Raw genomic sequence first — 144,179 nt, forward strand, 5'->3', positions numbered from 1 at the left:
TTGAAGAATTGAAGCTGTGAGGACGGGTCGTGAGTCGTGCTTGGGTAGCTCAGATGATGCCGGCACGGTAGCTCAGCGTTTTCGGCCAGAGAACTAGTTGGCCCCTGTAACAAAAAAACTGAGTGGAAGGATCAACAAACGAACTTTACCGGATGTCATGTAACGTCCGCAACGACCAAACCCAACGATATAAAAAAAAAGTAAGAAAGATGGGTAGAGCACTAGCCCGCAAAAGGCAAAGGTCCAGAGTTCGAGTCTCAGTCCGGCACACAGTTTTAATCTGCCAGGCAGTTACGTATCAACGCATACTCCGCTGCAGAGTGGAAACCTCATTCTGGCCTCCTCATTTCGTTTCTTGTCTGTCCAATTACTTTACGTCGATCTTCTCCTCAATGATAAGTCCATCGTCTCGTGTCAGTTTTCAGCAGCATACAGCTTCCACCATCATATACCACAGCACTCTAAATGAACCGTCTCGATAAATTGTTCTTTTTCTTCTTTCATTCAGTATATTGAATTACTTTTTTCATAACGTTAGGATCATTGAATAAAAAATTGGTTTTTGTAAGAAGTTTCTCTCATACTTCCGTACAAGCTGTTGTCTTCTGCAATATCGGTGGCTCAATTATACAAAGTATCTGTATCTTACACTTGATTTCAGCCCGTGCTGACGCCGATACTTCCTATTCGCTTTGCCTTACTAATAGCTTCTTTTTAATTGTGTTGATTTTAATCCCGTAACTGTGTCGAACAGCCTGTAATGACATTTGAAATTCCTATACATCAGGTGGTGATACCGCGTACTTCAATAATCGTTGTTTTTTCTTTGAAGATTTCCAATAGTTCTTCAAAGAAAAGCAACTTTGTATTACCTCTTACCTGATTTTCAGTTTTTGACGAGAAATATCAACAAAAATACGTTGTACGATTCATGCGATAAACTGTTGCGAAATTGTGGAGAAAAACCCAAGATTCTAATACAACTGTGAGCAACAGCTCGTGGCGATGACGTCGGTGATGCGATGGGTGAGACTTTTGATGTCAGGCTATTACAGTGCTGCTTCTTCAGAATTGATACAGCATGTCCACATGTTATCCTCGTCAGTGCACACTGTTCCATTCCATTGAGTTTTAATTGCTTCATTGAAACTGCATCTGATATGAGTTTTCCCACGGGTTTTTGTGTTTCCTAGTCTAAACTGTCAAACGCCTCAGAACCGCTGATTAAATCAAATTTTTTGTGAACCGTAACTTGTAATGTTCTGAGAAACAGGATATACTTTACAAATGTACATTCGAAACTATGTAAATTATAAGAAATGAATGGGGCCTATGTTATTCTCATTTTAATAATAATGCGCTAATTTACCCCAATGGGAAATCAGTCTTACTTGATGGTCGTCCAGTACTGGTCATTGGCACTTCTTATTTTGTTTACTATGTGAGCATTATAATTTAAACTTTACATATCCGTTTCGGACTCTGCTACATAATATCCAAAAGTCTGAAGAAACATCAGGTAAAATATTACTATAATCTGTCAAGACGCTTTTGGTGTATAACTAATGAAACTTGTGTATGAAATCTTGAACCACTTTGCACACTTAGCTCTGAAGCGCTGCGTGTGTACACTCCACATTTGGAGCAAGTGAATTACTTCACCGAGTTTCACACGTAAACAGTTCTTAAAATGTGCATAAGGTCTTCATATTTTTGTCCAAAAACAAATTTAAAAAAGTTCCGTTCCCCTGGTTCCATCCAAGGTTTCGGAGAGACTGTCATTAGTTGTGAGCAAATCATCGGACCTGGAAGTCTCCTCTCAAATTTGGGATCCAGTCTGCTCCATAGTCAGGTCACCTCGTATGGATTTCATGTAGAGCGATCTATCTTTCGGGATACAGAACAAAAAGTAAGAAAAAATGCTGTAAGAATTCTTACATGTGTGTTGCGTTTTAGATCCCTCTGCATACCTATATACGTTATAATTTCACGTTCTCAGCCATTATTAAACGTTTGTTGTTTATTTTCAAGGGGGTGGTAATTACGTTGGTATGGTGGTATGCGTGAAAATTTCTGTTTTTATTATCAGTTCCCTTTTTTGAACCTATTTCTCTGTTTTATCCACTGTAAGAAAAGAGCTGGTCTACCTCTCTATGGTTTGTCAGCAATGTCAAATAAACTAATTGTTTCGTCACTTTACTTCAGTGTGTACTGATAGGCTGTCTAGAAGACGAATACTTAAGATAGCTTGCAATTTTTAAATTTGTCTTCATGTACTGCAGTGCACGTTGTTTCTGTTGAACTCAGAGCTTTATGCACAATAAAGAATTTCATTCATTATCGTAATTTTATGCTGTTTTTTGATTCCTATACAAAAATTAAATACACTGGAGCGCCAAAGAAACTGGTATAGGCATGCGTATTCAAATACAGAGATAGGTAAACTGGCAGAATACGGATCTGCGGCCGGCAACGCCTATATAAGACAAGTGTCTGGCGCAGTTGTTAGATCGGTTACTGCTTCTACAATGGCACGTTATCAAGATTTAAGTGAGTTTGAACGTGGTGTTATCGTAAGCGCACGAGTGATGGGACACAGCATTTCCGTGGTAGCAATGAAGTGGGGATTTAGCCGTACGACCATTTCACGAGTATATCGTGAGCATCAGGGATCCGGTAAAACATCAACTCTCCGACATCGCTGCACCCGGAAAAAGATCCTGCAGGATCGGGGCAACGACGACTGAAGAGAATCGTTCAAGTGCAACCCTTCCGCAAATTGCAGATTTCAATGCTGGGCAATCATCAAGTGTGAGCGTGCAAACCATTCATTCACCGAAACATCATCGATATGGGCTTTCGGAGCAGAAGGCCCATTCGTGTACCCTTGCTGACTGCACGACACGAAGCTTTAAGCCTTGTCTGGACCCGTCAGCACCGACATTGGACTGTTGATAACGGGGAACATGTTGCCTGGTCGGGCGAGTCTCGTTTCAAATTGTATGGAGTGGATGGACGTGTACGGGTATGGAGACAACCTCATGAATCCATGGACCCTGAATGTCAGACTGTTCAAGCTGGTGGAGGCTCTGTAATGATGTGGGGCGTGTGCAGTTGCAATGGTATGGGACCCTTGAGACGTGTAGGCACGACCCTGACACGTTGCACGTATGTAAGCATCTGATCACCAACATCCATTTATGGTCATTGTGCATTGTGACGGACTTGGGAAATTCCAGTAGGTCAATGCGACACCCCAGACGTCCATAATTGTTACAGAGCGGTTTCAGCAACACTCTTCTGAGTTTAAACACTTCCGCTGGCCACCAGACTTCCCAGGCATGAACAATTATTGACCATATCCCCAGATATGTCTTGCAACGTGCTGTTGAGAAGACATCTCCATCCCCTCGTACTATTACAGATTTATGGACAGCCCTGCAGGATTCATGGTTGAATTCTCTTCAGCACTACTTCAGACATTAGTCGAGTGCATGCCACGTCGTGTTGCGGCACTTCTGCGTGCTCGCGGGGTCCCTACATGATATTAGGCAGATGTACCAGATTCTTCGGCTCTTCAGTGTTCAGTTATTTTTTCTATTTTCCAGATGCAAAATTAAGAAACAAAAAGACGCTCGTGGATTGCGCCACAATAATCTTTTTCAACTGACCGGAGACCATATTTGTCGCATTGAACGATGATGAACATAATATGGAGGTAACGTTATGATAATCAGTATATTATAATACTCATGATTTGATAAAAAGAGTGCGTATGTCCATAGGCAAATACGAAGAGAATATTGTAGGATGCACGGACTTAACAAAGTGCGCACAAGGAAAGTTCAGGATTTCTGCGAGAGAAGAAGCTGTAAAATATACGTGTAACATTAGAATATAGGGCACAATAAGTCAAGAAATAAAAAATCAGCTCGAGTATCGAAGAAAATGTGTGTTTACAAATAACAGATTGCGATACAAGAAGAAAGTATTTCCCCGAATTTATGGACGTCTTCGTGGGAGTGTCTAACTATTGGACGATTGTGGACGATAAAACCATACGCCAATTTTAGACGTGCAGTCGGATGGTCACCACTTGCACGCTGTTAGCTTATATCGCCTCACGTGATGTGTGGATGGAGTACCTCAATTGGAATCTTTAATTAAATATCACAATTTGACCCTGTATATCAGCAAACATATACAGAAACAAATCATCACCCAACAAAAAAAAAAAAAAAAAAAAAAAAAAAAAACGGTAAAGGAAGTCATTCGAGTAGACAAACACCTCAATAAACTCAGTTTATTACTCGTAAATAGTACACTTCATAAGAAATGTTTTAACAAACATTGAAAGCAATAAACTATTGTCTTTGCAAACCTGGATATGAGAACTGGAAATATACTTCAACTAAACGTGTAGCAGGACAAAACAGTTACATTAGTGGAAACTGTACCGTGACTGGCAGATGGTTAGTGCACCTCTAAATTTAGTCCACCTCCAACTTCAAACAAAGTCTTAACCAGGCATAAAACTTGTTAGTCTTGGCACTCCTGAATGCGTCCGATTTATTTCCTCTCCCTGTCTATTCTCGTACAATGGCCAATACAGAAGGATCTCTATAAGCACTTTTATACTTCTTACTCCAACTTCTAAGTTATTTATGTGAACCAGTGGTAGTTGCGTTTAAATTTTCTTATAAACATTCGGCTTTGGAGCCACGTGGGCGAGGTGTTGGCATATCACCATCTTCAAAGGAGCCCTAAACTTTTTGTTCCTGGTCCTCTTTCTTATGTTGTCCGGCACATCCTGCAGATGTAACCCGTATTGTATGGATTCAAAACACAGCCCCGATCGACACTGTAACTTCCTCGAAATTAGAAGTACATTAATACCTTCAGCTGCTAACGGGCGTTGATATATATCAATGGGGACAGGTGAAAATGTGTGCCCTGATCGGGACTCGAACCCGCGATCTCCTGCTTACATGGCAGACGTTCTATCCATCTGAGCCACCGAGGGCACAGAGGACAGCGCGACTGCAGGGACTATCCCGCTAATGCCTCCCGCGAGACCCACATTCTCATCTTGTATGTCCACACACTACATTCGTAGTGTCCCACCCTAACACACTCATTACATTCTTACCAAGTCCCGTAAGAGTTCGGGGAATATGTGTGCATCCGCACAGAAGAAGAAGGTCATGGCTAATGTTGCCAGAATTACGAGTATATACTTATATAAGTATACTGTAACTTTCTGGCGTATCCCATAGCACGGACGCGAGCGGTGATTCTGCAGTGGGGTTGCAGACTCATACTCTGCGACTTTATGACCTTACAGGGCACCCTCATCCACGGTGAAGTCGAACCTGCTTTTACAGTGGTTTCTCATTTAACTATGCATTCAGTTTCATAGAAAAAAATCGTAATCTCAGTAGTTAAGTATTGACAATCACTGGTACTAATACACATTTCATTATCCGATGGCGATTAATTTATTCCGGCTTCATCTGACTCTCTCTTGTATGTTTTGCATAACGTGTGGGACAGTTTGGGAAAAGACGGCCATGTAAAATTACACCTTCCTTCTCTTTTTAAACTAAAGCAGATGCAATAGTGCTCAAAACTTGTTGTACCGTAAGTGCATTAAAGAAATTTGTCCTAAGGTGACACTGGGATTTTATGCTCACCTTAGGCAACTATTGTTTGGTGTAGGAAAGGATTTGGCCAAAGGTGCACATAATCATTTATTACATTCTTTATGAATCTAATAAGAATTGCACACTCTCTTTATCTCGCTGACATAAAACGTTAACTTCACATTTTAAACACCTGGTATTCACTTAAGGGGACCAGCTTACGAAATCGTTCATTCCTCTTATAAAATTAATATTACGATTTATATTATTGTCTTCACTCACATTCACGCTTACTGATTTTATAAAAACTTTTTACTTTTCTTACGCATGGACTCGCTGAACTGTGCCACTGTGCACCAAAAATGATGTACACATCTGTAAATAGTGATTCAAAATTGTATGTTCTAACATTAAATCATACGTGTGATGTCGATATAAGATTATAGTCTAAACAAGAAGTTAATACGAAACAAAAAAAAATTTACATTGTGCATTCAAGGTACACATGTTTATAACTGCTGAGTATGTTTATGACTGTCTCAGTGTTCACTAAGTATGAAACTAGTACATTCATCACATGGGCAACACATAATGGTTTGATGACAGGCTTTACATGCAGACCCCACGTGACATTAGTTGGCATAGGTACGTAGGGTTGGTTGCTGGAGCATGTCTATCTTGTGGCTGTTATGCCTTGGGCAATCAGCTGGGCGTTTGCTCGCAGCGAGTAGGTGACAGGTTCCCAAAAAGTCCATCAGACCTGCAGGTTGTGTAAGGGGGTCAGTCAGTGGCGAGAAGGTAGCAAGCGTTGTCCTGGAAGAAGACTATCCCGGTGAGCGGACAGCGACTGGTGTCTTGGCACGTGCCGCAGCTTAACGACCTGCTGGACTGGTTTCCTGCGCCACAGTGAGTGCGTCAGACCAAAACTGATAGGCAGTAACGTATCTGTTACTTGTTCCTCGTACCCTCTGTCTTGTTCCATCTGCAGCTCTCTCTCATGACTTCCACCAATGTGTGACTGGCGTGTCCTCAAACAATTTGACAATGTACACATTAATATTACAGTCTAAAAATAAAAGAAAGAAACACAGCCATATTTCTGCGATTATTACGCTTCCGTATAACTCCTCCTAAGACAGATTCCTCAGTACATATTCCTATAGGGTGTAGTCAAGGAATCACTAACACAGGATATAAAATCAGCAGACTGTATAGTCTCAATGCTTGATGAAACTTCTGAAATACTGTCTAAGTTGCTAATGTCAGTAATTGTGCGTCATGTTCATGAAGGTAATGTCAACGAAAGATTCGTTGGTTTTACTGATGTCAGTGCAGACAGAACCACGAACGCTTTGTTTGTTTATGTTGAACACCTAGTTGATGAATTTATCATTGCAGAGACGTTGGTTGGCCGGATGTATGATGGAGCATCAGTAATGATTGGTCGGTCATATTAAAGGTCAGCAGAGTAAAGTTTTGTCAAAATATCTCTTTACTCGCTGCTACGCCCATGTATTAAATATGGTTTTACAACAAAGCATATCTAATAATGTAAAATAGTTTTTCAAACTTTGAGTGGTAATTTTTCATTTTTTCCTTGTTATAAAAGAAACTGCGCATTACAGGAATTTGTTCGTACACATTTACCATCAGTTGCTCCAAGCAAGTGGAACTTCTCATCCAGATTGGGCCATACACCTAAGCGATACGGAGTAGAATTGCTACAGTTGTTTGTCAGAGTTCTGGTAACAATGATAACTGGGTCGCCGACGCAGTGTTGAAGTCTTGGGGTAGTTTGGTTTTGTGAACGATTTTCAATAAGTTTTCTTGCTGGAAATATCTTCTAAGTTGTTGAGTTACGGAGATGTCTTATCCGTATAACACAACGCAAATGCAATATTGCAGCAAGAAGACTTAGGTTTCAGAACAGCTGCAGTTTGATGGGGAACGCCCTTTCGACATTTTTTGGATGGTCTGTGAGTTAAACCCGTGTAAACAGAGAGTGAAGAGACTGCGTTCGGATGAAACAGAAAGGGAAATTTATCGTCGTCTGTATTTTGAAATATTTGATCACAGTTGTGACACAGAACAAAGGCTATCTGTTCTTTCAATAAGCTCCTGTCTTACTTGCGAAATTTATAAACTAAAATCTCCTATCCATCTTTCACTTAAACTATCGTCAATTCATTGACAACTCTTTGACTATGCTGCTTTGAAAAATGAACTCATTGCATTGTATGGTTCACCCAAGTTCTGTTCAAAGAATATGTATGAGGTACCTTCATTAATGGACGAGCATGGCGCGATTTCAGAGTTCACGGAAGTATGGAAATTACCAACTTTGATACCGGTTATTCCATGATCTACACCTTCAGTGGAACGATCTTCCCCGCACTTAAAAGAATCGTATTTAAGAAGCATGCAGTCGCGGAACGACTGAACGACTCAGGTCTACATTCCACAGAGGAGCAAACCTTTATCACTCTTATTTACTTTAACGTCACAGAGAAAATCTTGTGCTTGTCCCGGGAAAGAAGAATTAAACTGCTGTGCAGATTAGTTTTTTGTACTTTAATCTGCCCACTTATAATTTTTTCTCAAAATTAATTCTGCAGTGTAAACTTTTACCATAACGAGACTGAAAAATGCGTCATTTCTGTGAAGAGTATTTCAAAAATAGATGTTATGATTCACTGTTCAGGCGCTGCTTGCGACCATTCACGCATTGTAGACATATTAGAGTAGCTGACCACAACTCTGGCGAACAATTTCTATTTCCGGTAACTGCAACAAGTTTTAATGATAGAAGCATGGCTGTCCAAACCGCGCCGAGATTAGAAACGCTTAAGAGGAGTTAAAACGCCTTATCCCAACGATGTTAAATTTAGTGACTTGGCTTCCCTGTATTTCAGGAACCATCAAACCTTGCAGGACATTAAACTGTATGTTCTGAGTCTACTGAACTACAATTATTGTATTTCAGCCACTGCTTTCGGAAATACAATTTTTTTATCACACGGTTAAGGTTCTGTGTAAGTTTTTTTACGTTATCCTAAATAATTTTAATTATGCATAACATTATGGTCTTCTTTTAGTTAAGTAAACTCAGGATATGTATGTTATCACTCCCTGAAAATTTGAATACTCTTCTCGAAGTGGCTTCTGAGATTTAGGGAAAAATGCAACAGAAAATGTAAATTTTGAGGAACGGTTTCTAAAGTTTCAAAAGATTGTGAGGTTTGTCAGTGCGAACCTTGTCCATCCGTTTAAGTTCTCTGATGTAGTTTGCTCCAGGATTAATTCCCATATGCTGTAGCACTTCCACCCTACCAATATTGCCATCATTAAAAGCAATAACTGCATCTATGACCCCCCCCCCCCCCCACTTTAGTGTCTTCATTCCAACAAAAACATTTATTGGTAAGCGATTCCATATAAGATTACTGAACGACTTATTGGGATTTTGAGTCTGACCATGCAGACACTTCTTCAGTAATTCAGGATTTGCGAGGCCTCTGTAAATAGGTTTTATGATATCCATGACTACTGCTGGTATGGAATGTTAGTGACTGTATGAACTGCTTGAGTACTGGGCATTGCGGTAATTGCACCATGAATCTGGTCCAGGAGGGCAAAGGGGGTGTACTGGGTTTTCATCAGTCGAGATTCTGTGGAGGAAAGTAGCCCATACTGTCTGCTTCATTTTCAGCAAATCCTCAGTATTATTTCTAATGGCTGTAGTTCATCAATCATTTTCTCTGTCAGCCTGCCTCTTATGGTTTTACTATCAGAGAGTTTCTTGTCTCTCAAACTTTGTTTCACTTCCTCAACCTGGTGCACACCCTCTTCTCGACACGACCAATACAGACACGCAATTTAACCTTTATAACACAGCAATCCACAGCCTTCTATATAAAAAATTACCTATGTTATTAGTATATCCGGTATATATATATATATATATATATATATATATATATATATATATATATATATATATACCCACATGGGAAGTATTTTATTTTATTAAATATAATCTACACCGGTTGAAAATGTTAGAATCTTTCATTCAGAAAATCGCAAATTTTATAATGAGATAGAAATCTGGAAATGTGAAAAAAGATTGTAAATTTTTCGCTGTTTGTAATTGCGAGAAAAGTCATGTTCTTCAACTATAAAATATTCAAAATATTGCCGTTAAAACTTCGCTAATTCCACAAGCTACTACAAAAATGTTCAAAAGCTGATTATTACTTTCTAAAAATTGTGTCTTTAACATTAATCACAAATGTGTTTGTACCTAACTTCTATTTATTATGTTTTTACAAACAGGGAGAATACTGTCACATATTTAAACACTACTGTTGGAAATGTTATTGCAACAAATTGCAACTGTCGATGATAAAGCACTAATTTTAAAAGTAGATGCCAATGGTCAAAGTGTGAATTTTGTAATTTTTTTCTCACAATGATGTTTGCTAAAGGAATTTACCACTCGGTTTTCTTATCGAGTAAGTGAACTAAAAATGCTTTCGCAGTTCAGAAAACATATTTAAAAGAAATTTTGCTATAAAAATGTAACTAAATGATTTTAGTTATAAATTGCAGAAAAAGAATGCTGATGTCTCGACTTGGTTTTCTTTTAAAACAATTTTTGTTAATGTTTCTGCTAATGTACAAAATACCAAACGTATTACAATTGGAAGGAGAATCAGCATTGGTCGTATTTTTTTGTTTTATTATCCACAAAATCGATTTTCGGTCACTTAGTGACCATCCTCAGTGCTGTAACATACAATTAAAATTGGTAGGTACTGGTATAAACAAGCTTAGAGCGATCACATTTATGTGTCACTAAGTGACCGAAAATCGATTTTGCGGATAATAAAACAAAAAAATACGACCAATGCTGATTCTCCTTCCAATTGTATCCACTATTTGGTCGTGGAGAACAGCACACTTCATGGAGTCGCCAATCAACCATAAGTATTAGTTGACAACTGCAAATCACAATTTGAATTAAATAACAGCTCCCACAAAGCCATGAATTTACAGATGCTGCTGAAGCGGGGAGAAGTAAAAACATATTTGCGTAGAAGTTGGGACATCGTGATGGAAGCCGTAGCGGTGGTACCGGAGGCCACAATTCTAGGAGTCATATCGACGTATCTACAAAACTGCTTCACCACTGCCTTAATGTTAAAGCTGGGAATTGTTGAATGAATGTAAACGCAATCTAAGAACCATGAGACATCACAATTATCAGCAATGTGAATTTGATGGTAACAGTGATAGTATTTCTAAGGTTGAATTTTTTTTTCTTTGCTTCATCTCAAAACACGCGTTTTGTGACGCGTTGTTATGACTCTAAAACCCAGAACTGAGGCGCAAGGTGCATCACAAGTACAGCTCAATACGCCATTGTAGGAGCTTCGACCTTAAAAGCAGCAGGTCGTAGCAGTGCGTGTGACGTAATGTCATTCATAGTAGCCAAAGAAATCGATGCAGGTCATATTTTTCCAAGTTACTCTACTCATTATAGTAGATGATCGCTGAGCGTAGTTTGTTTGTACTTCTGTGTGACATTTTCTACCATAGCAGGTACCATCGCAAAAGACATGTTGTCAGTATCGCCACAACTCCTTTCTCTCCCGACCAGATTTGTTCACGAGAAGCCACTGGTCTTCTCTGATTTCGCTTTTTCTTCTCAGATTTTGCGCTTCTACTCTCGTGGTAATTTAACAATTTATTGATGGCATTTACGTCTAACAGTAGGAAAATTTAGAATTTCTCTTGTTCAATCTCCTGTTTAGCTAATCTTTCTTGTGTCCTAGTTTATTAACAATATTCAGTATTTGCTTAGAGTAGCCTCACTAACTTCCTTCACCTCCCTACAAAATCACAGCACGTATTGACTGCCTATTTCTGTAGAACAAGTTTCCCCAGAGACAGTCTTTGCAGTCGGTATCCGCTTCCTCCTTTTTGTTCTTCTCCTTCTTCTGTGTTCCTATCAGCAGCACATTTGAACATTTTTCAGAATGTGAAACATCCCCGCTCGTTTCCTCGTTCTTTTCTGGTTCGCTTTAACACTGCGTATAAAAATCCTCTCAAGTTAGAAATATCGAATGATAGAGAATCCTCTTCTACTGCATATCATCCTATGTGTTTTGGCTCTTCGCCTTCCGATTTGATGGTCCACATAACCTCGCATTCATCATCGATTTTATCATCCTCTACGTCATCCATTTCACTGCTCTCCATGAACGAAGCTGGAAAAACATCTGCTGTCAAATCACCTGTCTGAGACTCCTTCCAAGACCCTCCTTCTAATTGAACTTTACTGATTATCGTCCCAATTGTTCCTCCTCGTTCTCAAACGTCATTCCCTCTCCTTTTTCAGTGACAAACAGGCCTAGCGAATATCCTCAATCTTCTAATTTTCTGCGTTGTATATGAATTTTAGCTTGATCTTTTCGTTCATCAAATTCCCCAGTGAAGATCTCTCGTTCAAGTGTATCACGAAGCGATAATATTTCAGAAAATGAACTCCTAAAATGGCTTTCTCTGTCAAATTCTTCACAATTAAGGATTTTCACTAAATCCATGTCACTGGAAATCAAATTCTGCTATCACTTGCTGCTTAACTTCTGTACATTTTCCGTTCACTGTAACTCGTTTCCTCATACCCTGCATTTTAAACACTGGATACTTTTTTTCTCTATCACATGACTCATAGGCTTCCTTCTTCAACACCAAAACTTGGCCTCCAGAATCGAGTATACACTGTACTACTTTTTCTTCCATGTTCATATTGGATACTCAATGTCCCCTGTTCAACTGTTCAATTTCTTGACTCCTGCTGGTAACATTTCCTTCAATTTGTTACAATTTATAAACAGGACTCCTAGTGGACTTACTAATTGCGATGTCAGAGCCTCGATTGATAGTCGATTTCTTGGAGTGTTCTCTTGTTATTCATTCTTGTGATTGTACGTTGGGTTAGGTCCGTTTACTTCCACTACTTTATTTCTCTCTTCTCACTGATCGTCATTTCTCCAATTGTTTCTTCTTTCATCTGGTCGAAACTGTAGTCACCATCATCCGTGATAATTCCACCTATCTCAAACATTTCCATTGCTTCGTCGGTTGCGTCACGATCTCCATGTGTGACATTCCACCTATCTCAACCATATAAATTGCTTCGTAGGGCGTGTCACTCCATATTTGGTTATTCTGTTCCTGATTTTTCAAGTGGAAATTGCGTCTGTATGAATTGCACAGTTTCCCCTATGCCTGTATCCTAACTCTTTCAGTAGGTGTTGGAACCCTCGCACATCTTGCATCTTTCTACAAGCTACTGTAATTTCCCTCCGTATTTGATGTGATAGTTTCATTAAACAATTTCGGGTTGACTCCACTGGGTCCTAAGGCAAGTCTAATAATTGAAGCTGGTCTACCGTCTCCTTGAAATACTGTATTGGGTCCTGCCACCTAGATTTTGCGTAATGTTCCATAATGAGTGTTCCCAGTTTAACTTGATGTTGCTATGCGTTTGGCCCATATTCGTGTAGGAAAGCGCATTTGAACTCTTCTTACGTCTTACACTCTCCTGCAGACACTCCCATTCTCACTGCTGCCTCAGCTCTGAAGTATGGTCAGACAAAGTTAATCATAAAAAAGGCCATGATCTAGGTAAAGCCTCTTGGAACTACTGACCCAAGTCTTTGGGAATAAGAAGTTTGACGTATCCAGAAGCAATGAATATTTTTGCAGTGACATGAACTGTTTTCTGATCTACACTCCTAGAAATTGAAATAAGAACACCGTGAATTCATTGTCCCAGGAAGGGGAAACTTTATTGACACATTCCTGGGGTCAGATACATCACATGATCACACTGACAGAACCACAGGCACATAGACACAGGCAACAGAGCATGCACAATGTTGGCATTAGTACAGTGTATATCCACCTTTCGCAGCAATGCAGGCTGCTATTCTCCCATGGAGACGATCGTAGAGATGCTGGATGTAGTCCTGTGGAACGGCTTGCCATGCCATTTCCACCTGGCGCCTCAGTTGGACCAGCGTTCGTGCTGGACGTGCAGACCGCGTGAGACGATGCTTCATCCAGTCCCAAACATGCTCAATGGGGGACAGATCCGGAGATCTTGCTGGCCAGGGTAGTTGACTTACACGTTCTAGAGCACGTTGGGTGGCACAGGATACATGCGGACGTGCATTGTCCTGTTGGAACAGCAAGTTCCCTTGCCGGTCTAGGAATGGTAGAACGATGGGTTCGATGACGGTTTGGATGTACCGTGCACTATTCAGTGTCCCCTCGACGATCACCAGTGGTGTACGGCCAGTGTAGGAGATCGCTCCCCACACCATGATGCCGGGTGTTGGCCCTGTGTGCCTCGGTCGTATGCAGTCCTGATTGTGGCGCTCACCTGCATGGCGCCAAACACGTATACGACCATCATTGGCACCAAGGCAGAAGCGACTCTCATCGCTGAAGACGACACGTCTCCATTCGTCCCTCCATTCACGCCTGTCGCGACACCACTGGAGGCGGGCTGCACGATGTTGGGGCGTGAGCGGAAGACGGCCTAACGGTGTGCGGGACCGTAGCCCAGCTTCGTGGAGACGGTTGCGAATGGTCCTCGCCGATACCCCAGGAGCAACAGTGTCCCTAATTTGCTGGGAAGTGGCGGTGCGGTCCCCTACGGCACTGCGTAGGATCCTACGGTCTTGGCGTGCATCCGTGCGTCGCTGCGGTCCGGTCCCAGGTCGACGGGCACGTGCACCTTCCGCCGACCACTGGCGACAACATCGATGTACTGTGGAGACCTCACGCCCCACGTGTTGAGCAATTCGGCGGTACGTCCACCCGGCCTCCCGCATGACCACTATACGCCCTCGCTCAAAGTCTGTCAACTGCACATACGGTTCACGTCCACGCTGTCGCGGCATGCTACCAGTGTTAAAGACTGCGATGGAGCTCCGTATACCACGGCAAACTGGCTGACACTGACGGCGGCGGTGCACAAATGCTGCGCAGCTAGCGCCATTCGACGGCCAACACCGCGGTTCCTGGTGTGTCCGCTGTGCCGTGCGTGTGATCATTGCTTGTAAAGCCCTCTCGCAGTGTCCGGAGCAAGTATGGTGGGTCTGACACACCGGTGTCAATGTGTTCTTTTTTCCATTTCCAGGAGTGTATTATTGCTTACATGGCACAACAAAATTTCGATGGTTGACACAATAAAGTTTCGACAGTTGGCACCACAAAGTTTTGACGGTTGTGGTGGTAATTACCGGTGGAGTTGGATGTGTCGATACTGTACTGATGTGACATAACATTCTCTCCTTACTTTGTTCGTTACACTTCCTCTTCTGTTACTGTTCAAGTTCCTACTGCTCTCTTTTTCTTTCATTAGCACATCTAACATTTTCATGTTCCTTTAGTTAACATGGACCTGCGTCTCCTTGAACAGTACTAAATCTCTAATCTCTTTATACTAATGTAGACTTACTGGTGCACTCCTACTGCATGTTGTTTCGTTGAGTGCCGACAACTGCTTTATGACGGTGGGTAACAGTTTGACTTGTTCTATTAGCTTGTCCATCGCATACGTCTATGGGTTTTCATACTCCTCTGTCCATGATTTAATTGTTTCAATGTTCTACGCGTTAATATCAATGTTCTGAGTACTGGTGTCAATATCTATGTTTAAACCAGCACTATCCCTTTTGTATTTTGTCGACGTATAGTCTTTTGCATTAAAATCTTGTGCCTGCTCATCTACCTTCTTTATGAGTTGTCTTCGTACTTCCGTAATCCTAACATTAGTCTTTTTGGCTAGTAATTTAATCCGTTCCTCGTATTTCCTTATGCAATCATTGAGTTTCTTATTTGCTGACACAACCTGTTCTTCTATCTTTTTGTTTAGATTCTCGCTAATCTTGAGTCATTTGTTCAGTTTTGCGAACTGCCTGCCCCTTTTTTCCTCACTTTTTTTGAAATGGTTGTTCATTAATTTTTTAGCTCTTAAATCGTTCTTAATTTTTTTCTCTCACTATTATTAAATATTTTCTCGTTTCTCAATCAGAAAGAACTGCAGGTGGAATGCTTCCGGGTGTTCAGGGCTGGACTTCCGAGTTATGTCACTCTGTACGGTGTTCGCATGACCTATTGTATTGGAAGTCTCCACTACATATGAAATACTGACGTAAAACGAACGAAGTCTCAATCTCTTCTCTTTATCTCGTTGCCACCAGCAACACAAACACTACACAATGCGCGCACTTATTGCAGTCGCCTACAGTAAAGAATTGCACTGAAGACACAAAACACCGATTTCACTAAGGAAATTTTGGCAAGAACAGCTGTCACTGCAGCAGCAGCAGCAGTAGCGATAGCAACAGAACCAGTAATAGCTAAAACTACAATAGGAGCGACAGCATCAGTATCAAGAATAGCATAATGTTATCCTGCAGCCCTTTTGTCAGTCGTAACAACATCAGCCAATGGTTACGGCTATCGCCCCAACCGCCTGCTTCGACGAGGCCCCAGAGAGCTGAATTATCGTGCTTACAGCATTTACGGTATGCGTTACTCAGGGCATACGGCAGTCGTTTGTGGGAATTGGTGCAGAAATTGTGATCACTTGCAAACCACAGTGATTTGCCTTCCGGTGAACTATGTGCGTTGTTAACCCTAAACTGCGATCACCCCATGCACCGTGTATCAGTAAGGCTAATATTTAATAAGTGTCATAAACAATAGCGAAAATCTTACGCAGCGTGGCCTGCTACCTTCCCACTTCATTTCTCCTCTTCATTTGTAAGAAAGTAAGTGAACAGTACTGACTTATGTCCAGGACATTTTATGTTTGACTCCAGGAACGATATCCATTTATATCAACATCTGTACACTGCAAACCACTGTGAAGTGCATCTCGGAGGGATGCTACTTGAGAATCTGAGAAGAACAAATGAGCGTCCAAAAAATACAATTCAAGGAAAAAAACCGGCATATGAAAGATGTGGAAAGCAGCAAAGAAACAACCATAGGGTAGAGCTTCTCCCAACCCGAATGTTAGTTTAAACAAAATGGCTCTAAGCACTATGTGACTTAACATCTGAGGCCATCAGCCCCTTAGACGGCCACTTAGGTTAGTTAGGTTTAAGTAAAACCTAACTGACCTAAGGACATCACACACATCCATGCCCGAGGCAGGATTCGAACCTGCGACCGTAGCAGCAGCGCAGTTCCGGATTGAAGCGCCTAGAAGGTAGTTTGAACACCAGACCGCTTTATTCTTCATGATTCTGTTGGAGGAGGTATATGCAGTATTCGACACTGGGCTTGGCGGATACTCTGATTCATCACACACTAGAATAAAAGCCACAGTACCAGTGACAGTTTGTAATATGTCCATGCTGAGTTGAGGTTCATTAGAAAACAGAACACGGTAGTTGAAACGGAATGTCTAGGAATCCAAAGCCAAGTCATCGAACGTTGCTGAAAATTCTTCCAATGTAGTAATCCGCTACTTATAAAAGTCCCCAGGCAATCAGTTCAGGCTACGTCCCTAGCTCCTTTATAATCAAAAATGCTTTTGTGAGTGTTTTTCTCAGTTATTGTTTTTTCAATTTCCCACGAAGGGTTGGGCTGGCAGTAGCTAAGAACGCTATTCAGCCAGATGTTACACAGCTTGAAAAGATGTTTTAAAATGTATATAAAGAGATGACAATAAATTATGTTTTTTAATAAAATACATTGGCGAACAATATTGATGATTTTTAAAACTATATACTTGATTTTATATTACAGTTAAAACATTATGACTGATGATAATATGAATGATGCCATGGTGTAATGGTGTCAGATGATGGATGAAAAAATGGTTCAAATGGCTCTGAGCACTATGGGACTTAACTGCTGTGGTCATCACTCCCCTAGAACTTAGAACTACTTAAACCTAACTAACCTAACGACATCACAAACATCCATGCCCGAGGCAGGATTCGAACCTGCGACCGTAGCGGTCACGCGGTTCCAGACTGTAGCGCCTAGAACCACACGGCCACTCCCGCCGTCGATGATGGATGAAAATGATCATAGTCATGTTGAAGATGAAATGATATGACTATGGGACCTTGTGGAACCGAAAGTGGCGACTAAAAATCAGAAGGGAGTAGGAAGAATGGGGGAGAAAAATGGAAGGATGCTGTGACGCAGAGCGTTCTTAGAAGGTCTGAGATGAGTGGCAGATCTGGAGAATTTCATCGTCGGGGAGTGAGAGTTGGTTGAAATTTGAGCAAGACAGGATGGATAAGGCAAGAAGGTGCACAGAAGGTGGAATATAGATGTAGTGGTGCAGCAGGGTTCCTGCATTGGTGATTGCTGGGAGGGATATCGGGTGCCGCGTTTGGATATTGTAACTGATGTTTTGGATATGAAGGTGCTCTAGGGAAAAGAAGGTGTGGGAAGTGGGCAAGCTGATATCGGATGCGAGTTGAGGATGGTAGGCGTATGCAAAAGGTAAAGCGGCCTGCATGTCTTTCCAACGTTTCAAGGGGTTTTAGTGGAGGCGTGAACGTAGGCGACATCGGCATAGGTGAGAATTAGGCGGATGAGGGGTTATAGGCGAGGACATGAGAATGATTTAGACCTCAGGTGCAGCCTGTTAGTAGTTTTAGTCTGTTTTGGATTTTGTGCTGGATGGCGAGGAGGTGAGCATACCACGTTAGTTTTTTGTCGGGAGTTGGTCCTAAAATACTCTAATATGTGAATGAGAGGGCTGTGTTGATTGAAGGTGGCGAGATGGAAATCTGCGCCACGGAAGCCGAGTAGTGCGATCTGAGATGATACTTGTCTTTTCTGTGGATTTATTTGAAGTTTTCGATTTATTACACAACGCGACCAGGTGATTCAAGTGGCAGTGTGAGGAGGCACGAGAGAGTTGAACGGTGTCAGGAGTAGCTATGTACCGATGTCGTCAGCTTATTGTAGCAGGTAGATGGGTGCTGATAATTTGGAAATGTAAGCATGTACAGGATACACAGATGCAAGACAGGACAGAACCTTTAGGTACATCTGCAATGGGTTACCAGATATTGTTGGTTATGACATATGTAGAACGATGGTGAAGGAGGTATGCTATAAGACGGAGGTAAGCTAAGCGGGAGTGCACAGGTTTGTAGCTTGAAAAGTAGTAAAGAGTGTCATACTAGGTCAAAGGCTTTTGGATGTTAACGGTGACAAATATTACGAATACCGTTTGTTTATTTAAGGCATGGAAGTCAAAGCAGTTGGTCGCCGATGGAATAATTAGGAAGAAAGCCACTTTGGGTGTTGGGGATGGGTAGATGGGTCGCCAGGAGCTGATGAATTCGTTGGGAAAGGATGGTTTCAAGAATTCTGCTGAAGACTAACGTAAGGGTCATAAGTCGATGTAGTGAAGTCAGGGAGGGTGAATTATTAGATTTCAGAAATCTTGATAGGCTGAAGCAGCTCCCTTTAGCAGTAGCTGACATGTCGACAGCGCCTCCTAGTGCAGGCTGAGGTGTCTTGCCTGTGTCTTAAGCACAGGTCGTAGTGTACGTTAGCGACTGCGCTGTGTCGATGCTAATGTCTGAGACGGAGCCTGAGTCGCTGTTACATCGGGATCTTTGAAATGGCATACCTAGCCAGTGACAGTGGTACCTAAACTGAAGCTTGGGCTGCGATCTGGAAGAGAAAGAAGAAAGAAGTGGCACAAAAAAATCTTAGGATCGCCTGAGGATAAATGCCAGATCTTTGAATCTGTAGTGCAGCGTTGAAACGTCCCCTTAGAAAAATTAAGAATGGCTGTGCTGGTAAACTTCTACGTCATTTGATTTTCAAACAGCTGAGCAAAACTGAACGTACTCAGACAGTTCTCTCTTTACTTATTCTGATCATCACTAAACTGGGACACAATATTTTTAGCGCAACGAAATCTGACTTTCAATAATCCCTACAAAATAATGGTCCTGACTAACAATAACATATACCTTTCATGAATCACTTACCTCACAAAAATCTTCGTTACTCGAACTACCAATACAGCGAGCGCCAATACCGCCAGCTAAATAAAAGATTCTAACTACTGAAGGCAGTAACTGCTCATAAGCATAGTTAGCAAATGAAAGATTCTGTTAGAGAACAAACAATGTATTTACCTTAATAGTGTTCAACAGTCATAATATATATATCAGTTCATGACATTCAGTCTTACAAATTTCCTTTTAATGATAGACACACGTCCTGATCGTCCGCTCACTGTAACCTCTCAAAACTCCGCCATCTCTCTCCCCACATCCACCACTGCTGGCGGCTCACGTCCAACTGCCCAACGTTACTCGCTGTTCACATCGAACTGCCCAACGCTACACTAGCGAATATTCCAATATGTCCTACCAGCCACAGACTGCAGACAGCGCAGTCAGCGATTTTCATACAGAGTACTACGTGGCGTTACCAACATAAAAACCTCAACAGCCTACTTACAACATTTACTTAGCCAGGTGGCCGCACAATAGAGCATGGAGCGGACTATACTGTGACGAACAATGTAGAATCAGAGCAAGATGTGTAAGTGACCATACGATACAAACATACTGGATAAAACTCTACAGGAAGAAAGCTACAGTCATGAAACACAGTTTAGGACTCGCAGTCGGAAGGACGGCGGTTCAGATCTCCGTCTAGCCACTCAGATTCAGGTTTTCCGTGATAGTACTCCATCACTAATGAACTCATCGTCGAGGGAACGTTGATCCACAATTTCCTATCCTCCTTATTCATCATGATTAACGATATCATTTAATTTAAGAATACACCAAGTGAGTTTCAGTAGAGTTAGCAAACAGAGTCAAGACACTATAAAATGAAGCAACTATAATCCTAAGTACAAGAAATGACAATACAGCGGACATTACAATGTTTGAGGCTCTTACGATCAATTCTTGGTGTTTTGGCTCCTCATATCAGAATCTTCGGCCAATCGTCAGTTACTGCATTTTCTGACGTTTTCGTCAGCACGGATGAATAGCATTGTAAAAAACTCACCATCTGTTGCTACACAAAGTCGTATTAAAGACGTCTGCTGTGAAGTCCCCTGTCCCTTTACCCGAAACAGGCATTCGCTGCAGATAACCGTAGGAGAAGCGCAGCTGTAATGAGCAGAGGCCCTCGAACATCGGCGTGGCAAGTACACGTAGCCTTAGGTCACCGGCTCGACGTGAACCTTTGGCAATGTTAGCCACTCGTGCTGGAGAAAAGTAAAAAAAAAAAAAGCTGTCGGCCGAAGATCCCTTTTGGAAACCGTTGTATACGTCGCACATAGTAAAGTTAGATGATATAAAATTTCAGATATACAGCGATAACTGATAAAGAGGAGGATTAAAAACACTTGATAACAGAGGTTCTGTAATTTTTAAGGAACTGAACACCATAGTTCAGTTATCATATTAAAATAAGAAGATCATAAGAGAATTAGTGGCTAAAAACAATCACGAATAATCGTAGGAGTTATGTCTAGTGCTGATGTCTCATTGCACCGTTACAACTCTAACTGTTAACTTGCGAGCTCTCCTGAAGATTTCTTTGAGACTCAGTACATGTCGCCCAGCTAAACTGAAACACAAATAATAGATAGGGACAGTGAATTTGTTCCGGAGATATTGGCTATCGAAACAGAGATAATCTTTCCAAACGTGCAAAAATGAGAAACAAGTGGGAACGACGAAGTAGCGACGAAACAACAAGACTGAGTAAATAAAGGTAACTAGAACAAGTGGAATTATTTACAGAACGAATACTTAACAAGCCCATTCACAATATCTGAAATAATGCTATACCAAAAAGAACTGGAACCGCGCGACCGCTACGGTCGCAGGTTCGAATCCTGTGTCGGGCATGGATGTTTGTGATGTCCTTAGGTTAGTTAGGTTTAAGTAGTTCTAAGTTCTAGGGGACTGATGACCTGAGATGTTAAGTCCCATGGTGCTCAGAGCCATTTGAATTTTGAACCAAAAAGAAAATCCTGTTTGACATTAGATCGCCTTATTCTGTACCGCTGACAGTGTTATGTAATATTTAATTAAAAGTCCTGAGTAAACTCCTAGATGAGACGCAGCCATTAAACAAGCGTAGCGCGAATTTGGAGAGACTATAATACGAATGACTGCCTAAAATATTGTCAAGAAAGATATAGAAACTCACCTTGCTCTCTCTCTCTCTCTCTCTCTCTCTCTCTCTCTCTCTCTCTCTCTCTCTCCCTCTCCCTAGAATATAACAACTTCCAGAAAGTTTTTGACTCTGTTTCGGCAAACTGTTACTGAAGACATCCGACAACCAAGGAATGCAATCGGTACGTCTCATTTTCCGAAGTAAATCTACAGTAAAGTTACAGCTCTATTGAGATAGCACAAAGAAAGATAAAAATTAGTAATAGAATAAGGAAATAAGGATCATAGAGACTTAATAACTAAAAAAAATCTATATCCTTCACAGATGCGTTGAGTTATGGGTGAGGAAAGAATATGAAAAGAACCATTGAAGACTTCATCCTTGTCACTCAGTTCGCTAGAGCTACATAAGAAAAGTACAATGCAGAAATAGCAAAAGTTTTGGTACCACTTTGTTTTAAAGAACGCATATTCGTCAAAAAGTACACGTCCGAATGTCGTCGAAATGGTCACCGACATAATAACGTGTATCTTAAATACCTCTTCTGCGGAGCAACAATACACACGATGGAATTGCAGTATTGATATTCCCTTCTGGCAGTACAATATAAGTAATAAAACTTATTTTGCCACAGATAGTTGAAACTAATTGCAAACAAATTACGGAATAATTACTACACGTGACTCCTAAGAGAAACAGAAAAGTTTTGATAATTACCTGCATCAATCGCCTGTGGTGATCTCTTAACGAACGCGAATTTAGGAAACACACACTGGGTGATCAAAGGACAAGTTTAATAAGCTGCAAATGACACGTCGTTGAGAAGTAGATAGCGTGACCCGATTTTCCTGCGGCTGTCGCAACCCACGTGATGTAAGGACAGCTAGACTCTCTCGCCTTGCTGATTCCGCGAGCCAGACGGGAGAAGCGGCTTATAGCGCAGCGCCTGCAGGTACGTCCCACCCTGCAGACTTCAAAAATGTTGATTAAGCTTTGTGGAACCGCTATTATCTCTTTCACCCTAGAAGACCTCCTCCTACGTCAAGGAGTCACATGCATGGCTGCAACAAGTTAAGATCTACAATGTTTAGCCACCGAAGCTAAATTCCTTGCATTAGAGTCAAAAGTATGATTATAAAGTGAAATTATATTATTTAACAATGTCTCATCACACCTTTCTCAGTTACCCATAACTTAAATATTTACGAAATTTCATCTTCTCACCATAAGTCAGCTGGACGTACCCCTCTAACTTCTACTCAGTACGACTTTAAATCACCAGCCGTAGCTGTTTTCATCTTGCCTCTGTCACAGGGCTAAATTGTATTCCCACAGAGGTTGCTTTTTCTGCTATTATCTGCAGTTGCTTGTACTGTCTAAAATTGTTACGATCTTTTAGCGCTGTTCATGTCTGTGATTGTAACACTTATGAGAATAGCCCCTGTTGACAAGTTGTTGTCTGCCAATTCGTGTAGCGTATTATGAAAAATCCATTGTCAAACAAGCCAAACTCCGACTGGGAACAATGGTTTAACTCAGCCTTTGTAAATGTGCCTTTCACTAGCTCTAGTTAATTTTTACATCCATTATGGTTTGTCACTTTAATGTACGTTACGACAATAAAAATAGGATGACTAACGTATTACGCCACAACCATGACGTCACGTTTTCTCACTCTTATCTTGCTCATGTAAAACGGTGATCAAGTCCCAGCCTGGCGTATTCACCTTACATGAATTATCTTATTGTTTGTAGCTATTGTGTACGTTTCACGTCTTTTATACTCGGAACCGATAGATAACACTAATTGATTTCTCTATGAGGATGAACATACCAGTAAAAAGTCTGACTCTGGCTTTTACGTAAAGTAACTACAATCTGTAATAATAATCGTTGTGCGTTGATGAAACAAATGTTTCAACATGCTAAAGTCAGCAACCTATCTTTGCAGTTTTATCAGAAAACCTGGTTGGTTCTGTCTGCGTAATACACCTAGTTTAGCTCAGAACCTTTAACTTAAAATTTTCTGATTCTTTGAATGCTTCATGCGCCATAACTAACAGCTGCAATTGCCCTTGACATTCTGTGTCTCACAAAGCTTCTTCGAAACGTTCATGCGTCTGTGCAATTTTCACTGTTAAGACTAAAGGTCCATTACAAAAACTCGACTAAAGTGCTACATATTTATGTGTCGTATCCATGTACTGCATAAATCACCACAAAAGAATTACACATCAGGTAAATGTTGGAGAATATTTTTGATCAGCAAGAACTGGAAAGATTGTGTCTGTATGTGTGTACACTTCACAGATAACGTTGCAAGCCGTCTCTATAGTAGTTCAAATAGGTGAAAAACTCTGTACAATCGTTCGCAGTAAATAGAAGAAATGAATGAACTTTAGAAATATGAATGAACGTAACATTTACGTTAAAAATTATCGTAAAATACAAGCTGTTTCCTTTAAGTATTACACTTCTTTATAACCTTTGTTGAAAAAGTGTTAGTATTAAGGCAAATAATACGTTTTAATTTTATGTTTATGCTAAGCAGTCACAATGATATTTTCTGAACTTCCTTTCGAATATAATTTTACAACTCTTCTGCGATGCATTCAGTCAATTTGATACAATACACCGACGTCACAATCAGTAAGATATCATAACAAACAGAAACATCTGTTTGAATATGGCTTCCAACTTGTTTCGTTCCAGAGTTACTCCTATAGAAAGGCCATTTGTAAAATAAGATAACTGAGGCTCTCATGCACATTTGTAATAATATGTCGTGTAGCACCAGTGCTCATTAGATTGTGGCAGTCCTTGTCGTTATTCCGATGTTTGTTCCCTCACCAGCGTCACATTCATAAAAGGATTCTGCGTCAATACCACCAATGACTAGTGCAGATAGTTTAGTAATGAACCCATTTTCCATCGTCACCTTGCCTTGTTCTAGGGTAGAAAAGTTAAGTACAGCACTTCTCTGTCTATAGAGTACACAAGGCGAGCTGGTTGTATACATTAGTGTCGTAACTGCCAATCGAAATGTGACTCCCAGCCTAGATCATTTATTTTCTTAGCTGTAACAGGAAGGTACTGACCATTAAAATCGGTTGTGAACGGCCTGCGTCCTAAATGCTTTGTAATAGTAACGGTCGGGCTGACTCCTTTATATTCTAGGTGCTGACCATGGCGGAACCGGCAGAGACACCTGTGGCACTACTGGGGCGAAACGCATCTATGCTACGACTGTTGGGGCTGTATCAACAAAAACACGACGGCAGTAAAGTCAAAGCCGCTCTTCTCTCCGCTTTCTCTCTCATCTTTCTCCTTCACCACCCAGTCTTTGCTGCTATGAAGCTCTACATGGACCCGCCAGAAGACTTAGTAGAGTTTGCATTATGCTCATTCTCTTTCATAATCAGCGACGGTGTTTTCATAAAGGTAAGACTGAAACTTGACTTTTCTCCATGTCGGTGTTTCTTTTACTTTCCGCGCAGCCAATATCTGTTACTGTTGAGGTGTCGATAATTACGAGTGGTTATGAAAGAGGACTTAGACCAACTGACAGTTATTCAGTAATAGTTGGGTGGTGTAAGAGCGAGCATTGTCTTGTAGCAGTGTCATGCCTCTTCTTTGAGACTCGCGACATTTTTCTCTCTTTGGTGCCTTTACTTTATTCATGATCATGTCTGAGTAGTGAGCATTGTTTATTGCTCTCTGATCTTCCAAATAACCATAAAATCAAGTAAAGGAGTTGAGATTTCAACTGGCCGCCCAGGACGTTACTTTTCAGTCACTGAAGTTCGACTGTTTTGAACTGTTCTATCCAGTTATAAGACTTTCCATTGTTCATACAACTTTCACCATACTGCAAAATGATTCGACAGAAGATTCTAGCGCGTTTTTCATCTTCAGAAAGCAAAAGAAAAAAAAAGGACCAATCGTCAACTAATGTGAAAACTTCAAGCGGGCACGCTGTTGTTAAACGCATTACTGAGGTTATTATAAACAAACCAGTTTTTATCTACCGGCTGTTCTCATCTCATCTCAGTGATGCCAAGCTCATGTCATGATAGTATAAAACTCCTACGAACTGTTTCATTTCAACGTCAATTTGTCTCTTTAATTATTGAATGTCCCTCCTACTTATTTCAATATCATGATTTTGATTGCAGAATCATTTTCAAGTGCACAGTGAGAAAAAATCAGTGTCTATCACACATGGCAGAATGCCATGACGTCGTCGTTGAAATATCACAAAATGTGGACATATATGATATTAATATTTTTGATATACATGGACCATTATCACCTTGCACTTGAAAATGGTTCTACAGCCAAAATCGCGATAGTGAAAAAAAAAAAAAATAGAAACTTTGTCACATGACAGCAAAGATTTCATCTAAAGATATACCGTGGTTATGGTCCCCAACTATGGAAATTTCGTTATAGCGTTCGGGTGGTTTTCAAAGACGATCGGTGTGACATATGGGAGCGTTGGATCATATATGCATGTGTCTTGTGCATGGTCATCTGTGGCACTTTCTGGATAACCACTGAGTGTTGTTTCATCCACTACTCATTGTCTTTTACGATAGACTCTACACTGATCTCAACGTTCTGTCGACTTACTAATTGCACCACACGTATTCATTTGCCTATATTGCCTCAAACGTCGATTTGTTTAGGAGGTTTTTTTAATGCTAATAATCATAGCGACCCTATTCAATCTATACCTACACTACAGCTGATAGCATGGTCACAGATTCTGTGCAATACACTTTATGATACTTCAGTCGCATTCCAATCAGGAGATATAAACAGATGTCCTAAAACTTTATGATTGCCTGTTTAATATTGTCTTTGCCAACCTTTGAAATGTAATATAGCAGCGATTTAGCTTGGTGTGGATTCGGCAAGGCTTAGGCAATTTTTGGAGATATGTGGTTCAAATTGTGTGGGCACAAATCTCCAATTCCCGTAAATTTCGTGCTGATGGTTCGTGGGCTCTGAGCTGGTATCCGATAGCATCTCAGATGTGTTCCACTGGGTTCAAAACAGGTGAATTTAGTGGGCAAGGGCGGCCGGAGTGGCCGAGCGGTTCTAGGCGCTTCAGTCTGGAGCCGCGCGACCGCCACGGTCGCAGGTTCGAATCCTGCCTCGGGTATGGATGCATGTGATGTCCATAGGTTATTTAGGTTTAAGTAGGTCTAAGTTCTAGGGGACTGATGACCTCAGAAGTTAAGTCGCATAGTGCTCAGAGCCATTTTTTTTTAGTGGGCAAGACATCAACATGAGTTCAGTATCATGCTTCTCAAACCACTGTAACACTATTCTGGCTTGATAGGGATAGTTATCCTGTTGGAAGACGATATAGCCATAGGATGAATGGATGCAGATGGTTCACAATAATGTTCATGTAGTCTAGAGGTGTCATCGTGCCTTATATTAGTACCACAGTTGCTTAGAAACCCAGTGAATAACCCCTTGTAGCATAATATTGCCCCACAGATCTGCATCCATGATGTAGTGGATGTTTCGAGCAGCTGTTCATGTGTATGACAGCATATCCACATATACCAAGACACGTGATTCATCAGTGCAGGTGGCCCATTTCCACTGAACTGCGACTCAATCTTATTGATCCTGTTCCCACTGCAACCGAAACTGACAATGTAGGTGGGTCAGCATGTGGTGCCTAACCTCAAATCTAATCGTCCTGCCCTTTGTTACTGACTCAAAACTTCTCATTGCATGCTGTTCTCACAGCAGCTGGCTCAGTGGTTGCAGATGGCATGATGTGGCTGCAATTTGTGCTATTATTTCATTTACGAGTGGTGTATGCAGACAGGCTGCTACTTTACTGTGCCTCCATAAACCACTTATGGTGCTGCCTGATGTTTGCTGCTCTGCCCACGTTAAGGACCTGTCAATCAAAGGAGTACAATAGTTTGGCCCCTGAGTGCATACTTGCTCCTGATGTAGGCAACCTGTACTAACAAAATGCACTGATGTCCTTGTTTCCCTACTACTTATGCAGTCCTTAACAATTGGGTAACATCAGAATTACAGAATCAGCCGACGAGACAAAGCTTCGATACCCCAAAATTATTTAACAAAACGATTGCCCGTAATAATTTTGCTGTAAAGAATAGCTGTCATTAGAATAACTTCACTATATGACTAGCAATCCAGATAAACTTGAATGCCTAAAAATTACAGATCAGGTATCCACTCGTCACGGTGGAGTTTCATATGTCAGGGGCTGAACGAAGATAGACTTTCCTCGCGCCCCCGGGTGTTCTTTCTGCTCTCGCCAACAGTCTCCAACTGCCTGTCCATCGGCCTCTCAAAGCACCTCACGCGGCGAACCGTCAAAGATACCGCACGGTTATTGAGATTGAGCGATTGATCCGAGTAGGACTCGGCTCACCTGGCGCAAAAGAACGCATGTTAACAACGAGATATATAATTTTAGGTATCCTATGCATTCATGAGATGTTAGCTGTCATTTTTTCAGGAAACAATGTTTTCTGGCGTCATTATGGCTGGCTGAACATCGTTCAAGTCTCCGTTTCATTATTCAGAGTGTCTCTCTAAAGAAAAAACGTTCTGCTGTGAGTCTGCAGACCATGAGCAGATCGACACACGCATACATTTTCAGGCACACGTGGCCGCCACAGCGCCCCAGAAAGTGGCTCAACCAGACATCGTCTGTTTCCCCGTCTCACAAGCTCAGGCTGGCAAGATTCTAAACAGGAAGCCCGTTGCAAATCCCTCTCTTTCCACTCGCAGACGCAACAGAACAGTTTGGGCAGATGCTAGCCTGCTTCCTACCATACCACATGCACTGATGATACGCTAAATGCAAGAAAATAGTGAGGGGATGAAATCAGCTGAAGAACCCACTAAATATGAACCTACTAATCATTCATTCTCTCTTTGTAAATAAACCTGATATCAATATACTAACTGAAACTCGATTTTAATGTAGTGAAATATTGAATATAAAAAGAAAAGAGGGCACCCAGCAAGAATGACACCTCTCAGTCCCTGTTCCACCTAGTTCTTTCCTTGCAAAAACGTACATCTCAAAATGCAAGTCATAACTTTTCTTGGCAATACGAAGGAGAAAAGAGCGACAGTGACAACAGAAATGCTAACAAAACGCGTTCTTCAAAATATGACAGTAAGTCGATAGTGTGACAGTTACGGAAGTCTGGCACAAGAGAATGGGAGATTTTTTCGGCTGTCTACCACATGTAACAAAGTGCTCACAATAATTATTCCTTTGACACTGTGAGCAGATGACCTGAACATCAAAAATTCGTGCAACACTGGTAAAACGACAGGGTGGGGCAAATCAAAAGCCCGAACGAGTGGTTAAGATGAAATTATGCATATAACCACATCCCAATAGGATAGAGCAAATGTTCGAACAGTCGACCAAATCCTGAAACACATTTACACAATCTTCACACCTGACAAAGCTGTTAGCGGAGGTGAGTCTGGTAGCGGCCCTATCTGGTCATCAGCTCATCTGATCTGTCAGTGCGCGATTACCTTGTGTGGGGAGCACTATAATATCATAGTCCTCAAGAAATTATGATCGTATTTCCTTTCTGCTGCTGTGTTTCCTTGTATCGTGGAAATATGTTCTCCGGACCACTTTTATTTCCCGCACCCTCTTTGAAGCCTAGCAGCTTCTGTTGCAGACAACTAGACTTCAGGGTTAACAAAATTCCTCTCATAAAATTTGTTCTATATCGAGGATTCAGTTTCAAAACGTTTGAAATCAAGCATGTAACCATATGAGAATGTCAAAACGTTATACTGGGAAGAAGGCGATAGACGTGATATTTTTAAGACAGAATGAATGGTCGGATCGCAGTTCAGTCGATCAGCGTGTTCATCTGCGCATGATAGTATGGGAAAGAATATTCTCAACGTTTTCGAAAAAAAAAAAAAAAAAAGAGATCGATTAACAAGTCATCGTCGCTAGACGTTTAGCACTTGACAGCACTCCACCTATGGGAATATCGGAGCACATACTAAACTCTTTCTAGCGCATAAATGACTATGCTACTACTCTATCTAGTTTTTTTTTTTAGTTTAACACGTAAATATTCATGGCCGCCAAACATAGCCAGTTTTGTTGTTAAGTGATAAAGCGAGCCATAGAGCCGATGTAGCAGGAACTAGCTTGTTAGCATAACTAGGTACTGCTGCGTTCCAGTTCAAAGTAACGTGGATGTTAGTTCGCAGTGATGGTACAAAAAGTGATCGTGTATAGTGCTTTGCAGGCAGTCAAAACAGCTCGCTGTTAACGTGGTTAAGCCTGTTGACGTGGAAGAGAGAAAGAGTTACAGCGCTGAAGGAGAACCTGATGGATCGTACCAGATAGGAAGTCGATGAGCAGGAGGGACATTATGGTGATTACTGAGGGAGTCAAGTATTTAACCCAAAGAAGAACAGGTAAAGCGCACGCAGTAAATGTACTATATCAATGAATGAGTTACTGGACAGCAAATTATTTGATACTATTAATCCAAGGAAACAACACATTTGCTAAAATTCAACAGCTTTTGTCACATACACTGTCGGAGCAAAGGTACCCGGATAGCTAATAGTGATCAATAATAGTGAGTGTGTATACTTTTCGCCTTTATGACCGTTTGTACTGTGCTGGGGACACTTCCAATTAGGTGTCTTAAAGTATGTGAAGCCTCTGGATCATCGGGTCCCGGGTTCGATTTCCGGCCGGCTTGGGGATTTTCTCTGCTCAGGGACAGGGTGTTTGTTTTGTCCTCATCATTTCATCATGATTTGTGGCAGCGACTACGGTTGACTGTGAAAAAATTGGACTGTGTAACTTTTGGGACTTTTTATGGGCGCTAATGACCACGCAGTTGAGCGCCCCACAAACAAACCATCAACATTATCATGTGTGGGACTGACAGCCCATTGTCCCTCAACAGCGGAAACCAGAGAAGGAGGCGATGTTGAACGGTGGGGTCCGAAGCGAAGATGACGTTCTGCCTCAATCCGAAAGTGTTCTATTGTGTCCAGATCGGGACTCCGGGCATATCAGTGCTTTTTATGAATATTATTGTCCACAAAGCGTCGTCTAATGGTTGCTGCTTTGTGACAGGGTGCACTGTCATACTGAAACAATCAATCATCGTTTTCAAAACTTATTCTCCGGTTAACTACACCAACCCTGCCAAAATCAACAGTTTAGGTACCTCCTCTCCCCCTTTATTCCCCGATTAGGCATTGTTACGTGTTCGTACAACACCCGCGCTATTCCGAGAATAGAACTTAAGCGGCTGCTAAGTGGGCACTGTACTATTGGCTCTTAGTAGTGTAGCGATCTGGCAAAAATTTTCTTTCAAAATTTCATTTTCTTGGATACACCGAGAAGGTTAATAAATAATCTTTCTTTCCTGTTGTTCTTATTAGTCATTTATTTTCACTCTGATTGTCTGAATCTATGGATTTGGCTAATAATTATAACAACGCTGATCATTCGCACACCCAATCAGCCACATAAAGCGATTGGCATTTATCCGTTCGGTTTATTTGACTCATCTCGTATAGCCCCATCACATTTTGTCTGCGGGAAAGTTTTTTATTGCTAGATGCGACGGCGATTCCTCTGGCAGCACATCACGTACACTATGCACGCATTCAAAAATAAATTGATTCAACTTAGATTGCGCTGAAAACTTTTCAAAAACCAACAGGGATGCGTTTGAAAATTATATGAATAATCGATGGACCAACGTGTGCTGGATGTTAGGCGCTTTGTGGAACAAGGTTTGTTTCCTTCAATAATATGAGTTTGACGCCCACTGAAATTACCGCTCCAGGCGGATACCCCAGTTTGCCCCACCGTAGATCCGGGCCTGCCGAGACCAGGCACACTTCACGTACTGACAGACAAGGGGTGATTGTAAATAATCGCATGAAATCAACGGAACGGATCACTCGTGGGGCCCAAACTGCCACCAGCAGTCCAGCTAGCACAGTGACTGTGCGTTGGGAGACAGAAGGAATGCGGTACAGTGGTTGAGCAGCTTCTCAGAAGCCACATGTTTCTGTAGTCCATGCTAAGGGACACACGATATGTTGTAAACAGCGATGCCACTGGACATTGGATCGCTGGAAACGAGAGTCATTTGCAATGACTCACGCTATACGCTGTAGCAGTCCGACGGAAGGATTTCAGTTTTGCCACAGTCTGGCGAACGTTAACTGTCATGTGTAATCCCAACACCAAAGAAGTCCGCAGCTCGTGGTCTCGCGGTCGGGTTCTCACTTCTCGGGCACGGGGTCCTGGTTTCGATTCCCTGCGGGGTCAGGGATTTTCACCTGCCTCCAGATGACTGGGTGTTTGTGCTGTCCTCATCATTTCGTCATCATTCATGACAGTCGCGAGATTGGGCTGAGCAAAGGCTGGGAATTTGTACGGGCGCTGATAACTGCACAGTTGAGCGCCCCACAAACCAAACATCATCACCACAACAACAAAGTACAGAGCAGGTGTAGTTATGGTAAAGAGGTGCTTTCCTAGGTTAGAGTATGGTCCACTTATTGCGCTTCAGAAAACGCTAATTGCAGAAGGCTATGAACACACTTTTTGGCAGGAGAAGAAACGGGGACATCACACATATTATATGGAAGAATATAACGATTCCAAATTTATATAAAAATTTCGTACTGCTACTTTTCGATCTCATACTTGAGAAACTGGAGCGTATGAATTCATTTTATCTAGCAGACAGCGAGAAAACAGACATAATCAAATCGAGAAAACACACGAATCTTGAGCAATGTCCGTATTAGCAGCTTTCTAGGTATTATACTGCGACATTTTGATTATTCATTCAGCAAAACTTTTGACGAACTTTGAGGAGCTAATAGATTCTTTCGCAGAAAGGAAAGCACGCTGTGTAAAGCTGTAACAAGATTAGAGAGCAAAAAATGCTGGGACCTAAGGATTGAATAACGGTGTTCTGCCTTGCTTGTCTCTTGTCTTTTCTGGTTTCATGTTTCTGATATTTAGCTCTATGTCACAGAAAAGAGACATTTATCAGTTAACAGGCAATAAAGAGTCTAAATTTTTCTGAAGAGTTCTCACTCTCCCGGTTACAAATAATCCCACCCACTATTAATTGTGACTTTTTTAAGAGGGGTAAGATGTCAAACCGACCGACTGGGAGCATGAGGACATTTTAATTTCTGCTGTCCTGACTATAAGGTTGATGGCTTGAATTACAAAATATACACGTTTGAATTATGCAGAACGAAATACAGTGACGTGCGATAGAAAAATGCTGAGTGAAGAGGCGTGGCACACTAAGGAGCAAATAACATGTCTTAGATTTCTTCGAACATATATGTTTTATATAGCAAACTCTTCACAGAAATATCCGCTACAAAACGATCATTGAAAAACCAATTTCCTTTTTTTTTTTAATTTTTGGCGTCCTATCTCAAACGCTCGACGGGTGAGGTGGGGGTGGAGACACTATCAAGTTTTTTTCCACGGTTCGAAAATGTCATACGAGGTGCATTCAAGTTCTAAGGCCTCCGATTTTTTTTTCTAATTAACTACTTTCGCAGAAAGGAAAGCACGCTGTGTAAAGCTGTAACAAGATTAGAGAGCAAAAAATGCTGGGACCTAAGGACTACTTTTCCCGAGGGCATGCAGCTTTACTGTATGATTACATGATGATGGCGTCCTCTTGGGTAAAATATTCCGGAGGTAAAATAGTCCCCCATTCGGATCTCCGGGCGGGGACTACTCAAGAGGATGTCGTTATCAGGAGAAAGAAAACTGGCGTTCTACGGATCGGAGCGTGGAATGTCAGATCCCTTAATCGGGCAGGTAGGTTAGAAAATTTAAAAAGGGAAATGGATAGGTTAAAGTTAGATATAGTGGGAATTAGTGAAGTTCGGTGGCAGGAGGAACAAGACTTCTGGTCAGGTGACTACAGGGTTATAAACACAAAATCAAATAGGGGTAATGCAGGAGTAGGTTTAATAATGAATAGGAAAATAGGAATACGGGTAAGCTACTACAAACAGCATAGTGAACGCATTATTGTGGCCAAGATAGATACGAAGCCCACACCTACTACAGTAGTACAAGTTTATATGCCAACTAGCTCTGCAGATGACGAAGAAATTGAAGAAATGTATGATGAAATAAAAGAAATTATTCAGATTGTGAAGGGAGACGAAAATTTAATAGTCATGGGTGACTGGAATTCGAGTGTAGGAAAAGGGAGAGAAGGAAACATAGTAGGTGAATATGGATTGGGGGACAGAAATGAAAGAGGAAGCCGCCTGGTAGAATTTTGCACAGAGCACAACATAATCATAACTAACACTTGGTTTAAGAATCATGAAAGAAGGTTGTATACATGGAAGAACCCTGGAGATACTAAAAGGTATCAGATAGATTATATAATGGTAAGACAGAGATTTAGGAACCAGGTTTTAAATTGTAAGACATTTCCAGGGGCAGATGTGGACTCTGACCACAATCTATTGGTTATGACCTGTAGATTAAAACTGAAGAAACTGCAAAAAGGTGGGAATTTAAGGAGATGGGACCTGGATAAACTGAAAGAACCAGAGGTTGTACAGAGATTCAGGGAGAGCATAAGGGAGCAATTGACAGGAATGGGGGAAATAAATACAGTAGAAAAAGAATGGGTAGCTTTGAGGGATGAAGTAGTGAAGGCAGCAGAGGATCAATTAGGTAATAAGACGAGGGCTAATAGAAATCCTTGGGTAACAGAAGAAATATTGAATTTAATTGATGAAAGGAGAAAATATAAAAATGCAGTAAGTGAAACAGGCAAAAAGGAATACAAACGTCTCAAAAATGAGATCGACAGGAAGTGCAAAATGGCTAAACAGGGATGGCTAGAGGACAAATGTAAGGATGTAGAGGCCTATCTCACTAGGGGTAAGATAGATACCGCCTACAGGAAAATTAAAGAGACCTTTGGAGATAAGAGAACGACTTGTATGAATATCAAGAGCTCAGATGGAAACCCAGTTCTAAGCAAAGAAGGGAAAGCAGAAAGGTGGAAGGAGTATATAGAGGGTCTATACAAGGGCGATGTACTTGAGGACAATATTATGGAAATGGAAGAGGATGTAGATGAAGATGAAATGGGAGATACGATACTGCGTGAAGAGTTTGACAGAGCACTGAAAGACCTGAGTCGAAACAAGGCCCCCGGAGTAGACAATATTCCATTGGAACTACTGACGGCCGTGGGAGAGCCAGTCCTGACAAAACTCTACCATCTGGTGAGCAAGATGTATGAAACAGGCGAAATACCCTCAGACTTCAAGAAGAATATAATAATTCCAATCCCGAAGAAAGCAGGTGTTGACAGATGTGAAAATTACCGAACTATCAGCTTAATAAGTCACAGCTGCAAAATACTAACACGAATTCTTTACAGACGAATGGAAAAACTAGTAGAAGCCAACCTCGGGGAAGATCAGTTTGGATTCCGTAGAAACACTGGAACACGTGAGGCAATACTGACCTTACGACTTATCTTAGAAGAAAGATTAAGGAAAGGCAAACCTACGTTTCTAGCATTTGTAGACTTAGAGAAAGCTTTTGACAATGTTGACTGGAATACTCTCTTTCAAATTCTGAAGGTGGCAGGGGTAAAATACAGGGAGCGAAAGGCTATTTACAATTTGTACAGAAACCAGATGGCAGTTATAAGAGTCGAGGGACATGAAAGGGAAGCAGTGGTTGGGAAGGGAGTAAGACAGGGTTGTAGCCTCTCCCCGATGTTGTTCAATCTGTATATTGAGCAAGCAGTAAAGGAAACAAAAGAAAAATTCGGGGTAGGTATTAAAATTCATGGAGAAGAAATAAAAACTTTGAGGTTCGCCGATGACATTGTAATTCTGTCAGAGACAGCAAAGGACTTGGAAGAGCAGTTGAATGGAATGGACAGTGTCTTGAAAGGAGGATATAAGATGAACATCAACAAAAGCAAAACAAGGATAATGGAATGTAGTCTAATTAAGTCGGGTGATGCTGAGGGAATTAGATTAGGAAATGAGGCACTTAAAGTAGTAAAGGAGTTCTGCTATTTGGGGAGCAAAATAACTGATGATGGTCGAAGTAGAGAGGATATAAAATGTAGGCTGGCAATGGCAAGGAAAGCGTTTCTGAAGAAGAGAAATTTGTTAACATCCAGTATTGATTTAAGTGTCAGGAAGTCATTTCTGAAAGTATTCGTATGGAGTGTAGCCATGTATGGAAGTGAAACATGGACGATAAATAGTTTGGACAAGAAGAGAATAGAAGCTTTCGAAATGTGGTGCTACAGAAGAATGCTGAAGATTAGATGGGTAGATCACATAACTAATGAGGAAGTATTGAATAGGATTGGGGAGAAGAGAAGTTTGTGGCACAACTTGACCAGAAGAAGGGATCGGTTGGTAGGACATGTTCTGAGGCATCAAGGGATCACCAATTTAGTATTGGAGGGCAGCGTGGAGGGTAAAAATCGTAGAGGGAGACCAAGAGACGAATACACTAAGCAGATTCAGAAGGATGTAGGTTGCAGTAGGTACTGGGAGATGAAAAAGCTTGCACAGGATAGAGTAGCATGGAGAGCTGCATCAAACCAGTCTCAGGACTGAAGACCACAACACAATTAACTACTCACCCGAAATCGATGAAACTGGCGTTACTTCTCGACGTAATCGCCCTGCAGACGTACACATTTTTCACAACGCTGACACCATGATTGCATGGCAGTGGCGAAGGCTTCTTTAGGAGTTTGTTTTGACCACTGGAAAATCGCTGAGGCAATAGCAGTACAGTTGGTGAATGTGCGGCCACGGAGAGTGTCTTTCATTGTTGGAAAAAGCCAAAAGTCACTAGGAGCTAGGTCAGGTAAGTAAGGAGCATGAGGAATCACTTCAAAGTTGTTATCACGAAGAAACTGTTGCGTAATGTTAGCTCGATGTGCGGGTGCGTTGTCTTGGTGAAACAGCACACGCGCAGCCCTTCCCAGACGTTTTTGTTGCAGTGCAGGAAGGAATTTGTTCTTCAAAACATTTTCGTAGGATGCACCTGTAACCGTAGTGCCCTTAGGAACGCCATGGGTAAGGATTACGCCCTCACTGTCCCAGAACATGGACACCATCATTTTTTCAGCACTGGCGGTTACCCGAAATTTTTTTGGTGGTGTTGAATCTGTGTGCTTCCATTGAGCTGACTGGCGCTTTGTTTCTGGATTGAAAAATGGCATCTACGTCTCATCCATTGTCACAACCGACGAAAAGAAAGTCCCATTCATGCTGTCGTTGCGCGTCAACATTGCTTGGCCACATGCCACACGGGCAGCCATGTGGTCGTCCGTCAGCATTCGTGGCACCCACCTGGATGACACTTTTCGCATTTTCTGGTCGTCATGCAGGATTGTGTGCACAGAACCCACAGCAATGCCAACTCTGGAGGCGATCTGTTCAACAGTCATTCGGCGATCCCCCAAAACAATTCTCTCCACTTTCTTGATCATGTCGTCAGACCGGCTTGTGCGAGCCCGAGGTTGTTTCGGTTTGTTGTCACACGATGTTCTGCCTTCATTAAACTGTCGCACCCACGAATGCACTTTCGACACATCCATAACTCCATCACCACATGTCTCCTTCAACTGTCGATGAATTTCAATTGGTTTCACACCACGCAAATTCAGAAAACGAATGATTGCACGCTGTTCAAGTAAGGAAAACGTCGCCATTTTAAGTATTTAAAACAGTTCTCATTCTCGCCGCTGGCTGTAAAATTCCATCTGCCTTATGGTGCTGCCGTCTATGGGATGTATTGACAATGAACGCGGCCTCATTTTAAAACAACGCGCATGTTTCTATCTCTTTCCAGTCTGGAGAAAAAAATCGGTGGCCTTAGAACTTGAATGCACCTCGTGTATCTGGGGCTGAGTCTTGGATTAGCTGTGGTCGTTCCTTTGCGTTTGCACGTCACAGTCACGTCACCAACAATCAGCCTGGGCAGCTTTCGAAGGGTTAAAATAACCCAAATGGATTTGTTACTCAGCTGATATCCAGTGACCAGTTCATGTTCGACGTCATTGAGCTCAACTGACCGACCCACTCTGCTGTTACAGCTTCTCTACTGGCAACACATCATTCCCTGCCCCCTTTTATACTGCCAAATCCATCTGGTAATCAATTCTGCGTCACGTAGAGGTATCCGGATACTTTCCATCAGATAATGTAGAACCGTACTTTAAAGCTAACAAGAAAATTCGAAAAAAGTTGTTATGTCCGCCGGATTTGCTTTAATGGGAGCTGTGATAAAAAAAAGTCATCATGAGCGAACGAGATTGGAATACTGCATAAGATTTTTACGCAGAAATGAAGCACCTGAATTAAAATTGCTAACAGTTTATTCAGACACATTTAACTGTGAATACATGTTGCCAAAGTGATGCTGTGCGAAGAGTATTGACAAGCAAAAATGCCTGTTAGGGCCTCTGTAAAGGATAAAACAACTTGTAAACTCACTTGTTTGTCAAATTATTTGGCAGTGTGCGGTTTTGTTTGATGTCTTTGTTAACCATAGATTGTGTCTGTCCTGTTTGAGAGGAATTTTGACCGATAGCCGATGTGACAAGATGTCGGACTTTGTTTGTGTTGTTCGTACTCATGTTTCGCCTTGCATGTTTCGAAAGAGCACTGGCTGTAACCAAAATGATAGATTTCCTGCGTCTTTCTCAGCCATATATCACGCAGGGAGACGATTAATATCACAGTTCTACGCACAATGTACAAGCGGGAGTACAATAAATAAAAGCTCATAAATAAAAGTTAATGAAATCATGAGGTTCAGAGTACAATATTCGGGGTATAATATTTAGAGTATGATATGTAGAGTATGATATTCAGAGTGTAATATTCAGAGTATAATGTTCAGAGCACAGTATTCAGAGCATAATATTTCTCAATTTCACTCATAAACTCATTCAATAATATACAGTGTTAAATGGATAAACATTGCCACTAGTGTCAAAATACTTCAAAAATCATGCTAAATTTTATAAATTGCTGACTCGTCCATTACGAAACAAATATTTGATGTTATTTGTGAACTGGTGTCACTTTTTTTACTCAAAGGTGACACCAGAGGCACCAGTAGCATCAGAAATTTGTTTAGTAATGTACACAAGAAAATAAATTTCACAACTGAATACCAAAGAAACAATAGCATTAATAATCTATATTAGTGCACAGAAAACAAATATAACGGACACAGTTTCAAGATATACAGAAAAAGACAACCTCTAGCAACACAATTCCTGCCACATCGTGTCACTCAGGTGTATACATACAAAACGATGATAAACAGAGCTAATAAAAACCCAATAAACAAAGAGAACAGGGAGAAAGAATTAGACACATTAAGGAAATTGCTGTGACCAGTGACGTCCCCAGTTCTATGACAGACAGTGTAACAAAAAAGAAAGAAATTCCTAGCTCTTTAGAAGGAACCATTAATACAATCAAATGTATGGCTAGCACACCTTACATAGGTAACATTTATCAAAAAACAGGAAACCTACTTGAGTCACACAAACTGAAAGTAGCTTTCTCAACATGCAAAAAGCTACAACAGAAGGTAGTCCACGCCTTAAACAATAAAAAACATAAAATCTCAGACTCATAAATATACAAAATAGCATGTAAAACTTGCTCAAAGTACTACATAGGATAAACTGTCAGGCATTTCCAAATTAGGTACAATGAACATATGAACTGCTACATACATACAACCAGCAATAGCAATATACATATAAAACGCTGAACATCCTTTCGAAAACATAGAAGAAGATCTTACAATATTCTACCAGTTCAAAAAATTTCATACAGGGGATGTAATAGAGGAGCTTGAAATTTTTCTGTAATGCATAAAGTAAGGAGAAAAAATTCCCAATGACAAACTACGTAGAGTATCAGCTAATCTCTTTAAATCTTGCTCCTATGTTGTATGATAATTGTAACAATTTTCATAAACATATAGTAACTTTCGTCCTAGGTTGTATGATAACTGTAACAATTTTCGTTAGCATATAGTACCTTTCGTCACTAGGAAGAATAATTAATCGATGATTAATTTTTAAGAGTTTTATAATTTACAACTTATATAACAATGTAACAACTCTGACTGTGCACAAATTCATTGTGGAGCAATAGTGTCATAATATCTTTGTAGCATGTTTTCTAAACAAACACTGTAAATGATGATTCGTATGTGTGTGAGTCATGATCTGTACAATGGAGGAGGCACCATGCATGTAATTAGTCAAACAAGAATACCAGTTCCTACATAAGCGTTTAAAAACATTGAAAGATTCATTTTCTCCGATTTTCCGGTTACAGAGGCAGCAAGCATCGCCAAATATATTCATGTAAAAAAATGAAGGAATGCACTTGAAAATGAGAACGAATTCTTGAAACGCGATGCGGTAAGCGTAAAAAAAAAAAAAAAAAAAGTAACTGGTGCATTTTTGATGACGTGAATCACTAAAAACTTGACTTCAACACTGTTAAAAATATCGTCTGGAAGCAGCAATATTAAAGGTATTAATATCGTACTTTGTTATGTTTAATACAGTTATCACACCAGGAAATGAGTTTACGCAATATTCAAAGTTCTACAATGGTAGGAGTTTACACTAAACACGGGTTATAACAGTCACTGTCATTAGGTGCGTGGCACATTCAGCTTTCACAGTGCCGCTGCCGATGCAACATCCATTCTCTTACCCATACCGGTCGTCTTGCAAAATAAAAGGAAATCTTTGTAGTCATTCCAACCCTTTCCATGTTATTCGTCTTGGCACATACAACGGTCTTCATGAAAAATCGGACACTGCACAATTTTGGCACTTTCAGCGTTTCCCATTTCCAGTCTTCAATTGTCTTAACAATGGAGTCAATGCAGGGAAGAGTCCGGCTTGCCTGAGGTGCGCGTGTGAAAGGTTCTATGTTAGATTAGACTTTAGACGTGCTGTCATATTTGGTTATGTTTAAACTGTTAAATTTTCTTATATTTTGTCTTTAGTGTTTTTGTATTTAATGAGCCAGCCTATCTTCCCTTAAGTTCCCTACTTGTATAGACCTTTCTCTGTGATTGTTAAATTGACAATTTCGAGCTATTTTTTAGTTTTGACTTGCACCTTAGCTTTTGCATCTTACATCATATCTCACTTCCATTTTATTTAGGACATAGTGCCTTGGGCTAGTGCCCAGCAGCCTTGTTTTATTATTTTTGCGGTAGGTTCTAAAGTTAATTACTAGGAGGCTTGTTGATATATGTCATACTCTCCTTTTATAATTCGGCAAACGTATTGCCATCATGAGGTGCGCTACTGAAATGACTGCTTAGGGGTTGACGCAGCACTTTGGTATTCTTTAACGATACAGTCCCAGAAGTTAGACGTCAGTGCAGAACCTTATTATGGTCGTAATCCATTCCATGCACGAGTAATTTCAATAGGCAAACATCCCAACGTCGATTTCTTAGGCTGTTGTAATATGTAGTGCCGTTGATTCCTCGGCAGTATACAGCGCCTGATCTGTACAGAATTTTAAAAAAAGCACCCTATAGTTTGAGATGTGGTAGTAACCACCGAACAAGAACAAAAGTGCTATAAGCGTGGGCTCTAACCTTCAAACCTTAACAGCTATGAGCACTTCTTCATCTTCGATACAGAGAAACACGTCTCTTCTACGAGGTCGTCTTTGTTACTACGATGCAGAGCACGTGTTTTCGCTGGCGGGTGGAAGAATGCCTTCATTTGGTGTTTCTGAATACTTTTTTCCTGTCTTTCTGGTTATTGTGCCACAAAATGGAATAAACTTTGTAAGGTTCCCACCAAACGTTTCTGTATGACACTTAGCCCAAATTTACTTCCCACTCAATAAAAAAAATCTCCATATTAGCAAAACTATGTACCCACAAACTGTTACCCAACTTAAACTCGCATGCTAATCTGAGACTAAACAGAACTTAATTCGAACTGAACAGAGCCTGGCCTGAATACAACTTGCCTTTATATTAACTGCGCAACTGAAGTAAAACAATTATTTGGTCCTAATCAAAATTTCCACTTACCTCGCGTCTTGACAACATTGTTGCAGATTTCTCGAAAGCACAACAGCAAGCAGCAAGCAGCCAGCGGCTAAGCTAGATTTCTGTTTCTATATAAATATTCAAACAATATTCAAACTGTTGTTTACCATATAGCGCAATCTGGTAATGTGTAATGATAAACCTTCTTTAAACAGTGGGATGGGGAGAGTAACTATACTTATGAAATGATATCCCGAGACAAAAACTTTAGAATGAAGTATGTATTGAAAAAGACAGAGGAAAATTTGGTCTGATCTTCACACATAACATTGGTCTGAACAATACTGTACTTAAAAAAGTGATCAATGATTTTGCACTAGTGAATATGTCCATCATCTAGCACTCTTCAGCTAAGAATGCTTCAGACTGCACAGAGGCAAAGAGTGTTGCATAACAATATCAAAGATTCGTTAACAGTGATATAACTTGCTCTCTCTCTGACGTGCACATCGATAATTTACAAAAGTCGAAATGACATGCCCACATTACATATCCTCCACCTTTCCTGATGATGAGGTTGATGTTTGGTTTAGGGGCACTCAACTGCGTGGTCATCAGCGCCTGTACAAACTTCCTATTTTTACACAGAGCAATTTTTTTTACACAGTCCAATCTAGCCACTGCCACGAATGATGATGATGAGGACAACACAAACACCCAGTCCCCAGGCAGAGAAAATTCCCAAGTCGGTGGGGAATCGTTCCCGGGACACCATGATCCAGAGTTACAAGCTGCGGACCACCTTCCCTGAGTAGAATTTTGAACGAGTGTCATTTCAGATAGGAATGGGATGAGGACAAAACCCTAAATATTAAGGATAGGAACATACAAAACATGTTACAAATACAAAGAGAAAAATAGCTTTACAAGCAAATCAGTTAAAGACCTATAAGTGAAACATATTAGCAGAATTCGCGAACATGTAAATGAAGTAATCAGTAGAGTTCACCACAGATAGGTTACTATGTTTCATGATGTCTGAGCATGTAAATGAAGTAATCGATAGAGTTCGCCTCAGGTAGGTCATCACGTTTGATGTTTATGTGAGAGATCTACACAAGGCTATTTTCAAAGTTTATATGCCACATTTTGTACTAAAGTAGTATTGGTGACCCATACTGTTTTTGTAGTACACAGGAAGTGGGTTAGAGTGCCTGTATCACACAAGGCCTATATTTCTGAAGCATTCTCATATGGCAGTAGAATTTTCCGAATGAAAGTAGATAGAAGCGTGTCTTTATAACAAACGACCAAACTTACTTTAGCTTGTTGCAGTTATGTCACTGTTGTGGAAAGTTATGTGGAAGCACATTCAGTGAGGTTAAGCAAAGTTCACAGCTGACAATCTCACACATGCACACACAGTAAAATATGCAGTGGTGTCTGCTTGAAGCAGAGTGTAAATTCATTGATAACTCTAAAAACATGCTGCAATGTCGAAGAGCTCCTTATAAAAGTCAGTACAAGCTTGTATCGCTGAATATTCCAGCATTTGGCAGAGAATATTTCAGTATATAATCAGCAGACATATTTCTTCGGCTCTGGCATGTCTCAAACATATGTGGTGAACGGTCTATGAGTTACAGTTTGTTACATTTACAATAAGCAGTTACCTGTATTAAGACAGGAGTAATAAGTTTTTGCGTAGTTATACATATGGACTGCAGATGTAGTGTAATGGTGACAACAGATTTCTATGTCTATAAAAAAGTAAGAGAAAATGGTGTAATGGTTTTACAGTAATGGATTACAGAAACATCTGATAAATAAATCATGTGAAACATTGTACACTAAAAGACATGATAAGAAAGATTTATTATATGTGCACAGAATGACCTACAGAAAATTCTAAATCAACTCAAATAAATATGTATGTATATTCATCATTAAAATACATAAAAGTATAGGGAGTAAGGTAGAAAGAGACACATGAAGACATTGATCGCACACGAAATAAATAGATGACAATGGTGACCACAGACGCAGATAAAGAGAACACAAATAAATAATTAGGAAGAAATTGGATTAGGGAGTAAGCAAGGTTCAGCATCAAAGAATACTTTAAGCAGTTAGTCGAACGCCAGTCTATAATTATACCTAATATGGTCAGTAATTAGCAATTTCATCCTTTAGTTTGTGCACCTCTTAATCATTTTGCCCATAATTTCATCAAACTTCCAGCGGATACAACTGTTTACGTTATCTCTTTGCTCCTTTCTGTCATATATTTCATACATTTTTATAAGTTCATGTTATTTATCTCCATTGCCCTACCTAACGATTTGCCATCTTTGTCCTACCTAACCAATTCTCATACTTGCACAAACTAACCGTTTTTCATACTCCATCTGAATTTTATCCTATCTAATCACTTCATCTCAAATACATCTTTGTAACCATTTCTTAGCTCATGTTGCATAACTTCCTTTCTGACCGGCCTTTCTTTGTATCCTCCTTACACATATCCTTATAGTTTTACTGACTTACTTTTTCTCCACATTCATCGTCAGAATCATTGCTCCATTCTATTTCAGTATGCATCATAAATCACATAATTATCATGTAGCGTACCTAACCAACATACGAGGGCAGTTCAATAAGTAATGCAACACTTTTTTTTTTCTCGGCCAATTTTGGTTGAAAAAACCAGAAATTTCTTGTGGAATATTTTCAAACATTCCCGCTTCGTCTCGTTTAGTTTCATTGACTTCCGACAGGTGCAGCGCTGTACGGAGCTGTTAAAATGGCGTCTGTAACGGATGTGCGTTGCAAACAACGGGCAGTGATCGAGATTCTTTTGGCGGAAAACCAGGGCATCTCAGATATTCATAGATCTCATTATCCTATTGCAACATCAATCTTATTCGCTGGCTTCGTCTCAATATACACTTCAAAAAACAGTTCCCTGTTCTGTCGACGCCAAACCCGTTTCTGGTGTGTCTATTATCAGTTGCAACAATTAGCATGACTGAGGCGGCTTTTGTTATCTTTCACTACACCGTGGCGACTTACTGTTGACCGACTCAACTTCAGAATTTGCGTGTTCTTTACATTGCGTGTTTCATTACTGTTCGCTAAATTGCTGAATAATTGTAGAGCCGATCAATTTCCTGCAGTCTCATGTAAACTATTGTTAGATGCTATTTGCTCAAGACGATTTATTTCACCCTGTACCGATTCGTTATTTCATAACACCCTCTGCTGCCTTGAGCTACGACAGATTTTCATATTGTTTTCTATAGTGCCGTACATGATGAAATGCTGTTTCTTGGACAAAACAATATTGTTACAATGAGCAAACAAACAAAGACAAAAACTGTACTATCGTCCACGCAGATACTCAACAATGAATGGAATCCATGTAGAACCTGTACTGTTAAGCTAACTGCTTATGTAATAAAGTAATCGATAGTCGTACACGATACAAAATTTTACAAATTTAACACAAAATTTTAAGTGAAATGGCAGAAAAAAGTACAACATTAGTAAAATTAGCGCAGTTGTATTTTTTCCTTTCGAGACATCCAACACTATCTGACTACGTATTACCAAAATAACCAACGAACTATCCTGGCAGAAAAGGTCGACATGTGTAAGCTCCCCACTATATATTTCTGTATGAAACATAGCCAAAATTTACCTCCCACTCTATAAAAAAATCTGCATATTACCAAATCTATGTACCCACAGCCTGTTATCCAACTTAAACTCGTATGCTAACCTTTGACTAAACAGAACTTAATTTGAACTGAACTGTACCTGACCTGAATACAACTTGCCTTTATATTAAACTCAACTGAAGTAAATCAATTGTCTGGTCCTAATCAAAATTTCCACTTTCCTCGCTTCTTGACAACGTTGTTGCAGGTTTCTCGAAAGCCAACACCAAACAGCACGCAGACAGCGCCTAAGCTAGATTTCAATTTTTAAGTAAAATTTCCAAACAATATTCAAACTGTTGCTTACCATATAGTGCAATGTGGTAGTGCGTAGTGATAGACGTTCTTTAAACAGTGGGGTGAGGAGAGTAACTATTCCTATGGTATGATATTCCGAGACAACGATTTTAGAATTAAGTATGTATCCAAAAAGACAGAGTAAAATTAGTCTGGACAACACTATGCTTAACAAAGTAAATAATGATTTGAAAAGGGTAAAGTGTTAAAGAGAATTTCTATAAAAACCAAACAGCTTAATCAGTTAGTATGTTATGCTTGGGTCAGGGAAGTGGGGTGGTTTTTCTCTCAGCTCTGGGAAAGTTAGCTAGCCAACAATAATCATTCCGACAAACTAGCTGTGGAGCGCTTCAGATTTACCTCAAACTTCTTCTTCAAAAAAATAATAATGTTATTCAAAATTTATGTTCTTTTCGCCTACCAATATATACATCATATTCATTCTTACTGTCCTTTACAGTGAATCTTTCATCTATTAGATACAGCATAAGTCAAAATAGCACTACTGAATGTGTCCATCATCTACCACACTTCAAATGAGAATGTAATAAAACGGAACACCTACGACCATCCTTATGATGTTATGTATCATATGGCTACCAGTTTAGGTGCATCAGTGCAGCATCATCAGACCTTAACTGACACTGAGGGAGCTAACTCCAATCGTCCACATATATGAACTGGTTTTCGCAGACTACCTGTAAAACGATGTTGTATCTCCAGCCATCAACTACCAACTCAGATAAGCATGTATCGGACTGCGCAGAGGCAAAAACAGTGCCACAACAAAACCAAAGGTTGTTTAAAACTAACATAACTTACTCGCTCTCTGACGTGCACATCGATAATTTACAAAAATCAGAGTGACATGCCAACCTTACGACCTGTCTCTGGGAAGACGGCGAAAAAGATACTGGGCGCGGGCCGCATAGAGAGCTGCTTATTGGAGGCAGGGATGGAAGTGATGAAAGCGCCGCAGCAGCTCTTAAGCATTCAGTTCATTAGCACATCTGATAATGGCCACAGGGTAGTTTGCACAAAAACTGCAACCGTAGGGCACATATCTGATCGTTCACCCGTGAACTATTTCGTCGTGATTTATAGCCGGGAGGAGTTGAAATGTGCAGGGAAGAGATGTAATGGTGAGTGAAAATACTTGAAAAGCTGCACCATTTGTGGAGCCGTTTGCTGAGTGCCAATGCATTCCTTATGAGGTACGGTGAAGAACGTGTGCTGTCGAACTTCGCCATGGTAACGCATCACATTGACTCAGCGGCAGCCAGAAGAATCAAAAAACGTACACTTCGCACTCTGGTGCCTGGACGCGACAAACAAAGTTACATCTATGTCTGGTCAACCTGTTCCGTTCTTAGACGTGTTACTGGATCGATAGTGTCACAAGGACCACAGCGGACTATGCACAAAGGAAGGCCAACAGATGTTAAATATCGGCGTAGGTCAGAGAGATGATCTTCTGATACTCGTTTCAGTGCTATCAACAGTTTCGCTTATAAACATCTGGATGACGGCAAGGTGTCATTTCTTAAGAAAGGACTCTGTTTAGCTCCCCCTCCTAAAGCGATACCTGTCACGAACAGCACAACGCAATAGTACAGGCAACTGCACGAAGTATGTCGGGAAACCTGTAGAACTGTCACGTGAACAAAACCTATGAAACCAAACATCTCTAGCAGGAGTTGACAGCCATATTGGATAAAAAAGACTGTCCAGATATCGTGGGCTCACCAATCGATAAAGGCAACTCAACTGTGGCCTTGTATCACCAGTATTACATTGAAAAGACGTGGGTCCATCCAGAAGATAGTGAACACGGCAAGGTGTCATTTCTTAAGAAAGGACTCTGTTTAGCTCCCCCTCCTAAAGCGATACCTGTCACGAACAGCACAACGCAATAGTACAGGCAACTGCACGAAGTATGTCGGGAAACCTGTCGAACTGTCACGTGAACAAAACCTATGAAACCAAACATCTCTAGCAGGAGTTGACAGCCATATTGGATAAAAAAGACTGTCCAGATATCGTGGGCTCACCAATCGATAAAGGCAACTCAACTGTGGCCTTGTATCACCAGTATTACATTGAAAAGACGTGGGTCCATCCAGAAGATAGTGAACACCAGAGGACCGACACCGATGCTACCAAGAGCATGGAGATGAAGATAATGGTGCTTCTCAGAGAATCCGGATTGTCAGACGAAGTTGTTAATAAGCCACAAGAGAAACTACCAGCTCCGCCAATATTTTATGAATTTCGGAAGGTTTACAAAGCTAAAGTGCCTTTCGCTCCATTGTTAACAACAATGATGCCGCGACAAACTCACTCACTAAATACTTGCAGGATTTGCTCAGCACTTATGTCAGGAGATGGTCTCATCATATTGGCAAATCCGTGGATTTTGTTGATGCATCAGCAACTCAGAAATCTCAGGATACCGACATTCTTGATTCGCAGTTGTCCCTCATTTCACCAGAGTGTTTGTGGATCACATTGGCTAAGAGTTAGTCGTAGAGACGATCAACCCTTTTAGACACGTCTTTGGGGTCGACATACTTTCTTTTCGATGTTGCCTACTACGGGCGGACAGAAAGAGTACCGACAGGCGGACTACCTTCACTGTTTGTCGCTAACATTTGAAGGAGGAAGCTCTGGATTCAGCCCAGTGGAAACCTACCTGTTTTTCTCCGCCATTGTTGACGACCCTTTTGTAATACGGCCACGTGGAAGAGACAAAGAAAATGGCTCTAAACACTATGGGACTTAACGTCTGAGGTCATCAGTCCCCTAAACTTAGAACTACTTAAACCTAACTAACCTCAAGACATCACACACATCCATGCCCGATGAAGGATTCGAACCTGCTACTGTAGCAGCAGCGCGGTTCCGGACTGAAGCGCCTAGAACCGCTCGGCCACAGGGGCCGGCTGGAAGAGACAAGCTGAATGATTTCTCACATATTTCAATTCCATATACCATACCCTCAACTTTACAATGGATACTGAAGTGGGTGGAGTGTTCCACTTTCTGGATGTAGTGGTAAAAAGAAGAGCGGATTGCACTCTGGGCCGTTGTGTGTAATGGGGGAAGATGCACACAGACCTATAACTTCATAGGAACAGCTGGTGCCACTCGAAGCAGAGGAACGGAGTGCTTAAAACACTGGATAGCACCCTCTCTGCCAATGAAAGTCTCAACAAAGCACTTGAACATCTGAAAACGGTGGTCTGGAAGAACGGCTACATGGAGAGGGAAATTTGTGGAGCTATCGTCCTACACATTGTCTAGAACTGGCTGAAATAGAAGAGGAACCTCAGGAGGACGCGGCCATAGAATTTATTCCATTTTGTGGCGCATCGTCCAGAAGATAGAACGAATTCATTGTGTTAAGTGAAAACAGTCTTTTGCCCAACAGCAAAAACATGGGCACTGCTTTGTAGTGTGGAGGATGAACTTCGGCTATAGAAATCCGGGGTCTATCGAATACTCTGCCAATGCGGCGAGACATATAAGTCGGATGTTGCATACTGTCGAAGATCATTGCTGAAAATACCAGCGGCAGACCAGATTGCAGCAGCCTCATAAGTCGACAGTCTCAGATTATTGCTTATTAGAATTACTTGGAATGGGTTACGACCATGCTAAGGTTCTGGTACTGCTGTCTAATTTCTGGGAATGTGTCATTAAAGAATCTATTGCGATTTCAGTAATGTAACCGCTTATTAGTATGATAATGAGTATATTCTTAGCAAAGCGTGGGAACCTGCACTTAGTCTGATTAAAAAGAGGTAGAGCTATCCCACAATGAACTGACTTCAGGGAAAGGCAGTGACCATGATTCAGCTGGTAGGCGTAAAACTGTTTTCATTTGATTTTTCCAATGAATTCGTCCCATATTTCTGGATAACATGCCTCAAAATAAAATAAATGCAATGACCATCCCCAAATGTTCTAGTTCTTTGTTGAGACTTTCACAGGTGGAGAGGGTCCAAGCCAATGTTTTAAGCATTCCATTCCTCTGCACCAGGTAGTGGCAGCTGTTCTCATGTGGGTATACGTCGGTGAGCGTCTTATTCTGTTACACACTATGGCAGAGAGTGCAGTCCGCTCTTCTTTTTACCACTACGTCCAGAAAGGGTAGCACTCCGTCCACTTCGGTATCCACGGTGAAGTTGATGTATGGTACATCGAATGTATGAGGATATCATTCAGTCTGTCTCTTCCATATGGCCATGTCAGAAGTGTTAACACATCGGAAAAACAAGTAGTTTTCCATTGGGATGATCCAGGGCTTCCTCTTCGAAATTTTGGTGACAAATGGTGAAAGCTGACTCCCCACGAATACCTCTTCCATCTGTTGTAGCAGCAAATGTAGAAAAGAATGAATCTCGACGGTAAGACATGCCTAAAATGTTGGTCATTTCTACATCTAACTTTTAACCAATGTGGTCCTCAGATTCTTGTACAGGCAGACAAAGGCTAGGCTCCAAAGGATGTCGGTCTCCTGAAGTTTAATGTTCTTGACGCTTCAACAAAATCCACGGAGCCGCGAATATAATGTGAACACCTTCCTACATAAGGGCAGAGCAAACCCTTGAGATATTTAGTGAGTCAGTTCGTCGGGGCACCAATGTTGCTATGAGTAGAACGTAATGGCAGCTTCGATTGTAAAGCTTCGGAAGTACATAAGATACTGGCGGAACTGGAGCCCTCTCTTGTGCTTTGTCAACAACTTCGGCTGGTAATCCGGATTCCACGAGAAGCGCCATAGTCTTTGTGTCCACACTTTTGGGAGGACCAACATCGTTCCTCTGGTATGCACAATCTTCTACCAGGCCCCACATCTTCTCAACGTAATCCTGGTGAGACAAAGGGTCACAGATGACCTACCTTCGTCGAATCGTAAGACCACGATATCTAGATCGTCTCTTAGTTCCCGTATTGCTGCTCTCTCCTGCTAGAGATCTTCGGTTTCGTAGCTTTTGTTCACGTGAGTGCACGACTTTTGCCGAAATATTGTGCCTGTCGGACACTGACATCCGGCCGTGGGCCCTTGAACTGTTTCGTAGTCAAGGTTTTGTCAAGTTGACTTACAATGTAGGATCTACTGTTCATATTTCTTTGTTGGAGTTGATTGCAAGTAATATCTTTGAAGTCTACAAGTATTTGTGTCCCCAGAGCCTCCGGCCACTTACTCTCTGTGTAGTGGCAAAGGCCGCTGTCAGTTGCTACGAGGTTTCCCTCTTTTGCGTCATCAGAATAAAATTTAGAAAGAGACCAAAATACAGTGATTAAACAAAACTACTCAGCAATTGCCTTCTCTGAAGAGGGGCTGCAAAGTGTTTAACGTAAGTGAAATGAAATGTCATGCGGCTAGGACCTCCCGTCGGGTAGACGGGTCGCCTGGTGCAAGTCCTTTTAGTTGATGCCACTTCAGCGACTTGCATCTCGATGGGGATCTGACCACTCATCTATCGAGGCAAACAATTAACGTAACTTACACACACGTAATATCTCATAAACGCGATAAAAGATCAAATCTATAATTTCTGTAGGGGATAGCGTTTCGCTATGTAGATAGTATTCATACCTGTTTTTGTCTAAGTTGCTGCAACGACTCCAAATTCTCAGAAAAAGACTTCGTTTTTAACATTTTTTTATGTGTCTGCCAAAACGTTGGCTTCAACATTTACTTCTTTAGAGAAGGTAATCAAGCCTGACCCTAGTAGAAATATTTTTCACTGTCAGATCGAGTTGACGACTCAACAGTTGGAATTATATATCTCCTATTAACCGCGCCTGAAACACTCAGAAAACAAAAGAGTGATTCTATTTTGAATATAACCTTTTTCAGTTTAATCTCATTTTTTCTTCTTGTCAGTAAATTGTTTCTACAACGAACAGTGTTGATATTTCAAATACGTCTTTCTAAGTAGTAAGATATGTGTATTTCTTTTATCAGACGTGTTACGTTTTATTCATAAAACATCGTCAGTTGTTGCAGTTTCCTCAGACTTTCGCTTTGATGTGAAAACATGGTTCGGAAGCACATTTCTCAGGTATTCCTGCGTTGGGTACTTGTGTTGTTGACCTACTTTTCCTTTGACTTGCCGCAACACACAATTCTTGACGTAAAACAAAAAAAATGTTGTCCAACTAATGTTTTTGAACGGCCTGCTGACTAATCGTATTAAATGACACTTCCTGATGTCTACAGGAAGACCAAAAACAACTCTTAGAGGTGTTATATTTTTTCACTTTGCAAGCCAAAGTGGAATTAGCCCAATAACGCCAGCCAAACGTAGAAATATCTGGAATATGTGTGTGCAGACGACACTTTCAGAAGTAAGTGGAAATTGACGAAAATATAGCCAGCGATGATGTTTTAAATAAATAAAATGAACATGATCTGGTAAAACAAATTCATATTTTTTACTAGTTACAAAGACACGTTTGAAATATCTCAAGTAATTACATAGAAACCATGACTGCTAGAACCTCAAAATGGGGAAAAGAGTGGTACTCAGTGACAGAGTGATACTGTCTGCTTTCAGACCGCAATTTTCATCGCAGACAGAGGCATGTTGCACCAGATGTTGGAGGTACTGTCTGACTCCAGGAGACTCTACGGTCGTGAAGAGGCGAGCAAGAGGATTCGAAGCCGTTACGAGGATCTCGCCGAACGAGTGCTGCTGTATATGCAGGTTAAGTTCTTAAGCTGATGCAGTGAAACAGTGAATTTACTTACATAGTGTGTAACACTGTAAAAAGATGAAATTCAGATGTGGGAGATACAATCACGTGACTGCACATGAGATGTTGGATGTTGTGTCGGGTAATGACACCGTATTACGAATACTTTTCTTGTAAGTGCGCATCACAGGCTTTATCACGATTGCATAGGAGTTTTCACAGAAACACAGGTAACTGCAGTAACACACTTTCGTCTGTAGTGAGCCATGGGAGACCAAGGATTTCTTATACTAAGATGTTCGAAAAATATCTTTGAACAATCTTTAAAATTTTTAGGCGGACCATCCTTTCTATAGTGTGTTTTTCCGTCTCTAGAACTCAATGCAACAGAGTTTCCGCATGAAAAGGATTCAAAACATCCTTCGTTGTATCCCAGAGATATGTGGCACAAGGGCATGGCATCCAACAGCGTCCCGCACGCGTTCCATTGGGTTCAGATCGGGCGACTTTAGTAGCCAAGACACGAAAGTGTGTTCACTCTTATGTTCTTGATATCTCTGTAGCTTTCTGGCAGGTAGAGTTATCCTGCTGGAAGATACCATCGCTATAGGGGAAGATACGAGGCACGAACGGATACAGGTGGTCCGCAGCAATGATTGCAAGTGTCATATTATCTTCCATGACTACCACAGGGCGCACGGAAAACCAGCTGAATGTCCTCCCTAGCATAACACTATCCCCATGAGCCTGTGTGAGTGCGGTGTTTGTTTCGAGTAGTCATTGCCTGCAATGACGTATTCGGACAGGACCATTAACCCCGTGGCAACAGAAACGTGATTCGTCGGACCAGACGACAAATTTCAGTGACCCCATGGCCACTGCTGTCGCAGTTGTCAATGTCGCTGCTCAACCTGGTGACTCGACCTGGTCGTCTGTGGTTGAAGGATGTGCAGTGAAAAGTTTGTTCAGAAACATTTTTGTCTGCACTGGCATTGTTCTTTGTCGTCAGATCTGTCACTCCGCCTATCCTACTTTGCAGAGCGGACAAGCCTGCAACCTACACGTTCTGTGAGGCGGAATGGACGTCTAACTACTTGTCACCCTCTCGTGGTTTCACTGTCCTTGAACCGCTTTCCACAGGTGTTCTGGTGCGAAGTAGTCGATATATTTTCCAAAATGACGTGCTACTTAAGATTTTGACGAAGATCTTAATCGCGTGGCCTCTCTCTTACAATCTCACGTTTATTCTCTCCTTAACAACTGAACTAGTCATCCCAAAACATTTCGGTCGCTACAAATTGTTGATATATCGAAATCCTAATGTTATGAAAACAGGGTATAAGAATGAAATATGAAATGAGAGGACACCGCCAATTATTGTCAATTAAATGTGAATTATATTTTGAAGAAATATTTATAAATGAAATTTATCTTCATGTCACTCTGCTTCTTACATCAAATCTCAGGTAAACCATTCTTTCTTGGGATTGAATATTATGGCTTCCAGAGCTAGTAATGTCACACACTGCATTACATTCTACACGTTCCACACTACGTTTAACTACATTTAAATAGTAGACAAGGTGATCGCTGCTATTCCCCTCTCACAATGGCTGGTGAGTCAAGAAGCCGAACACTTACCAGACGTAAGTAAGTGATCGAGTACGCTCTCTCTCCTACGGATGGAAGGGAAGTATAGCACTAAATGAGATCTCGTCACCATGTGGAAGGGGAAAAAAACGTAAACGGTGTATAGGGTAATTCCCTTCGAATGTCAAACGTGAATGATGAAATATTATACTGCATAAACTTAAGTAAAATTTGATCTATTATATGTACTGAATTATGGGACTCATTCACACAGCAAACATTTGTCATTCACTTTCTGAAGCATCTTATTTAGTGGCAAAATTGTGCACCTGTGATGCATATGCTAGAAATGGCTCTGAGGAACCTTTATAGTGACGCAAATGGGAAGTGTTACACCATAAACACATTGAACGTAGTCTGCCACCTGACATTCCTATATTTCCATCCATATGAGATAGGTTGATTAAGTCTTTATCCTGATGTGATATTACTTTCAGTATTCCGTGTAACGATACTGAAGTTTTTCAGTTGGAGATCACAACACTGTATCTCCAGAGAATGTATGCGTCCAGCTTATCGCCATTTGAGATCGAATCATTGGTGTGAAAAACATGAAAGCATCATACCGACAGATCTCAAAAATAGTTCGGTGAACTGCTATCAATCGAGAACGAATGGTGACCATATGAGCTGAGGACAACAGTATGACAAGAAGACTAGTTTCTTCCAGAACTACTACATCCCAAGTAAATCACAGAATTGTTCGACTGGCTCTGACTCTGGCTGTAGTGTTTGTAGACAACCTGGTGAAGGATTAGAGGAAGAAACAACTTCTGAGACACATACCTCCACAACTTTGGGAATGATGGTAGGGAGAGTTACTGAATATAATAACGGAACCAAATTCAGAGCCGTTGAAGAGAAGATGACTACTTACCAGTATCTGGAAAGAATGTTAAACTCTACTGTCAGTGGAATAACAGTACCAGTTCTGGCACACTCTGAGCTGTTGCCACGTATCTGATTGGGAGAAAATAAAAAAGTTATTGGAAATTCAAAATATGACAGCAAGTTTTAAAATATCAGAACTTAGCTAGATGGTTTCCCCATCACTTTATTGTGAAAGTACAGCTGTTGTGTCAATCGTCAGGAAATTCAAACTGCAAGATTGTGCATTGTTTGTAACTGAAAGTCAGTCACTTGTACTAAGTAAAGAATATAAGATGGCCACTTGGTTTTCCCGTGTCTTCACTCATTTAGATGAAGATGTTTGCTTCCCCTGAAGAACAAAGACTGCCTGTTAGATAAAAGATGTTTTTCTCCTGCTGGTCTAAGCATGTTGAACATATAAACATGTTTTTCACCCTACAGATATTAACCAGTCTTGATTTGTCTGCTGACCCACATTGAATGACGTGTTTCCCCACTCAGACATGGAAGACTGTTTATAGCAGTCAGGCTAATAGTAGAATTTAAGAAGACCAGTGGGTTCCCCAACCGCCCTCATGACGTCACATATACTACTTATCCTAAGTCCTATTCCACTCTGATGTCACCCTAAATTTGGGTCTGTCCACTTTTGCTCTGCCGGGAAAGGATAGGAATGTTTATATCCTTATTTTAAGAAACATTTCACTGGAAAAGGACCACTTTCTGGACCACCGATGCTCCTATGCCACCACTAACCTTGCCATCCCCATCCATGTTTCGTCTGGGGTAGCAGAGCAAAGGCCTGGCCAGACAGAATACAGCCTGGAAAGGTGGGCCGTGTCACTGAAATACTCTTTATTCTATCGTGGCGGTCAGACAGAGAGCAGACGTGTATGGCAGCCATCAGTCTGTTGCAGTAGTTGGCACCGAGTTGCCTCAGAGTATAAATCTGTTGCTGGCCACAGCGCCTGTGCACATCTGTCACCCTATTTGACTGCTGTGTGGAGGCAGTGGTGGGAGGTAGCTCTGTCATATCATACCACACATCCAAGCTACTGATAAGATTTCAACCTTTTCCACAGTGCGGCAGCTGATGCACCAAGAGCAGTCACTGCACCCTGCTGTTTTTGCCTGTGTGCCATCCCTTGCCACTGTACTCTCTGGCAATGCACCGCAGCCAGAGCAGCACCACCAGTCTTCATTCTGTCTGGTCAGGCCTTAAGTCCATGCCACGCCACAGAGCAGCTGCAAGCACACTGGAGAGCTATGGGTTACTAACTGCTCCATCATACTGTGCAGAAAAGCGGGTCCGCATTGGTAGAGAGAGTCATACTAAGTAGTAGTTGAACTCACTATAGTACAGTGACAGCCATTGTGTAACATTACTCCGGATGCAGCGGTTTGCGTTAGCATTGGTGCACTCGCCGAATTTCAGTAAATAAGGAAACTTGAAGATGATAAACAACACTAATAGCCATATTGTTAGACTTTCATCAACATAAAAAAATGAATAAAAATGTGTGGTCAATGTAGATTAGTTGGCTTACTCATAACTGTTGTTGGTTCCATCTAAATTTATGGTAGCATGTCCGTTTCATAAAAATTCAAATAGCAGATCTGCTAACCTAGAAAAGCTTCCAACATTAGGTTCTTCCTGGCTCCCTTACCCAGCCTGTTGTGAACACAAAGCACCATGCCAGCCAGGGCACACAGGTTTTCAGGAAGCTAGAATCTTTGACATTTCAGTGCCTGCCTGTTGTCTATGATGAGCTAACCCACTTTTCCTCTACCTGAAAATACTAATAGAGGGACTACTATTCACAATCGAGAGGAAGGATGTTTGTCTAAACCTGCTGGGTATTTTCCAGGGTATGTGGACCTATTTTACACTATATATAGCGGACCTGTTATTCCACAATATGGAAAACCACTGAGACATGTGATTCACTAACATGTGCTAGTTAGCTAGTAGTAATCAGTAAGCAGATAACTTATTTTATGTAAGGCAGAAGGCTCTCAGTTCTCGGGTAAATTCAGGGGTATTTATAGCAAACGCACACAAATTCACTTGTAAGGAATCTCATGGAATACATTCAAGTTATTCCACATAATGGATAAACCAGTGCAAGACAGTTCACCAAATGATAATAAATGAACCTTCGTATCAATCAAGGAATACATCGATTCTAATCTGGTAGAACTCAATCAGTGAATATAGAAGCTTGAACATGATAATCATACATTAATATCCACCCTATTAGTCCTTCATCAGCCTAAAAATTGAGTAAAGATGTGTGGCCGGTGCAGTATAGTTGGCTTACTCATAACTGTAGTAGGGAGCAGATAGAGTTTTGGTAGTGTTTCCATTCCATATAAATTCAAATAATAGATCTCCTAACTTAGAAAAGCTTGCAACAGAAGTTCCCCCCCCCCCCCTCACCCCACCAAATATAACTGCAATAAATCCACCACACACCCTTTTTTCATGAAATTGCGAAAATAATGTATACAGGGGGTCCCAGGAGGAGTGACCAACATTCTGGAATACGACAGGAATGATCATTTAAATCAAACCGTCTATTCAAGCAGGGAATCTAGAATACTTACCTCAAGAGCTATGAGCACTTTTTGATCTTTGATACTGTTAAACAGATATCTTCTACTGCAAGCTGTTCGCTTTTCATATTTTGACAGGTGTACTACGGACGAAAACAAGTAAAAAGTCCAGTACATCAAGAACAGTAGTCATCTTCGCTACTGTCAAACACATCTCTTTTACTAAAGAAGCCCTTTTTTGCTTTGAACGATCATCCCTGTCATATCCCTGAAATGATCATTCCTTCTGGGACGATCTGTATATACTGAACAGCTTCAGTTACTGAACACTTTCAGTTATTGGTGCACGTTTGGCGAGTTAACATGAAACGTCAGGCTTCACCTAAACAATCGCCATCCTGTAAGTATCGTCAGTATTCTTGCGTATATGGGTTCTAGCAGCTTCCCAAGAGCAGTCAAACATTTTAACGAAATGGAATCGACTTATACAAAGGAACGGAATTTTATGTATAGCAATTACGTTGTACAGCACAGAGTTGACAAGAGATTGAGCTGGAAGCATTACGTTTATAGATTCTACGAAACGCTTTGGACCAGCTTACTGTTGCAGCAAACTCTGAATCCTATGGAGGAAGATGTAGCTTAATATTTCGATGCCGATTGCCCACCAATACGCAGGCGTATGTGTGACTTGATGTAGCCATACAACTGGGTTCTTATTTAGATGTGTATATACATCCAACTTTATGTAAAAGATCAATGAAGTGTGTGCATGATATTGATGTTCCTCTTTTTTTCTATAAAATACTCTGTTCGCTAGTGTACTCACATAATATTCAACATGAGTAGATGAACGAAACTTCATTTTCATAAGAACCTTGATCTAACTGATTGGTCTGAGAATACTTTGTAAAAACAGAAGAAGAATGCATAATTACTGCTGTACAATATTAGATTGATAATCCTTGGTTCATATGACTTTGGGAAGACGAATGTTTTATGTCCCTGGTAATGTATCCAGACGATATTCACTTTGAGAACGTATATGTATTTTCAAAAATACTATTTCAGCCCAAATACCAGCTATTTGAGGAAATACTTCCACGTGTTAATGGTGTTATACAAACACTTTCACCCAAAGTGACGGTGTCCTACCACTTGATTGAGTAAAATATAATACAGTATACCTTTGCTTTGGCCATCATAGAAATGCTGACATCCTTTATCCAAGTCAGATACATTCTAGGATCCCAAAGCAAACTGTAAGAGAGAATGTGGACCTTATTATTGCCCTCAAACAGATTATTATGAACTCTAAACACATACAAGGAACATAAAGGAACAACATGACATTTGATGAATTTACAACCTTTTTTTGGAAGAAACTGCTGGAATCATCCATAGTACAGATTTTTAGTTATCGATATGATGAGGCAGTTAAATAATGGTTGATACTGCCCAAACTTCCAGGAGGCTATTAAAAGATAATGGGGTGTCGGTATATAGCACGACAACAAAGCAATTACATCATTACACTTAACAGTATGGATAAGTTTGCATGAACATCCACCCAAAATCAATCTGAGGGGCGACCAGAACATTTCTCTCTATGTGGACACAAAAATTCAGCTGCTCAACGATAGTATTAAGTCTTGCTACTAGGCTTGAAGCATTCAGAAAAAGAATCAAGAAATTAATACTTATCCTTAGACTATTTTTAGGATAATCAGTGAGTTAACTATAAGGTTAAAATGGCTCTGAGCACTATGGGACTTAACTGCTGTGGTCATCAGTCCCCTAGAACTTAGAACTACTTAAACCTAACTAACCTACGGACATCACACACATCCATACCCGAGACAGGATTCGAACCTACGACCGTAGCAGTCGCACGGTTCCAGACTGTAGCCCCTAGAACCGCTCGGCCATTCTGGCCGGCTAACTGTAAGGGTTGTTGTAACTGTAAAAAAGGCAAAGAGGAATGTACATGAGATGTGGCTATAAAATAATGTGACTATTGGTGTAAAACATTTTATTTAAATAACATACACATTTAGTTCTTGTCACTCTCAATATACTCCGCTCCCCTGTCCCTACAACATTCCATGTAAATTTTAGAGTGATGGAAATATTGTTTCAGTTGTTCTGCTTTGAGCTCCTAGATGGTATGTGCCAGTTTTTCTTCCACTGCTTCGGTGGGCTGAAATGATATTCCTATTAACTCAGATTTGACCTTGCAGGATAGATGAAAATCATTTGGCGTTAGATGAGGCAAATAGTTTGTGTGGTCTAGCACTGGGATGCTGTACTTCACTAGAAATCTCATAACAGACAATGCTGTATGATCTAGTATGTTGTCTTGATGCAGAAGCCATGACATGTTCTTCCAGAATTTGGGTCGTTTTTACGTTTATCATAGCTCGAATACTGAACCGACGGTCAGACCAAATCATATTACCTATTTTTTCGGTATTATCGTACGTCTTTGATGCTGGAGGGTGTCCCAGGCATGAGTCATCTTCAGCTTCTTCTCGGCCATCTTGGAAACGCTTTAACCACTCAAAAACTCGCATATATGATAAATAGTATTCTCCACAAACTTCTTTTAGTAAAAGGTTGGTTTCAGTAGCATTTCTTCAAGATTCTTGTGAAAATTCTCCATAATTCATGTCTGTATAATTACACATATAATTTTTTCTGGCAAAACAAAATAAGAGATCCTACCGAAACGATGACTATGGTGACAATGATTTGTCTAAACAGAGACCAGAGGTGCTGCATTCCACTGAGAAGGCTTCATGTTTCACAGTTATTAGTTGTCCATCTCTAACTCATGTGTAATTAGTCTGTGGGAACATCAGTGTCATTATAACGCCACACATCATAAAAACAGTATACTGTTCCAGAATCTGCTTAGTATACAGTAACATATCGTAATGGAAATCTGCCTGGGCCTTACTTGGGCAAGGTAGCAGCACAGGTACTTGAACAATTGCTGCAGACAAGAACCAACCACATCACAGCTGTCTTCAAAAAGATCACAGTGGCGAGTTCTACAGCAGTAATTTCAAGGTGATAATGGAATGATGTGGAATATACCTCCACTTGACATTCTCAGAGATGAAAGCATGTATTGCAGAGGTTGAACACGCAACGAAAGTGTGAATATGGATGTGTTTTAACTTCCGCGATTCTTATGAATGTGCTGCTATCTTCCTACAAGTCATTGACATGCGTAGCTGGTCTGTCCACAGGATAGTGAAAATTAGGCCAGTTGATGCACGCAATAATAAATTTCTAAATACTATGTACAATCGTTTTAAAATGGTAGGTCCATGCAAACAGAAAATCAATGTAAGTGATTTTGTAAGTAATTCACAGTGCAAAACAGCATTTGAGAATTCGTATCTCTCAAACTATCAATGGAGACATTTACAGTTTCCAAAGTTCAGATAGTGAAATTCGTAACTTAAATATTAAAGGATAAGAGCAATAGTGAAATCGGTGGCAGATTTTACAGAAAAGAATGACAGAGAAACAGTGAAACAGATATCTTCCTCACAGAATGTGTCATGAGGCGATGGGGGGAAAAGGCTCTTGTCAGATGACTTGGTTTTCTCTCAATGCATAACACCTGGAAGGATGCTGGTGCTCAGTAATATAACCAAGTGTGCAAACCTCAAATAGTACAGTAACGTAACATGCGTGATAGCAAGCATATTAGCAGAGGTATTCATGATAAGATACCTATAGAACTTCAGGAATTTAGGAAAAAGGATGTGAATCCCACAGCAGTATGGCATCTTACACATAATGCCATAATTTTCCTGTTTCAGTAAATAAGAAACAAACTGAATGGTGCTGAAATTGACCACACTAAGAAGTGGGTATCACCTCAACATTAAAAATATACATTTCAGAGTCAACATCGGACTTAAACGGCTCAGAAAATGCAGGAGTATTGATGGAGAAAACGTCATCAGTAGACAAGTAGAAGCGATTTGTTACTTGAGTACCTCTCAAGATTGTTATGGGTCACTTTGAGGATATGAGAAGAATTCAAGTTAATGTTAAACAGGAATTTATATTAGTTCAGAGTGAAGCAGATAGTAATGCATTCATGCAAGATACTAATGAAGAAGAAAACAGGACAGTGCTTGAGAAATTAATTTGGAAAATTCCTTGTGTCTTTGCTACGAAAGAAAAAGCTTGAAACTTTTAAGGATACTTGGATCCAGCATTCAGCTGTCTTTAAAACTGAGATCATGAGAGAATTATGGATTATTGAAATATCACGTCAATTAGAAATGTCTCGATTTATCAACCTTACATTTGAAACCAATAGGAAAGTGAATGTCAAAGATGATTTTAGTGAATTTGACGATCATAAATTAGCAGAAGGAAAAGTGTACCGAACTTCTTAATTTACCCATATGACGACTTACAGCAAGATAAGTCGAATAATGTATACATTCTGCTTTTCGATATGTGTGCTACGTTTTGTCTGGCATACTACGATAATGAAGAGAACAAGGGATGCCTGCTCAATCCAAAGGAATTTAAATTAGCTCTAACTGTCGTTAAAGATTGCTCCAAGCAGAACGAATCCGTGAGGAGCAGTCCCTTTGACGTTATAACTGAATTTGAAGCCTATGAAAACTTCGCAAGAAACACAGCAACATTCGCATTGATTCTACATGATCCGATCAGCTACAACCCACTTAACACGTATTAAATTAATAAGTGCAGCGTAACAACTAAACCATTTCACGATGGTGATAAATTTTGACAACATTTCTATGGGAAGCAGTGACCTGATGCTATATTTAAGTTAAAATGAACAGTCGCTACCGCAATAACATTTGTTTATTAACCTGCTCCGCCTTATGTACAAGCCATCTTCAGAATTTTCAGTCCCCTATGACTGGTGGTGGCGGCTCCTCAATTTACGATCGTGGTATCACGAGGAATCGGAGGAGCGCCCAGCACTAGCCTCAGGGGTCCGAAAATTCTGAAGATGGCTTGTACATAAGGCGAAACCGGTTAATAGACCAATATTTTTGCGATCTCGACTGTTTATTATACTTAAATTCCACGATGGCATCTTAAACTGGTAGAACTATAATCGATATCCAAGGTTTTCTGGCTGAACATGAACGTTTCGTACTTAAAGGAGCCTCATTTATTGCCTTCACGAACGAGGAACGAGTTACCACTACATTTTCTACAACTGTTCCTTCAAATAAACCTTTCAAATACATCAAGAGCCTGAAAACTTGTAAAAGTGCTTATGGTTGAGTTGATATTATCGTGGCATCAACTGGGATGAAGACAGAAAAATTTTTAATGATATGGTGATATCACTTCCGAATTTCGGTCATGCACACTCGATTATTAACGTGAAACGTAATGAGAAATCTTTATGGAGACTTGGTATTTATAAGAATCTAGAAAAATATGGATGTCAGTCACTGCAGCACCTTAGGCTGAAGAGGAAGAATTGTTTTGTATATGCACTGTATAAATTTGAAAGTACATTTTAATTGGCTTATAAAGATTTTAAAACTGTCACTCATAGCCTCTTATTTCACGGTGCGCCCCTAGCCCTCTACCCCTAGAACCACCGCCATATGCATCCACTCCTAGTGGAAGCTCAAACAATACTGGCTGAAATCTATCTGCACCATTGGGTCACTGGCCTTGTCTATGTAAAAGGACCCAGTAAATGCAATATAACTTCCGTCTGCTTCCAGATTCGCCTGTGACTTTTGTACCGGTCTCAGCATCATTGTTATAATGAAGAGGGCAGACATCAACATTGGCAGTGGCAGCAGCAAGTGCCCATATTTTGAAGAGGAGGTTGATGATGAAAGTGTACCAATGGTCTTGGACCTGCAGGCAAACACATGAGTGACATCAGGGGAAAACTGAGTGGCCCTATTGGATTCTACATTTACAATTACACTTAGCTCAAGTGACCTACTTCCAACAATTTCACAATGCCCCCTGTTGGATTGTTGAATTACCTGACAATTTATACTTAGGACAACAGCCCTACGTCCACAGTGACATCTTAGGTCTGAGAGAAAACTAATTGCACAACTGGTTTATTTCTGAATTTCATGTGAAGCTTTTAATTTTTGGATTTCCTCCCGTTTTATAAGTAGGGAAATTGAGCTATGTCAAATGGGAGAGAGTGATATACAGCAACAGTCCATGACATTATCGCTGACATCATTAATGCTATCATTAGAAATCTGGAAACAATGCAGATCGTGTCAGAACTGGTCCTGTTATACTACTGTTGTCATATTGTTCATGACCGGACATTCGGAGGCTGCCTGCTTTATGGCACAATAAAACAAAATACTATCTGTATCATGTTTTTCATATCTCTTGCTGATTTTGATGGCGAATATCAGTCGCGAATGGAATGCAAGTTTAATCATTTAATATCACTTACGTATAGAACATCTTCACTGAAGTCTGATAAGTATGCGGCTAGTGCTCCATGGGATAACACTTTCCATTTCCTTTGATATATTTAATCTCGTGGTGGCACATTGCTCAGGCAATTTCACTGATACAACATTACCTCTCTCAAGTCGCTGAGAAACACAGAACAGTTTGTCGTCTGGTTAAGCTATTTTGCAGCCTGCAGTTTCTGATTGCGACTCGAAAAATTACGTTTTAGATGCAATAAAGTAAAACTGGCTGCATGACTCTTTCGTGGTGCACATGTAAACCACACTAACAGCGGTACTAAATTTTTTTCTCTGTATTTTAATTTTTTGTATTTCAGTATCAGACATTTTCTGAGGGGAACGTAGAGTTGTGGTGCACACTTTGCTGTCCAGGTGTCGACGATGGTGGCCTCTATCGGCTGGCTGGCGGCGCCTCTCGTGTCCCGCGCGCTGCTCGCAGCCTCAGGCGAGTCCGGGGAAGTCCCGCGCAAACTGCCGCTGCCTGTCTGGCTGCCCCTGGACGTCCAGGCGTCGCCCACTTACGAGATCCTCTACGTCTTAGAGGCCTACACCACCACGCTGACTGGCCTCGTCACCCTCTGTATAGATGTCCTCTTCATTAGACTCATGCTCATGGTTACCGCCGAGCTTGAAGTTCTGAACTACAATGTTTCGACTATGGCAAAGGGGCGTGAAAAAAATTCAGACGATCTATATAACCGTGGTCATAAACAGAATATGGAGACCCAGGACTTTTACAGGAGAGATAGAGCACTTCAGATGGCTGAAACAGTCTACAAGCATGGCTCTGATTTCCAGTTGTACCAAGAATTAGTGACCAACGTTCGCCATCATCTGATCATCCTCAGGTTAGTAGTGCATACTTAAGCATTTGTTGCTTTCGAAAAATTATTTGAACCACCTCATCGATTAGCGCATTAATTTTATTTAGAAACTAGCCACTTCCGTCTGCACTTAGCTATCCATTACAAAGTGTGTATTAGTTCTCAGTATGACTGATAAATTGTATACATTTTGGTCGTCAACCGAGTCCTTTCTTCCATGTATCTGTATGATATCTCCACGACTGACCATTTTGTCTCCTTAAGAAACTGTCATACATACTCATTGCCTAAACTGTAACCGGACTATTTGGTGGTATCACGTCACTGTTTACAATCGAGATCGGCACCCGATGCCCACTTTACCTTCTGATACTCTTTTCTTTTTCAGAGGTCGCACCGACATTCCGTGAAACGCAAGTTCTCTCAATATTTACCAGCTCTAGTAGGTCTTAATAAATTAAGTGCAAACCCGAGGCCTTGTTTGAAATGGAAACCTCCATCACAGTTTACTAGGTATTCCAACATCTTTATTTCGATAGTTACGCAGTCACAGAATTTTGGCGTTTTCACCGTGATACTAGTCCCACAATACTTCATTTAGTAATTATACAGGGTGGTCCATTGATCGTGACCGGGCCAAATATCTCACGAAATAAGCGTCAAACGAAAAAGCTACAAAGAACGAAACTTGTCTAGCTTGAAGGGGGAAACCAGATGGCGCTATGGTTCGCCCCTAGATGGCGCTGCCATAGGTCAAACGGATATCAACTGCGTTTTTTAAAATAGGAACCCCCATTTTTAATTACATATTCGTGTAGTACGTAAAGAAATATGAATGTTTTCGTTGGACCACTTTTTTCGCTTTGTCATAGATGGCGCTGTAATAGTCACATACATTTGGCTCACAATTTTAGACGAACAGTTGGTAACAGGTAGGTTTTTTTAAAGTAAAATACAGAACGTTGGTACGTATGAACATTTTATTTCGGTTGTTCCAATGTGACTTGGCTTGTTTTTAGGGAAGAAGACCAGACAGCGAGGTCATCGGTCTCATCGGACTAGGGAAGGACGGAGAAGGAAGTCGGCCATGTCCTTTCACAGGAACCATCCCGGCATTTGCCTGGAGCGATTTAGGGAAATCACGGAAAACCTAAATCAGGATGGCCGGACGCGGGACTGAACCGTCATCCTCCCGAATGCAAGTCCCGTGTGCTAACCACTGCGCCACCTCGCTCGGTGTTCCAATGTGATAGATGTACCTTTGTGAACTTATCATTTCTGAGAACGCATGCTGTTACAGCGTGATTACCTGTAAAGACCACACTAGTGCAATAAATGCTCAAAATGATGTCCGTCAACGTCAGTGCATTTGGCAATACGTGTAACGACATTCCTCTCAACTGCGAGCAGTTCGCCTTTCGTAATGTTCGCACATGCATTGACAATGCGCTGATGCATGTTGTCAGGCGTTGTCGGTGGATCACGATAGCAAATATGCTTCAACTTTCTCCACAGAAAGAAATCCGGTGAACGTGCGGGCCTTGGTATGGTGCTTCGACGACCAATCTACCTGTCATGAAATATTCTATTCAATACCGCTTCAACCGCAAGCGAGCTATGTGCCGGACATCCATCATGTTGGAAGTACATCGCCATTCTGTCATGCAGTGAAACATCTTGTAGTAACATCGATAGAACATTACGTAGGAAATCAGCATACATTGCACCATTTAGATTGCCATCGATAAAATGGGGGCCAATTGTCCTTCCTCCCATAATGTGACACCATACATTAACCCGCCAACATCGCTGATGTTCCACTTGTCGCAGCCATCGTGGATTTTCCGTTGCCCAATAGTGCATATTATGTAGGTTTACGATACCGCTGTTGATGAATGACGCTTCGTCGCTAAATAGAACGCGTGCAAAAAATCTTTCATCGTCCCGTAATTTCTCTTGTACCCAGTGGCAGAACTGTTCAAGACGTTCAAAGTTGTCGCCATGCAATTCCTCGTGCATAGAAATATGGTACGGGTGCAATCGATGTTGATGTAACATTCTAAACACCGACGTTTTTTAGATTCCCGATTGTCTGCAACTAATGTGCGGATTAGCCGCGGCAGCAGGTAAAACACCTACTTGGGCATCATCATTTGTTGACGTTTCACATGTAGCTGAACACTTCCTGTTTCCTTAAATAAAGTAACTATCCGGCGAACGGTCCGGGCATTAGATGGTATCGTCTAGGATACCGAGCAGTATACGTAGCACACGCCCTTTGGGCATTTTGATCTCAATAGCCATAATGGTTCAAATGGCTCTGAGCACTATGGAACTTAACATCTGAGGTCATCAGTTCCCTAGAACTTAGAACTACTTAAACCTAACTAACCTAACGACATCACACACATCCGTGCCCGAGGCAGGATTCGAACCTACGACCGTAGCGGTCGCGCGTTTCCAGACTGAAGCACCTAGAACCGCTCGGCCACACAGGCCGGCTCATAATAGCCATACGTCAACACGATATCGACCTTGATAAACGGGCCACTTTAACACGGTTAATGTGTCACGAAACAAATACCGTTCGCCCTGGCGGAATGTTACGTGATACCACGTACTTATACGTTTGTGACTACTAGAGTGCCATCTACCACAAAGCGAAAGAAGTGGTCCAGCCAAAACATTCATATTTCTTTATTTACTCCACGAATATATAATTAAAAAATGGGGGTTCCTATTTAAAAGAAACGCAGTTGATATCCGTTTGACCTATGGCGGCGCCATCTAGCGGGCCAACCATAGCGCCATCTGGTTTCCCCCTTCAAGCTAGACGAGTTTCGTTCTTTGTAGTTTTTTCGTTTGATGCTTATTTCGTGAGGTATTTGGCCGGGTCACTATCAATGGACCACCTTGTATACAAGGCAGTACTCGGAGATTGCTGATTTGCTCAGCTGTTTTAGCAGGTATGTCACTGACATACCTTGCACCTTGTCTGTTCTCTTTTAATAGTTGGCCCCTGTAAAACATGCCATACACAACCGGTTCTGGAGACTTAGATTGTGTTTAATAGTACAAGGAAGACTTTTTAAGCTGCGTGGTCTGGGGTGCCTTGCAACGGTTCGCACAGCTTCCCCCATTGGAAGTTAGAGTCCTTCCTCGGGCATGAGTGTGTGTGTTGTCCTTAGTGTAACTTAGTTTAAGTTAGATTAAGTAGTGTGTAAACCTAGCTACTGATGACCTCAGCTGTTTGGTACCATAGGAACTTACCACCACCACCACAAAAGACTTTTTATCTATGTTGACGGCAGTGTAACACTCTGGATGCCAACCAAGCAGATCAGTTGAAGCTGAGCATTTTCTAAATTATAATCATGATTGGAAACAATGAGTCCAGTATCACGGTGCAAAGTTTTTGAGCCAGTGTAATTATGGAGCAAATCCAAATAAAGTGCACCACTTGAGAAGCTTAGATTTAAACAACACTTGGTGCTGGGCATTAAGTTTATTAAGATTTCGCCAGTATGGCACCAGGGCGATTTCTGAGCCAAAATGCTGACTTAGCATCTGTCAGCATTTTTCTGCCGGTGTCATATTACATCTGATGCAGTTGTGCATGTCAGATTCAAGGTCATCGCCTCCTTTCCCACTCCCCTACCCTTCATCACTTTACTCTCGCCCGATAGATGTAATTCAAAGACTGTGCTCTGTAGTAAAGGGAACATCATCAGCAGGGATCAGGTAAAAACCAGGAGAAGACTGAAAAGTATGTATTTTATGCATCAATTATTAATGTTATTGTTGTTATTAACATATTATTTTTTTAGCAATGTAACAAATCCCAGGTGAAATGCAGCAGTAACCCACAGATTCTGTCCCATATTTACCAGACCTGCTGTCATGTGACTATTCTGTAAAACCACTGGAGCTTCCTCCGCTTGCTGAACCTCAGTTAAATCCAATAAGAGAACTGTCATCCACCACAGCATATAATTTCACTTCTAGTGGATCTTAACATGTGGATACAGGCCTAGCACCCAACAATAACTTTGAAGTAGTTATGGAAGTAGAAAAATATCAATCTATTGGCACTAAAGTGCAGTAATCATGGTATGAGTGGGATTTTCTGCACAGTGTTAGGGGGTACTTTGATATGAAGATGATGACAGATTATGATCCATCTCATACATCAACTGAGATTCAATTGTTTGGGAGGAGGGATTCAGTAGTGGGTATGCATGGAGACACTGTGCTTGAATTAACTTCAGGGGACATGTGCATTTACACAAAACATTCAAGTGTTATTAATTTGAATGCTCATGCTGTGGGTTACTGATTGGCACAGATGGAATGAGGCATCGTTGTCCATATATAGGAGGTGCAAACTTAGATTTTATAGCATATTTGCTCAGAAATAGTGTAAATATGAAGCAATTAGAGCACTGTATAAATACATGCATTCCCCCAGTGGGCAAGTGTATAACTGGGGACTCTGAAGTATTAAGTCAATTAAACTCATGGATGACATTCCTATGTATATTGTGGCACACATTGGACTGAATGCCTTAGAGTCTGAATTTAAAGCATATAGAAAACAACTGTTCAGAAATATTGCTCAACACAGTGAGTTTAGAGAATGCATGTATATGTAAATAAAAACAAATACAAATTTTTTTCTTATTGCTCTATCCCAATCCTCATCTTTATCTTATGGTTGAAATGTACATAAACGTATCAGGAGGCAATGCTGATCTGCATGAGTTATCCCTCACCTCATCTCACCATCACCACTTCTGCTATACACCATCATGTGTGTGCAGCCATTGACATGTGAGGCTGCAGCTGGCAAGAGCCACCTGAGTTGGTAGAGGTAATCACATCTCAGCACTCAGTGGGTGCCACAGGCCAGCTTAACTCTGCAGACTGGCAGGTTTCATCTTGTCCTAGAGACTGTAGTCAGCATTCATAATATGAATAAAAAAAGGCATAGTCACAGTGGCGATTACATATATTATTATTTTAAAAAAACGATCTTTTTTTACATCACTCACATAGCAGTTTAACAGTAGGAGGGCCATCAGTTTGGCATTGCGCATTTACATTACAATGTTTAAATCAAAGTTCATTCATATAATGAAGCACATTGCCCCTAAACAGTCACAGAATCTAGTTAAATCTGTGTGAGATATCATACAGCAAAAATATGAGTTCTGTATTCAAACTATAGGATCTTTGGGATCTTTCTGCTAGTTTTCTACAAATGTCTAAACGCAAACATGTGATAAGTAGTAATGTAACCCTCTTCTTTGAAACTGTAGTCCTCCAGCTGAATCACCGTGTCATATTTAGGGATAATTAGTTCAAGTATAAATGGGTTAATGCCACACATGAGTTTACAATGATTTATTATTATGATAATATAATTATCACTGAGCCTTTAGTACCACTGATTGTAGACATCATGCTAATTATTCTTTTAATAGTTGCATACACTGCTGCTAAAAAATATTAACAGCTATCAGTTAATGGGTTCACCTACTTGTATGGGAACCCTCAAAGAGAGATCCTGTTGATGTTTCACTGCCAGTGAAGATGAATGTAGCCACAACAAATATAGTTTTAACTAATAATTATTTTTTCTTTATAGCTGTGGCAAATTCATCAACTTGTCTGGTGTGCATGTAATGCTATTCGTATCTGTTACAGCTTAAAGAAGAGTGCTGGAAAACGCGACAGCATGGAAGTGTTTCAATCATGAGTGGTGGTATCAGAAAAGCATCGATGCAGTGATGTCAAAGTGACAATATCTCTAAATGAGCGGAATCGTCTATGCAGTATGTCAATGTAGATTTCTGCTTTATTCGACAGAAACACTCTCACCCCTCCATGATTCTAGGGGCTCATACAGTCACAGTAGGAGAGTTCCCATGAATAAATAGGTGAACTCAACTATTTATCAGGAGACAGGGGACTCATCTACAGGCACACACTTTTAAAAACAGCTGCAGCACAGCATCCATGTATCCATCAATGACATTAGAGAACATGGAGATGGGTTATAATACTCATCACCCATCAGAAGAAACCATCGCTCATTTCTATGATTCATGATGAACATTAGTGCTAGTACATGAAGAAATGTATGATCTAGACTTGGGTATAGAAGTATGATCCTACTTCTGTATCATCATATTCTGTGCCATATGTAAGAGTTTATAAAAAAGAAAGTGTAGGGATTAGGTCGTTTTTGTAAAATAACAATGATATAGCAAAAAAAGGAAGTAATGGTTTACCAACAGTCTTATGACTTATATACACAGATACTTCTTTCTATATTTAAGAAATAACGACATTTTTTGAAACTAAAAGACTAATAGAACTTTATAACCCATTTAATCATATACAATATTTCACATTTCATTCTATACATATTTTTTAACAAATAGAGAATTTGTATACCCACTTAATCGTATGCAATATTGACAGTTTTAATGATTTCTTTCTTTCCAATTGGTTTCTATAACCGGTATACGGCCGCATCTGGGGAAAGAAAAAAGTTAGATAAGTTTATTGCACTTATTTTTTTGAGAGACATGTATGAATTGTCACTTTTATCTTCATTAAGGTATGTAAAATACTATATTTCATAACCATGACATGATTCAGGAGTACGCTGTGAGATATATGTTGATGAAATTGCAGTTTTATAAAATGATTCGCACTCCTGATGGCAGTAAAGATTAAGAACATCAAAATCGATCTACTCTAGAATAGTGTTCTTAGACCACGAATAGAAGAGTTCGTACTGACATCATAGTACTAACCATTATCACTCCTTGTCGATGATTGGGTGTACTGTGTCTCACACTCGCCAGAGGCATCATCTCCTGGATGACTCTCACAGTTTTTAATTTCTTGAAATATTCTCATTATAACTGCTCATAGTTAGTTTGTATGTGAGACATCCTGCTTAACTCCGCAGGACAGAACAGGTAGTTGGAATTGTGGAAAGGGGCCAAAAGGGGGCTGTCAGTTACACTCAAACATAAATTTATTTAGTTGTCCAAACAATAAGGCAAATATTTTTGAACTTAGCTATCAGCTGAATAGCCCACACTTTCTTATGCCTTAAGGGCACAACCACTTAAATTTAAAGCCATTAACTTAACATTCAGACTCAGAATATTTAGAAGGCAGAAGGCCTCACGTAAGTAAGTTATATAACTTGGCTGAAGGCCCAGCAAATCTAACACTTGAAAAGCAAACAAGTTTAATTTAAAGACAGCTGAAGGCCCGTGATTTAAGACTGCAGGTAAAATTAATTAAAAAAAACACAAGGCAGAAGGCCTTATCTTCAATTAGGCTGGAGGCCCCACACAGTCTGATACTCGAAAGACAAGAACTTTAATTTAAAAACGGCTGAAGGCCGATTACTTAAAACAACTAAAATAACTTTTAGTAGGCAGAAGGCCCAAAGCTTTATCTTTAAAAAAATATTTTGCGCAGGCTGAAGGCCCAAACAATGCAGTACTTGACAAGTAAGGAACTTTCAATTTTACAGCGGCTGAAGGCACATGATTAAAAACCCAATTAAAAGCATACAAATTCAAACCATCGGCTATAAGCCATTAAAATACTCAATCAAACACCAATAAGAACAGGCGGTATAGCCAGCGGCGCTCAGAACTTTCCGGGGGTCGGTCTGCACTTGAAATATTAACATTCATTTAGGGGAGACAGGCTGTCGGCCAAATATATCCAATCCGCTGGCAACTCAACCGACAGTCAATGGACCCACCGACAGGACGACTTGCTTTCCACCCGACCAGCGCACAAGGAACTCTAAAGCCAAAACGTAAAAGGCGTAGCAGCCCACAAACAAGTGTGCATAATCTGTCAAAACTACACATATGTGTTGGACAGTGACAACACAGTGAGGAAAGAACACTGCCTAAGGTTTACGTCAGCGGCCAGGGCAGGTAACTGGAACGCTAACGGCCACAAGGCTGAAAATTCCGCTGGTGCACTTGGACTTCAAATAACCAAAATACAGTTAAACTCCTCTGGATGGAGGCCAAACTTTCGCCAACTCGATCACTTGCTGTTGCTCACGGGAATACCCCCAACAGCCAACCATAAAAAAAAAAAAATGGTTCAAATGGCTCTGAGCACTATGCGACTTAACTTCTGAGGTCATCAGTCGCCTAGAGCTTAGAACTAATTAAACCTAACTAACCTAAGGACATCATACACATCCATGCCCGAGACAGGATTCGAACCTGCGACCGTAGCGGTCATTCGGTTCCAGACTGTAGCGCCTAGAACCGCTCGGTCACACCGGCCGGCCCAACCATAAAAACCAATGGCACAATGTGAACAGTCTGGCTTCGGTAATTAAATCACCAATCAACTTTGATATCCTGGGTCGGTGAGCCGCGAACCCCGTAGCAATAGGAACAGCTCCCACACACTCCGACATGACATAGAGGCTGCAAACGGCCCCAGCCCACTGCGTCGTGTGGAGATTTCCTGGCTGCTCCACATTAACCGACCGACTCACTGCTAGTACGCTGACAGTCTCACAATATCGTTTTTTCCTGCAATCCAGTTGTGTTCCACCCACACTTTTTATTTCTTGTCGTCTCCTGTTATGTGGTTTTATTAATATCAATGATATTTTTTTCCTCCAAAGTGATGTGTTTATTCAGTTGTTATCTGTAATATTGTAGGTTGCTGAGAGTTGTCCACCCATTTGTCGGTCTCTCCATTGCCGGAAATATCATCATTTGCTACTATTGTTTTATATATTTTTATGCAGTGTAGATAAAAAAATAAAGTTTTTTAGTTTAAATTCATTCTTTTTTATTTCCTCCACAACATCAGCAACACTTAGATCTGCGTTTAATATGATTGCTAGGAGACTAAAATGGTACCATTTCCCATAGAGAGGGAGCAATACCGTGACATATTAGGAGAAACTGGTATGGAGGTGACAGAAACATAAGAAATACATTTAAAGCAGAATTAGTCAACTATTGCAACTGCTTCATGAATTAGCAGCTTAAGGATTTGGATATTATCAGGGGGTATAATAATAATGTAACTGTAAACAGCAATACCATCAAATATGTGACATATGCTCCATGATTATGACTAGCAGACGGTGTGCACAACAGATTTAAATCATTCCATATTAAAGATTTCGAATATGAAAACTCATATGTAATGCTACAGCTGTAACTCGATTCTTCTGTAGCAGTAGAAAAAGAAATATATGATACCACTGGGACAGGGAGTGTAGTGTATGCAACCTCTCTTTTTCCAAGTGTTCTAACGGTATTTGCATTATACTTCGGACTTGGAACAGATTTAGCGTTACATAGTCATCTTACAAACCCAAAAAGTACCCTGATACACATGTTCCTGAACAAAGAATATAACATCAAGCACTGTTAAGTCACATAATAATGATAATAATAATAATAATAATAATAATAATAATATGCAGAATGAAATTTAACACAAGGGTGAATATTACTTACCAAAATTCTGTGTAGGCGCTGTGGTGCACAGAACAACTATGGGGTAAATGACTGGTCCATCCAGCAAGAGGTCTTAAAAAGTGCTCCACACATCTTAATGCACTTGTCAACACGTAGGATGTGTGTTGTGTTGCACATTGAACATCATCTTGGCGGGCTTTAAAGTGGGCAATAGCATCAGTAATGCAATAAAAAAGTTCTTCATGTGTATCCACCTTTACAGCATGCACATCCCCCTGTAACCAACCCTATGAAGCCTAATGTGTTTAAATCAGTTGATCTGGCAAGCCAGTTAAGGTGTCTGCTGTGGCCAATACACTGTTGACAAATTATGTTATTCAGATACTGGGATACTTGTCCAGTACTGTGAATTGGTGATCCATCATGTTGCAGGTACATTTACTGTCATTGCTTTATGTCACATCTTCCAAAAGTGCAGGTACATCTTCTGTCAGGAAATGTGTATATGATTCAGCTGTCAGGCGATTTGGCAGGAACACAGGCCCTACCACCAGGTCATCAATCGTACACATCAAATGTTCACTGAGAACGTAACTTGAAATCTTGTTTCCCTAATGTCATTTGGGTTCTCCATCATCCATGTGTGACAACTGCAGTGTTCATGATATCATTACATATAAGTGCAACCTCGTGTGTAAATTAAGTGTATTGCATTATGTCTCTGTGTACAGTCAAACAATCACAAAATTGTCACCCAGCTGAAGATGTTGCATAGGATGTTTTGTGTTGTCTCATTGTCACTGGAGGCTTGTACCATGGAAAGCTAGGAGAGGATGTTGCTTGGTGGCTGGTATCCTTTTTCTACAACACAACTGCACACATGTATTAGCAGGGTTCTTTATTAACATAAATAGAGCTACTTAAGATAGTCCTGGTGTTGTGATACAAGCACTTCCGTAATAGTCCACGTTTGCCTCACAGCTAGTGAAGTACAAGTCCCGCTAGGCAGTCTACACTGGTCGCTAAGTGCTGACTGAGACTGAGACTCTGTCTGTGGCTGCAAGACACTCGACTCAGCGACTCACTGAGTGACTGACTGAGCCCTCCGGTCCAGCGGCAGCGATCTAAATAGCAGCGGTCGAGAGGGCGTTGCTTGCGAGTCTCTATGTGGTCTCTCTCCTGAAGGGCATGTTGCTTGCGCCTACCACCAATCTTCTCGCAACCTCTTTGCCGCCCTGTGTGCTGGCGACAGCTTACGGCAGCACATTCTTCCCCTCCGAATGCTGCACTTTTGTCATGTAGTGAGGGTGCGAACGACAATGAGGAGGGAGACAGGACACAAGACGTAGAGATGAGCCAGGAGCCGTAGCTGTGGAGGACGGCCTACTCCCGACCCCATCATCTGGCTTTTGAGGCAATAGGGACATTCTCCGGAAAACTGCAGCCAGGGCACACGTCCAGGCCTGATGGCGATATCAGGTCCAGGCCCACGGGGCTGGCGAGTGGGGACGTCGTGGGCGACGGCACATCGTCCATCTGCACCTGCGAACACTTGCGAAGGCCGCGCGGCCCTGGAAGGCCGTGAATTTGGGTGAAGAAAAGCAGCAGAATGACTTGCGCGAATTTGGTTCTGGTGGCAGTGCTGAAAACCATCGGGACCTGCAATTAAGTACACAAAAGAGCCAAAGAGTTCCTGGATCACGCCTCTTTCCCAACGCCCACGTTTGCCACAAACCCTAAAAAGAACAAGATCGCTTGGCCCAAAGAGATACTTGCAGACCATTGGCATCTCTGGATGCTGCGGTGGGTGTAGCAAGTGTAGCAGGGTCCGATGGCGGCGGCCGTGCACAAGTTCCGCTGGTGGCGGTCCGTCTTGTGTTTGGCAGCCACGGGAGGCGAGAAAGAGTTGCAGCGCCTGTTCCTGTATGTGGGTGGCGCGAAGCTTGGTCATCTGTTGTTTTAAAGTGCGTACGAAGCGTTCTGCTGCTCCGTTGGGCTTCGGATGAAACGGAGCACATGTTAGATGACGAATGCCATTTCGTTCACAAACCTGTTCAAAATAAAGTGAAGTGAACTGAGATCCATTGTCTGACAAAAGTACTTCTGGCAAACCTTCTATGCAAAATATGTAGGACAATGCTTCAATGCTGCTACATGATGTGGTAGAGTTCATAGGCACCTCAAATGGAACTTGCTAAAAGAGTCTACCACTATGAGCTAACGGGTGTTCCAGAATGGTCTTGCAAAATCTACGTGCACTCGCTGCCATGGCGATTGAGTTTTAGGCCAAACTGAGAATGCTGGTGGCGGAGTGGATTGGTTTTCCGCACAGCCTCGACACTGTGGCGTCATCTGTTCAATGTGGGCGTCCATACCCTGCCAAGTATAGTGCCGGTGCACTGTTTAGGTGGCTACGGTCGCAGGTTCGAATCCTGCCTCGGACATGGATGTGTGTGATGTCCTTAGGTCAGTTAGGTTTAAGTAGATCTAAGTTCTAGGGGACTGAGGACCTCAGATGTTGAGTCCCATAGTGCTCAGAGCCATTTGAACCATTTAAACACCCTGTTGAACTGATAGGGTATGCCGACAAGCAAACTATCGGCGCACAATTGAGTTCTGGATACTGTTTAATGAACGAGGCCAAGACTGCGAATGTAATGCAACAAAATCTTGAGATCTGGGTCTGCTTTTGCGGCGTGTGCTATTTTTCTGTAGTGGTAAGGGAAAAGATTCCAGTAATTCTGAGTCCTGCGCATCGATTAGGCAACAAGATGCGGCAGAGGCATTAAAATCATAGTCTAGACCAATCAGAAGGCGAGATAGCCCGTCTGCATTGCCATGCTTTTCCGTATGTCTGTACACAGTTTCATACCGATACTGCGAAAGCAACAGAGTCCAGCGTTGCAATTTTTGAGCTATGCGTGTAGGAACCAGCTTTGAACGATGTAATAAGGACTAAATAGAACTTGCGACCATACAAATACTGACGTAATTTGGTCACACCATACCCAATAGCGAGAGGTTCTTTTTCTATTTGAGAATAATTACATTGAGTTTGAGTTAACAACTTGAGGCAAAAATAATAGCTCTATCTAGTGCAACAATTCTGTGCGAAAGCACAGCGCCGATTCCGTCGGAAGAATCGTCGACTTGCGGAACTACTGGCTTGGCAGGATCAAAATGAAGTAAACATCTGTCAGCGAGCAAAGCATTTTTGAGTTTCTGAAATGCGTCTTGACAGTCTTTAGTCAACGCAAAAGGCACATTTTTGCGACGCAACCCATGCAATGGAGCCGCGATTGAGAGGTATTCGGTATGAAACGAAGTAGTGTATCATTTTACCTAGTACTGACTGCAATTTAGATAAATTGTGAGGAACTGGCAGGTTACGGATTGCAACCACATGAGACTGTAGGGGGTGCATACCCTGACTGTTTATCACCTGACCTAAGTACAGTAGTTCAGTTTGAAAAAAGTCGCACTTTTAGAAATAACGCTTGAGTCCTGCTTCTGACAGCATTCGAAAAAGAGCATGTAAACTGGCATTGTGTTCCTCTGGTGTACGATCTAAGACGACAATATCGACAAGGTAGTTTGAACAAAATGGCACTTTTGCAGTCAGCTGTTCCAAGTAACGATGAAAAATAGCAGGCAGGGAGACAGTGCCGAAGGACAAACGCAAATACCTAAACATTCCGAAGTGTGAATTTACAACGAACACTCTCTGCGATTCTTCATCCAATGGAATTTCCAAGTAAGCATCACGCAAATCTATCTTATAATAGTAATGTCCTACACCAAGCCTATCCATGAGTTCCTCAGGGCGAAGTGACGTATACGTGTCAACTACTGTCTGTGAGTTGATTGCAGATTTGAAGTCAACACAAATGGTAATGCGACCAGAAGACTTGGGCAACAAAACGAGAGGACTTGCCCACTGACTTGCTTGAATGGGAGCGATCACACCATTATCTTGCAGTTCTTTCAATTCACTGGCTACTTTTTCTCTTAAAACAACTGGAACGGGACGGACTCGAAAAAACTTAAGCTGTGCATTGTCTTTCAATGTAACCTGCCCTACAAAGTTATTAGCGTTTCCCATTCCTCATGAAAATAGCTCAGGAAATTCTTTAAGCAAGCTAGCGACACTGTCGTTTGGAGTAAAAGCTGATATGGACAATACCTTCTCGTAGATGCTAATCAAAGATGCTAATCAAAGGCATCAAAACCTAAAATCTTCTCACTGCCTCTGGATTTCAACACAATAATATTCCTAGTGTAAGATTTGTATTTTACAGGCAAACTACACTGTCCAAGCACAGGAATTTCCTGTCTGTTGTAAGCAAAAAATGGTTCAAATGGCTCTGAGCACTATGGGACTTAAAATCTTAGGTCATCAGTCTCCTAGAACTTAGAACTACTTAAACCTAACTAACCTAAGGACATAACACACATCCATGCCCGAGGCAGGATTCGAACCTGCGACCGTAGCAGACCCGCGGTTCCGGACTGCAGCGTCTAGAACCGCACGGCTTGTTGTAAGCAGTGATGTGCTTTCTAGATTTAGAACGGCGTGGTGAGCCTAAGTGTTCGTACGTGGCGTGATTAAGCAAAGTCACTGAGGCACCTGTGTGTAACTGAAAGATCACCAGACGGCTAGCAGTTCGTAAGGAGACAAATAGTTTGTTAGAACGTCGTTGCACAGCACTAGGGCGAGAAGGAGCCACAACCTTAATCTTATTTTTGCCAGAACCTGATGTAGGTTTGGGAAACACAACTTTCATTGCATGTACATGATACTGTTTTTTCTGGGATCGAGCGAAATTGGCGTTTTTGTGCCGTTGCAAACAAACTGCTTGGACATTTCTTTTTTTTCCACAGGTGTATTACGTTGCGTCCTGTCTTTTATGGCGAGCAAAACATCTAGGGCAAGACTTCGCTAAGTTCACATGCTTGTTTACCTGCCTACGTGGCTGTCCGTGTTGCTGTGTACGTGCTCGTTCTTGTGGTTGCTTGGGACGGTCGCGAGCAAGGGTCGACTCGACCCGACAAATCGGGGCCTTGTCAAACTTATCGGCCGTTATGGCTCCCCGAGTCGTATTCTGTAAGATTTGCAATACCCGTAGATGTGATGGATCAGGGTTCTGTTCCCCTATTCTACTATCCGGGACGTTGAATGTTATTGCATCTATGATCATTAAATCACTAAAAGTTGCCGTAACTACAATTAAATTTACACTTCCTCGTCATGCCCGTTACTTCTGTGTACCACTGACGGTACGCCTGTTTGGGCTTTTTCTGCAAGTGAAAAAACTGATATCTGGCTGGTCCTAATACTTGGTTAATGCAACGATTACTCCGTCATAGCTGAGACGCTGTTGGAAATACTTTTAGTATTAATCTCAACAATCGAAAGAAAGTATTGTAACATTGCCTGCCCGGTTGGCCGTGCGGTCTAACCCAAGGCTTTCCGGGCGGGCCGGCCGGAGTGGCCGTGCGGTTCTACGCGCTACCGTCTGGAGCCGAGCGACCGCAACGGTCGCAGGTTCGAATCCTACCTCGGGCATGGATGTGTGTGATGTCCTTATGTTAATTACGTTTAATTAGTTCTAAGTTCTAGGCGACTGATGACCTCAGAAGTTAAGTCGCATAGTGCTCAGAGCCATTTGAACCATTTGAACTTTCTGGGCGGGAAGGAGCGCTGGTCCCCGACACGAATCCGCCCGGAGGATTTGTGTCGAGGTCCGATGATCCGGCCAGTCTGTGGATGGTTTTTAAATGGCTCAAATGGCTCTGAGCACTATGGGACTCAACTGCTGAGGTCATTAGTCCCCTAGAACTAGTTAAACCTAACTAACCTAAGGACATCACAAACATCCATGCCCGAGGCAGGATTCGAACCTACGACCGTAGCGGTCTTGCGGTTCCAGACTGCAGCGCCTTTAACCGCACGGCCACTTCGGCCGGCAGGATGGTTTTTAGGCGGGTTTCCATCTGCCTCGGCAAATGCGGGCTGGTTCCCCTTATTCCGCCCCAGCTACACTGTGTCGGCGATTGCCGCGCAAACAAGTTCTCCACGTACGCGTACACCACCATTACTACCACGCAAATATAGGGGTTACACTCGTCTGGTGTCAGACGTTCCCTGGGGGGTCCACCGGTGTGGGGCGGCGGAGCGGTGAAGTGGACTGCTGTAGTCGTCGTGGGGTTGTGGACCACTGCGGCTGTGGCGGGGACGGAGCCTCCCCGTCGTTTCTAGGTCCCCGGTTAACATAACATAACATAAAATTGTAACATTAGAGTACCTTGAACTCGATGAACTTCACAATGCACTTGGAGGAACTGTGTCAAGTATTCAAGCCATTCATTTTGGGTGTCACTGAAATGCCATAACGGTAGTATGCTGCTCGGCAGCACTTTTGGACTGATTTCTTCATCTGTTGTGCGCCGGCCAGTTGTACAGCCAGTAGTTGTTGATTCATCCCCAGTAAGGTAGCAATTTGTTGGATCTGAAACACCCACACACACACACACAAATGCACGCACGCAACTCACACACATATGACTACAGTCTCTGACAACTGAAATTAGAGACTGTGGTCACACGTGCGCGGGCGCGCTTTTGTGTGTGTGTGTGTGTGTGTGTGTGTGTGTGTGTGTGTGGGATCTATTTTTGACAAAGGGCTTGGGCCGAAAGCTTATTTTGTGACAAATTTTTGTGGTACCTATCTGCAACTCAGCATCTCTACAACTATCCTTTTCATAATACTGTTAAATTCTATCCTGGGTTTTCCATTGTTTTATTTGGTTAAAAGCTTGAAATCTCTTGCATCTTGTTGTCCGATGTCACAGCTTTCCTTTATTTAGTGGTCATAGTTTTTATGATGCTTTGAAATTAAGAAACTTACGGCACTGAATTTGGAGAGCTTGCAGCAAAAAACATGGTCTCTTTACGTCCAGGGACTGTAGGTCTTATGTTAACCTGAAAACCTTGTGTTAGACCCATCACATTGGCCATCTGCGGCTGAGGTGCGCTGGCAGGGGGTGGAGGGGGCGGGGTAGCAATGGTTTACACAAATACGTTATAGCTAAAAACCAAGTGAAGCCTCTGAAAAGAGAAATTTGATTAATTCTGTGCCCCCCCCCCTGGAATACATGCAACAACACAAAAACACATTAGCAAAAAAAATGAGCACCCCTGCAAACTAAAAAATAAGAGAACCAAGCAAAATCTCCACTGATTTATACCCGTCGCCAGTTCTTTGTGTCGTCTCGTCGTCAGTGTAGGCTTGTACCATGGGAAGCAAAGAGACGATGTAGTTTGGTGGCCGGTATCCGCGTTCTATAACACAACTGCACGCATGTATTAACATGGTTCTTTATTACCATAAACAGGGAGCTACTTAACATAGTCCCGGTGCGGCAAGAGCTCTTCCGTAATAGACCACGTTAGCCTCACTGTTGGGTGAAGTACAAGGTGACTCGACTCGGTGACTCACTGGATGACTGAATGGGTTCTCCGGTCCGTGGTCGAGAGGGCGTTGGCGTTGCATTGCTTACGAGTCACTATTTGGCCTCTCTCCTGATAGGTGCGTTGACTGTGTCTACTATCATCTTCTCGCAACCTCTTTGCCGCCCGGCGAGGTGGCGACAGCTTACTCCAGCAGAGATTGCACATGGAATGGGTACAATCCCTCGGAATGTAACATACGCCACAGCTGCGTTTGTAGGATATCGAGATGATGGATACTGCGCTGTGTACTGTTGACGCAACTTTGTTGTACCATTGCCGGCCGAAGTGGCCGTGCGGTTAAAGGCGCTGCAGTCTGGAACCGCAAGACCACTACGGTCGCAGGTTCGAATCCTGCCTCGGGCATGGATGTTTATGATGTCCTTAGGTTAGTTAGGTTTAACTAGTTCTAAGTTCTAGGGGACTAATGACTTCAGCAGTTGAGTCCCATAGTGCTCAGAGCCATTTCAACCATTTTTTTGTTGTACCATTGCAATAATGTCTTACCTTTCCTTAGTTGAGTGGATGGCCTCACATTCTGTTGTTATGCATACACTGGGTAGTATCCTGAATTCATGTAAGGTTTGAAAAATCCTAAGAAGTACCCTTGCACAGCTGGTTCGTGTGTGAGGGAAACGTCACTGGTATTCTGTCAATGCCGCACAGGCACTGCTATTACAGTACCTGTACATAAAAAAAACATGTCTGTGTGTTCTGCGGAGGTGAATGCATACAGCATGTTGGTATTCATGTACACAATAGACTTGCTCAGTTAAACAACACTCAAGCACGACACGCACATGGCCTGACATCTGGTCACTGATCCAACGCACATTTACCCACTGGGTACACCTGCAGATGTTGCCTTGGTACAACATCATAGTGCTGCTGTCTGTTGTAGAGCCCCTACATCTTTTGTAGGAGGGATCAGTCATTTGTCCCACTATTATACCGCCCGCCATCGAGCCAATACAGAATTTCGTTAAGTTGTATTCACATTTCTTGTCATAAACATTCATGGATGTGTGTAGTCTTCATCCTGGCCCTGTTCTGTAATGATCGAAAATCAGACACATGTCTATAGGACTCTTTCAGTTTATTTTCACATTTTGAATCACCTCACAAATTATGTGACATTCCGGCTTAATGACCCTATATATATACATATACGTGAATTCAATAGACATGATGAATACTATAATGCGTTTAAATACAATACATGTGTTAATCAACACATACAAAATCAATTATTTTCGAAATACTGTCACATGATAGATGGACTGTACTTGAGGTGAAAAAGAAATGACTGTACTTCAAATTATAATTTCAGTTATCAGTTCTTGACACACGCACACACACAAGCACACGCACGCACGCACATACACACACACACGCACACAAACACACACACACACACACACACACACACACAGTGTGTTCATTTAACTAAAATACTGAAAACTACACAACAGATCAAAAGAATTTATAATTCCAATTTGTTTGTCACGAGAGTGGACATCGAATGATACCACATTGGACCCCCTATCCCACCCCATGCTTGGGTGTCGGAAGCCAACTTTGAAATCTTTAATGGGAGCCCTCGTTTCCTAGTGCAGATTACTATTCTACGGAAAAATCTACATATGTTTCGACTGAAGCATTTTCTTCGTACCACCGCAGATGGGCATACAATCGTAATTTACAGCATGCTACTCAATGGGCCTTGAATATCTCCGACATATCGAACAGCGGACTACTTGTCGGATCACCGTGGATGTCTAGTGAACTATGGCGTATCATAACGGGCAGAGCACTGTGACCAGAGCTCATATAGTGCACGGACATAAAACAGATAGCAGCCACGGAAGAAAAAAAAAACTTAAATGATCCTGATTTGCGTACAATGTGGAAGAAAATTGGAGGCTGCTCCTGCCTTGTGTGCTAAGCGTTTTCCAGAGAAAGCTCACTCTCGTTCGTTCTTTTACAGGTTTTGAACACCCTTACATCTGATGGTAGTGTACAGACCGGAGAAAGGAAACGATGCAAACGTGTTGCAGGATAAGTTAATGAAATAGTTGTACTAGTGGCAATGCACCAAAACTCTCCAGTAATTGCCCGGAAATTACAGCGTGATGCCGTATATCCGTAGGTAATATTATCACAGTATTGCACCGTCATAAGTATCCCTCCTCTCCCACAGTGTTACTGTATCAAGAACTTCATAACAGCATTTTCCAGAACCGGTAGTGTTTTGTGAATGGGCTCATCAAAAGGTGCGAACGACCACCACATTCTCTGGTGCGGTACTATTTTCCGATGAGTCTACATCCACAAACCATGGTAGCGTTAACAGGAATAACATGCATTACTAGAGTGTAGAATTACAGAAAGTTGACCACCAACGTTCTTGGCTGGTTAACGTATGATGTGGCATCATGGAGAACAAACTCCTTAGTCCATATTTTATCGATGACACGGAGAATGGACGCAAATATCGAACGCTTTTGAAACAGGGACTATCGGTACTAATGCAGGATATTGCCCTGGACGTTCGACAACGTACGTGGTTTCAGCATGACGGTTGCCAAGCGCATTACGCAACTGAAGCAAAGGAGGTATTAGACCGTGTTTACACTGGTCGATGGATCGGCAGAAGTGGTCCTATTAATTGCTCATCTATGTCGCCGAGTTTGAAGCCACCGGATTTCTTTCTCTGGGCGTATTTAAAAGATAACGTGTACCAGCAGGTGCTAACAGGCCATGAAGACATGGTCGACCGCATCAGAAACGCCTGTGCTCATGTTCCTGCAGATATGCATCTGTCCTCCGTACGGTCATTTGAAAAGCGGGTGACTAAGTGTATTGAGGTTGCCGGTACTATGTTTGAACACTTCCTCTACTTGGAAAAATAGAGTAGCGTTCACCACAAGCCACGGCCACGGTGGTTCATTGAGTAGTCCCCTGTTAGATATGTTGGAGAAATAAAACTTTGGGAATGCGATCTGCCAATTAGAAGTTATAACATTCTGGTCTGTCCTAGTCTCGTAGCATGGAGCTACTCAGCACAGCCACCATTTGATTATACATTTTACAAGGGACGTTGAGTAGCATGTCGCAATTTACGAATATGTACCCATTTCTATTTCTCCAATACAGCGGCATCTGTGAAGAAACGAAGAAAATGTTTCAGACAAAATGTATGTGGATTTTGCTGTAGAATCGTAATCTGCAATAAAAAGCACGATCCCCATTGAAGATTTCAAAGTTGCCCCCGCCACCCACACACAATGTCGAGTGTGGTATCATTGGATGTCCCCCTCTGGCGAGACAAACAAATTGGAATATATATATATATATATATATATATATATATATATATATATATATATATATCGCAGCAGTTATCATTGATTGTAATTACAATTTAAAAAACAAGAAACATTTTTCTTCACTCCACATAAATTCCATTCACTATGTGATAGTATTTCGACAGTAACTGTTTTTGTATGTTTTGAGTTTCATATGTATTGTATTTAGCATGCTGTTCTGTATTGAATTCATAATTCAAGCGCTTATATGGTTACCTAACTCAGCACAGGCACCATGGTTTTTACCTTTGATTATACATTTTACATTATCATCAAAAACCTTTTTAACATGGATTCGCCACTGCTTTAGTCTATCCACTGAAGTACACGCTGCATCTTGCAATCCACATATACTTAGAACAGTTTGATGATTTAGAAATGCACTTTATTGTGACTTGTGAGCTGTTAATTTTATCGCAGTACCACTAAACACATCGACTATCGATGCTCTGATACTGCTGCTGCCAAAGACATGAATGTTGAAATGGATTGGACTATATCTGGCTGTCAACTGACCCTTGATGTATGCCTGTTGGCTGCATAGCTGTTCCCATCTTGCCAGCCGTTGTGGTCGAGCGGTTCTAGGCGCTTCAGTCCGGAACCGCGCTGCTGCTACTGCTTAGACCCATTTGAATAATTTTTGTTCCCACCCTATTTGAATGAGTCTTACTTCAGTATGTGACTGAACATTTTATACATGAACTGTAACTTCAAGGATAATGTCAGAGGCCAACCCAATATTAACATACATGGACTCAATGGTCAACAGATACAACATTATTATAAAAAGTGATGCAAGCAACAATAAAGGATAGGTATGGCTATTCTGACAAGAAGCAGTTGAACTTAACGTGCAAGTATGGCGAGAGCAGTGATTATGCAGATATTGCGTTTGTACATGTAACAGGGAGCTATGCACACAGTGCAGCAGTTTGAACTAGAGGCAGAGGTACATGACATGAGGCATGTTACCTGGGCACTGTAGCGGTGGACGCATGCTGCTGTGCGTGGCTGCAGAGAAGTCCACACAGGCACCTGGCTGCAAGCAGCTACTTTCAGCATCATATAGATAAGATGCCTAAAAAATTTTACCTTTATGAAATAAATCACTTACGTTGACCAAGAGGCTGGTCATAGAAATTATTTGTATCTTTATGTATAATTTCTATGACCAGCCTCTTAGACTAAAGAGCGGAAAAATCTGCAAATTCTCGGGCATCTCTAGTGGCAGATGCTACAAAAGAGCTGTTCTGTGAGTGCTTCCTCCAATGTATATCCCGAGAAAACACCGTGAATGTAAAATTAGAGAGATTCGAGTTCACTTGCAGGCTTACTGATAATTGTTCTTCCTCTGACCCATAACGTACCTTGCAGAAAGTAGATGTAGATAACATTGCTCACCTAATGGTAATTGCATCCACATACTTAACGCATTTTCTATTTGTGTTGCTAAAACTGAGTCAGCGTCCTTCCCTAATGATGGAATGCTAAGCTCTATCGCAGATGCTGGGCGTTGAGTTTCCCAGTAACGTTTATTATAATCAGAAACATTGACAGGTTTCAATTTTGACTACAAATGAGTGATGGTTAGAAAATAGCTAACATGAATTATCCAGACGCTGGTTGAACAAATGTTGAAAACCAACTTTTCAGAAGATCAGATTGGATGCCATAGAGCTGTAGGAACATGAGACAAACCAATACACATACAGAACCTAGCGCTACTGTGCTAGTCTCTGTATTTATAATGAAATGTAGAATACATGGTGTCATGACCACATGATTGGAAGTATCATCATCTTGCGTCTAAAGAGTATGGGCTTTTAAAGCAAGTCTCTCTCTTATGTGGTGGATGTCTCCGTAAGAGTAACTTTGAGTTGTACAGATAGAAAATATGTCTGCGTTCATATTCTGAATCTGCATCACAGCACAATATAGTGTGTGATGTGGGGGACCTTTCGTTAGCTCACCCTAAATACAGAACGTTTGATGTAAGGGTGTCAGCAAAATTATGACAAAATAAATGAAACTGTTTTCTTTTATACGCTTGATGGAGATCGAACCATTTGTTCCCATTGCAGTAGGGGGGGGGGGGTTGCTGGTACAAAAAGCATGATCCACAGGGTTGGACTTCTGTATGATTTTCCAAGTGTTTGACCAGAATCATTGGGAAGGGTAAAGATTTTGTGGCTAACATTTCTCAGAACAGAGATACTGCAAGATATTAAACCTCGATCAAATCTAGATGAAGCAGCAAAGAATGCCATATGACTTCACTCACCTGGTCATAGAAGAAATAGGACTACTATTCTTTCCATGTGGACTTTACAATTCCCTGTGTGAGTACGACAGAGACCTGCTTCAGCTATGATAAGAGCATACTTTTTTATGATAACTACAACATTTTTAGGAATTATCATTATTTTATTATATGTATTGTGAAGAAATAAAGCACAGTCATTGTTTATTTCCATGATAGAATGATGTAGATAGACATATATAATGACATCTAGAAAAATTATCAATTTATTACAGCCTCATTCATATATATGTACACATATACAGGTATATACGTATTGCTCTGATACAGTGACAGCATTGATTATGGATATTACAGTTACTTTAAAAATTAATATTAGCTTTTTTCACATACACGTTGTTAACAAATACTCATCCATCTATCATCATCATATCTACTTGCAATGGAGCAACGCTTTGCAGATAATTGTGATTTATATATTTTTAACTCCAAGTATTTGGCTTTGTACAAACACATCTATGCATTTGTCTAATTCGACAAACAAAGAGAATTTTATGACGCATTAAATATTACACACTATAATTATCTGCTTCTCTCACAGTCAGTTAAGTGACATAATCTGTCAATCGCTTGATACACTGAAGAGAAGAACACCTCAAGTGCCATAATCCAATTCCCAAGGAAATTCGCTCAGTGGAAAAGGGGTCAAAGTAAGTGAAGACAGGTCTCTGGTTATCCATAGATGCTTGGCTGTTTCTGAGAATATGGCCATCAAAATTTTTGGAGTAACGTGGACGCTTTTTAGTGTGCTATAAGGTCAGTCCAACTAGCGGCACAGTGGCTAGCGTCACAGCCACTCACTTTTACATCCCATGTTCGAAACACAACTATTTTTATTTATTTATTTATTTTTCATTTGCCTACCCATGTCCATGGAAGGTAAGTATACGAGTGTTTCTTATCAAGTTTGGTGATAAAAAGGCCTTATATTAATTGTAAAATTACAACTGGGTTTCACAATAAGTGTCATACATTTATTATATAACGTACGTGTTACGGTATTTTCTTCTTAAATTCCCATTCTGTTATATTTCATTCTCATATCAGTTCTTAATTCTTATATTTTATTCTTATCTTTATTCTTCAGGAAAATGTGGTGCTTTCCCTTGGTTGATACTGGTCATAGAAACATTCGAAATATAGAAATTCTGAAGAATCACACGAAAGGCAGGTTGGCAAAGCTACACTCCTGGAAATTGAAATAAGAACACCGTGAATTCATTGTCCCAGGAAGGGGAAACTTTTTTGACACATTCCTGGGGTCAGATACATCACATGATCACACTGACAGAACCACAGGCACATAGACACAGGCAACAGAGCATGCACAATGTCGGCACTAGTTTCAGTGTATATCCACCTTTCGCAGCAATGCAGGCTGCTATTCTCCCATGGAGACGATCGTAGAGATGCTGGATGTAGTCCTGTGGAACGGCTTGCCATGCCATTTCCACCTGGCGCCTCAGTTGGGCCAGCGTTCGTGCTGGACGTGCAGACCGCGTGAGACGACGCTTCATCCAGTCCCAAACATGCTCAATAGAACGATGGGTTCGGTGACGGTTTGGATGTACCGTGCACTATTCAGTGTCCCCTCGACGATCACCAGTGGTGTACGGCCAGTGTAGGAGATCGCTCCCCACACCATGATGCCGGGTGTTGGCCCTGTGTGCCTCGGTCGTATGCAGTCCTGATTGTGGCGCTCACCTGCACGGCGCCAAACACGCATACGACCATCATTGGCACCAAGGCAGAAGCGACTCTCATCGCTGAAGACGACACGTCTCCATTCGTCCCTTCATTCACGCCTGTCGCGACACCACTGGAGGCGGGCTGCACGATGTTGGGGCGTGAGCGGAAGACGGCCTAACGGTGTGCGGGACCGTAGCCCAGCTTCATGGAGACGGTTGCGAATGGTCCTCGCCGATACCCCAGGAGCAACAGTGTCCCTAATTTGCTGGGAAGTGGCGGTGCGGTCCCCTACGGCACTGCGTAAGATCCTACGGTCTTGGCGTGCATCTGTGCGTCGCTGCGGTCCGGTCCCAGGTCTACGGGCACGTGCACCTTCCGCCGACCACTGGCGACAACATCGATGTACTGTGGAGACCTCACGCCCCACGTGTTGAGCAATTCGGCGGTACGTCCACCCGGCCTCCCGCATGCCCACTATACGCCCTCGCTCAAAGTCCGTCAACTGCACATACGGTTCACGTCCACGCTGTCGCGGCATGCTACCAGTGTTAAAGGCTGCGATGGAGCTCCGTATGCCACGGCAAACTGGCTGACACTGACGGCGGCGGTGCACAAATGCTGCGCAGCTAGCGCCATTCGACGGCCAACACCGCGGTTCCTGGTGTGTCCGCTGTGCCGTGCGTGTGATCATTGCTTGTACAGCCCTCTCACAGTGTCCGGAGCAAGTATGGTGGGTCTGACACACCGGTGTCAATGTGTTCTTTTTTCCATTTCCAGGAGTGTATATTTCTTCACATGAATCTCGCTCGGAAAAGAAACGTCGTTAACATTGGTGACAATTTCATGCAGTGGCATTAATTTCATAGCAAACCATAATGGATCACTTCTCCGAAAATGGTACTTGCAGTTTATAATGAATCAATACATAGTTCAAGATTTTCATCGAAAAAGATCTCAAATAATTTTTCCATTCATTAATTTTTTCTCTTTGATTCATTCGCCATAAATTTGGTAGACGAAAAAGGACAACGTTATATCAATATACATTGTAAAACATTCATGTAGTAATATTCCATCGATATAGGGAGATAAATGAAAACCAAAACTAAAAAGTATAATAATAATGGAGCCTTACACACAGGGAGTAAGACTATGAAATGGTGAACATTGACCACTGTACCACTGTTCCGACTGCACTACTTATCTGCTTAAGTTCATACAAAATACTTTGAAAGCATTGACAATCGTTTTCTCAGAAACAGTCGAGTTCCTATCGACAAGCCGATACATGTGTTTGCTTATTTTGACTTCTCCTCCATTGATCGAAGTTTCTGGGAAATCAGGTTATGGTATATACCATGTTTTCCTCGTAAGTCATACACATTTCATATGTTAGACACAGCAGGTGTTTTAAATATATATTACAGGTTATGTCACAGTTCTACACTTTCAGCACAGTTCCACTAAACCCTGTAATTACTGATGTGGTGGCATGACCTCTGGCATTGATGCGAGTGTTGATGCCACCACTTTAGAAAATGTTGATATCCACTTCATATGGTTTATATTCCGTGGTGAGGTGTTTTTCAACTATTGCCAGGTTGTCACATAAATAAAGGGACTTTACCTGACGCAAGTGAACACTTCTACACCGCTGCACATTTTCAAGTTGGATGACATTAACTTTTTTTATGGGCTAGTTCTACACTCACATGGTTAGACCAAATGCTTAGACTCACAAGCAGTTGGATAAAATATGTTCATAAACATAAACATAATTCGAAAACTAACTAGACAGGTTAATGATGCTTCTTATATATACAAGTGAAAACTTCAAAGCAGTGGGATCCATCTTGGCGATTGGCTGAGATTATGATGCTGATGTTTAGGTAATGCAAATATAGAGCTTTGTTCCCGCAAAACAGACATTAGGACTGATGTGAGAAGTAAGTGGGTATGTTGAGTGCTCTTGGTATCTTTTCAATACTCAAAGTTTTTTAGAAATTAATTAAACTAATTATATTATATGAATTAAATATATTATATTATAAATCTAATGTAATAAAATTAATTTAGGTACTTTGTATAATATAAGCAATTTAATTAATTCATAAAAAAGGTTGTTCATTAAAAATATTTATATTTCTTACCTTTACTTGGTCTTATTTTACTTGGGTTGAATAATTCATCTGCCTAATTTGGTATATCAATGGCAACAAATTCTTCACCCATATCATTCATAGTAATGTGTTATATGGTTAACAGATTCATCTGTACCTGCATAATGTTTTCCATTGATAGTTAATTTATCTGCCTCAAATTTTACTGGTTAATTGCTGACATACTTAAACATACCAACAGGTATCAGTCCAAAAACTTTATCTTAAGTATGAATAATATACTTTAATATTCTTCTACTTCCACCTTCAGCTTGGGAAATCTTTATTCTGTACTTCACCTCTTCATGATATTTCACAACACATTCTGCAGTTCTGAGTCACTTAAAGTATAGTCATACATATTAGGTTGATCATCAGACATTCATTCTTTGGACTTACATATCTACCTGCATCTTCATGATATCACTTCATCATTTGCTTTTCAACCTCTCTGTTTTCTTCAATAGCTTTCAGTAAATTATCAGATAACGCTTTGATTCCTTCTTTAACTGTTTCAGTTGCATCAATAACAGGCCAATTTTCTTTTTCATATTTTTCATATTTTGCTCTTGGTTGTTTTTTCCAAAACTAGAATTCTTCTTCAATTCTTGATTTTTTTATTTTGTTAATCTTTTTTACTGACTTCTGAGTCATTTCATGAAAACATTTACTAAGGATAAGAAACATTGATGAAATCTATTTTTATATATAGATTTATAAAAATTAATTACATAATGCATTCTTCTTTTACACTTACCAGAAAAAAGCAATAACATGTATCTGGCCCACATTTAGCTTCTTCATTAGCCCATGAACAATTAGTATAATGATGACCAATATTTTCTAATTTTTCATGTTCTACCATATGGTCAAAAGCTACTTTAAATTTATTTATATGTTCATGCAAAATACAATCAGTGTGGTTTTCTAATAGATATTTAGTATCATCTTTTAAAGAACCCATTTGATCTGGAACTCTTTTATGCTATATCTGTATTTCCCTTCATTAGGTTTCCTAGTCATATCTATTGTAAAAATTCCCAAAACAATCTAGTGGTTTAAGTCTTCCTATAGTAAAATATTCTCTAAATGCACCTTGATTTTAAGCAATGAAATCATGGAATAATATAAGTGAATTATCTTGGCATTGATCTACAAGTATAATTTCATCATTGATTTCAATAAATGTAGTAATCTTCTCATTGTTTTCATTTTCATATTCTTAAATATTATTATAAATTCAGAATATTTCAGTTGATCTAAACTTTTCGAATAAACATACAAGTGATTTATCTCATTCAAGTTTAACCATTCTGGAGCTAGTATATAGCTGTCAGTCATTTACATTGTCTTCCACAACCACATGGACCTATTATAGCATATCAAAAAGAATGAGGTAAAAGCTTACTGTGTTTATTTTTTGATTTCTTCTCTGGAGTTCTTATTTTTGGATCTCAATCTGTTTTCATTTAATTAAATAAAATTTTATTACTATTAAATGAGTGGCCTATTTTCATTGTGTGGTAAGTCATCTGTTCTCAAAGAAAAATTGACTCTACCTACATGAGAATGTTTTAATAATGTTGCACTAGTTGGTTTTATACAACATTTCTAACTTCAAATATTGCACAATAAATAATAAATTATATTGGAGAAATGATAGAAATTCCTGTTGGCCATTATAGCTTGAAAAGCTAAATATTCGAATAAAGCAGATGAAATTTTAAATAGAATTAATATTGAGAGTGATGTTAAAGTATATATGGATATAAAATATACTATTGGGAGCATGCTTGGATTTAGTAACCAAATTATTGAAGCTGATAACAAAGTTGTTGCTAATACTGTTCCTAAAATTATTCCATTCGAATTAATCAATATAAATTGTAATCTAGATGATGTTTGTGAAGCATGTTGATCATTTTCATTGAGAAACTAATATTATTGCTCCATTCAAGCCTAATGCTGAATTTGGTGGACCAATAATTCATGAACCACATTATCCTATATATATATATTCCAATTTTTGATACTGTGTTGGAAGAAGATATAACTATAACTAATGACAATTCAGTGGTGCTACTGTAACATTTGCTTCATAAATGGCTTAATAAACTGTTACCTTTAATAAATAATGAATAAAATAGAATGCTGTCAGTTGTACTCATTCCCTGTGAATGAGAAACCAAACAATAATAAAAATTCAAAAATTCCTTTGTCCTCTACAAATAAATTGATTTGGCCTATTCATTTCTACCTGAAATGGTCCAGAATGGTCATCAACAGATATCTGATAGTTTTTCAAGTGGCCAAAATGATATCTTTGGTAAACAGCATCAGAAAGCTGCCAACCTCATGCATCTCTTTCATATGCAGTAACATTTTGTAGCACTTTTTGAGGCACGCCCATACTACTTTCTCTTACAATGATAAACTGTAAGAAAGATATAATCTATCATACTATACCTTAATTTTTATTGCTTACTTATGTAGTATGAATATACGAGAGCTATCCACAAAGTACATTACGTTCTGGAATTAAAAATAAATAAAGTATTGGAAATTTTTTTTATTATATACAGATGAAAGCCACACTTAAATGGTACTTTTCTACATAGTTGCCATTTAAATTAAGGCACTTATCGTAGCGATGGACGAGCTTGGAAATTCCTTCGTCGTAAAATTCTGCCGCCTGCGCCTTCAACCACGTAATGACTGTCTTTTGGGACAGAAAAGGTGTGATTTTTGTGGATTTCCTGGAAAGAGGGACTACAATAAACTCTCAATGGTATTGCCAAACTCTGCACAACCTCAGAAGAGCAATACAAAACAAGCGCAGGGGAAAGTTGGGCTCAAAAATCTTGCTGATTCACGACAACGCCCGGGCCCACACGGCAAATGCCACTCGTGAAATTCTCGAATCTTTTAAGTGGAAGTTGTTTCCTCATCCGCCGTACAGTCCCGACCTGGCACCGAGCGACTTCCACTTATTCCCAGCAATGAAGAAGTGGTTGGCTATGCAGCGTTTTGATGACGACCCACAGCTTCAAGAAGAGGTAACCACGTGGTTGAAGGCGCAGGCGGCCGAATTTTACGACGAAGGAATTTCCAAGCTCATCCATCGCTACGATAAGTGCCTTAATTTAAATGGCAACTATGTAGAAAAGTAGTATTTAAGTGTGGCTTTCACATGTACATAATAAAAAAAATTTCCAATACTTTATTTATTTTTAATTCCAAAACATAATGTACTTTGTGGATAGCCCTCGTATATTGGTCATTAACTAAAAATATGGATTGATTAGGTTTGTGTGAGAGACACAACAGCATTACCCTCTCACTTGGGAAGCTGGAATAGGTACACTTGCACTGGTACACTTTTATTCGTAAGTTTACAGTGGTTATACGAAAATAAATTCACCATGGTCACGTTGCTTTAGAGTTACGATGCTCATAACACTTCTCACGAAACCAAATCATGAGTTGGAAGACATGTTCTGTTCACCAACAATAATGAGATGAGTACTGTAGTTTTTATTTTTGTGCATTTTCAATTAAATGCTAACACCTTTGCCATTAAATAATACTATTAAATATTACAACACAAATACAGTTTGGAATGAAACTTCCACTACACAGTTGCGTGTTTGCTGAACTGAACTTCTAACCAAATTAAAACTATGTCCTGTTTACTGAGATATGAATTTTAATGTGATCGTTTCTTTACTTGAATGATTAATATTGTAAAACATCCACAAAGCTCACTACCTACAGTTCGACTTTGTAGTATTTCACTTGGTTAGTATTCATTTTAATCATGTCTGTATATTTTCAAATTACAAGAAACCTAAATGAAAACAGCAAAAGATACATCGTAAACTTGCTGTAGATGTTTGTTTCAAGACGTAAAACGCCTTTTTCTAACCCTTAAATCGACTTTCAGTTTTAAAATGCATGTATACTAAAGTCTCCCACTGGAATGTGTTATATGTGCTACATTTAAAGGAAAAAGTTATGTATAACTGCTAGTATTTGTACTTATGGATTTCTGTCACTCAACTAATTATCCATAACCAGTATGTCTTGTTGTTGTTGTTGTGGTCTTCAGTCCTGAGACTGGTTTGATGCAGATCTCCATGCTCCTCTATCCTGTGCAGGCTTCTTCATCTCCCAGTACCTACTGCAGCCCACATTCTTCTGAATCTGCTTAGTGTATTCATCTCTTGGTCTCCCTCTTCGATTTTTACCCTCCACGTTCCCCTACAGTACTGAATTGGTGATCCCTCGATTTCTCAGAACATGTCCTACCAACCGATCCCTTCTTCCAGTCAAATTGTGCCACAAGCTCCTCTTCTCTCCAATTCTATTCAATACCTCCTCATTAGTTATGTGATCTACACATCTAATCTTCAGCATTCTTCTGTAGCATCATATTTCGAAAGCTTCTATTCTCTTCTTGTCTAAACTATTTATCGTCCACGTTTCACTACCATCCATGGCTACACTCCATACAAATACTTTCAGGAACGACTTTCTGACATTTAAATCTATACTCGATGTTAACAAATTTTTCTTCTTCAGGAACACTTTCCTTGCCATTGCCAGTCTACATTTTATATCCTCTCTACTTCGACAATCATTAGTTATTTTGTTCCCCAAATAGCAAAACACCTTCACTACTTTAAGTGTCTCATTTCCTAATCTAATTCCCTCAGTATCACCCGAGTTAATTCGACTACTTACCATTATCCTCGTTTTTCTCTTGTTGATGTTCATCTTATACCCCCCTTTCAAGACACTGTCCATCCTGTTCAACTGATCTTCCAAGTCCTTTGCTGTCTGTGACAGAATTACAATGTCATCGGCGAACCTCAGAGTTTTTATTTCTTCGCCATGGATTTTAATACCTACTCCGACCTTTTCTTTTGTTTCCTTTACTGCTTGCTCAATATACAGATTGAATAACATCGGGGATAGGCTACAACCCTGTCACACTCCCTTCCTAACCATTGCTTCCTTTTCATACCCCTCGACTCTTATAACTGCCATCTGCTTTCTGTACAAATTGTAAATAGCCTTTCGCTCCCTGTATTTTACCCCTGCCATCTTCAGAATTTGAAAGAGAGTATTCCAATCAACATTGTCAAAATCTTTCTCTAAGTCTACAAGTGCTAGAAACGTAGGTTTGCCTTTCCTTAACCTTTCTTCTAAGATAAGTCGTAGGGTCAGTATTGCCTCACGTGTTCCATCATTTCTACGGAATCCAAACTGATCTTCCCCGAGGTCGGCTTCTATCAGTTTTTCCATTCGTCTGTAAAGAATTCGCGTTAGTATTTTGCAGCTGTGACTTATTAAACTGATAGTTCGGTAATTTTCACATCTGTCAACACCTATTTTCTTTGGGATTGGAATTATTAAATTCTTCCTGTAGTCTGACGGTATTTCGTCTGTCTCATACATCTTGCTCAACATATGGTAGAGTTTTGTGAGGGTTGGCTCTCCGAAGGCTATCAGTAGTTCTACGGAATCCAAACTGATCTTCCCCGAGGTCGGCTTCTATCAGTTTTTCCATTCGTCTGTAAAGAATCTACTCCCGGGGCCTTTGGGTCTTTCAGTGCTCTGTTAAACTCTTCACGCAGTATCAAATCTCCCATTTCATCTTCATCTACATCTTCTTCCATTTCCATAATATTGTCCTCAAGAACATCGCCCTTGTATAGATCCTGTATATACTCCTTCCATCTTTCTGCTTTCCCTTCTTTGCTTAGAACTGGGTTTCCATCTGAGCTCTTGATATTCATGCAAGTGGTTCTCTTTTCTCCAGAGGTCTCTTTAATTTTCCTGTAGGCAGTATCTATCTTACCCCTTGGGAGATAAGCCTCTACATCCTTACATTTGTCCTCTAGCCATCCCTGCTTAGCCATTTTGCACTTCCTGTCTATCTCATTTTTGAGACGTTTGTATTCCTTTTTGCCTGCTTCATTTACTGCATTTTTATATTTCCTTTCATCAATTAAATTCAATATTTTTTCTGTTACCTAGGGTTTCTACTGGCCCTCGTCTTTTTACCTACTTGATCCTCTGCTGCCTTCAGTACTTCATCCCTCAGAGCTACCCATACTTCTTCTACTGTACTTCTGTCCCCCATTCCTTTCAACTGTTCCTTTATGCTCTCCCTGAAACTCTGTACAACCTCTGGTTTAGTCAGTTTATCCAGGTCCCACCTCCTTTAATTCCCACCTTTTTGCAGTTTCTTCGGTTTTAATCTACAGTTCATAACCAACAGATTGTGGTCAGAGTCCACATCTGCCTTGGAAATGTCTTACAATTTAAAATCTGGTTCCTGAATCTGTGTCTTACCATTATATAATCCATCTGATACCTTCTGCTATCTCCAGGATTCTTCAATGTATACAACTTTCTTTCATGATTCTTGAACCAAGTGTTAGCTATGATTAAGTTATGCTCTGTGCAAAATTCTACTAGACGGCTTCCTCTTTCATTTCTTACCCCCAATCTATATTCACCTACTATGTTTCCTTCTCTCCCTTTTCCTACTCTCGAATTCCAGTCACCCATGACTATTAAATTTTCGTCTCCCTCCTCTATCTCAATAATTTCTTTTATCTCATCATACATTTCATCAATTTCTTTGTCATCTGCAGAGCTAGTTGGCATATAAACTTGTACTACCGTGGTAGGCGTGGGCTTCGTATCTATATTGGCCACAATAATGCGTTCACTATGCTGTTTGTAGTAGCTTCTCCGCAATCCTATTTTCCTATCCATTATTAAACCTACTCCTGCATTACCCCTATTGGATTTTGTGTTTATAACCCTATAGCCACCTGACCAGAAGTCTTGTTCCTCCTGCCACCGAACTTCACTAATTCCCACTATATCTAACTTTAACCTATCCATTTCCCTTTTTCAATTTTCTAACCTACCTGCCCGATTAAGGGATCTGACATTCCACGCTCCGTAGAGCGCCAATTTTCTTTCTCCTGATAACGACGTCCTCTTGAGTAGTCCCCGCCCGGAGATCCGAAGGGATACTACTTTACCTGCGGAATATTTTACCCAAGAGGACGCCATCATCATTTAATCATGCAGTAAAGCTGCATGCCCTCGGGAAAAATTACGGCTGTAGTTACCCCTTGCTTTCAGCTGTTCGGAATACCAGAACAGCAAGGCCATTTTGGTTAGTGTTACAAGGCCAGATTAGTCAATCATCGAGACTGTTGCCCCTGCAACTACTGAAATGGCTGCTGCCCCTCTTCAGGAACCACACGTTTGTCTGGCCACTCAACAGATACCCCTCCGTTGTGGTTGCACCTATGGTACGGCTATGTGTATCGTTGGGGCACGCAAGCCTCCCCACCAATGGCAAGGTCCATTGTTCATGAGGGGCAATATGTCTTAGAGCACTTTAAATTCATATGGACTGAAATGAAGACAAAATTGAATCACTGTTGTGTACATTAAGTGAATGTCTCGTCCAGCACAATCAACACTGACTCTGAGAGCTAAGAAAAGTGTTTACCCCTACCTATGAATAACTATTGTATTTAAGCCTACAGTGATGGCAGTTAGACGTTACATACCTAGTGTTTGTTTTCTTCGAAAATACAGCCATGATACTATACTGTGGTATTTTTCGGTACTTCAGCACCCTTTGTTAGTATTACAGTAACACAAATTAAAATCCTCCCTTCAGACTCTCAATAATTATCAGAATAATTTATCTCTCTGTTGCAGGACCGTCGACTTGTTGGAGGCAGCAATGAGCAAATCGATTATAATCCTTCTCTTTATTAATATGGGTGCTTTATGTTCTAATCTCCTCGTTGTCGGTGTGGTAAGTACGCACGTTGATTTTTTTGAGATAAAAATTATAAACGGAACCAGAGCAAAAGTTTTGTTCATGAGAAATGGATGAGATGTACTTCAGCTCCTAAGGCACTGAGTATAAGTCATATGCAATGCATCGATGGAAACTGTTTGGCTTTACGAAAGGCAAAGGAACCAGAGAGGCAGTCCTGATGATGTGCTTGATAATGGAATTAAAAATTGAGAAAAATCAAGGTACTCCAAAGGATATGACGACCTGAAAAAGCACTGGACAGTTTAAAGTATGGCAAGATGTTCTAAACTCTTCGAAAAGTAGGAGTAAACTATAGTGAAAGCGGGATGTTATACAATATGTAAAAGAAAAAAAGAGGGTAAAATAGAGGGAACAATAAGACTGGAAGACGTAGAAACAAATGCTCGTGAAAAGGGGTAAGACAGGAGTACAGTCTTTCTCCCATACTGTTCAATCTATACATTGAATAAGCAATGAGAGAAATAAAAGAGAGGTTCAATAGTGGGACAAAAATTCAGTATCAGAGTACAGCAGCGATAAGAATCGCTGATGACTTTACTTTCCAGTGAAGGTAAAGCAGATTTACAAGATCTGTTGAACTGACTGAACGGCGTAAAGAATGAAGAATATGGACTGAGGGTAAACTGGGAAGAGAGAAAGTATTCAGAAGCGGAAGAAATGAGAATTACGAGAAACATAGGGTAAGAGCAAAATTGATAATAAAATAGAGGAAGTTAAGGAATTCGAGCACAGTGGAAGTAATGTAACCCATGACGGATGAAGCAAGGACGACATGAAAAGCTGACAAGCACAGACAAAGAGTATAGTCCTGTGAAATACATCAATCTTTGGGTGGACTGAGACGTGTCATGTTTTTATCACGATTAATTCGATCGATCAGCTCCTGACTCATCTTTTGCTACGGATTAATAAACATTTAATAATAAATTATGTGTGAGATAAGCGATTGCAGAGAAAAGATAAATTCCTTTATTCTTCATAATAATTTTGGTGCATCCGTATTTTGTGGTTGCATGAACTAAATGTTAGTGAGCTGTGGTAAGAAGAAGCCGGTGACAGAAGCTAGCGGCTACAGAAGCAGGTCGCTGGAGCGACGGGGTCACCGGTTTCTAGAGACGAAACCGACAGCAGATGGGGGGGGGGGGGGGGACGAGCCAGCTCGGCACCACTGCTGATATTTAGTGAGGGGTCGCACTGTCCGACGCGGCTCCAGTCTCGCGGAGCACGTGAAGCCTTACCATTAGTGGTCATATAAAACTCCGGCATAATGAACCATGACGAGAGTCTAGGGAGTGAGGCCGAATCTACGTGCTTCTTGAACATATGATCTCCCTGGAAGGTAGTGTGAGGGTAGATGCACCAGATGGCAATACCTACCCATACCCTCAGAATGCCACAGTTACAGCAGATATTCCTTCCTGTCTAGATAAGGCGCCGACTTTCAGGTGCCGGACCATGCAAGGATAGTGCTCTCATGTCTTTCAAAATCACACGAAGGGATTTCGTCGGCTGTTTACTAAAAAGTAGTAAGGAGTGGGAACTTGGACGAAACCTCCTAAGTATTGCTGATATGGGAAGACAGGCGACTGACCGGCTTACAAAAATCCTTCTTAGGAAGGAAACTGAACCGCCAGTAACATGTAATTCAGTTGGGAAACTTTTAACAAAATACTCAGATTGGCGGAGGTGAGTTTTGCTTAGGGATTGCGGGGAACAAGCTGAGAGTGAAATTTCGTAGGATTTCGTATCTGAGCTTCATGTAGAGGGCTTGCAGTCTTCAAGCTTTTGGGAGAACTTCCCGGTCTTCGATCTTTAGCCGCAGGATGGGCGTCTCTGCTTCGAGCCTGAGGAGCGATCACGTCACCCACAGATGCGTTCATCTGAGTGATGAAATGTGACAAAATTTTCCGGAACAATCGAATGACGCATGAAAACTTATAGGCGTGTGTAGGTGCGTCGTGATAAGCCTTTACCACCGCACTGACACGCATTGACTAAGTGGTTGAGGGCTCACCGGCGACGAAGCATCCTATACCCCTCTGGCCAAATACGAGCAATCATTGTACCCGTACGCCCACCACTCCCAGGCGTCTTCATACATGATTCGTTAGATGGTAATCTTTTCCCTTTTATGTGAACCTCCCTTGTGATTTACCAAGTCAAATCATCATTATATTACCTTGTTCAACGACCACCAGTATTGTGTTTAGCTTTTCCTTGTCTTCACTGATCACAGTATAGTTCTGTGTTTTCAACTTGTGTTCCTGTTATAGCTCACTGAGATTATAGTATTAAATGTTGTAACATACCCACGTGGCATTGACACTGGTGTAAGTACACATGCTACTTCGGTTTTTTGGTCACTTACATCAGATAGCCAGCCATGACAAAAACCTACCATTTGGTGAGAAAGATGTATGAGACAGGTCAAATACCCTCAGACTTCAAGAAGAATATAATAATTCCAATCCCAAAGAAAGCAGGTGTTGATGGATGTGAAAATTACCGAACTATCAGTTTAGTAAGTCACTACTGCAAAATACTAACACGAATTATTTACAAACGTATGAAAAAACTGGTAGAAGCCGACCTCGGGGAAGATCAGTTTGGATTCCATACAAATGTTGGAACACGCGAGGCAATACTGACCCTACGACTTATCTTAGAAGATAGATTAAGGAAAGACAAACCTTCGATTCTACCATTTGTAGCCTAAGAGAAAGCTTATGACAATGTCGACTGAAATACTCTCTTTCAAATTCTGAAGGTAGCAGGGATAAGATACAGGGAGTGAAAGGCTATTTGCAATTTGTACAGAAAGCAGATGGCAGTTATAAGAGTCGAGGGGCATGAAAGGGAAGCAGTAGTTGGGAAGGGAGTGAGGCAGGGTTGAGCCTATCCCCGATACTATTCAATCTATATATTGAGCAAGCAGTAAAGGAAATAAAAGAAAAATTTTGATAGGAATTAAAATCCATGGAGAAGAAATAATAACTTTGAGGTTTGCCGATGACATTGTAATTTGTCACAGACAGCAAAGGACTTGGAAGAGCAGTTGAGCGGAATGGATAGTGTCTTGAAAGGAGGATATAACATGAACGTCAACAAAAGTTAAACGAGTCTAATGGAATGCAATCGAATTAAATCGGGTGATGCTGAGGGAATTAGATTAGAAAATGAGACATTTAAATTAGTAAAGGAGTTCTGCTATTTGGGGAGCAAAATAACTGATGATGGTCGAAGTAGAGACGATATAAAATGTAGACTGGTAATGGCAAGGAAAGCGTTTCTGAAGAAGAGAAATTTGTTAACATCGAGTATAGATTTAAGTGTCAGGAAGTCGTTTCTGAAAGTATTTGTATGGAGTGTAGCCAAGTATGGAAGTGGAACATGGACGATAAATAGTTTGGACAAGAATAGAAGCTTTCGAAATGTGGTACTATAGGAGAATGTTGAAGATTACATAGCCAGATCACGTAACTAATGAGGAGGTATTGAATAGAATTGGAGAGGAGAGGAATTCGTGACACAATTTGTCTACATGAAGGGATCGGTTGGTAGGACACGTTCTGAGGCATCAAGGGATCACCAGTTTAGTACTAGAGGGAAGCGTGGAGCGTAAAAATCTTAGAGGGAGACCAAGAGATGAATACTTTAAGCAGACTAAGAAGGATGTAGGTTGCGGCAGGTACTGGGAGATGAAGAAGCTTGTACAGGATAGAGTAGCGTTGAGAGCTGCATCAAACCAGTCTCTGGACTGATGACCACAACAAGAACACATCAGGTATATACTATTATAAATTACAGGGTCTCTACCAGACCAAACCCTTCTTCACCCATTGGAGATAAGACCAAACTGGAAAATGTTATATGACTACATTTTCAGAATTAAAAGGATTTAAATTAACTTAGACAAGTTGTACTAAATCTGGTCACGTAATCACACGATAAAATGTGTTCAAATGGTTCAAATGGCTCTGAGCACTACGGGACTCAACATCTTAGGTCATAAGTCCCCTAGAACTTAGAACTACTTAAACCTAACTAACCTAAGGACATCACACACACCCATGCCCGAGGCAGGATTCGAACCTGCGACCGTAGCAGTCTCGCGGTTCCGGACTGCAGCGCCAGAACCGCACGGCCACCGCGGCCGGCGATAAAATATGTGGTAAATTAATAAAACGTTGGCTGTGCGCTCCATTGGTAAGGGCTCCCTCTCAGATTATGTTGCGTTAATATCACTGCCCCCTTTGCGCAGATTGCAAAAACAACTCTGAAATGTTCTGACTTTTACATCTATGCAACTTTGGCCCATTATATACTGCATTAATGGTGACTGCGTGGTAAGTCAGAAAGAATAGGACGAGACATACGATATTAGAATATTTACTTTTAAATTCACATATGAGAAATAAAGTGGTACGTCCTGATCCAATATCTGACTGGTGACAGGAAATGACGTAACTTACCGGCCACATTATATGACGTGACTTTGCACATCTCACTCGTATGGGAGGTGAATGGAATTTACAGCTCTTTACACTCATACTAGATTCAAACAAGAAAAGAAAATTCGGAGAGAATCACCAAAAGCAAGCAATTACTGCAGAAACATTTATACCAACTGAAACGATTTATTGATATGAGCGTGAGACAAGGGACTACGAACCCACACAGTATATATGTGAAAATGGGAACATAAAATGGGTTCATAAATCACTCATCGAGAAACACCTTGGAGAAACAGATAAAACACAAAATTGTTGAAAAAAGAGTACACGACTACAAAGGTTACATTGAATCACGATAAACTACGAACACATCAACGAGACCACGATAGCTGAAGGTCACACTGGTTCATGCAACAAGTGGTACCCACAAACAAAAGAGGTTACTAAAATACCTCAAAACTATGAAAACGTAGGAGCTCAAATTACCGGACAGACAGAGATCAATCGATCTAACCAATAGCGTGCCTTGAAGTACGGAAGCTAAAACTGAGGGCTTATTGAACGAGGAACACATGAAGTACATATAACGAATGACACCCGGAAATCGGCACATCTAAGCACACATTAAGGTGAGACAGGCACAGATCCACAAACTAGAATAGAAAGAAACACAAGTAACGAGGACACAATCAGTCTCACATTGACACAAAGCAAAGATCTCTCTAACTCTTCCTAATCGTTAAGCAGTGGAGAACATGCCACACCACAATGTTCCAAAGGAATAGAGTAAACCGAGGATACCGAATAAATCGAAACCCCTAACATTCCCTAATGTTTGCGAGGCATTATGCTTTTAACTGAAAACATCCTGGAAAAGGAGGGGGCACAAGCTCGGATTAGGGAAGGAAGTCGGCCGTGCCCTTTCAAAGGAACCATCCCGGCATTTGCCTGAAGCGACTTTAGGAAATCACGGAAAACCTAAATCAGGATGGCCCGACGCGGATTTGAACCGTCGTCCCCCCGAATGCGAGTCCAGCTGGAAAAGGAGATAAAACGCTTCAGTTAGGCTGAAGAACTCACACATTCACAACGACTTTGAAGTAGCAAGAGTGCCCTGAAGAACTACGAACCGAACTCACGCCAACAGCCGGCAGCCAAGTGCCTCCCGAACGTTATCACCACCCAGGTAAAACGGGAACACCCAGAGGGGTCTCATTCTTTCACACGAAAGACTAGGTAAAGGAGGAAACGTGATAATATAACTGCTTAAATATGGAAATGGGTTTCACAGGATAAGAAATACGAGTAGAATCACATTCTCATACTGAGCACACGTTGCTTGGATCGCAACGTCAAATAATTATTGAATTCATGTCAATCCTGCTGCCGACCCCCGCTGGGTGGGTTTCAGGAAGTGCAGACGGACAAGCGGTACAAAGAATAATATGTGTACAAGATAAAATTGGTCAAATTTATTATGAACGATTATATGGAGACGTTCCAATGTCAAATTCCATGGAAAGTCGTGTCTCCTCCACGTTAACTTCACCTTCTCTGTAAATTCAGTACCGTAGCTAAAATGACAGATGTCTGAAACATGCGTTGACAAGTTCACAATTCTCGTTTCCTGCCTAGTCAAGTGAAATTTACGTTATAAATTCCGTTGCACTTCGAACTGAACTTAATTGGGCCATATTTTTTCAGAAGATTTCACACGACATTGCTGGCCAGTGTTCCTAGTCTGTGCAGAGGTCTTGCCTACTGCCGATAAGTAGTGTCGTAGCTGCGAAGAAGGCCGTGGCATACGGCAGAAGCGTAGGTCCGATACAGGATTTGGCTTCAGATTTCAGATATCCTAGGCGCTCAGTCCGGAACCGCGTGACTGCTACGGTCGCAGGTTCGAATCCTGCCTCGGGCATGGATGTTTGTGATGTTCTTAGGTTAGTTAGGTTTAAGTAGTTCTAAGTTCTAGAGGACTGATGACCACAGATGTTAAGTCCCATAGTGCTCAGAGCCATTCAGATATCACGGGAGCGGGCACCTTTCACGTGGTATCGCTGGGAAGAATCTTTGATTCCCCCACAACGATCACCTTTAAGCTGGCCAAAGAATTCTACTAGTGTCAAACATACACCTTAATTCGAGGAAGAAATTTCTGACAAATGTGCGTCTGGAGCAAAGCATTGTATAGTAGCGCATCATGCACTGTAGCAATACTGGAACAGATGAGAATCGAATAATTTAAAATATGGTGCTAAAGAAGAATGTTGAAAATGAAGTGGACTAATAAGGTAAGGAAAGAAGAGAGTGTCTTCAGAATTAACGAAGAATGGAATGTGTTGAAACTTGTGACAGGAAGAAGGGACAGGGTGATAAGACATGTGTTAAGACATCAGAGAATAATTTACGTGGTACCTTAATACGGCGAGGTGTACAGAGTAAAAACTGTAGAAGAAGAGAGAGATTGTACTATTTTTCATCAAATACACTAAAGAGCCAAAGAAACTGGTACGCTTACCTAATATCGTGTAGGCCCCCGCGAGCAAGAAGAGCCTCCACAACACGTCGTGGCATGGACTCGACTAATGTCTGAAGTAGTGCTGGAGGGAACAGACACCGTGAATCCTGCAGTGCTGTCCATACACCCGTAAGAGTATGCGGGGATGGAGATCTCTTCTAAATAGCACGTTGCAAGGTATCCCCGATATGCTGAATAGTTTTCATGTCTGGGGAATTTGGTGGGCAGCAGAAGTGTTTAAACTCAGAAGAGTGCTCCTGGACGTGTTGGGTGTCGCATTGCCCTGCTGGAATTTCCCAAGTCCGTCGGAATGCGCAATGGACATGAATGGCTGCTTGTGATCATACAGGATGCTTACGCATGTCGTATCTACACGTATGAGGAGCCCCGTATCACTCGAACTGCACATGCTCCACACCATTACAGAGCTACCTCGAACAGTTCCCTGCTGAATGCAGGATCCATGGATTCATGAGGTTGTCTCCCTACCTGTACACGTCCATCGCTTCGATACAATTTGAAACGAGACTCGTCCGACCAGGCAACATGTTTCCAGTCATCAACAGCCCAATAACGGTGTTGAAGGGCTCAGGCGAGGAATAAAGCTTTGGAAGCTGAATGCATTTGCGAAAGGTTCTGTCACGCTGAACTACTCTCTTCAGTCGTCGTTGGTCCAATTCTTGCACGATCTTTTTCCAGACGCAGCGATGTTGGAGATACGATGTTTTACCCTATTCCTGATATTCACGGTACACTCGTGAAATGGTCCTACGGGAAAACCCCACTTCATCGCTACCTCGGAGATGCTGTGTCCCATCGCTCGTGCGCCGATTATAACACCACGTTAGAACTCACTTAAATCTTGCCATTGCAGCATCAGCAACCGATCTAACAACTTCGCCAGACACTTGTCTTATATAGGCGTTACCAACCGCAGCGCCGTATTCTGCCTGTTTACATCTCTGTATTTGAAACGCATGCCTCTAGCAGTTTCTTTGTTTCTTCAGTGTAATTGAAGGAATAGGTTACAAGTTCTACTCTGAGATAAAGAGGTTGGCACAGCAGAGGAATTCTTGAAGGGCTGCATCAAACCAGTGGAAAGCCTGAAAAGACCTAACGTTGAAAGCTGAGCTGACTCATTCTTCTAATCCTGCTTCTAACAGAGTTCGACATGTGTGCAGTATAAATGTGTTCTGCATTGCATGTACTGCAAAAAATCTAAAGTGATTCGTTTTTTAAACAGATAAAATAAAATGTTGCTTTATGAACAGCTGTTGCAGGCTGGTGGTGGAGTGACGCGACCCCTGACTCTGACCGCCATGATACCCTTCCTGCTGTACCAGACTGGCATGTTCTGCGTCTTCGGGCAGTTGGTAACCGATCAGGTAAGTGCCACATTTACTTCCCACACTATAACAGCTATCTCCGAAACCACAATGGGGATGTTGTTTTTCCCATCAAATATTCTTATATTTATACTTACGAATCATTTGATGGATGTAACAGCTGTCAGTGTGATCGTAGGTGCCATGGAATAGAAAGCGTAAGTAGATTAAATGTATTAGTACCTTGAAATGGTTTATTTTGTGATCTACACATAGTTTCCAATGTTGTATTGTCTTCAATCTTACTGACTACTGCTGACTATTCTGGTTTACTATACTTAACTTCGTGTTAAACAGATGTATCGCAAGCAAATGGCAACAGACAAAATAAACAATTTTTATTTATTTATTTACACGTCAAGTTCCGTATTACCAAATTGAGGAAAGTGGGTGGTGGAAGCTATTTAAGAGAGACTGCTGTAATCTGAGATTTTGTGCATACGGCGGGATGGTTATAAAACTGTAAGCATTCTCATATCTGAAGCTGGCAACCACGCCATCAGAACAGTCAAGAGGGGAGATTCAGTGAGTGAAGGATAGTTCGACTTGTTTGTACAAAGTGGACGAGGGTTTTTAATGCTAATTTGGCTTCCGTACCAAGGCTTGGTGGAAAGTTATTGTGATTCTCCTAGGCCATGGAACGTGTCAGTACATGATATTACAACATAAAAATAATAACACATAAAAATAAAATGTTTATGAACCCAAAAAAGTCAATCCATAAGTTTAAGTAAACGCAATCAACAATGCAACAAGAATTGGCTTAATTTTCCAAGGAACTCCTCGTCAAAATAGAAAGAGTGAGCCATGCGGAATCTCTTCAGTTTCGATTAGAAAGCGCGTGGATTACTGCTAAGATTTTTGAATTCGAGTGGTAGTTTATTGAAAGTGGATGCAGCAGTATATTGCACACCTTTCTGCTCAAGAGTTAAGGAAGTCCGATCCAAATGCAGGTTTGATTTCTGCCGAGTATTAAGTGAGTGAAAGCTGCTTACTCTTGTGAATAAGCTAATGTTGTTAACAAGAAATGACAGTAAGGAATGAATTTATTGGGAGGCCAATGTCAAAATATACTGACTCGTAAACAGGGGACGACAAGTGGTTTGTGAACTTACACCACTTATTACCCGAACCACCCGTTTCTGAGCCAAAAATATCCTCCTAGAAAGAGAAGAGTTACCCCAAAATATAATACCATACGACATAAGCGAATGAAAATAAGCAAGTAGACTAATTTTCGTGTCAAACGATCATTTACTTCAGATACCGTTCGAATAGTAAAAATGGCACCATTAAGTCTTTGAACAAAGTCCTGAACGTGGGCTTTCCACGACAGTTTATTATCTATCTGCACAACTAGAAATTTGAACTGCTCTGTTTCATTAATCATATGCCCATTCTGTGAAATTAAAACCTCAGGTTTTGTTGAATTGTGTGTTAGAAACTGTAAAAACTGAGTTTTACTGTGATTTAGCTTTAGTTTATTTTCTACAAGCCATGAGCTTAGGTCATGAACTGCACTATTTGAAACCGAGACAATGTTTCACACAATATCCTTTACTACCAAGCTAGTGTCATCAGCAAACAGAAATATTTTAGAATTACCCGTAATACTAGAGGGCATATCACTTATATAAATGAGGAACCAATTGTGAGCTACTCCCCATATTCCGTAATGGTCCAACTTATGGAGCAATATTTTGTGATCAACACAATCAAACGCCTTAGTTAAATTAAAAACGATGCCTAGCGTTCTAAACATTTTGTTTAACCCATCCAGTACCTCACAGAGAAAAAATAATACAGCATTTTGGGTTGTTAAACGACTTCTAAAGCCGAACTGTACATTTGATAGCAAATCGTGTGATATAAAACGATAAATTATCCTTACATACACAGCCTTTTCAATAACACCGATGGCATAGAATTAGGTCCAAAATTGTCTTAATTATCCCTTTTTATAATGCGGCTTTACTACTGAGTGCTTGAATCGTTCAGGAAACTGATTATTCTTAAAGGAAAAACTACAAATATGGCTAAATACAGGGCTAACATGTTCAGCACAGTACTTTAATGTTCTGCTAGGCACTCCATCATTTCCATGAGAGTCCTTATTCTTCAGTGATTTAATTACTGACTCAATCTCCCCATTGTCTGAATCACAGAGGAGTATTTCAGACATCACTCCCGGATGGGCATCTGCCAAGAAAGTTATATGATTCCCTGTAGAAACTAAATTTTTATTTGATTCACCAGAAATGCTCAGCAAATGATTGTTAAATACTGTACATATATCTGATTTATCAGTAACAGAAATATTTTTACTACGAACTGACTATATCGTCGATCTTGTGCTGCTGACCAGACACTTCCTTCACAACTGACCTTATGGTTTTAATTTTATCCTCTGAATTATCAATTATATTTGCATACCTCATACTCTTTGTCTTCATAATAACATTTTTAAGCATCTTACAGTACTGCTTGTAATGGGCTACTGTAGCTTGATTGTGACTATTCTAACATTTTGATGTAATTCCCGCTTTGTTCTGCATAATATCCTTACCCCGTCTGCCTATTAGTGCCAGTACCCCGCTTAGAACGTTCCAATCGAAAACAACTCTCAAAGAGGATGGGAAACGTGTTAAGGAAAGCATATATTTATCATCTATGTTATCGGCGCTGTAAACATCCGGCCACACTTGTTCCCTGACAAGGTTTAAAAAACTCTCTATTACTGTTGGATTAACTGTCCTGCATAGTTTGCAATTACATGTGGCATTTATTTGAGTACAAACGCCTTTTAATGTTAAATTTTGTGCACAATGGTGTGAAAGGCCATTCACCTTTTTACTAAAAGAAGGCCCATCTAGTAATGATGAATGAATAAAAATATTGTCTATGGCTGTGCTACTATTCCCCTCCACTGGCTAGAAAAAACACATACTGCAACAGATCATATGAATTTAGGAGCTCTACTGACATCCTTTTTCTTTCTCCATCATATACAAAATCTATATTGAAGTCACCACGTATAACTAATTTCTGGTATTTCCTACAAAGTGAATCAAGAACCCTCTCTAGCTTGAGCAGAAATGCTCTGAATTCAGAGTTAGGGATCCATAAACAACAACAATTAGAAGTTTAGTTTCACTAAATTCAACTGCCCCTGCACAACATTCAAATATCTGTTCAGTGCAGTACCATGATACGTCTACGGACTCAAATGGAATATTGTTTTTTATGTTGTTTTTCAGTATATACAATTCCCAAATCACTGGTCTAGAAGTGCCTAATCTTGATGCTGCTGTAGAACTGGGCCGCGACCAATCGGCGTGGCGCTTACGTCCTCTTCGCATAGAGGCCGCTGCCATCACGTTGTCGTCCTGGAGAGGTGTCGGTCAGCGTGCAATTGGCTGACGTCTTCTTCACACCCCTCTCGGCCCTCTCGTTTCCGACTGGCGTGCGGGCGCTTGACGTTACGCTGTAATAGTTTCCAACTGTACCAACAGTGGAACTGCATATCATCTCAGACATATTGTGTGTCACGAGGGTGAACTTATTGGACCTGAGTCGGCCGTCTGACGTTTTACAATTCCAGCACGCGCCGTCGTGCCTGTGAGTCATATTGGTTGGTCAGACCAACGAATGGGTGCACCTCAGGAAGTTTACCGCTTTCTAATAAGCAGAACGGTAGTCTGCGTAGCTTGCAAATTTTCATGGACGTATCAGAACACTACAGCTCCCGCAGCCCTCCACTCCTCGCCACTGCGTGCCGTTTTCTGCTGCCACCTGAATAAAGGTGAAAGGGTAAACTATTGCTGTACCAGTGGAGGGTTGTTAAATGATATTCACAGGTTTGTGGTGTACCTGGTCGAAGTTCATTCCATTTGAATAGTATCCGGTCTCACAGTGGATTCATGTAAACAGAGTCTGACTGCGTTGTAAAAGGGATTAATTCAGGGGAGAATTTGTGAAGTTTCCACCCCAATGAATGTTTTACTAATGAAGCACCATCCCTTTCCTGATTTATGTTTGTCTTTTTTTTTTTTGTAAAATTTGTCAGCTTGATTGTAGTAATAAAAGGATGAATAAAAACTTCTCATTATCTTTGTAAATTTAAATGCACCATTGTTCTGATGCATACTCCTCCACCCATTCACTGTTTTTATTTTATTGTGGTGATATACCGGTACACCGGTAACCCAGAATGCATTCGTACTGAATTAGTTAATTTGATGATTAATTTGAGTTGTGAAAGTGATCGCAGATGTAGACAACCAAAGTGCCATGAGTAAATTCACTAATTTCATGTACAAAAATTAAGGGTGTAGCTCACAATTTGGAGGTAATATTTTATTTATGTAAAGATAATAACATTTAGCATCACTTGAAATGTTACTATCGACTACTAACGCTGTAAGACGCTACCATCATGGGATGGGTGGATTTGATCTTTTCGATCAAATGATACATTACACAACTTTTATGAGAGCTAAGAAACAAAAATTTAGAGCAATTTTCCATGCTGTTGACGTTCCTGTAGTACAGAGTTGACTGGAATATACGTGTGACAAAGCAACACGTCTATCAACGAAGAAAATAATGGATCTCCAAAATATCTTCATGAGGTTCACTGATGTTTTAGTGTTAAGTGGGTTAGGATAAAACGAGTAAAAAAGATATCGACTATCTGCCACACCTTCAGGTACTCCTGTTCAAAGGCGACAAGGAGGCACTGGAGTTTCAAAATGACGGAACACGAAACTTGCCTCTTAATGAAGATCGTGTATTGCCTGCTGGATGCAAATTTCCATAGTGCAATGGCCGAATGAGAGTAAAATATTAAAAATGGAATGTACATCTTTTTGTTTGTCAAAAGAAAACAGCTGTTTCTGTCCATTTCACTTAAATTATCATTCCCGATGTACTTTATCGTAAACTAAAACATTGTGAATTTTATCTGTACTGCATGTGTAAAGGAATTCACATTTAAGTGCTCTACGCAAATATATATATTTCTGTCTACAATGATTTCAATGTAGCATGCGACCCAGTGTACGCAATTGTTTACAATGTATATTTTGGAAACAGGTATATTTGTATAAATCTTGCTTCTAAAATGACTCATAAGGCACTTAAGAGTATTAGAGCTAACAAAAATGTTCCTTCTTTCAGAAACAATTCAAGTTTGAAAGGAATAAGACAAGCTTGAAAGGGATCCAACAATAATATTTTTAAGTCTATCGAGAAATACACCCAATATACTGACGATACGTTGGCGATTACATTGAAGTCAGTGAAAATACCCTGACGGAAAAAAAATTGCAACAACAAAAAATAATTGATGCAATAACGAAATATCGGGAATAAATTTGTCTAGGTAACATATGTAAGTGATTAGTGTTGCAAGATCACAGGTTAATGTAAGAATGAGAAAAGCCAATGCAAATGTGAAATGATGGTTCGTTAATAGGAGGCGTACATGTTTCATGCCCATTGCGCTTGGTCGGTCAATACAGGGACGGTTATTGCTGTTTGTGGGTGACGCTGGAGTTGTCGTCCGATGATGTCCAGTCGATTGGAGACAGATCAAGTGATCGAGTTGGTCAAGGAAACTTGTAGACACTCTGTAGTGCATGTTAGGTTACAACAGCGCGCTATGTGGGTGAGTGTTATCCTTTTGGAAAACACCCACTAGAATACTGTTCATAAACGGTTGCAAACCAGGTCGAATCATCAGAATGACGCGCAATTTTGCAGTCGAAGTCCGTGGGATAACCACGGATAACAACGATAGTCCTCCAGCTGTCATACGCTCCTGTTGTCGTACGAAATAGCACCCCAGACCATAACTCAAGATGTAGATACAGTGTGTGTACACGCAGACAGGTTCGTTGAAGGCCTTCAACAGACCTTCTCCTAACGAACACACGGTCATCACAGGCATCGAGGCAGAACCATTTTTATCAGGAAACACAAGAGACCTTCACCCTGTCTTCCACTGAGCTCTCGGTTGACGCCACTGAAGTTTCAAGTGGCTGTGGTTTGGGGTCAGTAGAATGCACGCTACAGGACATCTGGCTCAGAGCTGTCCTCGAAGTAACAGATTTGCAACAGTCCGTTGTATCACTGTGATCTACATCTACTTCTCCATACAAACTGCGCAATCCACCGTATGGTGCGTGGCGGAGGGTACCTCGTACCACAACTAGCATCTTCTCTCCCTGTTCCACTCCCAAACAGAACGAGGGAAAAATGACTGCCTATATGCCTCTGTACGAACCCTAATCTCTCTTATCTTATCTTTGTGGACTTTCCGCGAAATATAAGTTGGCGGCAGTAAATACGAACTGCTGTTCGAATTGCTGCTGGTGATGCGGTAAGATGCGCCAGAGCCGTACACCGAACACGATAGTCTTCCCTCTCTGTGCTGCCATGTGTCCGTCTGGAGCCCAGTCCTGTTGTTACCGCACATCCTCGTGATCATCGCTGCCAGCAATCATGTCCAGTGACTACATTCCTTCCAAGTCTTTCTGCAGTATCGCAGAAGAAACATCGAGCTTCTCGTAGCCTCGTTACACGACCTTCCTCAAACTTAGAAATATGTTGATAATGGTTTTTTTGTCGCCTTAAAGGCAGTCTTGATAACATCAGCTTACGACGTTCTGTCTCAAAGATCACTAATGCTCACGACCTTTGCAGCGTTTATGCAAGTAAACTTGATTTGCATTCTTATAGTGGCGCTACTAGCACCACTCTTATGTAACTGGCGCTAATGCCTACCAACATTCGTTCATGTGGCACAACTCTTTCTTGGTGCTACGATTTTTTTCCGTTAGTGTATACTGTGAATACACTAGAAACATAACACCAATTTTTCGGCAACGGAAACTATTCCGCTAGATATTTACGAACTGCAATAAATAAGATCGTGGACAGCAGAAGTTCACAAGCACGTGATTCCAAGAACTGATTTGAACTTACAAGTTAATTTTAAGAAACACAAAAATCATGAGTTTCCAACATTTTCTCTGCAGAAAAAAGCTGACTGTTTATTTGATTCCTTCTCAACTTATTGATTCCTGTATTCATGTAGTGCTGAGGCAGACACATTACCTTACCTACGTTTCGACTTTGTAATTTGCGTAAATAGACAAGTGATTCATTAACGTCGTGTTTTCAATATTTTTGTGCTGTTTTCCTGTAGTTCAATACTTTTTTTTGGACTTGACACTGCATTTATTATATTCCCATATATTCCCACCGAAAAGCAGTATAGCCACAGAACGAATGAGACTCCCACTTGTCGTCAGCAGCAACCTCCTCAGTTCCTGGATAACTCGCATTACGGCTTTATCCATCCAGGGTTTATCATACTTGGAGAATGTCAATGAAACCCATTTTCTGCGTGAGGTTACTTTCTTATATTTTTTATCTTCGGTCAGCCTGTCTGCGTTCCCCCAATTGTACACTCTTGGCCATTAAAATTGCTTCACCAAGGAGAAATGCATATGATAAACGGGTATTCATTGGACAAATATATTATACTAGAACTGACATGTGATTACATTTTCACGCAATTTGGGTGCATAGATCCTGAGAAATCAGTATCCAGAACAACCACCTCTGGTCGTAATAACGGCCTTGATACGCCTGGGCATTGAGTCAAACAGAGCTTAGATGGCGTGTACAGGTACAGCTGCCCATGCAGCTTCAACACGACACCACACTTCATCAAGAGTAGTGAGTGGCGCATTGTGACGAGCCAGTTGCTCGGCCACCATTGACCAGAAGTTTTCAATTGGTGAGAGATCTGGAGAATGTGCTGGCCAGGGCAGCAGTCGAACATTGTCTGTATCCAGAAAGGCCCGTACAGGACCTGCAACATGCGGTCGTGCGTTATCCCGCTGAAATGTAGGGTTTCGCAGGGATCGAATGAAGGGTAGATAGTTCAAATGACTCTGAGCACTATGGGACTTAACTTCTGAGGTCATCAGTCCCCTAGAACTTAGAACTACTTAAACCTAACTAACCTAAGGACACCACACACATCCATGCCCGAGGCAGGATTCGAACCTCCGACCGTAGCGGTCGCGCGGTTCCAGACTGTAGTGCCTAGAACCGCTCGGCCACCTCGGCCGGCTGAAGGGTCGAGCCACGGGTTGTAACACATCTGAAATGTAACGTCTACTGTTCAAAGTGCCGTCAATGCGAACAAGAGGTGACCGAGACGAGACGTGTAACCAATGGCACCCCATACCATCAGGCCGGGTGATACGCCAGTATGGCGATGACGAATACACACTTCCAGTGTGCGTTCAGCGCGATGTCGCCAAACACGGATGTCACCATGACGATGCTGTAAACAGAACGTGGATTCATCCAAGAAAATGACGTTTTGCAATTCGTGCACCGAGGTTCGTCGTTGAGTACACCATCGCAGGCGCTGCTGTATGTGATGCAGCGTCAAGGGTAACCGCAGCCATGGTCTCCGAGATGATGGTCCATGCTGCTGCAAACGTCGTCGAACTGTTCGTGCTGATGGTTGTTGTTTTGCAAACGTCCCCATCTGTTGACTCAGGGATCGAGACGTGGCTGCACGATCCGTTACAGCCATGCGGATAAGTTGCCTGTCATCTCCACTGCTAGTGATACGAGGCCGTTGGGATCCAGCACGGCGTTCCGTATTACCCTCCTGAACCCACCGATACCATATTCTGCTAACAGTCATTGGATTTCGACCAATGCGAGCAGCAATGTCGCGATACGATAAACCGTAATCGCGATTGGCTACAATCCGACCTTTATCAAAGTCGGAAACGTGATGGTACACGAGGCATCACAACTACGTTTCATCAGGCAACGCCGGTTAACTGCTGTTTGTGTATGAGAAATCGTTTGGAAACTTTCCTCATGTCAGCACGTTGTAGGTGTCGCCACCGGCGCCAACCTTGTATGAATGCTCTGAACAGCTAATAATTTGCATATCACAGTATCTTCTTTCTGTCGGTTAAATTTCGCGTCTGTAGCACGTCATCTTCGTGGTGTAACAATTTTAATGGTCAGTAGTGTGAATCGCTGCTACTCTTTATTCAAATGACTGTTAAAGTTCATCCACATATTCGTCAAACAAACACTGGGAAGGACAGATGACCTAAACAGTACCGCTGTCCTGTTGGAACACGGCAAACGTGTGACTTTGTCGCGGAACAGCATCCCTTTTTACGAGGGATAGTCACATAGTTTTACTTATCACATCGAAATAATAGTCACGTAGCTTTTCTTTTTATTATTGCAGGTACGTTCCTTGTAGGCTTGATATACCAAACCAAAGTCCTTTCGCTAAGTGTGTATAACGAGGTCTGCTGTAAACACACTCATGGAACGGAGGAATATAAATGTCATGTGATTGATATGATAGCCACACATATATTTTCTGTTCCGGATTCTCCGTCAACGCATCCGTTCGTGTTTCAGAGCGAGAAACTGATGATCTCTGCATTCAGCTGTGGATGGAACGAGAGTGACGCCCGTTTTAGACGCAGCCTGCTGATCTTCATGGCGATGGTAAATCGACCTCTGGAGATCACTGTTGGGAAAACCTGTAAACTATCCAGAGAGATGTTCCTACAGGTCCGTAAGGATGTCTCCTTCTCCTAGAATAAATATAAAGAATTGTATACTGTATATCAGCCACTTTTCCGCATAGATTGAATGTCGTTGTCTTCTACTTCGGACACTTGTTAGATGTTGCTTGTCAGATGTCCGAAGGCACACACACCACGCTTTCATATAATTCATACGTCTCGATGGGCTATGAATCCACTACCATTAGCGCAGATAAACATTTGCGTTCGACCTCCACCGGGAATCTGCAATTAGCGAGCGAAGAGGGCAGGGCGGTGACTCCGGATAAGGGGTGGCGCTATATGGGAATGTGGGTCGGCCGGGGAACTAGCCGAGACAGTCCGCCCGTTTGCGATTAGCACTATGTCTGGATGGCGCAATTGCCTAGTGAGCAGCAGATTCCTGATTCGAGTCATGGTCCGACAGACATTTTCACTCATTGCCGCTGATTCAACATAAAGTCCTGATGCAGCTGATACTATCAGTTTCTTTCCTTTCTCCTCCATCCATCTTCAGCTTAGATAATATGTGTCACAGCTGCGGATTCCACATGGTGTCCGTTCTCTTGGAGATGTCCGAAAGACCAGACGTCACACTTTCATATAATACTGGAATTAACGTTTAAATGAAAATATGTTTCATTTACTTTATATATATTACATCACTTTAAACTGTTTCACTTAGGGTCCATAGAAGGAACATTACTACACTCGCGCTTTGGTAAATGTATGTATTATTGTTTTATGACATGTTCTACACTCTTGTGGTCCTCCTCGCTGTGGATCTGTGAAACGAAATGTATATCTACCTATGTATACAGGGTGGTCCATTGATCGTGACCGGGGCAAATATCTCACGAAATAAGCGTCCAACGAAAAAACTACAAAGAACGAAACTTGTCTAGCTTGAAGGGGGAAACCAGATGGCGCTACGGTTGGCCCGCTGGATGGCGCTGCCATAGGTCAAACGGACATCAACTGCGTTTTTTAAAATAGGAACCCTCATTTTTTATTACATATTCGTGTAGTACGTAAAGAAATATGAATGTTTTAGTTGGACCACTTTTTTCGCTTTGTGATAGATGGCGCTGTAATAGTCACAACCATATGGCTCACAATTTTAGACGAACGGTTCGTAACAGGTAGGTTTTTTAAATTAAAATTCAGAACGTAGCTACGTTTGAACATTTTATTTCGGTTGTTCCAATGTGATACATGTACCCTTCTGAACTTATCATTTCTGAGAACGCATGCTGTTACAGCCTGATTACATGTAAATACCACATTAATTCAATAAATGCTCAAAATGATGTCCGTCAACCTCATGCATTTGGCAAGACGTGTAACGATATTCCTCTCAACAGCGACTAGTTCGCCTTCCGTAATGTTCGCACATGCATTGACAATGCGCTGACACATGTTGTCAGGCGTTGTCGGTGGATCACGATAGCAAATATCCTTCAACTTTCCCCACAGAAAAAAATCCGCGGACGTCAGATCCAGTGAACGTGCGGGCCATCCACCTGTCATGAAATATGCTATTCACTACCGCTTCAACCGCACGTGAGCTATGTGCCGGACATCCATCATGTTGGAAGTACTTCGCCATTCTGTCATGCAATGAAACGTCTTGTAATAACTTCGGCACACCATTACGTAGGAAATCAGCATACATTGAACCATTTAGATTGCCTTCGATAAAATGGGGGCCAATTATCCTTCCTCCCATGATGCTGCACCATACATTAACCCGCCAAGGTCGCTCATGATCCACTTGTCGCAGCCATCGTGGACTTTCCGTTGCTCAATGCCGGTTTACGTTGCCGCTGTTGGTGAATGACGCTTCGTCGCTAAATAGAACGCGCGCAAAAATTCTGTCATCGTCCCGTAATTTCTCTTGTGCCGAGTGGCAGAACTGTACACGACGTTCAAAGTCGTCGCCATGCAATTCCTGTTGCATAGAAATATGGTACGGGTGCAATCGATGTTGATGTAGCATTCTCAACACCGACGTTTTCGAGATTCCCGATTCTCGCGCAATTTGTCTGCTACTGATGTGCGGATTAGCCGCGACAGCAGCTAAAACACCTACTTGGGCATCATCATTTGTTGCAGGCCGTGGCTGACGTTTCACATGCGGCTCAACACGTCCTGTTTCCTTAAATAACGTAACTATCCGGCGAACGGTCGGGTCACTTGGATGATGTCGTCCAGGATACCGAGCAGCATACATAGCACACGCCCGTTGGGCATTTTGATCACAATAGCCATACATCAACACGATATCGACCTTTTCCGCAATTGGTAAACGGTCCATTTTAACACGGGTAATGTATCACGAAGCAAATACCGTCCGCATTGGCGGAATGTTACGTGATGCCACGTACTTATACGTTTGTGACTATTACAGCGCCATCTATCACAAAGCGAAAAAAGTGGTCCAACCAAAACATTCATATTTCTTTACATACAACACGAATATGTAATAAAAATGGGGGTTCCTATTTAAAGAAACGCAGTTGATATCCGTCTGACCTACGGCAGCGCCATCTAGTGGGCCAACCATAGCGCCATCTGGTTTCCCCCTTCAAGCTAGACAAGTTTAGTTCTTTGTAGTTTTTACGTTTGACGCTTATTTCGTGAGATATTTGGCCCGGTCACTGTCAATGGACCACCCTGTATATAATCTATAATTATGACATTTCGAGAAGAATTGTGGCGTTTTAGAATTGTGGTTTCCTTAGGGTCTCAAGTTCTTTGATGATGAAGTGGGGACTGACGGCCTTTGGTCTCTGATTAAATTCTTTCGTTTTTCTCTTAAGTGTGCTTATAGGGGGTGTTCAAAAAGTCTCTCCGCAGTGCCGTATGATTGTTAGCGGCGCGTTCCGTATGATTGTTCGCCTGCCTCAGTTTTTCAACGGATCAATAAACGCACAACGATATTGCAGTGATATTCTGTACCCATTCATAGGATAACTTGTGTTAAGTGCAATACTGAACGGTTATTATCAACAAGATGGTGCAAGCGCGCATACAGCTCGCGTTTCAGTGTCACTGCTTGCTGATGTTTGTGGTGATCGCATAATTTCATAAGGACTTTGGCCTCCACGATCGCCTGACCTAACAGCACCTGACTTTTTCTTCTGGGGTGCAGCGAAACCAACTGCCTATAAAAACCGTCCAAAATCTATCGATGAATGGAAAACTGCAATATCCACTTTCACTGCTTCTGTTACAGAAGAAATGTTGTAACTTGTGTTTGGTAACATGATTAGATGAATTGAATTATGTATTCAACAACAGGGGGGACACTTTCAACGTTTAATGTGAAAATTTTTAACTAAAAATAAATATTCAATAAATTAATAACTTGTATTTCACTGAGCTTCATTTTGGAATACTCACTGCGGCACACGGCACGCGCGGATAACAGTCATACGGCTCTGCGGAGAGACTTTTTGAACTCGCCGTATCTTACCTGTTCAGTTCTTGTTCTAAATTTAGATGAGGACAAGAGAACAGCGTGAACTATACATTCCACTGAATACATGATGTCGTTTGGAACGATATAAACAAACAGCGGCTGACGATTTCAGAGGATATAAGGGACAAAGATTGTTTAAATGGTATGAAGATGGTCTCCTTGCTAGAAGCGACTATAGAAAATGTTTGTGGTTGTCTTCTACCCTTGAGAACTATTAAAACTGCTTTAACTTTTCTTCAAAAAGTGCACTGAATCTTTGTTTCCTTTGCAGGTGCTGAATGGATCGTACACGTTGTTCAATATGTTTTATCAAGTGCACAGTACATCGTGAAATGTCGGCACTGGCTGCATTCTGGAAGAATGCAACTTTTCCTTTTATAATTCAGTAATCCACTGTACTCTCACAAATACATTACGACTAAAAATGCTTGATGAGTAAGTGTTAGAGTTCACACTTCACCGGTTCACGTACTTCAGTAGACTGAATGATGAATAAACAAATTTCTGAAATGAAGCTTTATAATCAGTAGCAGAGAAATTAAACCTATTTTGAAACCGCTTATTTAGCTCTGTTAAGTTCATTTGGTCATTAAATAATTTATCAGATTTTAATTTTAAATTTATGTGGTTATAGCACATGCGTTTTGTTATTATTTGCTGTCCATAGTGTTGTATTTGGAGCAACTGTACTTTTATAAACAATAAATGTACTTATAAGACGTGAAACGAACATCAGAATTAGAGCTCATTGTTGAATTAAGACTAAAAATTTTTTCTCCAATCAGTTATCGTGAAACAGGGGAGAGAACGTCACGGATATGATAGGCGGATTCGAGTGGCAGAATCATCTCATGAAATTTCGAGCAGTAACTTCCTCCTGAGAGTATGAAAATATTCTGTTGGTGCCCACCTGCATAGGGAGGAATGATCATTTTTCATAAAATGAGAGAACCCAGAACTCACGCAGAAAAATTTAAGTGTTCGTTTTTTCAGCGTGCTGTTCGAGAGTGAAACGGTAGAGAAAGAGCTGCAGAGCGATTCAATGGAACTTCTGTCAGGCACTTAATTGCGAATTGTAGAGTAATTATGTAGATGTAAATGTATATGGTCTAAAACTTCCATAATTTCCTCGATGTCAGTCAACTGTTTTGAAAGATGCAGGATATTATTTAGTCTAACAGAAGTTCAACCCAACAAGTAGTCTCCCACACTTTCTTCCCTCGTGTCGGTCAAAGTTGGTCCTGTACTTAAGAAATGAGAGTTGAAGGCTTATCCGGAGATTCCGCAACACCGTCATGGAGAAGGTACCAAATGGTTCAAATGGCTCTGAGCACTATGGGACTTAACATCTGAGGTCATCAGTCCCCTAGAACTTAGAACTACTTAAACCTAACTAACCTAAGGACATCACACACATCCATGCCGAGGCAGGATTCGAACCTGCGACCATAGCGGTCACGCGGTTCCAGACTGAAGCGCCTAGAACCGCACGGCCACACGGGCCGGCGAGAAGGTACCAATGGAAGTCGTGTATTGTTGTCTTCCTTGACCGTATAATGAAATGTCAAGTGTGTGTTAGGGTTGTGTGGATGATTATGGTGTGCAATGTACTGTAGTTGTCGATGACAGGTACGAATAGAGTGAAAACCATTGCTGGCTCCTGTAGTTGTCGATGACAAGTGGGGATATGGCGAAAGTCGTTGCTACCATATCCAGTTGTCGATCACGGGTAGGGATGGTGTGAAAGCTCTCGCTGGCACATGTACTTGTCGATGACGGGTGGGGATGGGGTGAGACACATTGCTGGTCCATGGTACACTCCTGTCAAATAGCACAGACGGGACCGCTGAGTTTAACGTTCTCATCCGACAGGTGGACAGCTGTCAACAGCCCGCACTTCATGAGACATTGCGGAGAGGTTTGTAATTCAATGCAGGGCAATGACGTTAGGTAAGACGATCTGGTAGTTAAGGCACCATATTTACTCCCCTTGCCAATTTTTACTGACGGAGAAAATTTCTTCCGGAACCAAGATTCAAACCAAACACTGTCGAGTCAAGCGCCAAGGCACAAGAGTGCGCTAGCGATTTCGTCTGTGGAAGGAGGTTTGGTGAATGCATTGTGAGAGAAACAATGATAATAAGAATAATAACAAGTAGTTAATAATGTAGAATGTTTTACGCTGACTTTAGTAAAAAATAGTATTTCTACTTTTTTTATGAAGAAATGAATCGAGAATCGTCTGATGATTCATTTCCAGGTATATGCAGCAGTTCAGAAAGGGACGTTAAGGGAATGTTACGAATCGGTGGAAATAATCCTGTTTGAGAGACTGTGGAGCATACTAAAAGTTATTTAGGAGTCGTGTGGCTTTGATAATAATTGTAGACTGAGGCCTGCGGGAAAAAAACCGACCTTGTGCCTTTTTTGATATGAATAAAGATGTAATAGATACTCTTTTGTGAATGTGAGAAGACATATTTTTGGTAACTAGTTGGGGTACCCGGCTTCACTCAGAGAGTAGATATGAGATTGTGCGGTAGTTGGAGTAAAAGGTAAAACTGTAAAGTATTGCGTCTTGCAATAGTCGCCGAACCGTCGGAATTTTATAGTTGACAATGCGGTCACAAACCCGGAAGAATTTTATTGACTGTGACAACGACCGCAGAAGCTTACGTTTGCAGGCATCATTTAGTCCACCGAAATCAGGTTACATTTAACAGTTGTACAAAGGAGTCGTAAATACCTAAGGTACGACCTACATACGTCATGCTGAAAGGAAGAACTTTCTTAAGACAGAAGTAATCTTTCACATAAATAAGAATAACATACAATAACTTAAATGCATTAAATGGATCTCTGTTTAGCTTGGGGAAAACTCTTTATCTTTCATATTTATAACATTGCTTAACGTTAAGTGCTATGGGATTTAAACTGACATTTGTCGCTTTGAATCAGTAGATTAGATCAATAGCAGTCTTGTAAAATTAATGTTCACAACATGCACCGAGATAGTGTCTGTTGCACAAATTTTTATTCATATTTACTGTGCTGTTTATCTCAATAATAACCACGTGCACAATACTTCACGTTGACAACAAGTTTTGCCGGAAGTACGCTGCGTTGTCTGTTACTCAATGCCGAGGCACAGTGCTCCTTACTTGTGAGACATGGTTATAGCAAGCGATAGTGCAGGTAAGACTTTTTCTTCACATTCGGATAGGATTCCAGTCTTCCACACTGCACCACGACCGTGAAAGCAGTTTGCTGATAACGACTCAGGTAAGTGCAAAATTACTTACAGGTTCTTTGTTGGTGTACTACTCTAGTACTAGCTCCACACGTGGCGCACCATACTTTGGTTATGAGTGGCGTAATATTTCAGTACTTATTTTTTACTAAAACCTAAAGAATAAATATATACATATTTCTGTGAAAAAGGAACACATAATCAGTGCCAAGAAAGAGGTTTCCATGGAGGAGTACAGTTTTGTACGATTCTGGCCTGAGCTCATCGTTCATTAAGTCCAGGACAACATTAATTATTTGTTCATAGCAAAATTAGCCTTTGCCTATTTTGTATCAAAACCAAATATATGCATGTAATTTCATCCACAACACTATAAAGGTCAGTGTGTTAGTCAAACTGAGCAAAATCTTTACCTGGTGTTCATGAAGTGCGAAGTGGAAGCTCAGACAAATTTAATAATACTGTTAGCCATAGTAATACAAATTCAGAATCATCCTTATGTTATGGTAACAAGTTGTATTAAATATTTACAAGCCCACCAGTAATGAAGATATTTCTTTCCTGTACTCGGATTTAATTTCATTTACTTTGTTCAAAGAAACTAGGAAAGACAAATAAATAAATACTACTCACAGGTAAATGTTTAATACTGTGAAAAGAGGTAGAATAAATTATATACACAGTCAAAGAATCAGCGTTATATATATAAAAGTATCACTTTTTTTTAGAATACACGTATAGTAATTTTATATCAGATAGCATCAAAGTAATACTACTGAACTACCAAAAGTAGTGGAACTTCTTCGTTCAAGTCATGATTCTGTACGTTGACCTTGTGGAATAGGTGGCCTTCAGTGTCATAGATTATAGACCTACAATATAAATGCTAACACTAAGAACATCGTAGTCAGACATCATGCGGTGCAGCCAGCTGATGTGTGTAAATATTGTGGCAAATATTACTTATTCTTTGCACTAGTCATCTATTTTACCCATATGCAATAAATGTTTAGGTAGAAATAATACTGCTGACAGAAACTTCTCCCAATCCATGGAGATTCTATGTCATTATTTATTTTTTTATGTATTCACACACATTATCGAATTATAAACAAAATTAATCATTAGAATAGATATTTCTTAAGATCATGATGAGAATATAATCCCTTTATTTTGTTGGTTCTCACGTAGGCTGATCAGTAGCTCCCTTCATGAGGAAATCTGATTATTTTGCAAGGACCAGTGTCAACTAATAGCCATTTACTGTTCTTACGTTGAATAAGATAAGGTTTTGGCTGAGTTTTTAAAAGTACACAACCTCCCAGCCATTATTTTTTTATGGCCTAACTTCTTATCGAAATAAGTTTTCTCACGTACCAGACAGATATTACCAATGAGTTTGGCTGCTGTTAATAAAGGGCTACAATAAGATGACGATGGTTCTGTATTCTTTGGTAACTTCCTTCGTTTTGTGCATGAGATGAAGTAAGAGTTTTAGCAATATATTTTGTATGGAATTACTTCTAAATGATATTGATAAGTAAGTATGATACCTACCTTCTTATTAAAACGTATATGTGTAAGAAAGGAAAGCAAATGAAATCAGAACACCTGCCAAAACGAGACCGTGGAGTGCTTCCGTTCAAAAGCATCACCACACGTGTTACCATATTACTCCCACTAGGAGACGAGACGATCAGTTTTTGTTGCTGCTGATGGCTCCACAATCGCACCCACTCTCGCACTTCCTCGTCTGACTGACACTGACGTAAACACATATCTTCCTCAGGTCGCCAACGACGTGAAAATCACACGGTGAAAGATTCGGGCTATACGGAGGACACTGCAGCGTTCTCCGGCCAAATCCCTGAAGTGTAAAAAAAATGTTCAAATGTGTGTGAAATCTTATGGGACTTAACTGCTAAGTTCATCAGTCCCTAAGCTTACACACTATTTTAACCTAAATTATCCTAAGGACAAACACACACACACCCATGCCCGAGGGAGGACTCGAACCTCCGCCGGGACCAGCCGCCCAGTCCATGACTGCAGCGCCTGAGACCGCTCGGCTAATACCGCGTGTCCCTGAAGTGTAGCCTTCGTTCAATTGGCAGTGTGGGAACGGGCATTATCATACACACTCGAGGAACTCTATGAACAGAGGGCTCCAGCAGTTGAAGAAGACGATCATCAAGACTTCAATGGAACCTGTGTGAACAGCATTGCAATTCTTTGGCGGCGGGAGACGTGGGATTTCCACTGTTGGGTTTGCCATTTGTCCTCGGGCTGCCGGAAGGCTGTTAGAGGGAATCATCCAGTTACACGATAATGCCCACCTCCACTGCCAATAAGACGGGTAGGAAGCGGGGGGGAGGGGGTTGTTTTGGTTCATCTAGCGGCGTGCTATGGTACTGTGACATGGAGATTTCAGCGAGTGCAGACATGTACCTGTAAGTAAACGAAAAATTGATTATGTGGTGATTATCAATTCTTTAGATGACTACCCCTCGTATGTCAGCTTATGGACTTTATGAGACTGTCAGTAAGTTGTAATCCGTGCTAAATTCTTTCTCCCATCGTGCTCCAATTGCAGCATCATGGGCAGCAGTCTGGTATGGCAGGTAGGTTGGTGTTATGGATAGGAACAAGTCGGATTATTATCCCAATTTGGAAAGCTCATTTAATGTACAAGCACAACAGGCATCCTCACTTATCACAAAAGTTCATAGTGGTGCATACTTAGCTAAAGGAAAAAACATGTCGTCTGTGTCAGCCCTTTTTTTAAAAGTTTCCCTTGCGTGTGATTCTCCTCTACTTACAAAAATAGCATGTTGTAGGCACACTGATAATTACCTATGCTGTGGTCATCCATACGTTAATAGTACCGAAGGAATAAATTGAATCGGTAGGTATAATAACGAATAAACAACTAATAGCGGGCAGTATGCCCTTTCAATCTGATGACAGCGCGGACTTGTAACATGGACTCTAAAATCTATGAAAACGATGGACAACCATCCTAGTTCATGGACAGTCACTTTCTTCTTTCTTCCTCTTCTTTTTTTTTTTTTTTACTTCCACACACACTTTCACTTTCACAGGCCTTTAAGACTGAGGTTAATAAAACCATGTCTGTTAGCAAAACTCTCCCCCGCTAGAAGGTCTGTAGAACTACAAATATTCCTTTGAGGACTGAAATGATCCGTCAGTACCCCCCCCCCCCCCCTCTATATCGTTGACCTGTGACAAATAGTACCCGCCATAAATGATGTTCCCTCTATTAAGATCTCATGAGTGGAGTTCTGTTTTCGGGAAGAGCGAGACACTAGTTCAAATGTTTTTTCCAGTGTTTTCGGACTCCGCCATTAGCGTCTGTCAATACGTGAATTACCTGTTTCCGTGACTTGAGTGCCCAGTTGTATAATTACTACGTTGGCACTAAAAGCTGTGTGTTATGACGTGGTGTTGGCAGAGATGCTCGTATAGGACCATGGCGTCCATAACTCGTAGGTAAATTATGTTTTTAGATTTTGTTGCTGTTTTCGAACATTCACTATCGGATCAAAAGTATATGGACACCTACGAGTGGAGAGTATTATGGTATGTGTCCACTCTTCAACTTTATGACGGCTTGAAATCAGTTGGGTACACTTTCAGTGAGGTGTCCGAATGTATCATTGCAAAGGTGTTCCTTTGTGTTCAGGCCGGAATTCGGAGAAAGTTAGTCGATTTCAGGAAAGTTATTGTCCACAAACCATTGTCTCACAGATGATGATTTATGATAGGGTGTATTTTGTCCTGCTGAAGCACACAGTCATGGCTCCGAACTGTTCCTCTACTATAAGCAGTACGCAATCCTGTAAAATGTAGTCTTATCCTTCGGCATTTAACGTTTCCTGATGCACAATAAGGGGGCCACACATTCACCACGAAAGAAAAAGCCCATACCGTAAAACCACCTCGTCCGTACTTCACTATTGACACTTGGCGGGAAACTGTAGTCTCACATCAAGTGGGTTGCGCCAGTCGGAGGAAAATCAGGTCACGCAACTACTTCTGAAAGTTTTTTCATTTGTAGGTTATTATGCTGTCTTATTTTAATCGTCCCGTGTTAGTTTCCGAATGTCGCCTTCATTAAGAGCCCACTATAGTTCACTGACGCAAGTACTTGTCAAAACTCTTTTGTTTCTCTTAAGAGTGTTGTATAGTAATTGTCCTTTAACTTTCATCGGTTGCTCCCCAGAAGACGAACTTACCATGTATGTTAGACATAAACGAAAGCAGAGCTGACCATTTGCAGCATAGTCTAGAGGACCGATTGCGGACCTCTGGTACAGAGCCGAGTGGAGGGTCTGAATCAGAGGCTCAGAGGGTTCTGTGACCGTGTAGGCTGCAGATTCCTCGTCTCGCGCCAAAGGTTGGTAGGGTTTCGGGTCCCGTTGAATAGGTCAGGTGTTCACTTTACGCAGGAGGCGGCTACACAGGTAGCTTTGTAGGTAGGTAGAGTAGAGAAGCAACTTAAATCAATTAATAAAAGAAAGTCTTCTGGTCCAGACTGTATACCAGTTAGGTTCCTTTCAGAGTATCCTGATGCATTATCCCCATACTTAACAATCATATACAACAGTTCGCTCGACGAAAGATCCGTACCCAAAGACTGGAAAGTAGCACAGGTCACACCAATATTCAAGAAAGGTAGTAGGAGTAATCCATTAAATTACATGCCCATATCATTAACGTCGATATGCAGCAGGATTTTGGAACATACGTTGTGTTACAACATTATGAATAACCTCGAAGAAAACGGTCTATTGACACACAGTCAACGTGGATTTAGAAAACATCGTTCTTGTGAAACACAACTAGCTCTTTATTCGCATGAAGTGTTGAGTGCTATTGACAAGGGATTTCAGATTGATTCCGTATTTCTGGATTTCCAGAATGCTTTTGACACTGTTCCACACAAGCGGCTTGTAGTGAAATTGCGGGCTTATGGAACATCGTCACAGTTATGTGACTGGATTTGTTATTTCCTGTCAGAGAGGTAGTAATTGAAGGAAAAACATCGAGTAAAACAGAAATGTTTTCTGGCATTCCCCAAAGGTAGTGTTATAGGCCCTTTGCTGTTGCTTACCTATATAAACGATTTGGGAGACAATCTGAGCAGTCGTCTTAGGTTGTTTGCAGATGACACTGTCGTTTATCGTCTAATAAAGTCATCAGAAGATGAAAACAAATTGCAAAATATTAAGAAAATATTTCTGAATGGTGCGAAAAGTGGCAGTTAACTCTAAATGACGAAAAGTATGAGGTCATTCACATGAGTGCTAAAAGTAATCCGTTAAACTTCGGTTACATGATAAATCAGTCAAACCTAAAGGCCGTAAATTCGCCTAAATACCTAAGAATTACGATTACGAACAACTTAAATTGGAAGGAACACATAGAAAATGTTGTGGAGAAGGCTAACCAAAGACTGCGTTTTCTTCGCAGGACACTTAGAAAATGTAACAGATCTACTACGCTTGTCCGTCCTCTTTTAGAATACTGCTGCGCGGTGTGGGATCCTTACCAGATAGGATTGACGGAGTACATCGAAAAAGTTGAAAGAAGGGTAGCACGTTTTGTATTGTCGCGAAATATGGGAGAGAGTGTCACTGAAATGATTAGGGATTTGGGCTGGACATCATTAAAACAAAGGCGTTTTTCGTTGCTACGGAATCTTCTCACGAAATTCCAATCACCAACTTTTTTTTGACACCGACCTACATAGGGAAAAACGATCACCACGATAAAATAAGGGAAATCAGAGCTCGCACGGAAAGGTATAGGTTTTCGTTCTTTCCGCGCGCTATACGAGATTGGAATAATAGAGAATTGTGAAGGTGGTTCGATGAACCCTCTGCCAGGCACTTAAATGTGATTTGCAGAGTATCGATGTAGACGTAATAATGTGCGACAGTGCGAGTAATCTTAGTTAAAAATAGAGCAAGCAGAATCTGTGAGAATACAAACCACCGTTGTGATACAGACAAGTCAAAAACAGCTACTAATAGTGTTATAAGTCATACTGAACTGAAACGATGGATGACTTGTGACAAGACGGTGAACTTTCGTAAAATACACTACTGGCCATTAAAATTGCTGCACCAAGAAGAAATGCAGATAATAAACGGGTATTCATTGGACAAATATATTATACTAGAACAGACATGTGATTACATTTTCACGCTATTTGGGTGCATAGATCCTGAGAAACCAGTACCCAGAACAACCACCTCTGGCCGTAATAACGGTCTTGATACGCCTGGGCATTGAGTGACAGTTAATCAAGAGTAGTGACTGGCGTATTGTGACGAGCCAGTTGCTCGGCCACCATTGACCAGACGTTTTCAATTGGTGAGAGATCTGGATAATGTGCTGAACAGGGCAGCAGTGGAACATTTTCTGTATCCAGAAAGGCCCGTACAGGACGTGCAACATGCAGTCGTGCGTTATCCTGCTGAAATGTAGGGTTTCGCAGGGATCGAATGAAGGGTAGAGCCATGGGTCGTAACACATCTGAAATGTAACGTTCACTGTTCAAAGCGCCGTCGATGCGAACAAGAGGTGACCGAGACGTGTAACAAATGGCACCCCATATCAACACGCCGGGTGATACGCCAGTATGGCGATGACGAATACACGCTTCCAATGTGCGTTAACCGCGATGTCGCCAAACACGGATGCGAGAATCATGATGCTGTAAACAGAACCTTGATTCATCTGAAAAAATGACGTTTTTCCATTCGTGCAACCAGGCTCGTCGTTGAGTACACCATCGCAGGCGCTTCTGCCTGTGATGCAGCGTCAAGGGTAACCGCAGCCATGGTCTCCGAGTTGATAGTCCATGCTGCTGCAAACGTCGTCAAACTGTTCGTGCAGATGGTTGTTGTCTTGCAAACGTTCCCATCTGTTGGCTCATGGATCGAGACGTGGCTGCACGATCCGTTACAGCCATGCGGATAAGATACCCGTCATCTCGACTGCTAGTGATACGAGGCCGTTGGAATCCAGCACGGCGTTCCGTATTACCCTCCTGAACCCACCGATTCCATATTCTGCTAACAGTCATTGGATCTCGACCAACGCGAGCTGCAATGTCGCAATACGATAAGCAGAAATCGCGATAGGCTACAATCCGACCATTATGAAAGTCGGAAACGTGATGGTACGCATTTCTCCTCCTTACACGAAGCATCACAACAACGTTTCACCAGGCAACGCCGGTCAACTGCTGTTTGTGTATGTGAAATCGGTTGGAAACTTTCCTCATGTCAGCACGTTGTAGGTGTCGCCACCGGCGCCGACATTGTTTGAATGTTCTGAAAAGTTAATCATTTGCATATCACAACATCTTCTTCCTGGCGAATAAATTTCGCGTCTGTAGCACGTCATCTTCGTGGTGTAGCAATTTTAATGCCCAGTAGTGTATGCTGGCTGATTCAGCTGCCCCTAAAGCTTTTGTTTTGTGCACCCCGAAATGTTATATCAGGCTTCCATAAACACGAGCTTTTCATATTTTTCGCTAAGTGCGAACTATTAGCCTTAGAGAAAAAATGAGCAGGCTCTTTCTGTAGGAAATTTAATACAGTTTTCAATGGAATACGGTTTCACTGTAGGCCACGGTCTCCGAGTTACCACAGAATAACGTACAAAAGTGGCGTCCAAACGCACCTACACACCACAGTCGTCCATCATCAGTCAGGATTTCTAGTATGTCGGTCATGGTACTTCCTCCTACTATTGTACAAAAACTTCCGACCACACGAATTATTCTCAAAATTCGATCTTTTTTGAGTCTCTATTCATTGTACTATTACGCCACCAGCATTGTCAGCTACCTCGTTGAAATTATTAATTTAATCGTGTGCATGAGGGTAATGCACGAGAAAAAGACTTTCGTAAATGTTATGCTAAAACTACGTCGACAATTCGTTCCAAACTTTTCCCTTACAAGGACAGTACTCTCGTAGTCAGGAGGCCTGACGAATACAGCGATCTGCTTATTTTATGCTATTAAATTTCACGTAATTGTCTGATAAAATTTACACAAACATCAATTTTAGGATTTGTAAGTACTCAACTATGCCGGTCTCGTTTTGAGGCCAGTCAGTGACGACCAAAAAAGGTCGAATGTGGGAAATAATAGGGCCAGTCGCAAATATTTGTGTAGTGGTAGGAGGGAGTGCCATGACAACATACTAGAAATCCTGACCGGTCGGGGCTGAGGGTGGGAGTAGGGGTGCGTTAGAAGGTCATTTTTGTACATCTTTTTTGTAATAACTCCAAGACTACGGCCTTTAGCGAAAACATATCCCAGCGCAAAACTAAACTAAATTAAATTTCCTGCAAAAGGGCTTTGCTCATTTTTTTTCTGTAGGAGTAACAGCCAGCGCGTAGCGGGCGAGACAATATGAAAATCTTGCACGTGATTTATGAAGGCCAATTATAACATTGTGGGCTGCATAAGCAGGCAGCTTGTAGGGGCAGCTGAATCAACCTGTATTTTACGGACGAGTAAAAAAATGGTTCAAATGGCTCTGAGCACTATGGGACTTAACTTCTGAGGTCATCAGTCCCCTAGAACTCAGAACTACTTAAACCTAACTAACCTAAAGACATTACACACATCCTTGCCCTAGGCAGGATTCGAACCTGCGACCGTAGGGATCACGTGGTTCCAAACTGTAGCGCCTAGAACCGCTCGGCCACACCGGACGGTGTACGAGTAATGGAGTAAGATGTGGTGAAATATTGTTAGATAATTGTGGGGATTTCAAAACGCTGTATGCAATTTACCCATAAAGGGTACACTGATTTAAATTTAATCTTATGTTAATACGTTTGATCTTGATGCAAGGCATCATTTGGGTAGCTAAATACTGCCGGTCTTATTTGTTGCAGCCATACATCTAACTTTTAGACTTAGCACCTTAGTAACGCGTCGTGAGGTATCATGTAAGATGAAAATTAGAATACTAGCTGTTCCAAACTGATTACTCATGGCGACTGGGTGTGTGAAGGACAGTAGGGAGGGACACTCCTGCAGCCGCGGCGCCATCAGCCTCTCCTACGGTGGGAAGGTCTAGCTGGCCTTACATCACTTGGGTTGCGATAGCCGCAGGAAAAACGAGTCACGCCAATTAATTCTCAACAACGTGTCATTTGTAGCTTATTAAACCACCTTCTTTTAATCGTCCATTGTGGGTTTCCGAAAGTCGCTTCCTTTAAGAGTTCACTACAGTTCATTGATGTAAGTAATTGTCAAAACGTCGCCTCTTAAGTCATATATAGTAATTATCCCTTATGTACGTTAACATTCAGGGTGATACTACTTGCTTCTAACAGAGCTGCCTCTATTTTGTGTTACTATAGAAACAGTATATTTACAATTAAGCTTCTGAAACAGGCCTCTAACTTTTTGAAGCTTTTTCCTGTCTGTTTTCAACAAAAACCAATCAGCAGCTAGACAGCTACACTTTCTGATGACGACCACCTACAGTCTGAATTGCAGTTCCCGATGCACGTGTTGAGGGAGAACGGCTACATCAAAAGAGGAATTGGAAAGGCTTTCAGGTGTCACCGAAGAAGGACGATTTGTGAATCGGCAGAAGAAGCCAATCCGGAGGTTTTCCTGCCATACTGTGGGGCAACGAGCAGCAAGTTAGGACGTCTGCTTCAGAGACCGGTGTTCCGGGCCGCCCCAAAGATAGGAGATACGTTGCGTCCTGTTAAAGACGTCAAGCTCTTCGTGTGCCAGGTTTGTATGGTGTCCCTTGCGAGTGCGGTAGCATCTATATAGGCCAGACAATTCGCACAGTTGCGGAGCGTTGTACCAAGCACAAGGGACATATTATGCAAAGGGAGCTTGACAAATCGGCCATAGCTGAGAATTGCCTCGAAAACGGACACAAAATACAGTTTGAGAACACAAGACTCTTAGCTCATGCATCAACATACTGGGACTCAGTTATAAAAGAGGCGGTCGAGATTAGAATGAAGTGCAACAATTTCAGCACACTAAGTAGGGGATGGGGGCGGGCTTTGGATGTGGAAAGAAAGCAACGTGGGATGCTTAACGCTTATGGGGAGCGGCAGTTTCAAACGCTGTGCCACCACCTGACGTCACTCGATCCCGCGGCGGGCCGGAGCTCCTATGAGCTGCCCAACTCGACTTTCGCACACTCGACGTTTCGGCTCTCTCTGACTGGTGCAAGCGGCCATTATCGTATATATATATATATATATATATATATATATATATATATATATATCTTATAGGTACAGTATATTTACAATTCAGCTTCTGAAACAGGCGTCTAACTTTCTGTAGCTTTTCCCTGTCCGTTTTCAACAAAAGCGGTAAAATGTGCCAGTGGCCCCCTTACTCTCCACACCTGCCTGTTGCCACGCCTCTATCGCTGTATCCCACGCTCTCTCCACCTCCACACCTACCATCTTCTTCATCAGGGCACTTTCCAGCACCTCCCCCTTTTGGATGATGAACTTCCACCATGAGGTCCATCCTGCTTCCCCTCCCGCCCCCCCTCCCAGGGCCCACTCTTTGCCATCCCCTCCTTCCTCCTGAGCGGTTTTCCCTCTTCCCCCACCTGAGCCTCTGCACTCCCTCCTCAGCTGTTTTCCTTTCCCCTCCTTCCCTCCCGGCTCCCTTCCCCCATCCCCCTTCTCTACCCCCTTTTTTGCACTGCCCCCCCTCCATTACATTCTCCCTCAACTCCCCACTCCTGGCAGATCATCGTCGAATGTGCTGCCTCAGTGTTCGTTTCAGTGCAGTTCTACAGTGTCGTGAAGTGTTGAGGTTTTTGATCATGTGCTCGATTTGTATATGGTTTTGTTGTCTGCGGTTTTTTCATGCTGCACTACCCATCGTGTGGCTGTTTTAATCGTTCTGCGACTTGTTGTGCTCCTGCCATACTTGGGTCTTTTAATACTCACAGTGTGTGGCTTTTGTGTAAGACATTTTTTGTTTTTAATATCCATTTTACAGTCGCCCATTTTTTGTATACTTACTCCCATTATGTTACCCCTTGATTATGTGTATATTCTCCCATGTTTCTCCTTTTTATTGTTTTAAATGTCCTCCTGTACACTTGTAACATATCTTGGCTGAAGAGCAGTGCCTATGCTGCTGCCAGTCCGCCCTGTATGGAGAACTGAAATCAGAATACGAGTAAAGGAAAAAAAAGAACAGTCTCATCCAGATCTACGCCCTTCCTATCAACTTTATCTTTCTCACTGCTTCCTTCCTCTCCTGCCATCATTCCTATGTCACCATTCTTAACACCAATGCCTGTACCTTCTATCCTACCCTTTCTCCTCTCCTATATCTCCTGTACACTGCAGATACGCCCAAACCACCCCCACCCATCTATCTCCTTCAATGTGCTGATGACACCGCCTTTCTTGTCCTCTGTCCTACCCTTCAACAGTTCCAGCACTCCTTCAAAACCCACCTAAACTACTTTACCGCTTGGTGCAACCAGTGGCTCCTTTGAATCAATCCTTCCAAAATGCAGGCAGTCATTATACGACATGCCCCCCCTCTTCCCCCTCCATGATTTCAACTTCACCATCTATGATTGCCCTATAAAACTTACCCCCTCTATGAAATATCTTCGTCTCACCCTTGACCATCACCTCACCTGGACTCACCATCTCTTTACCATCCAATGCAAAGCCCACGATAGACTCTGCCTCCTGAAACTTTAGTCTGGCTGGACACGGGGATTGCACCCTTCCACCATCCTTCATACCTACAAATCCTTGATCCCTCCCATCCTTTGTTATGCCAGTCTTGCCTACATCTCCGTACCTCCTAAATTCTATAAAGCCCTCCATATCCTTAAACGCCATGTATCTGTACCTGTCTCCCATCTCCCATGAGGATCCTATATGAACTCATCCCCTTCCGAAATATCCTCCTTTTCCTTGAACACATCCGTATCCTCTATACTAACTGCCACCTTCATCCTCCTCACCATCTGGTGTCTCTATTCCTCTCCACTCCCCACCTGTTACCGCACCTTTACTGAGGTGCACCCCCTTCTCTCCATCTCCCTCCCCTTCCTCTCCCAAAGGAACTTCCACTGTCTCCCTGTCCTGGATGATGTGCTTCACCTGAACATTTATCCTTCCTTCCAACTCTGAAAATCGTCTTGCCCTCCCTGCCTTCAATGGGCTCCCTCCCCTTCCCCTCCCCCCTCTGCTGTTTCCACCCTCCTTCCCCCTGTCCTTCTCACCTCCTTTCCCAGCCCCTTGGTGTGCTACCGACTCCACCTCTTCCCCCCCTTTCTGCCCATCCTCCTCTGCCCACCCTCCTCTTTGACCTCCCCTCCCTTGGCAGGTCTTTCCAATTTTACTATAATTACTCTGTTGTGTTTTGGTGCTAGCTGTGTACAGAACATCAGTACAGTGTTAGTTCACTCTTATCGTTCCATACTGTGAACGCCATTTTTAATTGTGCTGTTTGTGCCAACAGTGATTATGTTCTACATCTTCATTGAGTGTCATTTTATTTAAATATGCCCGACCAGCTACCTCTTTTTTTGTATATTTTAACTGCAATCCTGTGCCCCTTGTCATGTGTACATTTCATCTTTTGTCCTCATATTTTATATCTGTAATGTTCTCCTGTGGTATTTCATGTAATCTCTTGGCTGAAGAGCGGCAAATTGTGCCACTACCAGCCCACACATGCCTTCATGGGGCAGGGGAATGAAATAACAATAAACGAAAAAAACCAATTCCGGTAGGTCTTATGCCACAATGCGCAATACGAACCCCATACTTTCTACCTCACCACTGGCGTGCCCCAAGACTCCATTATTTCCCCTCTGCTCTATCTACTATATACTGCAGATATGCCCAAACCTCCCCTGCCTGCGCACCTCGTCCGATTTTCTGATGACACCGCCTTCCTGACCTTCTATCCTACTCTTCAATGGTCCCAACGTACCCTTCGAACCCACCTCGACCAGTTCACCACCGGGTGCAACCAGTGGCTCCTTTGCATCACCTCTTCCAAGACCCAGGCAATCATCATAAGTTGTACCACCCGCTCCTTCTGGCTCCACGATTTTTATTATGGTCGTCCCATCCACCTCACTCCTACTCTGAAATACCTTGGCCTCACCCTCGACTGTCGCCTCATCTAGACCTCCTTACTATCCAACACAAAGCCCACAACATACTACACCCCCTGAAACTCGTGCCCAGCTGGACATGGGGATTGCATCCTTCCACCATCCTTCACATCTAGAAATACTTAATCTGTCCCATCCTTTGTTATGCCAGCGTTGCCTGGATTTCTGCCCTGCCCAGATTCTATAAAGCCCTCTAAATCCTTGAATGCCATGCACTCTGCCTCGCCTTCTGTATCTGCCTACCGTCCCCCACACGGATCCTATATGACCTCATTCCTTTCTCACACCTTCTCCTTTGCTCTGAACAAATCTGCACCCTGTGCATCATCCACAGACTCGATCCCCCCACCCCCTGTTGCACTTTTCTGAACTTTTACCGTTGTGTCTCACCCTCTCTCCATGTCCACACCCTCCAACTCCTTTACCAACACAACTTCCAGCGCCCACACCTCCCAGATGATGAGCTTCCCCTCGATATCTACCCTTTCTACCAACTCTAACCCCCCCCCCCTCCTCAGGCCTCACTCTCACCTCCTCTTCCCTTCCGCTGAACGGTTTTTTCCTCCCTCCTACGCTCCCATTCCAGTGCACCCCTTCCACATCTCTGTGCTCCCTCCTGACTTGCATTCCCTCTCATCTCCAGCCCCACCCATCTCATGCCCCTTGGTGTGAACTCTGACCCCTTGCTTTCCTCATATCTCTCCAGCCCCTCTGCCCCTTCTGTCCCCTGTTTTACTTCCTCTCAGGCCTCCCCTCCCTCATCAGGTTCCTCTTGGCAGATTTTACTCTTCATTGTGTGGTCCAGCTCGTGCAGTGATTTTAAAGTGTCATCGTTCTGGTGTGTTTTAATATTGTGGCCAACTTCTAACTTGTACATGTGACTGCATTGTATTTTGCGTACTATGCAAATAGCCAACTGCGTTTTCAGTCTTTATGTGGACATTTTTTAACTGTCCCACAACCAACATCTCTGTGTAAGTATATATTTTAACCCCATTTCCCCTTATTATGTTCTTATGCCCGCTTTTTTATCGCCTTTTATATGTATCACTTTCATCTTTCATTAAATGCATCACTCGTCTGAAGAGTGGTGGATCGTGCTGCTGCCAGTCCTCCAATGCCCATATGGGGCAAGGGAATGAAATCACAAGAAAGGAAAGCTCGAGAATTTCATTGGAATTGATGCGGCTTGAAAACAGCTAAGATTTTATCCAGCTACATCCAGGAGAAGAATACAACAGCATATGTGGTCAACGGACAGTATATCAGTAGGGATCTGTAAACCTCTCTGAGTTTTAGAGAAAGGGTGTGAGATACTTCATTGTATTTCACTCCAATCCCCGCAGATGCATCGATTGTGATAGTCACCATAACTCTTCGTTATACTCAAGAGACAAAAAACAGACACAAACTCCAGTCGCTGTAGATGTATATTGTTAATAAGACTGTATGGGTAAATCCAACAACTCTACTACAGCAATTCTACTACAGCACTCTACTACATACATGAGTCGTGTAATAAAAATTCTATGGTGTCTTCTCCTTCCTCCAGTGAGTGATATTCACAAGCATGTTAGTGCTACTGGGTCTGCGTCCATGAGGGGTGGTATGAGTGTTAGAAAGACGTGGCAGACCCGAGAGAGCAACAGCAGCGCAGATCGCCGATTACCCATTTAGCAGTTTTGTGTACGGCATTTTTCCGGCAGCTACTGGCAACCAATGTGTACGTATTATCCTCACACTGAGGCCGTGGCGATCGTTCCCCAGTCAGTGGGGGATTGTAATGCGGTTGTAGCGGAATGAGTAGAAGAGAGGGTTACGGAATAGTATGGGCTTCATAGTAGGAATGCGAGAGGAGAAAGACTAATTGAGTTCAGCAATAAATTTCAGCTAGTAACAGCGAATACTTTGTTTAAAGAATGACAAGAGGACGAGGTATACTTGCGAAAGTTCGGGAGATGCAGGAGAATTTCAGTTAGACTACGTCATCGTCAGACAGAGATTCGGAAATCAGATATTGGATTGTGATGCATGCTCAGAGACAGATATAGACCCATATCAAAATTTGGTGATGACTACGAGTAGGCTGAAGTTTAAGTGATTAGTCAGCATGATTTAATGGACAAAGAAGTGGAATATGGATCAACTAAGGAATGAAGAGGTATGTTTGAAGTTCTCTGAGGTTATGATAACGATTAGATCAGTAGGCAGTTCAGAGGAAAAGAAATGGACTTCTCTAAAAACAGCAATCAAAGAAGCTGGATGGAAAAACATACGTACTAGGAAGATAATGACGAAGAAACCATGGGTTTATTCAGTTGATCGACGAAAGGAGGAGGAACAAAAATATCCAGGGAAATTCAGGAATACAGAAATGCAGGTCACTTAAGAACGAAATAAACAGGAAGTGCAGGGAAGTAAGGTGAAATGGTTCCAGGAGAAATGTGAAGAAATCAAAAAAGAAATGTTTGTTGGAGGGACTGACTCAGCATATACGAAAATCAAAACAATCTTCGGTCCAATTAAAAGCAAGGGCGATAACATTAACAATGCGATGGTAATTCCACTATTAAATGCAGAGGAGAGAGCGAATATGTGGAAAGAGTACGCTAAATGGCTCTATGAGGAGGACGAGTTGTCTGATAATGTGATACAAGAAGAAACAATATTCGATAGGAAGGAGATAGGGGATCCAGTATTAGAGTCGGAATTTAAAAGATCGTTGGAGGACTTAAAGATCAAATAAGGCAGAGGGGATCGGTAATTTTTTAAAAATCATTGGGGGAAGTGACAACGAAGCGATTATTCTTATTGGTGTGTAGAATGTATGAGAGTGGCGACAAACTACCATACTTTTGGAAAACGTCATCCACACAATTCCGAAGATTGCAAGAGCTGACAAGTGCGATAATTATCGCACAATCAACGTTAAAGCTCATGCATCCCAGTTTCTGAAAAGAATAATATACAGAAGAATAGAAACGAAAATTCCAGATCAGTTAAATGACGATCACTTTAGACACCAGAGTGGCACGTCTGACAATCCAGATGATAATGAAAGCAAGGCTGAAGAAAAATCAAGACACGTTCATGGGACTTGTCGACTGGGGAAAAGCGCTCGACGATGTAAAATGGTGCAAGATGTTTAAAATTCTAAGTAGGAGTAAGCTATGTGGAAAGATGGGTAATACATAATATGTAGAAAAAACAAGAGGGAACACTAGGAGTGGAAGACAAAGAACGAAGTGCTCGGATTAAAAAGAGTGTAAGACAGGGATGTAGTCATTCACCCCTATTTTTCAGTCTATACTCTATGACGCAAATAAAAGAATTTTTCAAGAGTGAGTCTAAACTTCAAAGTGAAAGGATATCAATAATAAGATTCGCTGATGATTTTGTTATATTTAGTGAAAATGAAGAACAATTACAGTATCTGTTTAATGAAATGAACAGTCTAATGAGTATAGAATATAGATTGAGAGTAAGTCGAAGAAAGACTAAAGTAATGGATCGTGGCAGAAATGAGAACAGTGAGAAAATTAATATCAAAATTGGTGGATACGAAGTAGTTGAAGTTACGGTGTTGTGCTACCTAGGCTACAAAATAATCTTCGACAGAAGGAGCAAGAAGGACATAAAAAGCAGACTAGCACTGGCAAAAAGGTCATTCCTGGCGAAGGTAAGTCTGCTAATATCAAAGATAGACCTAAGAAATTTCTGACAATGTACATTTGGAGCACAGAATTGTACGGTAGTGGGACATGGGCTGTGGGAAAACCGGAACTGAAGAGAATCGAAGCATTTGAGATGTGGTGCTACAGACGAATGTTGAAAAGTAGGTGGACTGATAAAATAAGGACTGATGAAATTGTCTTCAGAATCGGTGAAGAAAGGAATATGTGAAAATCACTGACAAGAAGAATGGACAGGATGAAAGGACACCTGTTAAGACATCAGGCAGTAACTTTTGTGGTATTAGAGGGAGCTGTAGTGGGTAAAAGACCTCTAGATTGGACTACATCCAGTAAATAATTGAGGACTTAGGTTTCATGTACTACTCTGATATGGAAAGGTTGGGACAGAAGATCAATTCGTGGCTGGGCACGTCAAATGATGACTAATGATCTCTCTCCCCCCCCCCCCCTTCCCCCAAAAGTATTACTCGTTCAGCTAAGTATTTAGATGCGACTTCTTGAAAAAGTGGAAGATAGCCATTTTCCTGTTACCAGCCGCCTGTTTAACACTTCCTGCAGACCTCTCTGGCCTTGGCCACAAAACCTCCCTTCTCCCTGGAGTCACCTGCCGCTTTCACTTGCAGGAAGCCGTGCTCCCCACCTCATCACGTTTTACTGTACTTTGTTTCCTTGCCAGCGCTGACCGGGAATCGCAAGTGTCGAACGGCAGCACCAAGCTCCACGTTGCACACGAAAATATCCAGTATCTACCAGCTCATCTCATAGACACTCGTGTAATACCGTACTTCTGTCAGAAACCCGGCTCAAATCAAGTATTCGCTCACGTTCCGTAAATCCAGATAGCTACATCTTCCGAAGATAAGACAGATGTAACACGTGAGGGAGAGGAGTAGAGTTGCGCATATGCTCTAATTTATCACCCCTTGCGTTACATACATCTAACAATATTGAAAGTAAAGAAGTTGAATATATGTTCACAGATAAAAAACTCGTTAACAGAAAGTGTCTGATATCTGTCCTCTACAACCTCCTGAAGTAGGCAAGTTTACCTGCTTCGAAAATCACCTTTCCAGTCTAGCATCGACATACGAGCACATAATTAAGTTGGTGACAGTAACATAAATTTTCTATAAAATAGTCCTTCCAGTTGAAATTAAAGCGGATGCTTTCTTCTTCAAAAGCGTCGCTATTTCAGCTTGCTCCTACACATTGTACGAACCGCAGTCACACTCAAATCGATATAATCAAACAGAGTAATTCTTAGCTCTCAAATACCTGCGCCTGTTATGTCTGCCAATGACATAATTCTCACGATGTACTCACTAGAATGTTCCACAAAGACAGCAAAACTGTCAACGTACCGAGATTTCAGATGCATTACTTGCAAGTGAGGCGCAGGAAATAGTCCTGGGGATGTCTTCAGTTCCTATCTCGGACATAAATGAAAAAGTTCACGGATTTTTTAACAAAATTACTTAACTATATGGTACACAAGTTCCCCCAGAGTTCGGCAAATAAGACAACCTGCACCTTAACTAACTGACAAAAGTAAAGCAGCCTACGAATCCCAGAGATGCGACATATTGGACATATAACCTGTGCCCCACACCTGAAAATCACATCCTTTACAAGAAGAAGCGGAACTGAGTCAGTTAAGCTGTGAGAAATGCAGGCCTGCCTACACATTAATCGACAACAGAAGTAGTCCATCTGTCATATGCAAAAACCTGCATGGTCTTGATGTAGGCAAAGGTAAAAACTGCACCTGATCCCATTTTCACAGACATAAAAAAAAATTTAAAAAAATTAAAAAAAAACTGAACCGGTACTTCACATTACCTGCAATCACAACTGAACCACAAACGAGACATAGACTCATCGATTACATCGTAAGGGTAAATGACTTTAGCCACGAAAGTTTATCTAAAGCATGTTAGTTGCAATACCATCAAAAAAAGTCACCATGCATGTCAGATCGGCATCTGCTGGACACAACGACATCACAGTCCAAATGATGAAGCTTGTTATTGACCCACTGCAGCCTGCTATTACAGATGTCTTCAACCTCTCTTTAACCACAAGTGTTTTCCCAGAGGCCTGGAAACACACACTAGTTTAGCCACTGCAAAATTAGGAAATTGACACAGCCGTCTCTGATTACCCCCATATTTACATTCTTTTTGTATTATCCATGGCCCCAGAATATATATAATCCACGAACATCTGACAAACTACGTAACAAAAAACGACTTACTAGACGAATATTAATCAGGTTTCTGTAAAAATGGAGGCAGAACACCTGCAACAGATGATCTGGAGCTAGCTATAGATGCACAAGAGGCAACTATAATGTGCTTTTTAGAGCTCAGCAAAGCCTCCGACACTGTCGATATAGGTTGAAAGCACAACTCATCCAGAACCCAAGCGGTACTGGTTGGCCATTCTAGGATCATTAGCCCGAAATATCGGGATTCCTTACCATTTTTAACTCTAAATGGGACAAATATCAACTCCTTTCGATCAAAAAACAGTCTGGGTGTAATACTATAATACTAAAATCTAAACTGGACAGAGCACTTAACTGCAATGTGGAAGAAGGCATCAACATCTCTCTATGCCCTAAAAAATATAAAAAGCTCTTCCATCTTGACATGAAACAGAAACTTGTACGATTTGTTAGACTTCCAGTTACTGATAACAGCAATGTTATCACTCAAGGTCTTTCTCAGGAAAGCTCACGGTGCACAGAATTGGTTGTGGATGCCTGTGTTCGTTGTATCTGAGATGTTCCACTCTGATCACATTTCATCATCATATGCACAGCTAACCTGGCTGCATGCAGACAAGCGCAGAGATTTTCATACTCTCTGTCTTCTCTAGTGTCTTATCAAAGTATTGCTCATCACGTCTCTCCTCGACTTTCACGCTCTTGTCTGAACAAAACGGCAAATAACCTCCCACGTCGTATTAGAGAACTGAATAACATCTTCAGCTTCAG

General features: G+C 41.4%; 1 protein-coding gene across 1 annotated transcript; it reads left to right on the forward strand.

The window, feature by feature from the left end:
- The first annotated feature begins 22,780 nt into the window (after positions 1-22,780).
- Positions 22,781-121,588, forward strand: LOC126465823 (odorant receptor 43a-like). Its single transcript, XM_050096337.1, has 8 exons — positions 22,781-22,815; positions 25,041-25,304; positions 52,604-52,753; positions 64,676-65,151; positions 99,435-99,534; positions 107,805-107,918; positions 117,399-117,554; positions 121,303-121,588. Exons 2-8 carry the CDS (start codon positions 25,050-25,052, stop codon positions 121,360-121,362), a joined length of 1,311 nt encoding a protein of 436 aa, XP_049952294.1. The 5' UTR covers positions 22,781-22,815; positions 25,041-25,049; the 3' UTR covers positions 121,363-121,588.
- The last annotated feature ends 22,591 nt before the right edge of the window (positions 121,589-144,179 follow it).

This window comes from Schistocerca serialis, chromosome 1 (assembly GCF_023864345.2).
Source record: "Schistocerca serialis cubense isolate TAMUIC-IGC-003099 chromosome 1, iqSchSeri2.2, whole genome shotgun sequence".
Lineage (NCBI taxonomy): Eukaryota > Metazoa > Arthropoda > Insecta > Orthoptera > Acrididae > Schistocerca > Schistocerca serialis.

Bases quoted from the DNA above. Each gene is read 5' to 3' on its own strand.
- LOC126465823 (XM_050096337.1), top strand. From the start codon at position 25,050: ATGGCGGAACCGGCAGAGACACCTGTGGCACTACTGGGGCGAAACGCA. The intron at 65,152-99,434 runs GTTAGTAGTGCA...TCTCTGTTGCAG, and splicing joins CATCATCTGATCATCCTCAG to GACCGTCGACTTGTTGGAGG. The intron at 117,555-121,302 runs GTCCGTAAGGAT...TTTCCTTTGCAG, and splicing joins CCAGAGAGATGTTCCTACAG to GTGCTGAATGGATCGTACAC.